At 42.9% G+C, this 144,179-nt stretch overlaps 1 protein-coding gene across 2 annotated transcripts; it reads left to right on the top strand.

The window, feature by feature from the left end:
- The first annotated feature begins 57,862 nt into the window (after nucleotides 1-57,862).
- Nucleotides 57,863-124,187, top strand: LOC134949269 (cytochrome P450 2C16-like). Of its 2 annotated transcripts, XM_063937761.1 has the most exons (9): nucleotides 57,863-58,174; nucleotides 61,428-61,590; nucleotides 70,661-70,810; nucleotides 78,426-78,586; nucleotides 81,915-82,091; nucleotides 89,333-89,474; nucleotides 100,462-100,649; nucleotides 108,434-108,575; nucleotides 123,967-124,187. In XM_063937761.1, exons 1-9 carry the CDS (start codon nucleotides 57,878-57,880, stop codon nucleotides 124,149-124,151), a joined length of 1,605 nt encoding a protein of 534 aa, XP_063793831.1. In that variant the 5' UTR covers nucleotides 57,863-57,877; the 3' UTR covers nucleotides 124,152-124,187. The 2 variants fall into 2 exon arrangements, with proteins under 2 accessions (XP_063793831.1, XP_063793832.1); XM_063937762.1 differs by lacking the exon at nucleotides 81,915-82,091.
- Nucleotides 124,188-144,179: the final 19,992 nt, after the last annotated feature.

Genomic DNA, 144,179 nt, shown 5'->3' with positions numbered 1-144,179 from the left:
CTCACTAAGAAAGGGGCGGATGTTGCTCACTGGTCTTGTGAGGCTAAAGCGGCTTTTGCCCGTCTCAAAAGGGCATTTGTTTCGGCCAAGGTGCTGCGACACCCAGATCCAGAGCGTCCTTTTGTGGTGGAGGTGGATGCCTCTGAGATGGGTATTGGGGCAGTGCTTTCTCAGATGGGAGTGTCTGATAATCGCCTTCATCCCTGTGCTTACTTTTGCCGTAAATTTTCGCCTGCCGAGATGAATTATGACGTGGGTAACCGGGAATTGTTGGCTATTAAGGATGCACTGGAGGAGTGGAGACACTGGCTTGAGGGGGCTAATTTGTGGTCTCAATTTTCACTGACCATAAGAATCTGGCATATTTAGAGTCAGCGAAGCGTCTCAATGCCAGGCAGGCACGATGGGCTTTGTTTTTTGCTCGCTTTAATTTTTTGATAACATATCGCCCTGGGTCAAAAAACATCAAGGCTGATGCGCTCTCGCGGAGTTTTGCTCCAATCCAGGAGACCACCGAGGAGCCGTTGCCCATTGTTTCCCCATCATGTATTAAAGTGGGCATTACCCAGGACCTCTTATCATTAGTCCTTAGAGCACAGGAGCAGGCTCCTCCAGACCTTCCGGTAGGTCTTTTGTTTGTGCCTCCTAGGTTAAGACAGGGAGTGTTCCTGGAATTCCATGCCAAGAAGTCGGCAGGTCACCCGGGTATTGCCAGAACTCGGGAGTTGCTATCTAGGGCGGTGTGGTGGCCCTCGGTGGCTAAGGATGTGGATCAGTGGGTTCGGGCATGTGACATCTGTGCCCGAAATAAGACTCCTAGAGGGGTTCCTGTTGGCCCATTACATCCACTCTCTATCCCATCTAAGCCATGGACCCACATTTCAATGGATTTTGTGGTGGACTTGCCCAAATCCTCGGTGATGACAGCCATCTGGGTTGTCGTTGACAGGTTTTCGAAGATGGCGCACTTCGTTCCACTGGTTGGGCTGCCATCAGCCAGACGCCTGTCTGAATTATTTATGCTGCATGTTGTGCGTCTCCACGGGTTGCCACTTGATGTGGTCTCTGACCGCGGATCCCAGTTTGTGGCCAAATTCTGGAGGGCATTTTGTTCCGATCTCCAGATTTCTGTCAGCTTGTCGTCAGGCTACCATCCGCAGTCTAATGGGCAGACTGAAAGGGTGAACCAGTCCTTGGAGCAGTTCCTCAGGTGTTATGTCTCCAAGTGTCAGACTGACTGGGTTGCTCATCTGTCCATGGCGGAGTTTGCCTATAACAACGCGGCTCACTCTGCTACAGGGATCTCTCCCTTCCTTTGTGTGTATGGGCATCATCCTAAGGCCAATTCTTTTGACCCCTTGGACTCCACACCTGGTGGTTCCTCTGTGGTTTCGGTCCTTAGAGGTATTTGGCGGAAAGTGAAGAAAGCCCTTGTGTCTGTGTCATTAGTGACCAAAAGGGTTTTTGATAAGCGGAAAAGACCCTGCAGCTTCAAATTAGGAGACTTCGTCTGGTTGTCTACCAAGAATTTGAAGTTGAGACAGCCATCTCATAAGTTAGGGCCCCGGTTCATCGGCCCTTATAAGATCACCAGGGTTATCAATCCGGTGGCATTTCAGTTAGATCTGCCCCGTTCTTTGGGTATCAATAAAACATTTCATTGTTCCCTTTTAAAACGGGCGATTAGTAATCCTTCTTCCAGTGGAAGACCTTCCCCTCTTCTGATACGTGGCCAGAGGGAGTTTGTTGTTGAAAGGATTCTTGACTCCAAGATGGTTCGGGGTCGGCTGTCATTTTTGGTGCACTGGAAGGGGTATGGCCCGGAGGAGCGGTCGTGGGTGCGCAGTTGTGATCTTCATGCCCCCAGACTGATACGCTCTTTCTTCTCGCAGTTCCCCGATAAACCCGGTGGTAGGGGTTCTTTGACCCCTCGTCAGAGGGTAGGTACTGTTAGGGTCTCCTGCCCTGTGCTGCCACGTCGTCATGGCAACAGGGAGACAAGTGCTAGTGGAGTAACCTGAGCGCAGCTGATACTCCGGTTCGGGTCTTTTGCTGTGCAGTGGTTATAGGTTCTGTGCACGGCAGGGGATCCGGTGCTGGTTTTTGTGCTCACAGTCTGTGAGGTCTGAGTGGGGCGTGGACAGCACCTGCTTTATAAGGCCTCTTTTCAGGGTAAGCAGATGCTGCTGAATCTTTGTTGGTTAGTCAGTTCATGAAAGTTAGCCAGTACTCTGTAGCTTTGTATTTGTTTGTTGCTTACTGCAAATAGGCCTGGGGATTTGGTATTACACTCTGCCAATCCAGACCTAGCAGTAAGACTGGAGTCAGTCGTTTAGCTTGCTGGGGTTCTGTTACTACTCTGTGAACCTAGCAAGTTTGCGGGTGTATTCTAAGACTTGCCTGTCTAATCCTGTCTCACTGTGCTAGGTGTCAGGGGTCAGTTTAGTGGCAGTAAGCTAAAACCTGTGCACTGCAAGTGAGAAATAGGATTGTGGAGACTCTCCTTGTGTCTATCATTCCATCTCTAATCAAGGAGTTTACTGCCACACCCGTTGGTAACCCTTTAGGGTTTTGCTGTTGCCCTTAGCAACAGCATTTCAGGTTCTCTACGTATTAAAACACAACATCTTGCTTTTTACATCTGAGCAGTTCTAATACAAGGGAGATACCCAGTTCCTTAGCCTCTGGGCTTCTCTGTTCACTTTGTGTGTATTTTGTTACCCTATCACCTTCTGTGTACGTTATGTCATATTCCCCAGTTTGTCTGTGAGTCCATTTGTTTTGCATAACAGTTCAAACACCAGTACATTCCTGCAGACACTGGAGTGCATAACAGTTCTGACACCAGTACTTTCCTGCAGGCACTGGTGTGCATAACACTTGTATTACATGGTCATTGGCGTTGTTACCTTTATCCAGAAGTTTATAGACTCTAGCAGCCAAACACAGGTTATTACCAATGATTTTGAAATCGTACAAAGTTTACATTTTTCAATAATAAGGCTGTATGGTAGCGTCGTAAATCTCTACCTGTCAAACCTCTGCCCACCCTGTTCCTAAAAACACTAATCACAAAGCTTAAACCTGTGGATAATAAGAATTCAGCATTACTTTGAAATGCGTTTGTGATCTGGTTAAAAAATCTGTCCGTGTCTAATGTTTCTTGCGGGTTAGGAGCGTATAGATGGTGTTGTGTAAACTGCCTCCATCCAATCTAAGCTGAATGTGGTCATAAGGATCCACCCCAACTAGCAAGCCATCGAGCATGGCCTGTATAGCCGTATGAACGGCTCGAACGCCCTCTACAAATTATGTAACCCTGTCCAAATTAACAAACCGATAATGGTTGTGGTACTCCAATTGCTTAACTTTCATTCTTGAGAGGCATGATGCTCTCTTAACCTTTACAGACCTTGCATTAACAGTGACATCCCGGTTTGCAGTGTCAAATGACGTGTGTTTTGCTGTTATATCGCCCTCGTTACTTACGCTTGATACAGTTTGTAATGCGATCCTTCTCCATTGCGGCGTATCATTATCGGAATACGACAATTTTCTTTTAAAATCAGTAACTGCTGAAATATGACCTTTCTCGTATGCTCTCGGTTGAGCCGGCCTGCGTTTGTTCGGGTTGATAATGCCGTGATGCATCCCCATTACCGACGGCCTAGCATTCTCCTTTATGATCGATCGATGGCGTTGTGAATTGTTGGTTCTTCGTTTCAGCGATGGTTGTGCAAATTTTTTACCCACTTGTGCTAGGCCTGTGCATTTGCGCATCTGCATCATTGCCCCCTGGTATCATTGGATCATATCATCACGCTACAACGTCATCTGTAATACATATATTATAAAATAATTATAAACGCACGTAAAACAGCATTTAATTGACTGTTGTTAGGATCTCCTGCTCTGTGCTGCCCCATCGCCATGGCAACCGGGAGGCAAGTGTTAGCGAAGTAACCTGAGCGCAGCTGATACTCCGGTCTGGGTTTTTACTGTGTAGTGGTTACAGGGACTGCACGGCAGGGAATCCGGTGCTGGTTTTGTGCTCACAGTCTGTGAGGTCTGAGTGGGGCGTGGATAGCACCTGCTATATAAACCATCCTCTCGGGCTAGGCAAATGCTGCTGAATCTTTGTTTGTTAGTCAGTTCCAGAGAGTTAGCTAGTACTGTGTGACTTTGTATTTACTTGTTGCTTACTGCAAATAGGCCTTGGGATTCGGTACTTCATTCTGCCAATCCGGACCTAGCAGTAAGACTGGAGTCAGTTGTTTAACCTGCTGGGGTTCTTTTGCTATTCTGTGAACCCAGCAGGTTTGCGGCTGTACTCTCAGACCTGCTTGCTTAATCCTCCCTCACTGTGCAGGGCGTCCAGGTGTCAGTTTAGTGGCAGTAAGCTGAACCTGTGCCCTGCAATTAGGGGTTAGGATTGTGGATACTCTCCTTGTGTCTATATTTCTGTCTCTGACCAAGGAGTTTATTCCCACATCCGTTGGTAACCCTTTGGGGTTTTTTCTGTTGCTCTTAGCAACATCATTTCGGGTACTCCACATGTTAAATCACTACATCTCGTTTCATTGTCCGCTCTATTCCATCTGAGCATTCCTAAAACTAAGGAGACACCCAGTTCCTGAGCCTTTGGGCTTCTCCGTTCACTTTGTGTTTATTAGTTATTCCATCACCTCCTGTGTATGTTATGTTATACTGTCTGTGAGTTCGTTTGCTTTGCATCCCTCTCTGTTCATACACCGGTATACTCCTGTTAGCACTGGTGTGCGTAACAACTGTATAACAATATACCATATAACAATGTAATAAGATGCATGTAAAACAGCATTTAAGTTACTGTATAACAATATACCATATAACAACGTTTGATTACACACCTTCTTTATATTCGAATGTTTGAGCTCGTTTAACTGGTGCGCGTTTCCAAACTGGTCGCTCATCAGCCGCGTTGCCGGTCTGTATAGCCGCGTCGTGACAACATGGTGCTGACTCAAAGATTTTTTTGTGCAGGTATGTTCAATATGTCCCGAAGAATACTGTCAGCCATCATGTTATCCATTATTGTGGAATCTTTAGCCGGTGAAAAAAATGTAAAAAAATTATTACATACAGTAAAAAATTAGAATAACATGAAAAAGAGATGCCTTATTGAGAACAAAGTGTGTAGAGGTGACACCAACACTGCACAATGTTACAAGCATTTAACCTCATTATTTTTTTATTTTTTTTTAAATATAAAACATTTTTTGCTGTTACTTTATTACATACGGTATGAAATTAGAATAACATGAAAAGAACTGCATTATTGAGAACATAAAATGTGTATAGGTGACACCAATGCCGCACAACATTACAAGCGTTTAACCTCATTATTTTGAATTTATTTTCAAATATAAAACATTTTTGGCTTTTACTTTATTACATACGGTATAAAATTAGAATAACATGAAAAGATATGCATTATTAAGAACATAAAGTGTGTACAGTTCTCACCAAATCCGCACAACATTACATGCGTTTAGTGTCGTTATTTTTAATTTCTTTTAAAATATAAAATTTTTTTGGATATTACATGTTACTCACAGACAGCTGGCATTTCCAACATCATAGTGAAGTCTCGAACGACAATGTAAGGATTTCCTCCAACATCATCAAAATTCTCTGTGTTCGCGGTATCTGTCATTTAATTGTAAGAAATAACATTTTTAATTAGCTAATTAACAATTTTGTATCCACCTTGTACGATCATACTATTTAAACTTTTAAAAATAAGTAAAAATGAACAAATTGTAGTCCGTGGCTATAAGTTCGTACTATTTAAACTTTTAAAAATAAATAAAAACGTGCAAAAAGGAAGAATAGTATAGCGCCACTTGTGAGATGGAGTCTCAATAAAACTATATAAATAGTACTAAAAAATATTGTAAGATTACCATAATAAAGCACACATGACCTTACTAATAGGTGTCAACAGACCCTAAAAATGCAATGCTGGCATAGTACTGCTAAAATTAATAAGAAATGGAGGGATGTGGGTGTCGGCGACAATTGTAGCTAAAAAATGGTTATTAAGCTTGTAATCTAAAATTTAAAAGCCAAAAGTATATGTAAATGTAAAAATAGTTTAATACATATAAGAGTAAAAAAATTCAAGTAAAAATGTAACAATAAAAGTAAAAAGATTTCCATATAAAAGACTGATAATGCTGATTGATTACCTTATAACCTTCACTATATATGGGTAAGAGACTCAGTACGCAATTGGCGTATGGGGTACCGTAAGGGTACGCACTTAGCGTAGCATACGCTCGGCCGTGATCGAGATGCACATGCGCCCCACTCGCTCACAGCTTAATGCGTGGTGTCGAGCACGCTATAGGCGGTCGACTACCGTATTGCTACGCTACCAGCGTAGCGGACGCTCGAGACCACGAGAAGATCACTAGCGGCGCAGACGCTCACAGGATGACAATCAGTAAACCTTGAATGTAACACACAGAAAGGATACTCTTATGCTGTAAACCTTGTACTGATATACTGTAGCGATATAACGCTGCTTAACCTTGTTAATACTAAAGCTGTTTGAGCGATCGAGGCGCTCCTGTTACCCTCTGCAATGTAATGAACACACGATACCGTGCTAAGGTTCCAACACCTTTACTAACAAGCATTTAGTTATATCAAAAAGGGGAAATATTTACAAGTCATACACTACAAGCTAGCATACAATTCTAACAGAATATCTAGACAGAAATATACAAAAGCGTCACAATCTTATACTATAACAGAGTGAGAGAGAGTATGGCCAATACAAACAGAGAACAAGTTGATTACAGAGAATTACTTACACACACACTGGGAACGATCACAGCGCAGCTTTCTGGTACCAGCTCCCAGTTAGTCAAGATGAAAACCGTTTGTGGAGAGTCAGAGAGAGCTGCCCAGGCTGGCTGATCTTATATACACTGCCTACAGTACACTACAAAGGGACCTATAATCTCATTGTTCATTGGACACAGGAATGTCTCCTCGCATCATAACAAAAGGTCATAGGTTAGCTTGAACAGGTGGGCTGTGACTATTACAAACTGCTCAGGTGGGAGGGAATCACCGGAGTCCTGCCGCATGGATAATGAACTGCAAATATAGAAAATGTCTAGAAACTACTAATGGCCATAACTATATGCTGGAGCAATTAATCTTTACCTAACCAACACCGGATTATTGCTATTAAAATACTCTTCGGTTAGGTACCAAGCACAACTGCTCAAACCCTGTCTGGCCCTTCGTACCATGAAAAGAGGAATTCCTTTGTCCAGGGACCAACTACATTAAACAAACTCACAGTTAATATTAAGGGGAACATTATCTATAAAACGCACTATTTGGATTTATTAAGTAGCGATTGAGTCGCTCGCTAGACGCACACAAACTCTACCGTAAATGCACATACCGTGCGCTCGAGCGCACGCCCGTAGAGGCGCCGTCACGCAACTGTGAATATGTGCACGCACGCCAGAGAAAGTGCATGTGCAGCGGGAAAGCGCATGAGGTGAATATATGGCAACGTGTAGCATGATATTATTCTGACTTTGACAGTCCATCCTTTGGCAGTCATCAATAACTGCCACTTCCTAAAACAGTTCAAAAAGAGAAAAATATATGTCATATATAAATACATTTCTATAATTGGGTAAGGGAGAAGAGAAGAAGGTGGGAAAAAGGTATGACCTAGTGAGATAGTAGAAGCATGTGTGTATGAATCCATGTTTGAGGGGTCATGTATCATCGTGCCGTACATGTTTTAAATCAATCTTCGAGGTATTGCGAAGTATACATTTGAATCCTTCTTATCCCGTATTAAGGGTCTGTGGATGGGCTGTCAAACTTTACCGAGCTCTTTTCGACTTTTGGTTGCAACAAAATGGGGGAGCACATTTTAGTTGATGATACATGAATGGGGGAATATGTGAGTGCTGATATCTGTGCCTATATTCCCTATTGACTATGTGTGTGTCATTACCTGAAGGTTGTAGAAATGAAGATAAGAAGCAATTATGGTAAATGCAGTCATAAACTATGTGAGTTTAATATACATTTGCCGATTGAGGTCTTGTCTTGTGTCTTGTCTCGATGTACATGTTGACTTTAGTCTCCCGATGCTTTTGCTATAAGTGTTGAGCAAAAAGCTTTCTCAATGTCCATAGACTTACAATCTTTAAAGTATTGGGCTATCGTAAAAGTTAAAGTCACTAGGGATATTGGGGGTCTATGGCATTGTCCATCAATGGTCTGTATAAAAGAGGTTGTCAAATTCTTCTTCCAAGCGGATGTCTTTGTACCTTGGAGGAAAACAATGGAGAAACGGGTGAAAGAAACGGACCGTGGATTCACATTTTCATCACAACATTGTCTCTATCGTTGGGTCATAAATCAAATTAGTCATTGTCATTACATTGTCTTCGTTCCTTAAACTCATCACTCGGGTATTACGTTTACACTTCGTTAAAATCCGAACGCATCTAAATATCAGGCCAACAAATATGACGACTCCAAATATACACAAGAGAAACTTCCCTACATCCATGATAATACCTTGGGCCCATTCTCCTAAGCCCGAAAACCAATTTCGTGGGTTCAACCATGACACCCAACCGGTCAGCTCATTGCCCACAGCAGCGAGAGTGAGATTATGTCTCCTTCGGAACTCCCATTTTAATTGCAAAATGTCATCCATCTTTTGGTCTATGACCTCGACTGGGTCCTCCGTGCTGTTTGTGATGTACATGCAGCACTTTATTCCATACTGGGTTGCTAGGGTAACTCAATACCCGCCTGTTACTGCCATGAGGTAATTGAGAACCATCCTATGCTGAACCAGTTCTGTTTTGTAGGCTTGTTACTATCTTCCAGTATACCTGAATGTGTCGTCATACATTTCGGTGATATTGTCTAATAAATTTGCAAGCGCAGATATATATCTATAATTCAACACTCCTCTGGCAGTACGAGTGACATCTAACGTGAGTAGGACTTGAATCCCGGTGGATTCATGGATCAGGTCAGAGGCCGGATGCTCTGTTCTTTCTGTCAGTTGTCTTTTAACGGCATGCTCGTAATGAGTGTGAGTATAAGGAGTTTGGGCACTACGGTGAATATCTTTCATTTTGTTATGGGATACAGTCATTACTTCAGGCAATACTTTTCCAATATAACACAATCCCTCTGAGTTTGGGGCAAGCCACTTATACGCCTTCCTCCCGCATATGAAATATGCATCATCGGGGAGAACATATGGGACGGAGTATGACATTACCATGTAACAAATTTTCCATGTGAAATCTCCTAACCCTAATTCTTCCATCTGTTTAGTACACGTATCAGTTTGTATGATCTGTGCACAGTATCCTGGTGATACCTCTCCAACTCGCATGATCCTACTTCCTAAGGTGTACCTATACCGAAAGAATTTCCTATGGTCGGCTATCTGGCGTATAAGTTCTGTGTTTATGGGCAATCTGTCGGCTCTATGTGAGAATGTCATGGTTTGATTACTCCATGACACTTCCCAATTTCCCGGCTTTCAGGGATTGGAAATGTTAAAGCACACTAAGGACCTATCCACATGATATTGGTGGAGCTTCAAACTAGGAGGACTAGAGATATTAAACCTCCTGTCCACCGGCCTCCCACCACTTAGCTCAAGTACCTCTCCTACAGTTAAATGGAATGGTACTAGTCCTGATTTGCTATGACCTTGAGGTACTTGAGAGCATACCCAACAATCTGTCTGGTTTAACACTTTACCCACTAAGGAGTGATAGTCACTCAATGGATGCCGGTCCATATGGATATTAAAACTGGACTGACATTTCTTGATGCACCTATCCTCAACTATACTGTCACAGTGTCTACAGATGCAGTTCTCTTCAGCTAACAATCCTTCACAATTCCTTCTATTGTCAATGCTATCAGATCATTTTCTGATACTCGCCTTTACTCAGTGATTATGTTGTTCTTGGAAAACCACGCCTCCATCCTGGTCATCAGAACCCATTCCAGACCCTTCCTCGACTTCCATGGTACTCTCACCGAAACAGACTGCTCTGGTCAACATCATGGTTAACAGGAAAATCCGTATCACAGTCTCTTGGGGCAAGTCCATCTTAGAGGGGTAAAAGGAGAAAATAAGAAGGGGGAAGGGAAATAGGAGGGAGGTGGGAAATGGAGAAATAACAAATGGGAAAAAGAAATCTGTCTCGACAAGCTTCTGGTCTTATTATTCTCAACGCTCAGGTGTCGTCTCAATCTTCCCTGAACAGGCACTCTAGTGATACAACCTTAATAGTGCTGTTTACTCTTTCCACCTTCGCGCTCGCCTGGGGGCGGTACGGAGTATGCATCTTACTATTAATTCCCATCAACTTACACATTGTTTGAAAGACTTCACTGGTGAAATGGGTACCCCTATCACTTTCAATTATTCTAGGGATACCGTACCTACACACAAATTCCTGCACAATTTTCTTTGCAGTAAATACAGCGGTATTTGTGGCCGCGGGAAATGCTTCAACCCAATTTGAGAACACATCAATACAGACCAATACATACTTTAAATTTCTACAAGGTGGCAATTGTATGAAATCAATTTGTATTACCTGGAAAGGGCCATCTGTCGGAGGGATATGGGATGGCTCTGTTGGTATTGCCTTTCCGATATTCTTCCTCAAGCAGGTGAGATATGTCATTGCTCTTTTAACCGCATGGGAAGAAAATCCTGGGGCGCACCAATAAGCTCTTACTAGCTTACACATTCCTTCTTTGCCTAGATGAGTCAGCCCATGTGCCGCTTCCGCTAGACTTGGAAGGTATGCTCTGGGTGCCACTGGTTTACCCTGTCCATCTGTCCAGAGTCCTGAGGACTCCTAGCCATATCCTTTTGACCTCCAAACTGCCTTTTCCTGTGGAGAACACAAATTTTGCATTTCACACAATTTCTGTGTGTTTACAGTATTAAATACCATCAGCTGTGTGGTGTCTGTATGTATGGGGGTACCAGCTGCTGATTTAGCAGCTTCGTCTGCTCAGCTGTTACCAAGTGATACCGGGTCTTGGCTATATGTGTGAGCTTTATACTTGATAACAGCCACTCTGTTGGGTTCCTGTATTGCTGTTAGAAGTCTTTGGATGTGGGCTGCATGCGCTACGGGTGTGCCAGCTGCCGTCATGAAATTTCTGAGGCGCCATAGTGCTCCGAAATCATGGACTACTCCGAAGGCGTACCTAGAATCTGTGTAGATATTGGCTGACTTGCCCTTAGCCAATTCACATGCTCTGGTTAGGGCAACCAGTTCAGCAACTTGTGCTGAGTGAGGTGGGCCTAGCGGTTCTGCTTCTATGGTACCTTGGTCATCTACGACTGCGTATCCAGTACACAAGTCTCCCGAGTCCGTCTGTCTGTGACAACTACCGTCAGTGTAGAAAGTAAAATCTACATCTTCCAGTGGGTTGTCACTGATGTCAGGCCTTGCAGTGAAATTTTGGGTCAAATATTCCATACAATCATGTGTGTCGCTGTCCCCACTAAATCCTCCTTTACCATCACTCTCATCCTCCACCCTTTGTGACTGTCCAGGCACACCTGGGAGATATGTTGCAGGATTTAGTGCACTGCATCTCTTTATAGTGATGTTTACCGGGGCCATTAATGCCAATTCCCATCTAGTAAACCATGCTGATGAGACGTGTCTGGTTTGGGCAGAATTTAGTAAAGCTGACACTGCATGGGGCATATGGATTGTGAGGTTGTGTCCTAGCACTACATCTTCGCATTTCGAAACTAGCAATGCTATTGCTGCAACACTTCGCAAGCATGTGGGGAGGGATCGCGCTACCGTATCTAGCTGAGCACTGTAATAAGCTACCGGCCTGCTGGCATCACCATGCTTCTGGGTTAAAACACCTGCTGCGCACCCAGCACTCTGTTCCGTACAGCTCAAAGGGTTTCCCATAATCTGGCATACCTAAAGCCGGTGCCTGCGTTAGGCACTGTTTAAGTCTCTCAAATGCCATCTCAGATTCGTCTGTGTGCGAAATCCGATCAGGTTTGCTTGATCAGACCATCTCCTGCAAAGGTAGGGCCAGTATGGAAAAACCTAGGATCCAGGTATGGCAATACCCACACATTCCTAAAAACGTTCTAATCTGTTGCTGGGTTTGTGGCAGGGTCATGTCACGAATTGCTTGAATTCTATCAGCGGTAAGGTGTCTCAGTCCTTGTGTCAGACAGTGTCCCAAATACTTCACCCGGGCCTGGCATAATTGTAACTTGTCCTTGGACACCTTGTGTCCTGTGTCTGAAAGATGAAACAGGAGCTGTTTCGTATCTCTCAGGGACGCTTCCAGTGAATCTGAACACAGTAGTAAATCGTCCACATACTGGATCAATACTGATCCATTCTCTGGTTGGAAAGACTGTAAACAATCATGCAGGGCCTGTGAGAAAATACTTGGACTGTCTATGAAACCTTGTGGTAAGCGAGTCCAGGTATATTGAACTCCTCTGTATGTGAATGCAAATAAGTATTGACTGTCAGGGTGCAGAGGTACCGAGAAGAAAGCGGAGCAGAGGTCAATTACAGTGAAAAATTTGGCAGTGGGAGGGATTTGCATAAGGATGACAGCTGGATTTGGTACTACGGGGAATTGACTCTCAACTATTTTGTTGATCCCTCTTAGATCCTGCACTAATCTGTAACCCCTCCCCCCACTCTTTTTAACAGGGAAGATGGGACTATTTGCAGTGCTGGACATCCTTACCAGAATGCCCTGTTGTAGCAAGCGCTCTATTACAGGGTAAACTCCTAACTCCACCTCTGGCTTCAGAGGGTATTGTGGGATTTTTGGAGCTATCCTACCATCTTTTACTTGCACAACTACTGGGGCTACGTTTGCCATCAATCCAGTGTCTTGTCCATCCTTGGTCCAAAGTGACTCCGGTATCTGGGAAATCATTTCTTCTACCTTGGACGGACACCTATTTACAACAACAGTGTGTGACATTAATCTTGTTGGGGAGTCTAGCATATCTTGCGCTTCCTGAGTGTGGTTTTTGGGTATGTCCAAGAACACACCTTCAGGAATACAGTATATGACGCATCCCATTTTGCACAGTAAATCTCTCCCTAAGAGATTAGTCGGAGCCGATGCAGCCAGCAGAAAAGAATGTTTGGTATACAAAGGCCCTATCGTAATCTCTGCTGGTTTGCTTAAAGGATCTTGTCGTACAACTCCTGTTACTCCCATGGCTGGAATTGTTTTACCAGTGGTTCTCATGCCCACGGTCGAATTTATCACTGACTTGGCCGCCCCCGTATCTACAAGGAAATTTAGAGATCTACCAGCTACATCAATTGTGACCTTGGGTTCTCTTCCAAGACTCGCAATCAATTTCACTGGATGCAGATTACAGGTGTGGCCACACCACTATGGTGTGTGGTGTCCTCCCTGTATCGCACTGGCAGCTATTACCTGTGAAGGGGGTAAATGGGAACTGTCGGAGACTTGCCAGTCTCTCCTTGGGGGATACCTTCTTGTTTCCCCTGCATGTGGCTCATAACTCCGTCTCTGCGGTCCTTGATCCCAATTTTGTGTGTCATGTCGTTGTCTAGGGGTTCGGTATGAGTGGTGTATGTTTTTACTTTTACAGTCTCGTGCAAAATGTCCCTCCTTATGACAGCAATAACAAGTTACCACTTTTGACTTACCCGCAGGGGTCTGAAACTTATGCTGAGGTGGCCTTGTGGTCAGGGCCTGTATACTTACGGCCATTAGCTTATCACTCTGTGACTCCCTGTGTCTGGTGATTCCGATCATGATCAATAGCGGCCTCTCTCAAAGTAGCCACCGACAAACCTCGCCAACATGGTTGGATGGTCTGTACCCTCGTCCTCAATACTTCCTTTAAACCATCCATTAACACAGATACTGCTACTTCTCTATGATTTAAATTTGTTTTAATGTCTTCTATCCCTGTATACTTAGCCATTTCCTGCAGTGCCCTATGAAAATAATCATCCGCTGTTTCTCCCTCCTTTTGCTTGATGGAGAAAATGTTGTTCCATTTAGCAACTGCTGGGAAATATACTGCCAGCTGCAAGTTAATTCTTTTCACATTATCTTGATTGTACTCCTCAGTAAGGGGTACTTCTTCATGTAGTCTACAGTCAGTTATAAAACTTGCTGAGTCGACATTGGAGGGTAAACATGCCCACAGCAATGTCCGCCAATCTTTGTTATTGGGTTCTACAGTATGTCCTAGCTCTCTAATGTACTTCTGGCTTGCAACTAGATCTTTCCTAGGATCAGGGAATTCAGACACCATTGATCTTAATTCCGTTCGGGAAAAGGGGCAGTGCATGGCGATGTTTCTGATAGGGGTGGCTCCTGAAGTATCAGTTTTCCCATTTGGCACTGCAATTATCCTAACAGGATTAAGTTCAATAACATCATTCTGAGTAGATTCTACAACATGTGGTGTAATGGTTTCAGCATAGTGTATAGTGCCGTACTTACCGATTGATACGACCTCACCTGTACCTCCGCTAGGGGCCTTTGATACTGCTCTTACTGGTTGGGACGTGCCCACTGTTGTTTCTGCTATGGTGGCTGCTAGAGAGAGTGTCGATATTGTTGTTGGCTCATCCTCTTGGTCACAATCCTGGGGAAAGTTTAAAACAGGGTACAGCTTGCACGGGTTAGTATTTGCATCAACAATCTTGGTTACATTATTCTTAACATTTATACAGTTACTAAGTGCATGTTTATTATACACCAGTGTGCCATTCTCTGTAACCACCTTCTCTCCCGTTATGTATGGTGGCAGTGGCGCGGTAGCTATCAGTTTCCTGAGAGGGTTAGATCCACCCGCTTGAGCCAATCCTCTCCGTATTTCACCCTCCTGTTGCCATAACTGTAAATAGTCATAATGCTTGATCCGTCTCTTTGCAGATTTAATGAGACATATCCTTCTCCTTAGATTTTGTAACACATATGGGCTAAAACTGCCTACCCGTGGGAACTTTTCCCCGTCATGCACAGTCATTCTTTCCCATTGATTGCACAAAACCTCTGTGTGTGAACCGTATTTTTCACACATGATATACCTTGCCGACCCTATTGGCCGGTTTACGACATCAACCGGAACCATGGTTGATCACCCCCTAACTGAACAACTGGCCCCCATCCTTGCAGGTGTTGCTTTCACTACCTCTGACCTCCAAATCAGGGTCTTCAGCGAACCCTTACAAAAACCAAGATGTCCGGTAGGCCGACGGTGAAACTTTACCGAGTACCTTCACAAACTCTTGCCCACGTTGGCCAATACTGCAATCACTGACTCAGAGCTGCTGTACCCAACCTAGGGCCCCTATAAACCTTTATTTCTGGGGTGTGTGGGAGTAGGTTACCAGTCCCCAGCAAGTATCGGTTGTTAGAGAATTCCCGAGTGACCAGCGAACCTCCCTTAAAATAAAACATTTTTCACAAATCACGTTAGAATGTACAAATAGCGTTTATAACCCCTCTGGCGTATGCAAACGATACTGGGTCAAGTTACTAACTAATGCACACAATTACGTGCGGTACATTCGTGCTGCACATAAGCAACTAATCTTATGTGCGGAACGACCAGTGGAATCGAAAATTGCGGCTGCGAATTCCTTCAGCCGGAGCTTAATGGCCTATATGGGTACTGCACCAACCCCTTGGGTTGTGCCTCTTTTCTCTATCTATAGCGGACTTCCTGGTCTGTCTCTCTGGACCTCCTGGTCCGTGACCTCCTGGTCTGTGTCTACAGTAGACTATTACTCTGCTATACTCTAATGGTCCTGTATATGTTTAACAAGGGATGCCTCTCAAGCCACCACGCCGTCACTTACGTGAATGTCCTCACGAGAACTCGACTTCAACGCTCCAATCAAAAAATTAGAGAATACTTATATATGTATACACACACTTTCACCTTATATACACTTCACTTTCGTTTCTGCGCAGAAATCCCTTTCATTCAGTAACACAGTCTAGTCCAGATGAGTTGCAAATTAGAGAAGGATCTATTAGCTTAAGATTTTGGACACTGAAATTGACTTGCGCTATTATCGCGTTGCCTCCTTTTCGCCTATTTAAAATAATACTATCATGTGATTTGTATTATGTGGGCGTACCCAGACGCTCCGTGCGTCGTCCCTTGCGTCGCGTACACTAGTCTCACCCTTTTGTTAGAGACACGTGTACACCAGCCAGATATGTCCACAGAAATACAATTAACACGTTTATATCAATGTAGATGATCTTTAACTGTAACCATCTACCGAGCACCACACCGGTCTTTCCTTGTATATTTAGGCAAAGCTGTGTGCGTGTTTTACAAATTACCTCTTAATGTATTATTTTTTCTCTTTAACTACCAATAGCAACAAATCTTTCTCAGCACGTTATCAATTATGAAATGGCAACCAGGAGAGTGATGTGAAAATACACAAATGAAAAAAATGCAGATGTATGCATGCGTGCGTACGCAAGATAGAAATAAAACAGTTTTAAAAAGACAATAGCGTATTGTTCTTACCTCCGGTTCCGGATTCCACCAGCACTCCTACAACGTAGCGAAACAGACGCTTATCTAGCCAGCACTACTGCCTTCCCGCCCTTGCTGGCAGATAGCGTTTGCTTTCGTCAGTGTGGATATGTGGAGGACGGACGAGACGCCAATTGATAATGCTGATTGATTACCTTATAACCTACACTATATATGGGTAAGAGACTCAGTATGCAATTGGCGTATGGGGTACCGTAAGGGTACGCACTTAGCGTAGCATACGCTCAGCCGTGATCGAGACGCACATGCGACACGCTCGCTCACAGCTTAATGCGTGGTGTCGAGCACGCTATAGGCGGTCGACTACCGTAATGCTACGCTACCAGCGTAGCGGACGCTCGAGACCACGAGGAGATCACGAGCAGCGCAGACGCTCACAGGATGACAATCAGTAAACCTTGAATGTAACACACAGAAAGGATACTCTTATGCTGTAAACCTTGTACTGAAATACTGTAGCGATATAACGCTGCTTAACCTTGTTAATACTAAAGCTGTTTGAGCGATCGAGACGCTCCTGTTACCCTCTGCAATGTAATGAACACACAATACCGTGCTAAGGTTCCAACACCTTTACTAACAAGCATTTAGTTATATCGAAAAGGGGAAACAGTTACAAGTCATACACTACAAGCTAACATACAATTCTAACAGAATATCTAGACAGAAATATACAATAGCGTCACAATCTTATACTATAACAGAGTGAGAGAGAGAGAGAGAGAGTATGGCCAATACAAACAGAGAATAAGTTGATTACAGAGAATTACTTACACACACACTGGGAACGATCGCAGCGCAGATTTCTGGTACCAGCTCCCAGTTAGTCAAGATGAAAACCGTGGAGAGTCAGAGAGAGCTGCCCAGGCTGGCTGATCTTATATACACTGCCTACAGTACACTACAAAGGGACCTATAATCTCATTGTTCATTGTACACAGGAATGTCTCCTCACATCACAACAAAAGGTCATAGGTTAGCTTGAACAGGTGGGCTGTGACTATTACAAACTGCTCAGGTGGGAGGGAATCGCCGGATTCCCGCCGCATGGATAATGAACTGCAAATATAGATATATATATAGATATATATATATATATATAAGAAACTACTTATATATATATATATTAGAAACTACTAATGGCCATAACTATATGCAGGAGCGATTAATCTTTACCTAACCAACACCGGATTATTGCTATTAAAATACTCTTCGGTTAGATACCAAGCACAACTGCTCAAACCCTGTCTGGCCCTTCGTACCATGAAAAGAGGAATTCCTTTGTCCAGGGACCAACTACATTAAACAAACTCACAGTTATTATTAAGGGGAACATTATCTATAAAACGCACTATTTGGATTTATTAAGTAGCAATTGAGTTGCTCGCTAGACGCACACAAACTCTACCGTAAATGCAAATACCGTGCGCTCGAGCGCACGCCTGTAGAGGCGCCGTCACGCAACTGCGAATATGTGCACGCACGCCAGAGAAAGTGCATGTGCAGCGGGCAAGTGCATGAGGTGAATATATGGCAACGTGTAGCATGATATTTTTCTGACTTTGACAAGACCATATGAAAATAGGATTTTAAAAAGGATAGGAGATCAGACTTAGCTTTAAATCAGTAGGGGGTCAATACAGGAAATCCAATGCGTTTCGTCTCAAAAGACTTCTTCAAGACTTCTTCACCCCTATCCCTCCATTTCTTATTCATTTTTGCAGTACTATACCAGCATTGCATTTTTAGGGTCTGGCTGACACCTATTAGTAAGGCCGTGTGTGCTTTTTTATGGTAATCTTACAATATTTTTTTGTACTATTTATATATTATCTTTTATTGTTACATTTTTACTTGAATTTTTTTTACTCTCATATGTATTAAACTTTTTTTAACATTTATATATCCTTTTGGCTTTTAAATTTGAGATTATAAGCTTAATAACCATTTTTAGCTACACTTGTCGCCGACACCCCTATCCCTCCATTTCTTATAAATAAAAACGTGTCAATGATTTTTATAGTCTTAGCTTACCATAGTTGATTTGATAACTTGGTAAAACATCATCTTCAGAATTGGATATGCACATGACGTTATCTTTGTTGATAATGTTCTGCATTGTCTGTCGCTAAACCAATAATGAAAAGGAGATATGATTAATGTCTGTGTTCTTTTAAACTAGATTAAAATGTAGATACACTAAAATATCTTTAAAATATAGTGTTTGTAAAATATGAGACAGCGTATAGCATCTGCTCTTCAAACAATATACTTGAAATAATACAACACCATTAAATTATCTATATATATATATATATATATATATGTATATATATACATATTTAAATGCATTTCCAAAATGCGCCACTAGATTGCATCAGAGTACAGCATTTTTAAACAGCCATCCAATGCATGCAGTAAAACAAGCATATTTTATTTATCTAATAACACGGATAATAAGTCAATCTTTTAGTCATGATGCCCCAAATCTATGTAACACACTTTTCCACACACAGCGATCTGTACCAACTATAGAATCCTTCAAAAGTAGCATCAACACTATGTATTTCCAAAACACGCAGTTTTAAATACAGCGTACATTGTACGTGGTACTTACAAATACACATAGCTCCCTCACAGCACAATCATTAGAGCCATTATAATAATAATAATAATAATAATAATAATTACAAGGCCTTGAACACGTAAGTCAAGTTAGAGTAGTAATAATAATAATAATAATAATAGTAATAATAATTTAATTTTCTCTATTTTGCTATCATTCCAGACAAAACAGCATCCGTATGACTAAGCCTAGTAAAAATCTATGTGTTTCCAAAAGACGTTGTTTTACATACAACATACGTTGATCATGGTACTTACAAATACACATATGTCCCCTCACACCGCAATCATTAGAACAATAATAACAATAATAAAATCTATGCATTTCCAAAACATGCTGTTTTAAATACAACATACGTTGGTCATGGTACTTACAAATACACATATGCCCCCCCTCACATTGCAATCATTAGAGCAATAATAATAATAATAATAATAATAATGATATTTATAATAATTACACTTACCGCAACATTGTGTGTGTGTATAGTAATGTAGCTTCAGTTGAAATTCCTTCTCAGAGCTGTGTCCCATTCTTATAGCACTGGCTATGAGCCAACTAGCCCAAATCAACCTGTGATATGTCGTCCCACATTTCCAGGATGCAGGGCGGGGATTTTAAACATATACACTTTGGGCATATAAATTATTAAGTATGATATTTATTTTCAGTTACAATGAAAATATAATCTCTTAGCGGATCCATAACCGCTTTGCTTCCCACTTCTAAACAATACCAAATACTTATAATTGACCATTTATGAGATAATTTCATTCTATACTCGTACGTCTATTTAAACTATTATAGTCTGTTGTAACACAGTTCTTGTAAGCTGATTTTGTTAGACCAGACATAGCTAATAAAAAAAAAAAAAAAAGAAAGGTTTGCATCTTATGGTCATTGATATATATATATATATATATATATATATATATATATGAAAGATATCTTTAATCGCTCCATAATTCATTACAGATCTGTTTGAAAGTTACCAGTAGGTGGGGCTAATGTTCTTTTGCAGGGTTTAACACATTATGTACATTAATGATAACCAGACTGCCTGTCATTAACAGACTTGGCGTTGGCTGGTCTGTAGCTATAATCATGCTATAATTGTGCCAGGCTGTGCACTGCCAACATTGATTATTGTAATTTTTTATGATGGACTGCTACTCCGTACATCTAAAACTTGTAATTTGCTCTGTCATCATTAATCATGCATGGACCTGGTAATTAAAATCAATACCCTTTTTAAATCATTCCATGTGTGAGATGGTCTGAAATTTTAGCTGATGAAATGTGAGATGCCAACATTGATTATTGTATTTTTTTATGATGGGCTGCTACTCTGTACATCTAAGACTTTTGTAATTTGCACTGTCTTCATTAATCATGCATGGACCTGGTAATTAAAATCAGTACCCTTTTTAAATTGTTCCATGTGTGAGATGGCCTGAAATTTTAGATGATGGAACGTGAGAATCCTTTTGTGCTACTTTAAAAACTGTGTAACATGCATCTTTCATACGCTTGATTTGACGCGTGACATTCTGCAACTGGTGTTGCGTGACATTCTTTTCAAAGCAATTATCTTTTAATACAGTTTGATATCGAGCTATAACATTTAATATAAAATTTATATGAAATCGATATCAATCACTTTAATTTGATATCAAAGGGGAGTGTCAGTGGGCGTCAACCTGTCAAAATCAATTAAGTTTGATAGAAAGGTGCTCTCTATCTACTCCTGCTCCCTAGGCCTCCAATGGTTAAAGGCGCTTTGCACTCTGCGCCGTAGCAAGGCTCAGCAAGGCTCACTCTTAGACAGCTGAGGTTTGTTTTGAAACAGCTGGTGGGGGGAGATACAGCATCAGCAGACTTTGTCGAACATTTTCTAAGCAGTGATTAGAGCGGAGAAGTGAGCCAGTGGAGAAGTTGCTCCATCAATCAATCAGCAGCTCTGTATGATTTTATAGTATGCAAATTATAGATGTTACTTCACTGCTGATTGGTAAATGATCACATAAGCTCTGCTTCCCAAATGTCAGCTGTGGTAGGGTGAAAGGCTGAAGTACCAGAGGGGGCCCAAAATACCTGAACGCCTAGGGGTCTGGCCATGGTTAATACAACCCTGATGTCATTTTACATTTTCCAACCTCCCCTCTGTGTTGTTTTTCTGCTGCTTCTATTGTATTCCTCCTTGACCTAGAAGGAGGACGATGAACACCCAGTGCTTCCATTAGTGAGCTGGGTACCTTTGTACAAACATCACAAACAGAGGCTTCATAAAAGTAGTTAATGCTATCCCTATGTACTGTAATAGTAAGATAATGAGACTGAAAAATGATCGGGAAAAGAGGAGAAGCAATCTTATGTCTATGGAATAGTAAAGCTCTGCAATTTAACTTACCAGCAGCCCGGAGCAGCACTATAGAAGCTACGTAATATTGTCTCACATCAATAATTTTGCGTATTTATCCCTTACTAGTTACATCAATATTATTGTCTTGGTTTTCATTAAACTAATGTGCCTCATTTTGCCATGTAGCTGTATGATATGTTTGAACTGTTGATGAGGTATATACCAGGACTGCATCACAGAGCAACTAAGTATTCTGTTGCAGCTGGATAAGTTTATTAAGGAAAGGATGGATATTGAAAAGGAGACATAGGATTCAAAAAGACCGCAGCACGTGATAGACAGTTTCCTTATCAAAATGGAAGAGGTATGTGTATATTATGTCAGTATATATGTGTGTCTTATGCATCAGTTTCAAAAACAATCATTAGTAAGTGAGATGAGGCAAATTATTATAGCATTCTAGAAAAATAATATTTTATGTTAAGTTCGAACAGATACTATATGTAATGCTCCTGAGTCTGATGTAACGATACTTGCTTCACTGCTGTCTCATCAGGCTTCTCCTGATGTCAGTAGATAAAGACAACCTTTCTGTCAAACTTGACAGGTACCACACCCCCTTGCTCCTAGGCTCCACCCCCTTTTAATATTAAATGATAGTGTTTTATATCACTTTAATATTAAATTTTATATAAATTTATAGTGTTCGATATTAAACCGTATTAAAAATTGTTGCGTAACACCAGTCACAGAGTGTCACGCAACACCAGTCGCAGAATGTCACGCAACGCAGCGCGTCAAATCAGGCGGATGAAAGATGCATATTACACAGTGTTAAAACCAGGTAGTTACAGACCGTCTTATTTCACTATTTGGATTAGGCTGTACACATTCAAGCATCACACATTCCAGCAGTTGAAACATCAAGCTTGGCACACATGGCACTAATTTAAAAGGTCATTTTAGATGTCACAGAAACCCCTCAGAAGTACGATGTACAATTTGACCATGTCCATTTCTTAGACGCACGGGGTCATCACAAATGGCACTAATTTAAAAGGTCATTTTAAATGTCACAGAAACCCCTCAGAAGTACGATGTACAATTTGACCATGTCCATTTCTTAGACGCACGGGGTCATCACAAATGGCACTAATTTAAAAGGTCATTTTAAATGTCACAGAAACCCCTCAGAAGTACGATGTACAATTTGACCATGTCCATTTCTTAGAAGCAAGGGATCATCACACATGGCACTAATTTAAAAGGTCATTTTAAATGTCACAGAAACCCTCAGAAGTACGATGTACAATTTGACCATGTCCATTTCTTAGACGCACGGGGTCATCACAAATGGCACTAATTTAAAAGGTCATTTTAAAATGTCACAGATGCTTTCAGAAGTACGATGTGCAATTTGACCATGACCATTTTCGATTGTTATCTCTGTAGAGGAGCATTAGCACCACCTACAGGGTTATGTGTTGACTCAAATCGGATTTTTCCATCTTTTGGATTAATTACATACCATAATGAGATATCATGGTGATGGGTCCTAAATCTATGCACAGAATGCATTTATATTGCATGTGCGACACAACCTGAAAGTAATTTTAGACAATATTTTTTATAACTTTGTGCATTAAACAAATTGTGTCTACATTCACACAATTCATTTATGTTACATGTACACACAGCCTGAAAGTAATTTTAGCTACAACACAGAATGCATTTATATTGCATGTGCGCCTTATACACACAACCTGAAAGTAATTTTAGACAATATTTTTTATAACTTTGTGCATTAAACAAATTGTGTCTACATTCACACAATTCATTTATGTTACATGTACACACAGCCTGAAAGTAATTTTAGCTACAAATCAGTAAGCCAGTGTATATTTATGGAATCATAAAATAATTTTGTATTCATGTACATTAGTTCATAAGAACTTCTGTATAATGCTTTTTATGAATTAATTTTATTATTAAATAATTTATGAGCTTTTTATGAACCTCATATTCTACAGTATAAGATATACCCATTTGGAATGACTTCCGTTCAATCTATACAAGTAGTTTAGACCACTCAGGATTTTTTTTTTTCCTTTTTCTTCTGTATATATAATATAAATGTATTTGGTATGCGTTTGATGCGCTGTGTATGACATTTAAGAACCAGCTAAAAGATTATATCTTTATTGTAACTGAAAAGAATTATCACAATTACTAAATTATAGACTAGAGTTTATATGTTTAAAAGTCCCGCCCCAGCAGATTGGAAATGTGGGACGGCATAGCACAGAGTGGTGGGGGCCATTTGGCTCACAGCCATGACTATAAGAACAGGACACATCACTGAAGTGCACTGAGAAGAAATTTCAACTGAAGCTGCACCGCTATACACACTTGAAGTCATAATGGTAAATATGATATTCTTTTTTATTATTATTATTATTATTATTAATATTATATTTATACATATTGCATTTTTTTTTATTTTATTTTTTTATTTTACAAATATGGCTCTGAAGGCTGTTTAAATATGTGGCCTCTATGCCGCGATATACACACTGTTACACGATTCTGCCCTGCCATTGCATCCTTTGTTTTTAGGCATACATGCATAATATGTTAATATTTCAAACCTATTGGACAGTTGCAAAGCGCAGTATGAACTCATATGTGAAATGCTACGTTTTTACTCCTTCTTTTTGTGGGGGTATACCCACATTGATGTTGCTGTTTAGCGATGCATTGTAACACATAGAACATATAGCTATGAATTAATGTGATTAAAGTGCAAACAAGTTGTATAAAATGTTAGGAAGCACCATTGGGATCCGCTTAGTATTGATTAAATTAATTAATTAAAAGCCAAAAGAAAACCCTGTTGATCATACGAGCACCCGGGTTTTCTTTTGGCTTTTAATTAATGTGACTGTCTGAAGGTTATTTAAATATGTGGTAATAGCGACATCTAGTGGTTCATTTTGGGAATGCGCCGCTGGCTTTTAATTAATGTGACTGTCTGAAGGTTATTTAAATATGTGGTAATAGCGACATCTAGTGGTTCATTTTGGGAATGCGCCGCTGGCTTTTAATTAATGTGACTGTCTGAAGGTTATTTAAATATGTGGTAATAGCGACATCTAGTGGTTCATTTTGGGAATGCGCCGCTGGCTTTTAATTAATGTGACTGTCTGAAGGTTATTTAAATATGTGGTAATAGCGACATCTAGTGGTTCATTTTGGGAATGCGCCGACACATTATTTCATCTAATTCGTTTGATAGATATTAATCGTCTCTCATTTTCATTATTGGTTCAGAGACAGACAATGCAGAACATCAACAGCAAAGATGATTTCATGGTTAGAACCAGATCTTCTTCTGATGATGATGATGCTGCTTTGCCAAGTTATCAAACGTCTCATGGTAAGCTATGTCTATAAATGACATTGACACGTTTTTATTTATATGTCAAGTTTAAATAGTATGAAATTATAGTCAAGGTCTACAATTTGTTCATTTTTAAAAGTTTAAATAGTATGAACGTACAACAGTCTGGATACATTGATAAGTAATTATTAAATAGTAATTATTAAATAATTATTATTTTCTCATTTTTATTTTCCCGATTTGACAGTAATCACAAATACAGAGAATTTCGATTCGGTTGAAGATAGCCCATTTGGTTTAGATTTCAGCATTATACCCGATTTTACTAATATTTTGGAATTGGCGCCAGACTGTGAGTAACATGATATCTTTATTTATTTTTTATTTATTTATTTTTTTATTTATTTTTTTATTTTTCCACGGCTAAAGAATTAAAAATAAACCTTGTACAGTTGTGCTGATTTGTTGTCAACTGTACACACTTTATATTCTCAGTAATGAATCGCTTTTTCATGTTATTCTAATTTTATACCGTATGTAATATTTATTTTTTCATTTTTTCAACGGCTAAAGATGCCACAAAAATGGATGATGCGACGGCTGACGGTATTCTACGGGATATATTGAACAAACCTGATTATTGTCACAACGCCTCTATACAGAACAGCAATGTTGTTGATGAGCAACCGTTTTTCCCACACGCGACAGGGGGTCGGGCTAAAACATTCGAATATAAAGCAGGTGTGTAATCAAGCACTGTTATATGGTATATTGTTATGCGGTGATTTAAATGCTGATTTACAGGCAGCGTCGTTTATATTTATTTTATAATATATGTATTACAGATGACGCTGTAGCAAGGCGATATGCTCCTACGATACCAACACCCCGTGATACAGTCGCGCAAATTCACAGGCTTAGTACAAGCGGGAAAATATCAAAACGCACAACAGCAGCTGAAACGGAGATCCATCAATTCGCAGCAGCAGGTGTGTAATCAAACACTGTTATATGGCATATTGTTATGCGGTGTTTTAAATGCTGATTTATAGGGTGCGGCGTTTATATTTATTTTATAATATATGTATTACAGATGACGCTGTAGCAAGGCGATATGATCCTACGATACCAATAGGCAGTGATACAGTCGCGCAAATACACCGGCTTAGTACAAGCGGGAAAATATCAAAACGCACAACCGCCGCTGAAACGGAAAGCCATCAATTCGCAGCAGCAGGTGTGTAAACAAACACTGTTATATGGTATATTGTTATGCGGTGATTTAAATACTGATTTACAGGCTGAGGCGTTTATATTTATTTTATAATATATGTATTACAGATGACGCTGTAGCAAGACGATATGCTCCTTTGATACCAACAGGCCGTGATACAGTAGCGCAAATACACAGGCCTAGTACAAGCGGGAAAATATCAAAACGCACAACCGCCGCTGAAGCGGAGAACCATCAATTCGTAACGCCGGCAATTGTACATAAGGACTTTGCTAGGTCATCAGTTATGGCGGTGCATAACGGTTGTATCATCCCGAACAAACGAAAGCCTGCTCGACCAAGAACGAATGAGAGAAGTCATAATTCAGCATTTACAGATCTGAAAAGAAAATTGTCATATTCCGAAAATGATAAGCCGCAACGGAGGAGGATCGCGTTACAAACTGTATCATGCGTAAGTAATGATGTTGCTGTAACATCAAAACACACAGCGTTTAACACTGCAGACCGGGATGTCGCTGGTAATACAAAGACTGTAAAGGTTAAGAGGGCATCGCGTCTCTCAAGAAGTAATGTTAAGCAATTGTCGCAATCCGCTGTAATCACAATTCCAGATACACAGGTTTGTTCTGAAACAGAAACAAGGCACATAGCAGGCATTGGTTTGTTATCAAATATTGACTCAAGAAGTAATGTTAAGCAATTGTCGCAATCCGATGTCATTACTATTACCGATACACAGGATTGCTCTGAAACAGAAACAAGACACATAGCTGGTAATCCTGTGATATCAGATATTGATGACATAAATGGGCAAGAGCTTATTACAAACTGTGTAGAGTCAACGACACAAGATCCGCAGAATAGTTCTGATGAAGTATTATCAGCCGTTGCAGGAATACCTGGTAATACTACAACGGTTGATTGTGTAACATCAATGCCCAATATTTTTACAACGACAGCCCTGGTACACGCATCGGCTGATGCTTGTGTACCGGCGCGAGGGCTAACGCCCGACATAGTTGATGAATGACAAAATTCAGAACAATTAGGCCAAGACGCTGAAATACAATTTTACGCGTTGTTGGGTAAGATACGGGAAGATGTTGAGAACATGGGCGTAAAAGCCGGATATTTGTTAAAACACATTAAAGGTGTGTGCCACGGTAGTAAATGTAAACAAGACATTGTTAAAGAAGTTGTTGAGACGTATATGAATGTCATGTCAAAATACATAGATCGGTCGGTTAAGACAACTGAATTTATTAAAGCCAACATACATCATTTTGCAGAAATAAATGAAACTGAGCCGTGACTAGGCATGCTAGGCAATGGTTTGAAACGTGTTTTAAATTTAAATGCCTGTAAAAAAAACACACGAATTAAACCTTGTTTAACATACAAGATCTCACAGTTATTCCGACGTGCAAAGGTGAAACAGGCTGTAACAACATTAACCAGATCGAGAAAGCGCAAGCGGCACAGGGAACATGCGGTAGGTGGCCAATTGAGAAAGCGCAAGCGGCACAGGGAACATGTGGTAGGCGGTCAGCACAGTGCGAGGCATGTAGATTTAGATCAATCCCCACCCCATGCATTACCGAATGACGAATCACAGGCTGACAATATTGAGCGCAATGCAAGCCCCATATATGATGATGCAGGCAGTGTTGAGTCACCCGGTAATGACGAAGGTCGGCAACATGTATACTTAGAAGCAATTAACAGCTATGAACGACAACGACCGAATTTCAGAGCCGTTGAGTACCACAATCACTATCGGTTTGTTAATTTGGACAGGGTTACATCATTTGTAGAGGGGGTGCGAGCCATTCATACTGTGATACAGTCCATGCTCGATGGCGTCCTCGCAGGTGCGGATCCTGCCGACCGTGTTCAGCTTAGATTGGAGGGTGGTGGGTTACACAATGCCATATATTCGCATCGTAAGCCGCAAGAAACATTAGACGCTGCCAGTTTTTTGAATCAGATTACAAACACGCTTCAAAGTAACGCTGAATTCTTATTATCCACAGGCTTAAGATTTGTGATCAGTATTTTTAGGAACAGGTCAGGGTCTGGCTTGACTGGGAGGAGTTTACAACGACTGCCCCAAAGTTTAATAATAAATAAGAGAAAGAGATACCTCTATGACTACAGAAGCATAGGTAATAACCTGTGTTTGGCCGCTAGCGTCTGTAAACTTCTGGATAAAGGTAACAATGCCGATGACCATGTAATACAGGAGAGAGCGATCCAACTACATAAAGCTTTGAATCTTCCGCTTGATAAAGCGGTCAGCTTTAGCGCTGTTGCAATTTTTGAAAATTATTTAAAAGCCTCTATCAATATCCTCTATTATAATCAAGGGGATTGGAAATATTATAGTACGGACAAACGTTACAAAGACACACTGTTTGTGTTATATCATGATTGTCACTTTTATGGGATACTCGATATCAAAGCGTTTCTTGGAGCCCGATATTATTGCGTCCGTTGTCATAGCGCTTACCATCATAGAAATAATCACGATTGTCTTTTCTTTTGTAAGGCTTGTCACAGGCCGGCTTGTATTGACGACGGTGTGACGGCGTTAAGGTGTTCGGTGTGTAGGGTATTTTGTCGATCAAACGAGTGTTTAGAGCAACACAAAGCTTTAGCTCTTGATCACAAAATATCCTGTCTTGAACATGTATATTGTGACAAGTGTTGTCTCTACAGGCGAACAGATCATAACTGCCGAGGCCTAAAGTGTCCCATTTGTAAGGTATTCGTTGATGGGTTTTCGAACCATTTGTGCTATATACAAACCATCAAGTCGGAAGAGCCCACAAAGAAATACATCTTTTATGATTTTGAGTGTATGCAGGAGACGGGTGTGCACATACCAAACTACTGTTACGCTTTAACATTAACGGGGGAGAAAGACTGGGAGTTTAAGGGTGTTGCGTGTATCGAAGACTTTGTAAAGACGTTCATGAAACCAAAATTTGCGCATTACACATTCATAGCCCATAATGCGGGTCGCTATGATGCGTATTTTGTGCTGCGCCAGCTGATTAAGGAGAAATTAAAGATTGAATTATTATCTAGAGGCGGCAACATAATGTGCGTCACGGTAAAAGATTTGAAGATAAGATTTATCGACTCTTTAAATTTTTTACCCATGCGGCTTAGCAAGTTACCAAAGGCGATGGGATTTGACGGTACCAAAGGTTATTTCCCACATTTTTTTAACACAGCTGATAACCAAAATTACATAGGAGCTATGCCGTCAATAGAGTATTTTGGTCCACAATACATGATGCCTGATGAATTATCTGAGTTTACAGCTTGGTATAAACAGTGTGTACACAAACCGTTTAACTTTCAAAAAGAGCTCGTACGATATTGTAAAGACGATGTGAAAATATTACAAAAAGCTTGTGATGCTTTCAGATCTGCTGTTATAGCCATGACAGAACAGGAGTTTCTAATTACAAAGAAAAAAAAAAAGGTTGTGGTTAAACGTCACATCGAGGCTTTTCAATTAGTTACGTTGGCGAGCGTATGCATGGCCATGTACCGGTGTAAATTTTTACAGGAAAAGACACTGGCGCTTGTACCGGGTGATAACTATCACAAGACGCAGAAGCGTTACTCAACCCCCGCCATACAGTGGTTAATGTACATAGAACACAAAGAAGGGGTGAGTATAAGACACGCTTTACAAGGGGGTGAGAAGAAAGTTGGTAAATACAGCCTGGATGGTTATGCCGTGATTAACGGAACACCCACTGCATTTGAATTCCAAGGTTGTTTTTATCACGGCTGTGGTGCTTGTTACAACGCCGATGATATAAACAAACTGACTAAAACGACCTACGGTCAATTACACCACAAGACGCAGGTAAAGCTGCACTACCTTAAACGTTGTGGATTTCAGATACGTGAAATCTGGGGTTGTGAATGGAAGTCTATGCTAGATTCTGATGCGGATCTACAGGCTTTTCTGAAGGGTAAAGAATTACCCGAACCCTTGGAGCCGCGTGATGCTCTTTATGGCGGGCGCACAAACGCCATAAAGCTGTATCACAAAACAGGCTGTGATGAAAAAATACACTATTTTGATTTCACCAGCCTCTATCCGTATGTTAATAAAACCAAAACGTATCCTATACAGCACCCACGCATTATTTATAAGGACTTTGGTGATGTCACAAAGTATTTCGGTTTTGCCAGGGTTAAAGTTTACCCACCTCGTGGCCTATTCTTTCCGGTTCTGCCGGTTAAAATGGGCGGCAAGTTAATGTTTCCATTATGTCGCACATGCGCTGAGTCTGGACAGACTGAGCCGTGCGTTCATGATTCAGAAAAACGTGCGCTCATCGGTACATGGTGTACCGTGGAACTAAACTTGGCTGTAGAAATGGGGTACAAGGTATGTAAAATCTATGAGGTGTGGCATTTTGATGAGAGATCTGACAAATTGTTTTCAGGCTACATTAAAACGCACCTCAGGGATAAACAAGAGGCCTCTGGTTATCCCGAATGGTGTACAGACGCAGAGAAACGCCAAGAGTATATAGACGCCTATCAAAAAAATGAAGGCGTGTCTTTACGACCCGAACACATAGAAATCAACCCCGCTAAAAGACAAATTTCAAAATTGTTTTTAAATTCCTTATGGGGTAAATTTGGTCAACGTAGCAACATGCCCAATACGTGTCTAGTGACCGACCCCGACAAACTTTTTGAATACGCGTTCTTACCGTACTATGACGTGTCCGCTTTGGATTTTATTGACGATGATACAGTTATGGTAAATTGGAAGTATGCCAAAGATCATTACACCAGGGGTGCAATTTCAAATGTAACTATAGCCATCTTTACAACGGCTTATGCACGTGTTGAACTGTACAAACTACTGTATAGATTACAAGATAGATGTCTTTATCACGACACCGATTCTGTAATTTTTGTCCGTAGACCCGGTGACTGGAGCCCGCCATTGGGTGATTATTTAGGTGAGTTGACCAGCGAACTGCCCACAGGCACACATATAACAGAATTTGTCTCAGCCGGTCCCAAGTCATACGGCTATCGACTAAACAACGGAAAGACCTGTTTAAAAGTTAAAGGTATAACGCTCAATGTTGATAATGCGCAGCACGTTAACTTTGGCAGCCTGAAAGAACTGGTCTTAGATTATCCTTTAAACCCCGAAGGCGATGACCAGAAAAAGGTTGTGATCCGTCAACCCGGTATAGTACGTGTGAAAAAGTGCTGGCAGATAGAGACGCGTACTTTGCAGAAGACGCAAAGGTGTGTTTATACTAAACGGTCTCTTACGGACAACTTCACAACACTGCCGTTCGGCTATTAAGATGGACACCAGATTTCAACACCCTTTCTCATGTATTTTAGCGGGGCCGTCCAATTCGGGTAAAAGTTATTTTGTCAAAACGCTGTTGCAACACGCTGCAACACATATGACTCATGTACCTGATAATGTTGTTTGGTTTTACACCTGTTGGCAACCTATATACGACCAACTTCTGCGTGATTACCCCGGTACGCGCTTTATAGAGGGGTTACCAGAGTCTTTTAGCGATGATCAACTTTTTCCTCCTGATAAGGTTAATTTAACAGTGATTGATGATTTGATGGACGCGGCAAGTAATAATTCTGAGGTTGAGAAGGCTTTCACAAAGTATGTACATCATCGTAATCTCAGTATCCTGTACCTTGTCCAAAACATATTTTGTCAAGGTAAAAAGAGCAGAACTATACATTTAAACACAAAATATATGGTCCTGTTCAAAAACCCCAGGGATAAAATGCAGGTGGGCATTCTGGCTAGACAAATGTACCCATCGAAACATCGTTTTTTTCTCGAATCCTATGAATCCGCGACGGCGGCCCCTTATGGGTATTTGCTGGTTAATTTAAGAAACAATGCTCTTGACGATTATCGTTTACGAAGCGGCTTATTCCCACCAGACACGCCTGTCGCTTTTGTCATTAAGAAGCGTGGTTCTATAAAGCTATAACAGTACAACCTTTAGTCATTTGTTGTCATTCTAACAACGGTGAACATGTCGGGGCGGATAAGACGTAATTGGGTGCTTTTAAAAACGTTAATTAAAGCAACACCAATCCAAAGAAATGCTATTTTATCCAACGCTTCAAACGGTTTAGTCACGGCTATTTGTGAGATAGCGCTCAACACGCTTAAAGGCAAAATACCGCTGTCTCAACGGCAGCTGAACTACCTTAAAAAGAAGCGTGCGCTTATAAAATCACTTTGTAATAAGAAATGTGCCATTGGAAAAAAGAAGCGGTTGGTTAAACAGTCGGGTGGTTTTATCGGTTCGCTGCTTGGTTTTGCTATACCGCTAATTACAGGACTATTGTCTAATCGCTGATGGAGTACGCTGAGAAAATGTATCTGGTGCCTCAGAATCAGATAGAACGTTTACATAATAAACCGAACAGTGACGACATACGTAAAACAGCAACGCACGGTCTAGATGTAGAGATCGTGAAAATACTACAGAATAATGATTTATCAGAATATGAAAAAGCAAAGCGATATACAATGTTGTTGCAGAGATACCTGGTGTTGAGTAAGCAGGCTGATAGTGAAATGTCAACTTTAGCTCTTTTATCACCCGTTGCAAAATCTGTTGATGAATCAAATAATACGACACAGCCTATTGCACCCGATGCTGTTTATCATGAGCTTTTGAGCGGTGTTAATGACCGGTATAAGAAAAACTGTGAAATACTATTGAGTAAAATGACACGCTCTAAACACATCACAGACTGGAACAGTAAAGGGGAGTTTCTGTACAAAGGCGTCACTGTGCCTGGTTCCAACATGTTAGATTTAATAAGAAGCATCACGCAAAGTAACGGTGTGTCGATCCGTAATATACCGAATGGTTGGCCTGAATTTATGCGGGCAATGTCTGAATTGAATATTCCCTCAACCGTCATAGCCAATGCGGGGAATAGAATGTGTTTAGAACGATTAAAAGCTGAGATGCAGGATGACTCTGATGGCGCTGTGACATCGCCCATGTCGTTACAAACCCTTAACAAAGGTCGAATAAATGTTTTAAGTCCCCCAGGTTTAACAACACCGCACGGTTACTTACTGCCTAGGAAAAGATCCGTAAATCTATTTCAGGATTCACAGTGGCTGAAACTATAACATATAACTAATTTATATTATTTTTATACACTGTATTTTGTGTTGGTATTTTGCGCCACAATGTTTAACTTATGTCAATAATATTTTATGTAATGTTTTAAATGCTTCTTTACCGTGTTATATGTATATATATATATATATATATATATATATATATATATATATACATATATCAATAAAATATGCTTATGCTTTATAAAACAACGTTTTGTTCTTTGTTTCTATTGCTGTAAACGGAAGAAATTTCAAGCACACAATATAAAGTTTAATAAACAACGTTGTTTATTAGAAAAACATCATAGATATGATACGTTGTACATAAAACGTATCAAACAGAATGTTGATTACAAGTTACACAAACAACACAACGTTGTGCGTAACACGCTTCACACACAGCGTTGTGCGTGAAACGTTTTATGTACAACGTGTCAAGTTATGACACGTTGTACATAAAACGCTTCACGCACAGCGTTGGTTACAAGTTACACAATTCTGTATATATCTATATGCATAATGACTCAGACAATGGCTTCTTGGGAGTCGTCTTACAAAATTTGAAACAAAACAATCATTACGTTTTGTGTCATCACTAAAACGGGCCAGTACATCCACATATTTGTATTTTTTACACATGTAAAATATAAAGTATATGCAATATTGACCGCAAACGGTACTGTTAAAATTTTGCAACTGCATATTTTGGTGATAAACACTTTTTGAATTCAAGTTTAAAAAATGTATTATTGCCTTTGGGAATAGGGGGCTGTCAGGGGCTAACCCGTAAGAATCAAAAAAGTAACATTCACGTTGTTCGTTAAAATAAGCGGCCAACCAGTGCTCACCCGGCTGCCCGCTGCTATGCGTATTGATTACAAACGCGCAGGGATATTGCGACAGTTTACTGACCGGTAACATATCGCACGGATACGTTCCTTTAAAAACATGCCTTGTGCTTTGCACGGCGTACAGAATACAGTTTATCTGTAATGTGTTCATTTTTTCAGCAGCGTAGTGTTAGTTTATTTCATTTATAGATAATCGTACAGCACATCGCGCCTTTGATTAATCTCGATGATGTTATCAAATAGAGCGTATATTATCACATTGACTGTCCGGTCCAACGCTTCTGCAAAGCGGAATTCGGCACGTAGATTGCCTGTTCTTATCAGGGAAAGGTGTTCTCCACACTCCTGTTCTGGTGAAAGGTCAAAAGCAAATAGCGTGTAGCCCCTGAGGTACTCTTCGCGGTCAATCAGTATACCATTGTCAGATTTCTGCTTATTTGTGATCTGTATGAGTGACATATACTCTCTTACAGCATTACCGCTTTCAAAGTCGGGTTGAAATGGCTTGGCGGGGTGCGGCGTTCCATCCAGATAAAGGGACGCAAAACTTACATTTTTATGTTCAAAGCACAGGGGGTTCCGGTTATGGATTCCTGAAAATGATTCGTTATCCACGAAACCGGCTATAACTGTTTTCGGCACTTGTCCTAAAAATAAATTTTCTAGATTAAATACTCTACTGCCTGTTGGTACGCTGTAGATTTTCATCCCAACGCGGTCAATCGCGTATTTCGCGTTACCGTTTAACAGAGCCTGCGCGTGCCCAATCCGCACGGCCGGTGAGACCTGAACTCTTTTCACGAACAGGGATGCAGCTGTGATCTGTATTTTAAAGGCATCCGCCTCAGACGACATTAAGCAGAATGCGTCTTTGTTTCTGGTTAGTTTAATCTTCAGATCAACGGCGTTTAAAATTAGTTTATGTTGATGGAAAAGGTCGCAGTGAAGCGGGCCTAGCAGTTCAACAGTGCGACTCTGCGCTGTTGCGCCTGCTCGTTTTTTGAATCCCGTATTCGGTCCGTCCAGCGCCGTGTTGTTAAATTCACCATCCACATCTTTGTAAAATAGTCCTGTTGTGTGTTTTGTTGACAATGCGTCCGAGCTGTAATTTAATATAGTCTCAATGTACGCGCGGTATGCGTAAAGATTGTTGGATTGTGATATGAGCCTGTCGCCCAAAGTTACATCCACTTGGTTGAATAAAGTCGCTATTGGGTAATTAATAAGCGCGACCCGCGCACCTTGCGGTATCGGCGTGTTATCGGTTCGTACGATCTTACATGTCACGTACAACAGCGTATTGTTCAGATCGTAGTAGTGTTCACCGCTGGCTGCTATATAAAACTCAAGCGGTGCTGTGTCGGATAACGCCGCTAAAGGTTGAACTTCGACGTATAGACTTTTCTCTATGCTAGTTTGTGTCGGGGGCACGTCAAAAAGATCCAGCTCTGTTTTTGCACATTCAACGGATTCGTGGTGTATGAAAGACATGTTTAAAAAATATCACCAACGGCACTCTTCGGCTTTCTCTTCTTCTTTGAGTTGCGTCGTCTCTGTTTTTTATTTAAAAAGGGTATGTCCCAAGGCGGAAGCGTTATCATACGCTTCCGTTTTCTTTTAGACACGCCTTTTCTTGTATATATTAGTCCTGAACCGTCTTGCTTTGCTTGGTTCGCCTCGTGTATCTTATTCACAACGGCCGTTGTGGCTTGCCCGATAACATCTTTCGCTATATTACGAACCGCTGTCTTCATATGCGGTTTAGCCAACTCTAAACCTCTCCGGAAAAGAGGAACAGCTTTTCTGAAAAGACTTCGAAAAATACCGCCTAAACCGCAGCCGTACATGTATGCGCTGCCGTGAAAACCTGGTAATCCATTACCGGCTTGAGATTTATAATATTGCGCATAGAGTCCCGGATCGCCATAATTTTTAACAGCGACCATTCTGCTTAGTTAATAAAATTCAGTTTTGCGACGTCTGAAGTGTAGCTTCACGATCGCTTTCCCAAACTTAAATGCCATGTTCTCGTTTTGGTCGTTCTTTATCTCTATGTCTATCGTGTCAAAATGTGTTTTGCACAATGGTACGTAATCGGGTTTCTCGTATCGTATTGTGACAACCTCATTGTTATAACCCTTCATTTCAACAGTGCGAAGTAGCGGTACATAACTATCCCCGACCCGTTGGTGTTCGATAATGTCTGTGTACACGTACATCGTATATTGGCCGCCTTTGATGTCGGCGCATGGTTTAGAAATATTAGTTTTAGGTTGTAAACCCAGTATCCATGTCAGCTTAGAACCGGCGTGGATTTGATACAACAGTTTACTGTCACATGTTACAACGCGTGCAAATGGATCATACGTTAGTCTTAATCCAACGTCCAGTTTCAGTTGTACAATTTCAGCGTTGATTACGTTTAGTAACGCTTCGATTGTTTCATAAAAACCGGGTTTAATGCACAAACTCACGACTCTCGCCACCGGCTGTTCCGCCGTTCCATCCCATGATAATTGCAGTCTACAATCTTGTAAATCCAATGTATTCCACGTATGCGGGTATTGTATCTCAGTAAGTGCCACTTCCCATTCGCCATTTAAGTCTATCGGTTTAGCCAACTTTGTCGTATAGTTAGAAATCTTATTTTGCGGGAAGGTAACAGCCGATGCGTTGCTGGGTAAGGTTATGTAGAACGACTTGTCATCCATCGCACGTCTTGTTAGATCCTGATGATCTTTATATGTCTTTTATCACCGATGCTGCGACCCAACTGTTAAATTTTGCGGGGTACCCGCGCCACTTGACTAACGCGTATTTACGGCCTCTGACCGTCTTATTTTTTAAAATCTTTTCCACTTTGTAAACTCTGTTATAGTTTTTTGGTATGCTTTGAAGCTCTTCGGGGTAAAAACTACCTGTTATAACTTCACCATACAGATCTGCCAACTTATAAAGCGGTTTAATCCCTTTAGTGTTCACACTATGTACAACAAAAATCTCCCCAGAAAAGCTCTGTTCGTAACCTTTCTGAAATATGTCCTTATATTTAGAAATACGGACGTGGTCACCGATTCCTAAACAAACTGGAGCTTTCTTACTTCTAAAGTAATCACCGTAGGTCGTTTTGAAGACACTCAATGCGTTAGAGTCATTCACATCGTTTGGAGCGCACTTAATCGTTCTATGGTATGTGTTATTATAGCTGCGTATGAAGTCTTGTAAAACGTCTATATATCTGTAGGTATTCTTTGCCGTGAAATAGCGCCACATGCGTGTTTTTAAAGTCCTATTGAAGCGCTCTATAACAGCCGCTTTCACATCGTTATTGGTCGTGAAATGATTTATACCGTATTTTTCTAACACCTTTTTTAGGTTTCTGTTTAGAAACTCTTTACCATTATCGGTTTGTAGCTTCAACGGCACATCGCCGCGCTGGAATATTTTTTCAAAAGCATTAGCGACCGTTGCTGCATTCTTAGCGGTCAGACTTTCACCCCACACCCTCTTACTGAATATATCGATGATTGTTAATATGTATTTAACGCCATCGTTGTATTTTGACAAATCTATCAGCGAGACCAAATCGCATTGCCACTGTTGGTTTATACCCGATACACAAATCATGTTCCTTTTATAGTTTTTTCTTGCTGGCTTGTGCAGTGTGTATGCGTCTTGTTCTTGTAACCACTTTCTTACGTCGGATCTTTTAAATTTATTTTTAACCGACCCATAATATTTATCAATGCCGCTAAAACTACCTGGTTTTAACACTGTGTAATATGCATCTTTCATCCGCCTGATTTGACGCGCTGCGTTGCGTGACATTCTGCGACTGGTGTTGCGTGACACTCTGTGACTGGTGTTACGCAACAATTTTTAATACGGTTTAATATCGAACACTATAAATTTATATAAAATTTAATATTAAAGTGATATAAAACACTATCATTTAATATTAAAAGGGGGTGGAGCCTAGGAGCAAGGGGGTGTGGTACCTGTCAAGTTTGACAGAAAGGTTGTCTTTATCTACTGATGTCCTCTGGTCTCAACTGGTCCCCGCTGCTCTTGATGCACGCACAGTTCTTCACTGGAGTCCCGCTGGCTCAAGTGCATGGATGACGCCATTTGGGATTTGGTCAGCTGACTGCATCTCATCCACTGAAAATACTTCCTAGCTTCAAATGACTCTATTAGCCAATCAGGGAACAAAAAAAATTATTTACCCCTCCTAGTATGCTAGCCAGTTTACACTACAACGTCATTATTTCAGATACCTTCCTAGTCCAGCAGTTTACTGTGGATTGGTGCAGAGTTCCTGCTTTTCCTGCATTACCAGTTTCAGCCTGGTTATTTCACGCAATACCAGTTCCAGCCTGGATACCTCAAACATTACCAGTCCCAGCCCAGTTACCTCACACATTAACAGCCCCAGCCCAGTTTCCTCAAAGTTACCTTACTGGCAAAACTCGCAAGCAAAGATGACATTTTTCTTATATGAAAATGTGTCCGGGGCTTACCCGTCCGGCTGCTAGAGGTACTGTGCTGCCATGGCCTGGCATGACAGGGCTGGCGGCGGTGATGGTGCAACTATCGGAGAGGAGGAGATGGGGAACCTGGTGGATAAAGAGGTGTACTCTTGTGTGTCTGCAGCACTGGGAACCACCAGGTTGGAGACCAAGAGTCTTTGTGTCAAATCGCTGAATTTAGTGATATGACGCCTCCCATTGACACAGTCCCATGGCTTCCTCCAACAAAAGGGGTCAGCCCACTCTTGCATGCTGCCAATACTTTATGTTATGGCCTAGAGCAGAAAATCCAGCTCTGAGCTTCCTCAGTTTCCCACCGTGGTTTTTCTGTGATCCAAAGGGTCTCTAACTGCGAAGATCAAGTCTGCCTGTCACCTCCCAATGTACCTCTGCCGGTATTTTCTCTGTTCCGCAGACCGCAGCTGTCCACCGTCCAGGCAGCAGCCCTTGCGCCCCACGACCATGGAGGGGCTTCCCGGTCATCCGCTGTGCTCTCCAGTAGGCCCGGCGATTTCCGCTCAGCAAAGGGATGAAAAGCAGGTAAGCGTCGAACCGGAGAGGCACTCTCTCTGCTTTGCATCCCCGTGCTGTACCCGTCACACTGACAGGCAGTGGCGCCGGCAGCTTGTAGCCTTCTCCTTCTCCCTTCTCTGTGACAGCGGCTGTGTTCGACTGAAAAGGGGGTGGGGCTTCATGTCGTGTAGGTGGTGGAGCTACATGGGACATAAGGGGATGGAGCTACACTGGACAAGGCTACAGATCCTGATGCCTGCAAGCCAGCCAGCCATCAATAAGAGTCAGAAAGTGTATGTGTATGTATTTATATATGATTGTATTTATGTATGTATGTATGTATGTATGTATGTATGTATGTATGTGTAGTGTGTGTGTAGTGTGTGTGTGTGTGGTTACGGCAGCTTGAAGAGCGAGTCGGGTCCCTCTCTTTGCCTATGTACTGATGTACCACCCACCCTCCCCCCCACTCATCACTGTGCACAATACGTTTGCTGCTGGCTGCCGCATCCTGCACCTGCCAAATGTTTGACATGCAGCTTAAAAAGCGGCGCCACTGTTACAGGTGTGTGATGGCCCAGGAGCCCTCTCTCTCTCTCTCTATCCATATATTCCTAATTCTCTCTCTTTCTCTCAATGTTTATCTTTCTCTCTCAAACCATTCCTCTCTCTCTTTCTCACCACGTCTCTATCCCTGTGCCTCTGTCTCCCTCTCTCTCTCGCTCTCTCTATTACTCCTTTCACACCGCCAATGCCTGATCCCACCCGGGAATTGGAAACGGGTCCTTCCCGGGTGGGATCCGGCATTGGACGCTATTGCTGGCTTCCCCGACCCGGCAATATCCCAGATGGATTGCCATAGCTGTCGGGGGGGTGGAGACGGCAGCGGAGGTGGAGCCAGCGCTGGTAGATGAGATCATCTCTGCGCCACCTCTTCCTGTTGTAGTGAATGGATCCTGGGTCACATTGACCTGGGAGCCCATTTACGCTGCCACTGACCCGGTATTCAACCCGGGATTTCGACTATGGTGCTTTCAGACTTCACACCGACCCATGTGGACCTGCCAATTTCGGGTTATTTGTGCGGTGTGAAAGGGGTATTAGTTTCCCTCTCCCCATGCCTCTTTCACATTCTCCTCTCAACTCAGTTTTTGATATAAGATATATATAATATATATGTATTATATGAAATTATATATATATATATATATATATATATATATATATATACACACACATATATATATAAACAGTAAATAATTTGCACTTTAGGTGTGTCCAGCAATTGCGGTGCCTTTCTCCAATATCATATGCAAACCAGGGTTCCATGGAGGTGGTAGCTTGCACATCCCCCAAACAGCTGAAATAGGAGCCAAGTGGCACTCGTTTTTTTTTTCATTAGAAAATATGCGCCTACACGTTAACTGATTGAATACACGTTATTTCTATTGAAAAACAATGAGCCTGGCCCCTATGCCTGCTGTTCGAGGGAATATGCAAGCTACTTCCATGGAACCCTGTTTTATATATATATATATATACCGTATATACTCGAGTATAAGTCGACCCGTATATAAGCCGAGGCACCTATTTTTACCCCAAAAACCTGGGAAAACGTATGCACTCGAGTATAAGCCTAGGGTGGGAAATGCAGCTCTAGCTGTACACAGCCCTCAGTGCCAGATATGCCCTCATACTACCAGATATGCCCCCACAGTGCCAGATATGCCCCACAGTGCCTGATATGCCCCACAGTGCCAGATGTGCCTGATATGCCCCACAGTGCCAGATGTGCCCCACAGTGCCAGATATGCCCCACAGTGCCAGATGTGCCTGATATGCCCCACAGTGCCAGATATGCCCCACAGTGCCAGATATGCCACACAGTGCCAGATGTGCCTGATATGCCCCACAGTGCCTGATATGCCCCACAGTGCCTGATATGCCCCACAGTGCTAGATGTGCCTGATATGCCCCACAGTGCCTGATATGCCCCACAGTGCCTGATATGCCCCACAGTGCCAGATGTGCCTGATATGCCCCACAGTGCCTGATATGCCCCACAGTGCCTGATATGCCCCACAGTGCCAGATGTGCCTGATATGCCCCACAGTGCCTGATATGCCCCACAGTGCCAGATATGCCCCACAGTGTCAGATGTGCCTGATATGCCCCACAGTGCCAGATGTGCCTGATATGCCCCACAGTGCCTGATATGCCCCACAGTGCCAGATGTGCCTGATATGCCCCACAGTGCCTGATATGCCCCACAGTGCCTGATATGCCCCACAGTGCCAGATGTGCCTGATATGCCCCACAGTGCCTGATATGCCCCACAGTGCCTGATATGCCCCACAGTGCCAGATGTGCCTGATATGCCCCACAGTGCCTGATATGCCCCACAGTGCCAGATATGCCCCACAGTGTCAGATGTGCCTGATATGCCCCACAGTGCCTGATATGCCCCACAGTGCCAGATGTGCCTGATATGCCCCACAGTGCCTGATATGCCCCACAGTGCCTGATATGCCCCACAGTGCCAGATGTGCCTGATATGCCCCACAGTGCCTGATATGCCCCACAGTGCCTGATATGCCCCACAGTGCCAGATGTGCCTGATATGCCCCACAGTGCCTGATATGCCCCACAGTGCCTGATATGCCCCACAGTGCTAGATACTTACCCTCCGTCGCTCCCACGCTGTCTTCTGAATGAGGGACACGGAGAGTGCAGCGCGCGGCTCTCCTGTGTCCCTCCTGCTTCTCGGGCGGCAGCGGCGTGTGTTAAAGGAAGTGCCGGTTCGTGCACTTCCTTTAACACTCAGACGCCGCTGCTGCTGGAGATGCAGGAGGGACACAGGAGAGCCGCGCGCTGCGCTCTCCGTGTTCCTCAACGCTGACTCGATTATAAGCCGAGGTGGCCTTTTCAGCACAAAAAAACGTGCTGAAAAAGTTGGCTTATAATCGAGTATATACGGTATATATATATATATATATATATATATATATATGCATATCATGAAACCCCCTCCATTCCAATTCTGCATTTTTCCAGTGCCTCAAACCATATTTACCCCCCACCCTCCCCACCACCCCTCAGACATCACAGCTGATGCCAATAGGGAAGGGGCCCCTGTGCATTGCTTTGCTCAGGAGCCTATCCTACATTATGTATAAGGGATACTACTGTGTAATGTAACTTGTATAAGGGGCACTACTGTGTGGCAAAATGTTTGTAAGTTACACTATTTGAACTGGAAGTACTATTGTGTGGCAAGGCTCCTTCCTTGTGAGACAACACCCCTTTTTTGTGGCAGCGTTATCCCTTTTTCGGTTATGGGAGGGCGCAAAATGATTGTTTGCAGGGGGACACTGAACACACTAGCATCGGCCTTAGGTGCTCAGCTCCCATAAGTAAAGTTATAGGGAAGGCCCACCTCAGTCTTATTGGTATTCTTTGCTGTGTTTATACAAAGTTCTGCTCAGCAGTGTGATAGTTAAAAAGTATCTGTGTGCTTATTGCTATAACAAAGGCGGGTTATGATTGACTGTGTTATGCAAGCTCGCCCAGCAGTGCCTGTCAAAGCTAATATACCTGTTCCCACAATTTACCTGCTTAGCTATCAACGCTGGTTATACAAGACTGTGTTATATAAAGACACCAGCTTGCTTACCTGTTCCTGCAATTTACCTGCTTAGCTATCAACACTAGTTATACAAGACTGTGTTGTCACAATCCTGACTGTAGGTTTTATATTTGGTGACTTACCCTTGCCATCTGTCCCGGATCCTGTGTCTTTTTCTCACTGACTTAAACAGCTTGTCAGCACTATGAGTTTTCTTGAGTTCTCTGCCTGAGAGGTAATGGTTAATTAGCTCCACCTGTGGCGATCTCCTGTGTGAGGCTGAATTCAGTGGTCTGAGGTTTGGGCCTAAAAGCCAGCATCCTATGTTTTGCAGAAGTTCAGGCTTCAGTGTTCTCTCGGCCTGCTAGGCCTCATTCTACATCACAGCCTAGTCTAGAGTAGTCACATGACAGTGACTGTTCACCTGACCCAGAGTTGTACAATCCTCTGCCAGCCTGAGACTCTCTGCATCATCTAATCCTGCTCACCAATCACCAAGGACCAGGAAGTATAAGTTGGGAGACTGAGTTGGAAACTGGGCCAGTTTGTCATGTCACACACAGCTCTGTGTGAGTCTTAAAGCTGAGCTCACTAAAGGTAACCTTTGTACCTAAGTTCCTGTGGAAACTGTTCCCTTGTTACCCTGTTTGGTTTACTTTTGTTTTGCCACTGATTTCACTGTTTCCATGAGTCTCAATGTAAAGGCACAGCTGTAGTGGTTCATCTTAAAGGCACAGTACTGTATTCCATAGTCTCCATTGCAAACCACAGCTGCTGTGTTTCAGTTTTACTGCTGTTGTAGTTGTGATCTCCAGAGCTCCCGCATCCCTGTGGCTTCCGTGCCTCCAAGAACCTCCGTGCCTCAGCACCTCCGTGCTCCAGCATCTCCGTGCCTCCAAGAACCTCTGTGCCCCAGCACCTCCGTACCTCAGCATATCCGTGCTTCAGCATATCTGTGCCTCAGCACCTCCGTGCCTCCAAGAACTTCCGTGCCTCCAAGCACCTACATGCCTCCAAGCACCTCCGTGCCTCCAGGCACTTCTGCACCTCAGTGCCTCCAGGCACCTCAGTGCCTCCAGGCACTTCTGCACCTCAGTGCCTCCAGGCACTTCTGCACCTCAGTGCCTCCAAGCACTTCTGCACCTAAGTGCCTCCAAAAACCCAGTGCTCACAAGCGTAGTTGGTGTCTACAGCATCCGGTACTCCTTAATTCTTTCCTGAGCACCTTTTTCAAGTTCTGTCTTTCAGGAGACCTCCAGCATCCATACCGCCTTACCTAATTTAACGTCACATTCTAATAAATGCAGTGTTGTAGTGGGGCCAATCTTTTCCCAAGGTCAAATTTTTGTCTTCTTCATCATGGTATGGATGTTGGATTTACATTTGTGTGAGGATCATTAGATGTACAGTGTCTACGTCTGCAATGTTTAGGATGACCACTCTAGGTCGACACTTATTATGTCGACAGGGTTGCCTGGACAACAGGGTTTATATGTGCGACATTATCAGCAAAACAGTTAGACCTGAGTGGAGTTTAGTATGTTGTTTGACTTTTACACTTGTGCCTGGGTATTCCAATATTTGCACATTGAACTTGCATGCTTCACTTTGTTAGCCAGGCTAAGGACACAGTGATTAGTGTTGTGAAATGTACACTCCAAAAATTTTAAAATACACATTTAAAAACCTGTTTGACCTTATGTAGTAAGGCCTGCTTTCAGGGAGTGTGGGCCTGCTAGGATATGTGGTCCTTCTGAAGATGTTGATATGCAGTGTGATGATGCAGGGCCAACCACAAAAAAAAAACACTGCTTCACTCCAGATGTGAATGAATCCCTGCATGAGGTTACATTTACTAAGATGGTATTTCTATTTAAGTTGGGATGTTGCCCATAGCAACAAATCAGATTATACTTTTCATTTATTTCGCACTTTCTGCAAGATAATATGTGTAATTTGATTGGTTGCTATGGGTAACGTTCCATCTAAAATATAACTCCCATATTACTGTATGTACCCCATGGTGTCGTACACTTTGTTAAAAAAAACAAAAAACATTGCTGAGCAGGCTTGTGTGTTGTTCTGCTACTGTTTTCTCATTAAAACATCCATGATGTAGTCACTTTGCAATTAAAGCAGGCCTGTCCAAACTGCGGCCCTCCAGCTGTTGAGAAACTACACACCCCAGCATGGCCAGACACAGCTTTAGCCTTCTCTGACAGCAAAACTGGGTCAAGGCATGCTGGTATATGTAGTTTCACAACAGCTGGAGGGCCGCAGTTTGGACATGCCTGCATTAAAGTGTGCTTTGTACCTTGCTTGTATAATAGGTAATGTGAGGAAGTTAGTAATGTTTATTTTGCCCTTAATTTCAGATGATGCGGTTGGAGATCCCACAAGTTTTGTGGGCATTCCGGCCAGCATGCACCAGCAACTACAAGCCTTGTTAAAGAATGTTTCCCAGTTGGAATTATTTTCATAATGTTTTTTTAAAATTAAGATAAAATAACAGTTAATTGAAGAAAAGTTAAGCGGGAGTTGTGTTTATTTATGCAATAAAGGAACAGCAGATTGGCTAGCAGAAATTGGTTAGCTTAAACACTTCACACATCTAACTTAAGAATGTTATTTTAAAATTAAAATAAAAAAACCCAAAAAAAATAGGAGGTTATTGTTTACAAAAACATGTAAACACCTTTATTCACAAACTACAACTCTACACAAAAAAAATGCATTAATTGCGCATATGCTGTGCGAACGAAAAATATAGCGATCAACTCTGAATCACCCCCATAGATAAATAGACAGATAATAGGCAGACACATAAATAGATAGATAATAGACAGACACATAGATAGATAATAAATAGATCAGTGGCGTGCGGTGAGGTCAGTGGCTGATGAGGCACCATAGCCATAATGTCCGCCGAATCCTGCCGATTACCCCTACCACCGCCGAGCCAATGCCCGCTACTGCCTCTGAGCCGATGCCCGCTGCCACCGCCAATGGCTTACAAACTCGCTCACCATCAACTGGTCCAGCCCTCCGCCACTAATTTGCATCTCAGTCCGATGCCGACAACGCCCGCTGCCTGCTCATTATACTTGTGAAATATTGTAAATTTTTATTGAAAAAAAATTATTAATGTTTGGGACTGGGAAGGGAGTGGGAGGAGGACATGAATGCAATTTTGTTGTCCAGGGCTTCCATTAACTTAATGGAGAATGGTGTGAATGGGTTAAAAAAATGTGTGAGGTTCCGCCTCCTAAATATAACTAGCCATGGGCTCTTTGAGCCGGTCCTGGTTCCAAAAATACGGGGGACAAAAGATGTAGGGGTCCCCTTATTTTTAAAACCAGCACCGGGCTCCACTAGCCAGGGACATAATGCCACAGCCAGGGGACGCATTTATGTAGGTCCCTGCGGCTGTGGCATTACCCCCCGGGGTTCTCTGGAAGAGTGGGGACCCCTTAAATTGGATGGGAGGCTGATAGCCATGTGTTTAAAAATATAATAATATTGTTATTTGTTGTGGAACTACAAGAACCAGCAAGCCTCGCCCGCTTGCTGGTACTTGGAGAACCTCAAGTACCAGCATGCAGGGAAATAACTGGCCCACTGGTAACTGTAGTTCTACAACGACAAAAAATACCCAAATAAAAACACAATTCACACACCGTGAAAGTAAAAATGTATTGAAACACACCTACACATACTTACCTACATCCCACGCCGGTCACGTCCACTTGTCCAGTAGAATCCAGTAGGGGTACCTGTAAAAATGAAAGAGTGATTACTTGCCTACATCCCATGCTGATCACTTCCACTTGTCCAGTAGAATCCAATAGGGTAGGGGTAACTGTAAAAATTTAAATTATACTTACAACCTTCAATCCACAGGAGGAAAGAGAGGGACGGAGGGAGGGAGGGAGAGAGAGACCAACCTGCTGCTACTGGGGAGAGCCGCACACACTGCAGGGCCACACCACTGCTCCTGTCAGCGGGAAGACGGAGCTGGGGGAGAGCCGCACACCGCTGCTCCTGTTAGTGGGAGGATGGAGCCAGCGGAGGAGGGGGAGAGCCGCACACACTGCAGATGCCACTCACCGCCGGGCCCTGCCGCCTCCAGCGCCGCATGTGGGTGATTGGACAGCGGATCCAGCACTGGATGCGCTGTCCAATCACAGGTGCCTCGCTGACATGGGGGTGGTGTCCCAGTCAGCAAGGCACTTGTATAAGTGCCGCTTTCCCCATCTGTTTTAAATGGGCTTTTACAGCGCAGTGCTTGGACCCGCCTCCCGCTCTGTCCTGTTTCCATTATCTATGGGAGGCACTGCTATCAGTGCCTCCCATACACATTTAAGCCATAAAAATTATTAGAATTAAATAAAGAAGATATTTATGACACAGAATATGTGTCATAAGTATCTTCTTTATATTATTTTAATAATTAATCACAGGGGAGGCACTACCGCCCCTGACTGCACATCCCTGAGATAGATGATAATAGACAGACACATAGATAGATAGATAATCACACATAAAAAGAAAACTCACTTTAGTTCTTCTGTACTGGTACCGGGCAGTCTCTCTATTGTTCCTGAGTCCTGGCAGGTGATGAGATGGCTCCGTCCATAGAGATGGAGGCATCTAGTGGCTCCTGGCAGTACTGCAGTCAGCAGTGACTGCAGCTCTTTGCTCCCGAAGCCGTCATTTGCTGGTCCCACCCCCCACACCTCCTTCTGCTAGTGTCACATCACTGACACAGGATGGGAGGAGGTGACATCAGTGGCGGGGCTGGAGTGGGGGGACTAGAAGAGCTGCAATCCAGGCTGCCGGCTGACGCTGCTTGTACGGTGATAGGCGCAGCGGCAGCCAGCAACAACAGCGCACACTGAAGGGATGCAGAGCAGTTAGAGCGACTCTCGTGCCTGGCGCCTACCTGCACTGCATCCCTTCGCAGAGCGGGTTCGTCTAGCTCTGCTGAGAGGATAGTAAGAAAAGCGCTGCAGTGTCTCTGCTATTGATATCCAAAGTATGACATTGAGCAAAAGTTTTCAATCACCTTTAAAACACAAATGCCAATCTAGTTTCTGACTTAAACCTTGAGAAAATACTTAGATAATGTATGATGAATTTATCTCTCATGAATTTGTTTATAGAGGAATACCAAACACTGGGCCGGTGCTAGGGTGTGTTCGGGCCCCCCTGCAAATGATAAATTTGCGCCCTGTCATACATAATAAATGGATAGGCGTGCACTACAAAAAGGGGTGTGGTATCACAAGGAAGGGGCGTGGCCACACGATAGTACCCCCAATTCAAATTACGGCACACAGTAACTAGTGATGAGCGGGTTCGGTTTCCAAAAAACCGAACCCCCCCGAACTTCAGCCTTTTTACACGGGTCCGAACCATACTCGGATTCTCCCGTATGGCTCGGTTAAACAGAGCGCGCCCGAACGTCATCATCCCGCTGTCGGATTCTCGCGAGATTCGGATTCTATATAAGCAGCCGTGCGTCGCCGCCATTTTCACACGTGCATTGAGATTGATAGGGAGAGAACGTGGCTGGCGTCCTCTCCGTACACTACTAATACGAGACAGTTGATCTGAGACTGAGAGACTGATTGCTTGTTTAAATTTATTTTACTATAATTGTGGGGAGGATTGGGGAGCAGCTGTTAGGAGGAGTACAGTGCAGAGTTTTTCTGATAAGTAAAGTGACCACCATTTTTTTTTTTTATCCGTTCTCTGCCTGAAAAAAACGCTCCATACCATATCTGTGCTACTGCTCAGCGTGCTGCATGATATATCTGTGCTGAGTGCTCACACTGCTTAATTGTGGGGACTGGGGAGCAGCTATAGCAGGAGTACAGTGCACAGTTTTGCTGACAGTGACCACCAGTATACGTTTGTCTGCCTGAAAAACACTCCTGTGGTGGCTTTTTTTTATACTAGTTTAGCAGTTTGCTGACCGTGTCCACCAGTTCCATTATACTGTATATAGCAGTACGGTAGGCCACTGCTGTACCTACCTCTGTGTCATTACTCGTCATCCATTAATAAGTATACTATCCATCCATCTACATTGTATACCTGTGGTGGCTTTTTTTCTTTATACTAGTAGTACTAGTTTAGCAGTCTGCTGACAGTGTCCACCAGGTCCATTATACTGTATATAGCAGTACGGTAGGCCACTGCTGTACCTACCTCTGTGTCGTCACTCATCATCCATTAATAAGTATACTATCCATCCATCTACATTGTATACCTGTGGTGGCTTTTTTTCTTTATACTAGTTTAGCAGTTTGCTGACAGTGTCCACCAGGTCCATTTATTATACTGTATATAGCAGTACGGTAAGCCACTGCTGTACCTACCTCTGTGTCGCACTCGTCATCCATTAATAAGTATACTATCCATCCATCTACATTGTATACCTGTGGTGGCTTTTTTTCTTTATACTAGTAGTACTAGTTTAGCAGTCTGCTGACAGTGTCCACCAGGTTCATTATACTGTATGTAGCATTAAGGTAGGCCACTGCTGTACCTACCTCTGTGTCGTCACTCGTCATCCATTAAGTATACTATCCATCTGCATTGTATACCTGTGGTGCATTTTAGACTAGTTTAGCAGTTTGCTGACAGTGTCCACCGGTATACTATATATAGCACTACGGTAGGCCACTGCTGTACCTACCTCTGTGTCGTCACTCGTCATCCATTAAGTATACTATCCATCTACATTGTATACCTGTGGTTCATTTTAGTTTTGCGCAGTATATATAGTAGTAGGCCATTGCTATTGATACTGGCATATAATTCCACACATTAAAAAATGGAGAACAAAAATGTGGAGGGTAAAATAGGGAAAGATCAAGATCCACTTCCACCTTGTGCTGAAGCTGCTGCCACTAGTCATGGCCGAGACGATGAAATGTCATCAACGTCGTCTGCCAAGGCCGATGCCCAATGTCATAGTAGAGTGCATGTAAAATCCCAATGACAAAGTTCAGTAAAATGACCCAAAAATCAAAATTAAAAGCGTCTGAGGAGCAGCGTAAACTTGCCAATATGCCATTTACGACACGGAGTGGCAAGGAACGGCTGAGGCCCTGGCCTATGTTCATGGCTAGTGGTTCAGCTTCACATGAGGATGTTAGCACTCATCCTCTTGCTAGAAAACTGCAGTGCCACTCCTAGATGGGCCAGGTGTATGTGTCGGCCACTTGGGTCGCTTAGCTTAGTCACACAGCTACCTCATTGTGCCTCTTTTTTTCTTTGCATCATGTGCTGTTTGGGGACAATTTTTTTGAAGTGCCATCCTGTCTGACACTGCAGTGCCACCCCTAGATGGGCCAGGTGTTTGTGTCGGCCACTTGGGTCGCTTAGCTTAGTCACACAGCTACCTCATTGTGCCTCTTTTTTTCTTTGCATCATGTGCTGTTTGGGGACAATTTTTTTGACGTGCCATCCTGTCTGACACAGCAGTGTCACTCCTAGATGGGCCAGGTGTTTGTGTCGGCCACTTTTGTCGCTTAGCTTAGCCATCCAGCGACCTTGGTGCAAATTTTAGGACTAAAAATAATATTGTGAGGTGTGAGGTGTTCAGAATAGACTGAAAATGAGTGGAAATTATGGTTATTGAGGTGAAAAATACTTTGGGATCAAAATGACCCCCAAATTTTATGATTTAAGCTGTTTTTTAGGGTTTTTTGAAAAAAACACCCGAATCCAAAACACACCCGAATCAGACAAAAAAATTTAGGTGAGGTTTTGCCAAAACGCGTCCGAATCCAAAACACGGCCGCGAAACCGAACCCAAAACCAAAACACAAGAAATTTCCGGTGCACATCACTAACAGTAACACAATCTTATTACAATGCACGCAGTGCCCATGATTCATGTTGTGCCACATAGCAGTGTACCTTATTCATGTTACCAGATACAGTAGTGCCCCTTATACACGTAATTCCCACAGTAGTAGTGCCACACATAACACTGACAGTAGTAGTGCAACACATAATGGCCACAGTAATAGTGCCCCTTAAACTTATGTTCACAGGAGGGGAGGGGGGGGGTGCAGTACTTACACAAGAGATTTCAGAGAGACTGAAGAGCTGTGGCCGCCAGGGCCATATTTACAGCAGAGTAGGCCTCTAGGCAAAGGGGACCCTACCGGCGGTGGTTGTGTGGGAGGGGGAAGGGGTCTGCTACTGGTGCTGTGAAGTCTGTGGGAGGTGAGGGGGGGGAACTATCGGCGGCAGTGGCAGTGATGTTCGAGGGGGGTGGAAGTAGTTGAATGTGTGGAAAATGCATAGAACAAAACGTTTTATTAACCTTTTATTAAAGTTTTTAATGTGCAGTATCAGTTTGTGGAACCTTTAAATCAGTTTCCCTTAAATCTCCCCGGCGCTCATGTAAACAGGGGTAGCGGCAATCCATACTTAAACCAATTAATATATAACTCACAGGTGAATGGTGCTCAGTCTCTCCCACGTAGGTGTCTGGCAGCAGCACAGCGGCTGTTCACTCCTGTTCGGAGCACCTTGGAACCGATGGTTGTAGCAGCGGGATTTCTTTCCATCTGCTACTGTTCGGTGCACCTAGTTCCGGGATACGCGGCTGTGGATGGAGATATCCTCTGTGGGGGAAAAGCAGAGCCGGATTAAGGCTATAGGGGGCCCGGGGCACTTCAGACAGTGGGGCCACTAATATCAAGGCAGGTAGATAAATTGTGTGTGTGTGTGTATATATATATATATATATATATATATATATATATATTTATATATATATATATATATATATAGCGGTCGAAGTGGTAATTTTTAAGTGAGGCTGTGGAAAATTTAAAGAGGTATAGTGTCCACTCCGGGGAGTACTGAGCGCACATCACAGGCATGCGCGCTGAAAAAGGGGCATGTCCATTAGAGATGAGCGGGTTCGGTTTCTTTGAATCCGAACCCGCACGAACTTCACTTTTTTTTTCACGGGTCCGAGCGACTCGGATCTTCCCGCCTTGCTCGGTTAACCCGAGCGCGCCCGAACGTCATCATGACGCTGTCGGATTCTCGCGAGACTCGGATTCTATATAAGGAGCCGCGCGTCGCCGCCATTTTCACACGTGCATTGAGATTGATAGGGAGAGGACGTGGCTGGCGTCCTCTCCATTTAGATTAGATTTAGAAGAGAGAGATTGCTGTGATACTGTAGATTAGAAGAGAGTGCAGACAGAGTTTAGTGACTGACGACCACAGTGACCAGTGACCACCAGAGACAGTGCAGTTGTTTGTTTTATTTAATATATCCGTTCTCTGCCTGAAAAAAACGATACACAGTCACACAGTGACTCAGTCTGTGTGCACTGCTCAGCCCAGTGTGCTGCACATCAATGTATTGTATATAAAGCTTATAATTGTGGGGGAGACTGGGGAGCACTGCAGGTTGTTATAGCAGGAGCCAGGAGTACATGATAAATAATATTATATTAAAATTAAACAGTGCACACTTTTGCTGCAGGAGTGCCACTGCCAGTGTGACTAGTGGTGACCAGTGCCTGACCACCAGTATATTAGTAGTATTGTATACTATCTCTTTATCAACCAGTCTATATTAGCAGCAGACACAGTACAGTGCGGTAGTTCACGGCTGTGGCTACCTCTGTGTCGGCACTCGGCAGGCAGTCCGTCCATCCATAATTTTATTATAATATATACCACCTAACCGTGGTTTTTTTTTCATTCTTTATACCGTCGTCATACTAGTTGTTACGAGTATACTACTATCTCTTTATCAACCAGTGTACAGTGCGGTAGTTCACGGCTGTGGCTACCTCTGTGTCGGCACTCGGCAGGCAGTCCGTCCAACCATAATTGTATTATATACCACCTAACCGTGGTTTTTTTTTCATTCTTTATACCGTCGTCATACTAGTTGTTACGAGTATACTACTATCTCTTTATCAACCAGTGTACAGTGCGGTAGTTCACGGCTGTGGCTACCTCTGTGTCGGCACTCGGCAGGCAGTCCGTCCAACCATAATTGTATTATAATATATACCACCTAACCGTGGTTTTTTTCTTCATTCTTTATACCGTCGTCATACTAGTTGTTACGAGTATACTACTATCTCTTTATCAACCAGTGTACAGTGCGGTAGTTCACGGCTGTGGCTACCTCTGTGTCGGCACTCGGCAGGCAGTCCGTCCAACCATAATTGTATTATATACCACCTAACCGTGGTTTTTTTTTCATTCTTTATACCGTCGTCATACTAGTTGTTACGAGTATACTACTATCTCTTTATCAACCAGTGTACAGTGCGGTAGTTCACGGCTGTGGCTACCTCTGTGTCGGCACTCGGCAGGCAGTCCGTCCATCCATAATTGTATTATAATATATACCACCTAACCGTGGTTTTTTTTTCATTCTTTATACCGTCGTCATACTAGTTGTTACGAGTATACTACTATCTCTTTATCAACCAGTGTACAGTGCGGTAGTTCACGGCTGTGGCTACCTCTGTGTCGGCACTCGGCAGGCAGTCCGTCCAACCATAATTGTATTATATACCACCTAACCGTGTTTTTTTTTCCATTCTTTATACCGTCGTCATACTAGTTGTTACGAGTATACTACTATCTCTTTATCAACCAGTTTGTGCAAGGAGAGATTAATTGCTTCTTTTTTGGGGGGGGTCCAAACCAACCCGTCATATCAGTCACAGTCGTGTGGCAGACCCTGTCACTGAAATGATGGGTTGGTTAAAGTGTGCATGTCCTGTTTTGTTTATACAACATAAGGGTGGGTGGGAGGGCCCAAGGACAATTCCATCTTGCACCTCTTTTTTCTTTTCTTTTTCTTTGCATCATGTGCTGATTGGGGAGGGTTTTTTGGAAGGGCCATCCTGCGTGACACTGCAGTGCCACTCCTAGATGGGCCCGGTGTTTGTGTCGGCCACTAGGGTCGCTAATCTTACTCACACAGCTACCTCATTGCGCCTCTTTTTTTCTTTGCGTCATGTGCTGTTTGGGGAGGGTTTTTTGGAAGGGACATCCTGCGTGACACTGCAGTGCCACTCCTAGATGGGCCCGGTGTTTGTGTCGGCCACTAGGGTCGCTTATCTTACTCACACAGCGACCTCGGTGCAAATTTTAGGACTAAAAATAATATTGTGAGGTGTGAGGTATTCAGAATAGACTGAAAATGAGTGTAAATTATGGTTTTTGAGGTTAATAATACTTTGGGATCAAAATGACCCCCAAATTCTATGATTTAAGCTGTTTTTTAGTGTTTTTGGAAAAAAACACCCGAATCCAAAACACACCCGAATCCGACAAAAATAATTCGGTGAGGTTTTGCCAAAACGCGTTCGAACCCAAAACACGGCCGCGGAACCGAACCCAAAACCAAAACACAAAACCCGAAAAATTTCAGGCGCTCATCTCTAATGTCCATAAGGACTGGATGAGAGGGAGGACACATGGTGAAGGAAGGACTGAGGAGGACGGGGGCAGTGGGTGGGAGGTGGACATAATAAGGAGAAGGACAGAGGTAGGGGGGATGCAGGGTGGGAGAGGGACATATAGTGGGGGATTGGGACACTGGGTGGGAGAGGGACATATTGGGTATTGGGACTCTGGGTGGGAGAGGGTTACAGGGTGGGAGAGGGGCACCAGGTGAGAGGGGGGATGCAGGTTGGGAGAGGACACAGGATGAGACATATTGGGGAGAGGAAAAGAGGAAGACGGGGACACAGTATGGGAGAGGGACACCAGGTGAGACGGGGGGGTGCAGGGTGAGAGGACACAAGGTGAGAGGGGGGTGTGCAGGTTGGGAGAGGATGCAGGGTGAGAGGGGTTTGTGTAGGGTGGGAGAGGACGCAGGGTGAAAGGGGGTTGTGCAGGGTGGGAAAGGACGCAGGGGGAGAGGGGGTTGTGCTGTGCAGGGTGGGAGAGGACGCAGGGTGAGAGGGGGGGTGTGCAGGCTGGGAGAGGATGTAGGGTGATAGAGGGGTGTGCAGGATGAGAGGGGGTTGTGCTGTGCAGTGTGGGAGAGGTCGCAAGGTGAGAGGGGGTGTGTGAAGGGTGGGAGAGGACACAGGGTTATTTAGGGGTGTGCAGGGTGGGAGAGGATGCAGGATGAGAGGGGGGTGTGCAGGGTGAGAGGGGACGCAGGGTGAGAGAGGGGTGTGCAGGGTGATAGAGGACTCAGGGTGAGTGGGCGGGTGTGCAGGGTGGGTGAGGTTGCAGGGTGAGAGGGGGTTGTGCAGGGTGGGAGAGGAAACAAGGTGATAGAGGGGTGTGCATGGTGGGAGAGGACACAGGGTGATAGAGGGGTGTGCAGGGTGGGAGAGGACGCAGGATGAGAAGAGGGGACGCAGGGTGAGAGGAGGGTGTGCAGGGTGGGTGAGTGTGCAGGGTGAGAGCGTGGTATAGGGTGGGAGAGGAAAATATTTGATTATTTGGATTCAACAATAAAGCCTACCAGTGAACGCACTGTGTGGCTCCAGCGGCGGCAGGAACTGGGTGCAAGCCACGTGGGAGCCCGGCGGCAGGGACAGGAACCGGGTGCACCCCATGTGCAGGGGCGGATTGGGAACAAAAAGCGGCCCTGGAAAAATTTGTACTAGTGGCCCCACTTGGGCAGCACCAGAGGTGTAAGGTCTAGCCATGGGCCATGGCAGCAGCACGCTCCCCCCAATACTTTCCAGATAGTGGGCATGTCCAGCATCAAGGGGGAAGTTAAAAAGAAATAAAATAAAATATTATGAGCACATTATATGATACACCTTCAGAATTTAGGAAACTATATCATTCTTTAGAAAGATATATTTTCCTGCTTATTACACCAACCGTATCCCAATCACTATTCACTCAATCTTATCTGTCAGCCAAGCAGGCAGACAGAGTAAACACTAGATCATCTGCAATCACAGGCTAAGTGGCAAAGTCATATTTATATATGCAAATTGTTTGGCATCTTATTCATTATGTCTATAAAAAGGACCACATGTCCTCAAACAAAACAGGCCCCACGGGTGCGTCGGCCCACCGGGAATCTTCCCTGTAAACCCTATGGCCAATCCGCCTCTGCCCATGTGGGATCCTGGCGTCAGCAGGGACAAGTGCCAGGCAAATCTCACGTGGGCGCCCGGCGGAGCTCCGGCAGGGACGGGAGCAACATCTATAAGTGCAGCAAGCTGGCCACTTCCTCCTCCTCCTGCTGCAATCAGCTGCCCTGTCCTGTCTTCTATGCGACGCTGGCGGATACGAGTATGCCTGCCAGTGCCGCGAGGATCCGGGAGCGCTCCAGCTCAGGTCGGAAGATCCAACCTGTGGCGGCTGACAGGGGGCACTTTTAGACAGGGGTGCCCAGGGTATGTACCCCCAGGAACGCCCCCTTGATCCGGCTCATTAGCACACTTCAAGCTGACGACACTGCTGCTAAAGAGTAGGGAGAGTCTGCGGCGGTGGATGAGATGTTTCCTGTGTGGGCAGCGCACTTTAAGCTTCCAGCGCTGGTGCTGCTGAAGGTGCAGGGGAGGAGGGAGAGAGCCAGAGGGCCCTGAACAGAAGCCAGTAGCAACAGCAGAGTATTCAGCTGTGCGGGGAGAGCGCCTCTTCAGCATTGGCTCCTCCCTGCATTGCAGGATCTGCTGAGCGGGTTGCATTGGCTCTGACCAAACATCACTGTATAAAACAGGGAAGTGTCTAGAAAGTGTCTAGATACACAATTACTCACATCCCTATAATGTTTTTGGCCCCTAGCTTGTGGCAGTTGGACAACCATAGCATATTACTATGATTTTAGCATTTTGTAGCTACATAAGGAGTAGCATTTTTATTGAAAGACAAATTACATTCCCATATAGCTTATTACATAGATTTACACAGACACCTGTCTGTAGGTGCCATCCTGTGTCCTGAAGGCAAACATTCGGCGGGCAAAGTTGAGCCATGGTAAGCAGCACTGCTGGTGCTGGGTGCATATGTGTATCTGACACTGACGGCATATGTGTATCTGCCACTGGAGGCATATGTGTGCCTGGCACTGGGGGCATATGTGCATCTGGTGCTGGGTACACATGTACCTGGCACTGGTGGTATACGTGTATCTGGCACTGGGGGCATACGTGTATCTGGCCCTGGGGGAATATGTGTATCTGGCACTGCAGATTTTCTGACCACACCCATGTATATCTGGCACTGCAGATTGGGGAAAACTTTTCTGGCCCGTCTCTTTCTTGTGAGCCCACCCCCCTCCCAATTTTTGTGGCTTTAAGAAGTTAATCCTATGAAAGGGCACCACAAATTTTATTTGCTTACTAAAAAAAAATATGCTCGGGCCAGGCCTGCCTATACAGCACGGATAGCAAAGTTATAAGCAAAAATTATTATATGGTTGATGATGGTGGTAGTGGTGGGGGCTTCACTTTGCCAGGGGCCACCGGACCCTAAGTGCAATTTTGGTCACTTGGCCTTAGATGATATCCTTTCACTGCTATGAGAAATGTACACCTTCCACATACTACCGGTGCTACAGTACAGTATGTGAATATTATGAATCCAAACAGATTACACATGTCAGGTGGGTTCCGAATATATTTTAAATTAACACAATATGAGCAACAACAGTACACTGCTGAATAAATGATAAAGAAGTAATACCATCTGTTTTCTAAACAATCACTGTTAATGTTAATAGGGAATGTATTCATGTAAGTTCTAAACAAGCACAATAATTATTAGGTATTAGAAACATAATTGATTTTTAAGAACAAAGTCCTATTTTTCTTCATTATTCTGATTCCTTATTCCTTTTACTCAATCTCTGTCATATGATATACCAGATCAATGCCAACACATCCATGCCAACAACAGCTGTCCTGACAGATCCAGATAAAACCGCCCAACTCCCACTTTCCAGTGCAGCCAGAGAAGGGAGAAACAGTGCAGAGTCTCCTCAGATACAGAATTGCATAGACATGACTGACACTCAGAGCGTCACAGTTCTCTTGGTGGCTCTTGTAACTGTTATGTTAGTTGTCTCCTATGGGAAATATGCATGGAGAAGAAGGAAGATGCCACCTGGACCATTTCCTCTGCCCATTTTAGGGAACTATCTGCAGATTCAGTCCGAGGGACTAGTGTCTGGCTTAGTAAAGGTTAGTGCTGAGTTAATGAATGTTGAGTTGTGTGTGATTATGTTGTCCCTGAATGAGGTGAATACTTTGGTTATGCTCCAAGGCTGCTAGGCATAACTTTTTTGGCTGCTTTCCCCCCACCCTAATAATAAATAAATAAATTGATGCCTCTTACTCAGGGCTGCCATCAGAAATTGCAAAGGAAGGTGGAGAGGAAAAATGAATAGGAGCTGACTGGGGCACTTCAGGGGAGAAGGGGTGAATAACCTAGCAGAGGGGTGGCTGGCTGATTGACAGAAGCAGTGAGGGATCTTGGGGCACCAGCAGGGGGAGCATGAGCAGACAGAGGCATCTGCTCTGAACGGATCACCTTTCACCCGTTCTTGTCTCTGCCTAATGTGCACTTTCCTACTCCTGCCCGCTGAGCTGACAGGCTGGCCTCTGGCGGGTCTAGCTGGTGTGAAGTCGCACTGGAGCGCGCGCCGGACAGCATGTGTGTGTGCATGCGGGGCCAGACAGATGGGAGTCACAAGGAGCTGTTATGGGGGGTGTCACCAGCAGCCAGGCCCTGCTTCCACTGGGTGCTGGAGGTTGAGCACACGTTGTTTATGGCTGCAGCAGCAGCTCACTGGGCTCACCTCTCTGCCCACAGCTGCAGCTACGTTATCAACTTCCCTACATCCTGGAGCAACTTCTGCCAGGATCGGGCCTCCCTAGCTGTCTGGGCCTGGTACAGCAGTCCCTGTAGCACCCCCCTGATGGCGGTCCTGCTCTTACTGTTACCTCCCCATAGCCTCGTTATCCCTCTCATATCTCTCTAGTTACCCTCAAGTCTCACTGCTCCACTCACACTGCTTTCCTCACACCTCCATGCCTCATCTCAGTTTACACTTATCCCCTCACACCTTACTGATCCACCCCTCCCTCAGCTCACTGCCCCATTACACCTCACTGCCCACATAACTGTTCCCCAACCCATCACTACCCCCCACAGCCCACATTGTTCCCATCACAGCTCACTGTTCCATCATCCACACCCCTACACACCTACCCCCTACTGCTCACATACACATTGCACACATACATACATACATACACACACACACACACACACACACACACACATACACACACTGCCCACATACAGACACACACTGCACATAATACACACAATGCACACACACAAAGACTGCATACATAAACACACACGTTTTCCTCACAAGCAGCCAGGGAACTACAGCATCTCTATCTCTCTCTCTGACAGCAGCCCTATTTGGTTTCGTGTATGTCCACCCCACCTGCTCACCCTTCACTATCACTCTCAGCCTCTGCTCTCCTGCTCTCCTCAGTAAGTGGCGCCCCTAGGCATGTGCCTCATGTGACAAATGGGATATCTTCCGCTAAGTGGGAGGGGCCATTATCTGAAAAGAAAATGACACATTTGCAAGAAGATACAAATAGCTTGTCATTGGGGCTAATTCAGACTTGATCGCTGCTGTGCGTTTTCGCACAGCAGGGATCAGATCTGAACTGCACATGTGCTGGCGCCGCAGTATGCCGGCGCATGGCAAAAAGCCGACGGCTGTCTCAAACCTCTGTTTGCCTCTGCCTGATTGACAGGCAGAGGCAGTCGCTGGGCGGGAGGGGGCGGGCCGGCTGCATTTAGCCGCCGTTTAGGGAGCGCTGTCCAGGCAATGCAAGCGTGCTCGGACCATCGGGGGGGGGGGGAGGGGGAAGGGCCGCGGTGGCTCTGTGACTTCACACAAGGCTGCTGCGATCCTAGCGCCTGCAAGAAGCTACTCTTCCAGTACAAAAGCACTGCCGCTGTGCGATGCTTTTGTACTGGTGCGACGGGGCAGGGACTTACATGTGGGGCGGACTAGCCCTGTGCTGGGCGTCCCCCCGCATGTCAGGGAAGCTGCTCGTAGATATGCTAAATTTAGCACATCTACGATCAGGTCTGAATCAGGCCCATTGAGTGGATTTTTGCACTTTTAGTATGGTGGATTGTGTAAGTTCACACATGTTTACTAAATGGTGGCTTTTCAGAGCTGGCAGTTGTTGGCAGTTTTGCATGCTCAATTTAAAGCAGCAATAACTAATAATAAATGCATGATGGGAAACCTGCTGCTGAGTTAAATATCATATAGAGTCGATTTAAGGACCCATTTAGTATAAACAGTTTCATTATTTGTCCAAATAAAAATGTATTGGGCCTGATTAAGTCACTGGCAATGCCAATGTCCATGGATTGATGCAACCTTTTCCTACTGCATCTGTGTGAATATCATTATAGCCTATAGCTGTGCTTGCACTACATGGTGTGGATGCGCAGAGATGCAGTTGCAATTGAGACACACGGTATCAGAATGTCTTGGGCGTTCCAGGGCAGTGGCTGGGAGGTGACTGGACAGACGCATGGAGATGGCCCATTTCATGGCCTTGTTATGGTAGTGTCGCAGGCACGTTGTTAAAGTGTGTGTGTGCACAGATGTTTCATTGATCACTTTGGAGGACGTACTCAGGGCCTAATTCAGACCTGATCACAGCAGCAAAGTTTTTCTCTAATATGCAAAACCATGTGCACTGCAGGGGGGGCTGATGTAACATGTGCTGTCAATCAGGCCGAGGTGATCGCACAAGTGAGATGCTTTCGTATCTTACTGTGTGCGCACAACCAGTGCAGACACTGTGCATGTTCGCACACAGCACAGGGCTTCAACATGTGACCGCTGCCTCTGTAGCGTCCAGATCTGAATTAGGCCCTATGTACTAAGCCTTGGAGAGAGAAAAAGTGGGCGGAGATTAAGGGGCAGCTTTATTAAGTTCGGTGAAGTGATAAAGTGGAAGGTGATAAAGCACCAGCCAATCAGATCCTAGCTACCATGTCACAGGCTGGGTTTGAAAAATGACAGTTAGAGGCTGACTGGCTGGTCCTTTATCTCCTTCCAATTTATCACTTCACCGACCTTAATAAATCTGCCCCAAAGTACCAACGAACCAGCTCCTGTCATTTTTAAAACACACCTGTAATAGGGCAGTTAGAAGCTGCTTGGCTGATATTTTATCTCTGTCCACTTTATCTCTCTTCAAGGCTTAGTACATAGAATCCTTTAACATCAATGCTGTCTTTCCTGTGTTAGTTTAAATGCCTACCAGGCATATTAAATACAATATGTAGTGTCTCTTCATGGAACTTTTTAATTTTTAAGCTACTTTTAAATGTTTATATCTGTATATTCACAAATACAGTATTTATCTGATACATTCACAGATATCTGAAAAGTATGGCCCCATTTACACTGTTTACATGGGCAGCAGACCCTGTGTAGTTCTGTCTGGGTACCAAGCCATAAAGGAGGCAATAGTCGACATGGGAGATGCCTTTCTGGATCGAGGAAATATGCCTTTAGCTTTCCGTATCTTCAATAATTCAGGTGAACACTGAATATTGTATTATACCTAAAAATAACATATTAATGGTACAGAGAGCCAGAGAAACAGACTCATAGCAGTTATTAGGCTGTGGTACATGCTGAAGTTTATGTTGAGTTGCTAAAAATTTACATGTTAACTGGCAGCCATAAAGATAATGTAATATAAGTAATATGCAGAGCCCCAGCTATCTCAAGATGGGATCAGTATGATATACCGGTGGCTGGGATGCCGGCTATCAGTATACCGATAATGGCATCCTGGACGTCAGTATGCCGGCAGAGGGGCAAGCGGAAAGAGGCCTATTGCAGGCTCGGTGGATCACTGTGCTCCCCACAGGTTCTATACCCACTCTATGGGTGTACTGGAGACCCACGATTGGTTATAGCACCTGTTAGCCGGCTGCTGGAATTGTCAGCAGTCGGGATTCCGACGTTGGTAACCTGACCGCCGGCAATTTAACTGCATCCCCTTAAGACACATGTGAATGCGCAAATTACATAATGTGTATGTTTCATAATTTACATAGAGAAGCATAAGATACACTAACGGTGTAAAATATACTATTAGTGTATCTTACACCGGGTTGGGTTCTATATGCCAGCGGTCAGGATGCTAGCAGTCAAAAAAATGATCGTGGCATCCTGATATTGAGATTCCCGACAGAGGCAAGGTAAGAATGCTTACCTTTCCCCAATGCTCCCCTAACCCTCCTTTCTAGTAGCCTAACCATAACCCTCCCCGGTGGTGCCTAAATCTAACCACCCCTTCCAACAGACTAAACCTAACCTTACCCCGTGACCCCCTGCAGCCTATCCCTAACCCTCCCCAGGGTTTGTAAAACTAACCCTTCCTCACCGCGCCGTAAACCTAACCCCCCTTTCCCCACTTCACAGCCTAACCCTCCCACTGCAGCCTAAACCTGACTGCTCACAATCATTCGGGATCCCGGCGTTCTGGATTCCTGACCGAAACCCCTTAACACCAGCTGCATATCGCTTCACTGTATTGCAGTGGGGTTTTCCTATGGTCTGAACGGTTCCGGTATGAAAGATAGATAGTGTCTAGTTAGACAGTCAATAGATAGACACCATATGTTAGACAGACATTAGGTCGACAGGGTCAAAAGGTCGACAGGGTCAAATGGTCGACACGGAAAATGTCGACAGGTCAAAGGATCGACAGGTCAAAAGGTCAACATGTCAAAAGGTCGACATGGAAAAGGTCGACATGTCAAAAGGTCGACATGAAAATGATCGACATGAAAAAGGTAGATACCATGTTTTTTTCATTTTTGTGCTTTGTGTGGATAGTTTTGTCATCTGTCACCCCAATTGCAGAAAGGCATACCCTCGCGGGGCTCGCTTTGCTTGCCGCGCTTTGGGCACGGTGGCTCGCTGCGCTCGCACAAGGTTTATAACCAACTTTATGCCGACATAGATAGAGAAAGTTTGAAATAATCCAAAAACATGTTAAATAAAAAAAAATGTGTCTATCTTTTTTATGTCGACAATTATCACGTCGACATTTTGACCTGTCGACCTTTCTCATGTTGACCTTATAACATGTCGACATTTTCCATGTTGACCTTTTGACCCTGTCGACCTTTTGACCCTGTCGACCTAATGTCTGTCTAATATATGGTGTCTATCTATTGACTGTCTAACTAGACACTGTCTATCTACTAAACGGATAGGGGTCTGAACTCAGACAATAGAAAACCACTGTATACACAGAAGTGATCTACCACTTCTTTGTCATTTTCAATAGAACCTTTAAAGAGCTAGTCATCATTGTTATAGTTTATTCTATTGGCAAGCCATGGATTCTAAAGGCCCATACACACTTGACGATAAAATGAACGATGTCGTTCATTTCAGCCCTCATGAACGACGTCGTTCATTATATCGTCAAGTGTAACAAAACACAAACAAAAACAGGTGCGCTGACTTGGGTGGAGTTCAGGTTTAATTAGTTTTTCATAAATTTGTCAGTGTGTGCTGCTGCTTCCCCCTAATGAGGCAATTGCCAACCTCAATATAGTAAACTGAAGAAGAATTTTTTGTTTTAGGGATGCGCTACACCACTAGCAAAGAAATAAAAATTCTCATAAACATGTATATATAATACTCTGTATTCGTGTATAAAGAAAGGGTTTAATACTCCTCACACAATTCCATAAAATAAAAATTTATAATTTATTTTTAAAGAATTTCATATATAAACAAAAGCATTTTTCTTTAAATAAAACTTATAAAAACATATATTGCTGGGCATAAGTTTAAAGTAAACTTTTTCTTTTAGAAGATACACGTGTGGAGATTAGTTGTATAGCTGATATAGCTTTGTTTTTGAAAAGGACAGTCCTCAGGATTTGAAACAGTGTTAATCTGTGTAAATGTCCTATTGTAGCGATCTTTGCTACAACTTAGCTTTGTTTAATGGACCAAGTTCACTGAGTCACTGCTGTGCACAGCTTTTGATGTTTATTGTTAAGCATGCATTATAGATTAATATACCACTCGACCTTGTATCCACGTTATTTTCCCCTGGTTCCAAATGTAACAGCTTGATCCCTCCAGACTTAAAGTACCTCAATTAGGTTGCCGTGTTTAAATTCTGCCGGGATTCAGGTATTGCTGCTGGTTCCGATTTCTTTGGGGTCCGTGGCTGTCACTGTGGTGATAAGTGGGCTCCTTTGAACATGTAACGCGTTTCTCCGCCTTGTTCCGTCAATCTCAGCGGCTTCCTCAGACATAGTCCATAATGAGCCCCGTTGTCCTCTTTATATATCATCATATATCAATATATCAATATCACCTGGTCTCGTCTGTGCGCCTTCTTGCGCTTGTATATTCCGTCTTGCGTTCCAAGACCCTTTTTATTGCGCATGCGTATTTCTTAGTGCGTCTCAAAACCTCCGTCTTGTCTAGCATATTTGTTGTTTCTATAATGCTTATGTCCTTAGAGGTTCTTCTCATTCCGCTATACCAGCTTATATATATTTATGCATCTTTAAACTATCCTTGGATTGAATATACATCGCTGTCTCTTATTAAAAACAGAGTTTTATAAAAAATGTATACAATCATCTCTAATTTCTCTATAGTTACATTAAACAATAGTGTATTAAACCTCTTTCAACAAGTAAAATTCCTTCACTCCACCCTTTGTTTACCTATATTATTTTAATTACCATAATATTTTCTTTTTTACAGCATTTTTTTTCTTCTATACCCCCCATATAACTATATCTTGTTTTGTTTCTTGCATGAATAAACTGGGAGTTAATTTTAGCCTCAAGTTCTCAGCTTTTCTAAATATTTATCCGACAACTCTGTAGTCTTATTCAATACCTCATCGAGTATCAGTGTTCGATTAAATTATGAGGGTATAATTACATTAATGATGCATTTTAGATATTAAGCAATAATGTTTTTTGGACATCTAAAGATAAGAATCACTAGACAAAAATTGATCTCTAACGAATCAAATATTATATGGGGTACTAAATGTATATAAATAGAAATATTAGAAAAATATGAAAAATACGTCAAATATGTTTATATGTATCAAAGTTTCTCTCTGAATAGTTATATGGGGGGTATAGAAGAAAAAAATGCTGTAAAAAAGAAAATATTATGGTAATTAAAGTAATATAGGTAAACAAAGGGTGGAGTGAAGGAATTTTACTTGTTGAAAGAGGTTTAATACACTATTGTTTAATGTAACTATAGAGAAATTAGAGATGATTGTATACATTTTTTATAAAACTCTGTTTTTAATAAGAGACAGCGATGTATATTCAATCCAAGGATAGTTTAAAGATGCATAAATATATATAAGCTGGTATAGCGGAATGAGAAGAACCTCTAAGGACATAAGCATTATAGAAACAACAAATATGCTAGACAAGACGGAGGTTTTGAGACGCACTAAGAAATACGCATGCGCAATAAAAAGGGTCTTGGAACGCAAGACGGAATATACAAGCGCAAGAAGGCGCACAGACGAGACCAGGTGATATTGATATATTGATATATGATGATATATAAAGAGGACAACGGGGCTCATTATGGACTATGTCTGAGGAAGCCGCTGAGATTGACGGAACAAGGCGGAGAAACGCGTTACATGTTCAAAGGAGCCCACTTATCATCACCACGGTGACAGCCACGGACCCCAAAGAAATCGGAACCAGCAGCAATACCTGAATCCCGGCAGAATTTAAACACGGCAACCTAATTGAGGTACTTTAAGTCTGGAGGGATCAAGCTGTTACATTTGGAACCAGGGGAAAATAACGTGGATACAAGGTCGAGTGGTATATTAATCTATAATGCATGCTTAACAATAAACATCAAAAGCTGTGCACAGCAGTGACTCAGTGAACTTGGTCCATTAAACAAAGCTAAGTTGTAGCAAAGATCGCTACAATAGGACATTTACACAGATTAACACTGTTTCAAATCCTGAGGACTGTCCTTTTCAAAAACAAAGCTTTATCAGCTATACAACTAATCTCCACACGTGTATCTTCTAAAAGAAAAAGTTTACTTTAAACTTATGCCCAGCAATATATGTTTTTATAAGTTTTATTTAAAGAAAAATGCTTTTGTTTATATATGAAATTCTTTAAAAATAAATTATAAATTTTTATTTTATGGAATTGTGTGAGGAGTATTAAACCCTTTCTTTATACACGAATACAGAGTATTATATATACATGTTTATGAGAATTTTTATTTCTTTGCTAGTGGTGTAGCGCATCCCTAAAACAAAAAATCCTTCTATCGTCAAGTGTGTATGCATCCAACGACCAACGATGCGCGGCCCCGCGGGACGTTAACGTCCATCGTTCATCTGTGGAGCATGTATGCTCAATTTCCACTATGGTCGTTACCGACCAGAGACGTCGTTGAATGTGTATGGTGTGAAAGACCAACGACCAACGACCAAGCCACTGTTCACCAGCTCATTATTTTAATAAACTGTTCAGCTTGGATGCTTTAACGATGAATGGTCTTTGGTCTTTGGTCTTTCGTCTTTGGTCTTTCATCTTTCGTCTTTGGTCTTTCATCTTTCGTCTTTGGTCTTTCATCTTTCGTCTTTGGTCGTTGGTAGTGTGTATGCTCATGTCGTTTGCTCAGCTGTTCAAGGGAAGTTCAAGGGAAGTCGTTAACGACGGTCGTTAATGATGTGTGCATCGTCAAGTGTGTATGGGCCTTTAGATAGAATAAAAAGCATACAATCAAATAAAAGAAATTAGTTGAGCAAAAACTTAGGGAGCAAGAGTTTGTGTGGGGATGTTTTTTATATTCAAATATTTTAAAGATTTGTATGTGTGCTTTTTTAGCATAAGTTCTTTTTGGTGCAATACAGGTACCCATGTGTCTGTCAGGCCTGTGGTTTCTTGTGGACTTGGGAGGGATACTGGCACAGGCTCAGTAGATGGCGTTTGTTGCAGGAAGCTAGCCTGGCATAGATAACTCTTGCGTGTAATGTGGACAAGGCACAGGGAGACAGCAGTCAGGATTCTGGTATGGGATAATGGAATTAACTTTTGAGAAGGTCTAAATATAATGTGCACTGGTATGATCTAAAGAGATCAGGCTGAAATTGAGTCCAAGTGGATGGAACTGAGGAGTGACAAATGATAACTGCAATAGACTTTGTACAGGCAGGACTGGAACCGGTGAAAAATGGAACGAGTCAAACATAGACTGGTTTGTAAATAGCTTTGTATTGGCTGGAGTGGAACCGGTGGGAACTGGAGCAGGAGTCAGACTAGCACAAATGATGTCTTAGCTTGCACTAGCTGGACTACAGTGCTTAAAGTGGTCCTGGAGAGGTGGTGAAACTAATTTCCCTCGTTACCCACCCTCCCACCTTCCCAATAGGTGGATCCAAGTCTGGTTCTAGGGTGTTCAGAGCCCCACTGCAAACTATACATTTGTGCCCAACTTCTCATACTTTCTAAAACAGAGCTGGCAAAACCAGTCCTCGAGATCTACCAACAGTACACATTTTCCAGACCACCTAGCTGGTGCACAGGTGTAGTCATTACTAATTAAGATGTGCAGCATTCATTCCTAACTGACAATTCTACAGATCTCCAGGAGGCCTGGAAAACATGAACTGTTGGTAGATCTCGAGGACCGGTTTGGCAGCCCTGTTCTAAAAGAACAATCCACGCTGAAGGCGCACGGCGCAACAAAGAGATGTGGTCTCACAAGGAAAATAGCACCCCCAATTCAAATTACGCCACACAGTAGTACAAACTTATTTTCATGACACCACATCTACTACCTCTAATTTATATTAAGCAACATAGTAGTGACCATTACTCACATTAGGACACACAATAGGGCCCCATATTCACATTACATCACACAATAGTGCCCCTTATATACATTACAATACACAGTACTTGTGCCCCCACTCCCATACAGCATGTCTTCCCTCATGTGCCTCCCTCCCATAGAGTGTATCTTCCCTTATGTGCCACCCCCCCATACAGAGTGTCTTCCATCAAGTGCCACCCACCATACAGCATGTCTATCATTATGTGCCACCTCAATGCAGCTCTTTCTTTCTTTGGCTCCTCGTGACAGTAAAAAATAGCAATAAACATAATAGCTACATCGAAGTTCATTGAGATTCCACATGGAGTCTAGCCTATGCTTACCAAAATTGGAGGTCTAAGGAAAGAAAGGTCCAGGTGACTGAGGTGGGATCATAGTGCCATAAGCTTCATCATAACAGGCCTGCCCCTTGCACAGTTTGCAATAGTGCTAGGCAGTGTCGGACTGGGGCATGTAGGGCCCACCGGGGAAATGCAGTGGTAGGAACTCATGTTTAGGGGTGTGGTCAGTCTGCAGAGGGGGGGTGGCCTGCCACCTCATTAGTTTGACTAACCATTAGAGAGTACAACGTCTTGGCCCCTTTATAAATATATACAGTAAATTCAGCTGCTGCATGCGTGATAGTATACCAGATAAATAACATTGATGCACTGTTGAAAATACACCATAGTCCAGTATAAGATAACATATGTATAATGTATCCTTAGAGCAGGAGGTGGGCCCCCAGGCAGTGGGGCCCACCGGTGGTTTCCCCTGTACCCCTGTGGGCCAGTACAAGCCGGGTGCTAGGTGATAACCATAATCATCATCAACATCATCACTATCATTGGCATGTATCAGATATACACCTGTATAGATCTGCATATCTCTAATTGTACAAGCAAATTATACAAAAAATTTCCTATTTTATTAGCCTACACTTGCCCACTCCTTCTGTCCCCCCCGTTTCACCTCTCTAAGTGTAAGGTGCAACTGAATTTACATGTGGACAAATTTCATGTGTATTGGTGCACATGCACTGTATAAAAATGCAAATTTATGCAAATATAAGGGCATGCTTCCATTTCTTTTTGGTGATGTCAAGCAGAATTTTATGAATTGTGTGCCTGTAGTTAGCTGAAGACACAATATAAGGGCACCCCTTTCACATCGCCAAAATAACCTGGTATATTGCTGCATTAACCCTAGTAAAGTTGAGGTGTGAAAGGGCAAGGTTGAATTATCTCAAGTCGAGCAACCCGGTATTTATGCCCGGTATTAAAGGAGAGTTTTACATGAGTAATTCCCATGGCAGGGGCGGTGTGACTGGGTTACCTGGCTCAATGCGATCCAGGGTCAATGAGATCTAGGTCCCATTCACACTACAGAGGAGGTGGCACTTTGAAAAGGGCCTCCATCAGGGGGTGCTAGGGGCACAGCTGTCCCGGGTATGGCCTCTCTAACAGAGAAAGGAGGGCCCGGGATGCTCATGCAGCCACATGCCAGCCCGCTGCCATCCCCACCGTTCCTCTGTTGTCCCCGCTGTTCTGCCGCTGTCCTCTGACACTCCAACAGTTCTGTATTGAAAACGTCCCTCCCAAAATGTCCGCTGCCACAGAGGCGCCCATTTTGGGAGGGACTTTTTCCATACAGAGCTGCAGGGGGACGGAGGACAGCAGCAGAACAGTGGGGACAGAGGCAGGTAGGCAGCGGTATGAGCCTCCAGGGCTCTCCCGACAGTGGCAGCAATGGGGGAGGGAAAGAAGGAATTCCCGGACAATGGGGGTAATTCCAAGTTGATCGCAGCAGAAATTTTGTTAGCAATTGGGCAAAACCATGTGCACTGCAGGGGAGGCAGATATAACATGTGCAGAAAGGGGTGGTATTCATGTGACCGCCGGTCAGCTGACCAACAGTCACATGACCTCCTCCATGAGCCCGACGGCTCACTGTCCCGATGGTCGGCATGCCGACCAACAGGGACTATTTCCACTCGTGGGTGTCCACGACACCCATAGAGTGGGAATAGAACCCGTGGCGACCGCAGGTCGCCACCGAGCCCACAGCGTGGTGAGCGCAGCGAGCCCGCAAGGGGCTTGCTGCACTCGCCCCTGCCCGCCAGGATCCCGGCGTCGGTATGCTTCCGGGATCCCGGCGTCGGTAAGGTGACTGGCGGTCAGGAGACCGCCGGTCACCAGTACTACACCCGCAGAAAGAGTTAGATTTGGGTGGGTTATTTTGTTTCTGTGCAGAGTAAATACTGGCTGCTTTATTTTTACACTGCAAATTAGATTGCAGATTGAACACACCACACCCAAATCTAACTCTTTCTGCACATGTTATATCTGCCTCCCCTGCAGTGCACATGGTTTTGCCCAACTGCTAAAAAATTTCCTGCTGCGATAAACTTGGAATTACCCCCAATGAGCAGAAGCCCTGATACTTGTAACAGGTACTTACATAATTATTATGTGGCCATAATATGGTGTCAGGGGCATTACTGTTTGTAGCATAATATGGCAACGGGCATATACAAGTTCAAAAATAGGTTCACTTACATTAAAAACAGGAAATGTTGATTTTTGCACTGTGCGCACTTTGTATAACAATTGCCTTGCATTTACATGGAAAATATTGAAAAACGATGTACCGTGAAAATTAAGCAAATGAACATTATTAATAAGCTTTCTTCTGCACTTTTTACTTTCACACATTTGTGCTGTTGTAGGGTTAGCTGTCACCAATGGAGAGACCTGGAAGCAGTTAAGGCAGTTTTCTCTTATGACTCTAAAGGATTTTGGAATGGGTAAGAAGAGTTTAGAAGAACCCATACAGGAGGAGGCACAGCATCTTGTGGAGCACTTCAAAGGCTTAAATGGTGGGTATATGGCCAAAATGGCAATATGTCAAATTGAAGTTTACCCACACCTACCAACTATTTAGATTTAATGTGGAATAATCCTTATTTTGATGGGAATATATCACTGTTGTCGAAGTCGAAAATATTATACCCACATGCATCAAGTACAAACACCACACAGAGGGGTCTCTGTGGGTGTGCTTGTTCTACCATGCGTTCACATACCCGCATGCTGCGTACATTGGCTCACTAACTCCTGCGTATTAGAGCGTGGTATGAGTAAATACGGTAGCATACGCATTCGCATGGAAAAGCCACAAAGACATAACTGACATTTCATCCACATAGTGCATAATTTACACATAGCCCACACACACCACACCAGCAAGTTACATTTACTGTAGAAAGGGAACAATAGAGATATTTAACTTTACAGGATATAAGGGGACAGAATTAGGTTAGGAGGTGGTGTTTGGTATCCAGCTGTACAGTATTTCAAGGGCAATATTCCAATGTCAGTTTGCCGAAAGTAGCACGCTCCTGCGCATAGATATGCGCAGGAGTACAATATAAATATTACACTGTATTTACTGTACTCTTGATATTCGGAGGGAACCCAGTGGAGGACATCTGCAAGTGCACCTGGACCAGGCATCGCCCACCTATTCAAACCGACCTATGACCCCTCATGTACTGTAAATGACCTGCCCTTTAACCTATGGATGAAGAGATTACAGTTTCCTTTGTTTCATGCTTTGGACCATTGTATCAAAATCAAGCCTCCTGGCCGGGCTCAGTCTATTCTCTGAAGGTCATCTATCCAGATTGACTGAGGACCGGAACCGGGTGCGCAGGCGAACAAATGTATGTATCCATTGATTGTAGCCTTTTTCTCTTATGTGATTGTATTTCTGTTGTACCCCCTTTGGAGTAAATACTTGTTGCTGGGTTGGACCTCAACATAACATATACAATTGGTGTTGCATTCCTTTCCTGTTATGGGTTAAAGTGTATAGGCCACACGTGTAGCTATTTTGTGCTTAAAGTGTGACGGTGTGCTTATGCAACATGTACGCATTTCATAGGGGTTTAACTGTCACACGATTAGAGGTTGCAGCAGCCTGAACATTTGTGTATTTAAGGTATTGCTTTTCTTCCTGAAAGTTAATCAGACTTAACACTGTCCTACTCATCAAAACTGTTGTCTCTATTAATTCAGAGTTGTTTTGTATCAAAATCAAGCCTCCTGGCCGGGCTCAGTCTATTCTCTGAAGGTCATCTATCCAGATTGACTGAGGACCGGAACCGGGTGCGCAGGCGAACAAATGTATGTATCCATTGATTGTAGCCTTTTTCTCTTATGTGATTGTATTTCTGTTGTACCCCCTTTGGAGTAAATACTTGTTGCTGGGTTGGACCTCAACATAACATATACAATTGGTGTTGCATTCCTTTCCTGTTATGGGTTAAAGTGTATAGGCCACACGTGTAGCTATTTTGTGCTTAAAGTGTGACGGTGTGCTTATGCAACATGTACGCATTTCATAGGGGTTTAACTGTCACACGATTAGAGGTTGCAGCAGCCTGAACATTTGTGTATTTAAGGTATTGCTTTTCTTCCTGAAAGTTAATCAGACTTAACACTGTCCTACTCATCAAAACTGTTGTCTCTATTAATTCAGAGTTGTTTGATATGTCTCACAAATTGATGTTGTCACTGGTGCATGTGCAATTAATGTCATAGGCCCTCATTCCGAGTTGATCGGTCGCAAGGCAATTTTAGCAGAGTTACACAAGCTAAGCCTCCGCCTACTGGGAGTGAATCTTAGCTTCTTAAAATTGCGAACGACGTATTCGCAATATTGCGAAAACAAACTACTTAGCAGTTTCAGAGTAGCTTCAGACTTACTCGGCATCTGCGATCAGTTCAGTGCTTGTCGTTCCTGGTTTGACGTCATAAACACACCCAGCGTTCGCCCAGACACTCCCCCGTTTCTCCGGCCACTCCTGCGTTTTTTCCGGAAACGGTAGCGTTTTCATCCACACGCCCCTAAAACGCCGTGTTTGCGCCCAGTAACAACCATTTCCTGTCAATCACTACGATCGCTGGAGCGATGAAAAAGCCGTGAGTAAAAATACTATCTTCATTGTAAAATTACTTGGCGCAGTCGCAGTGCGAATATTGCGCATGCGTACTAAGCGGATTTTCACTGCGATGCGATGAAAAATACAGAGTGAACGACTCGGAATGAGGGCCATAGTTTTTAGTGGAGAGGAACGGGCTGGAGATGACCAGGAAACTTATGTGGACATTATCAATTTTGAGTACTGATGTTAATTGTCTCAATACCAGTAGTGTTGGGAGCTGTGTTCTACAAAGGAAGGGAGTTGGAGGTGACCTACTATTTTTGAAGCTGTGAGAATGCTGCCAGGGAGATATCCATTTTCCAAAGTGATATGACCATTTATCCTGAATCAAAGGGTGAAAAAGTGAAAAATATGGATTAAACCATTTCAATTTCATTTTGACAAAATTTTGTTAAAAACCTTTACAGGGTGATGACAAGATGTCGTTTGTATGGTTGGAGTCTAACAGCTGAAAGAAATGTAACATAGGCAATACATTAATAAAAAACAGTTTACACACAAAAAAAAAAAAAAAAAGCTAAATGAAAAAAGGAATAGAAAAACTGGACTCGGTACCCTAAATTAGCGGATCAATAATTATTAGTGGAAGGCTCAGTTTGATACACTTAATATGCAGCTGCAAATGATCAGCAGAAATAATTGGGACAGAATAAAGGAATAAAGACACTTTTCAAACTAATAATTTAACAGGAAATGGCTTTCTGTTAGAGATGTGCGGCAGACACCTTTCGGATTTTGTGTTTTGGTTTTGGATCTGAATCCCTGCTCAAGTTTTGGATCTGGATTGGTTTTGCCAAAACCATCCTTCCGGGTTTTGGTTTTGGTTCTAGATGATGTTTGAAAAAACATAAAAACAGCTAAAATCACAGAATTTGCAGGTAATTTTGATCCTACGATATTATTAATCTCAGTAACATTCCTTTCCACTCATTTCCAGTCTATTCTGTACACCTCACACCTCACAATATTGTTTTTAGTGCAAACGGTTGCACTGAGGTTGTTGGATGACTAAGCTAAGCGACACAAGTGTGTGTCACAAACACCTGGCCCATCTAGAAGTGGCACTACAGTGTCAGACAGGATGGCAGTTTTATAAACTAAGCCCCAAAGAGCACGTAATGCAAAGAAGAAAATAAGAGGTGCAAGATGGAATTGTCCTTGGGCCCTCCCACCCACCCTTATGTTGTATAAACAGGACATGCACGCTTTAACAAACTAATCATTTCAGCGACAGGGTCTGCTACACGACTGTTGCTGAAATGATTGGTTTGTTTGGGCCCCACTAAAAAATAAGCAATTAATCTCCCACCAAAAAAAAAGCAATTCACCTCTCCTTGCACAAACTGGCTCTACAGAGGCAAGATGCCGTCCTCATCCTCCAATTCCTCACCCCTTTCAGTGTGTACATCCTCATCCTCACAGAGTATTAATTTGTCTCCACTGGAATCCACCACCACAGGTCCCTGTGTACTTTCTGGATGCAATTGCTGGTAAAGGTCTACCTGAAGGAATTTATAATTAATTTTGATGAACATCATCTTCTCCACATTTTGTGGAGTAACCTTCTGCCGATTGCTGACAAGGTTACCGGATGCACTAAACACTCTTTCGGAGTACACACTGCTGGAGGGGGGGGGGGGCAACTTAGTTAAAACAAAGCTAGTTTGTGCAAGGGCCTCCAAATTGCCTCTTTTTCCTGCCAGTATGCTTACGGATTGTCTGACATGCCTACTTGGATGCTGTCACCCATATAATCCACCACATTCTTTCAATGGTGACAGCATCATATGAAGTGACAGTAGACACATCAGTAATCGTTGGTAGATCCTTCAAACTGGACCAGATGTCAACATTTCCTCCTGACTGCCCTGCATTACTGCCAGTGGCTGGGCTCAGAAATGTAATCCTTTTCCTTGCAGCCCCAGTTGCGGGAGAAAATGGAGGAGCTGTTGACGGGTCACGTTCCACTTGAGTTGACAATTGTCTCACATGCAGGTCTTTGCACCTCGGCAGACTTGTGTCTGCCGGAAAGTGAGAAACAATGTAGGCTTTAAACCTAGGATCAAGCACGGTGGCCAAAATGTAGTACTCTGATTTCAACTGATTGACTACCCTTGAATTCTGGCAAAGCGAATGAAGGGCTCCATCCACAAGTCCCATTTACTTAATGAAATCACTCCATCTTAGCTCCTCCTTCAATTTCTCCAGCTGCTTTTGCAATAGCCTGATGAGGGGAATGACCTGACTCAAGCTGGTAGTGTCTGAACTGACTTCACGTGTGGCAAGTTCGATGGGTTGGAGAACCTTGCACAAGACAGAAATCATTCTCCACTGCGCTTGAGTCAGGTGCATTCCCCATCCTTTGCCTATATCGTAGGTGGATGTATAGGTTTGAATGGCCTTTTGCTGCTCCTCCATCCTCCGAAGCATATAGAGTGTTGAATTCCACCTCGTTACCACCTCTTGCTTCAGGTGATGGCAAGGTAGGTTCAGTAGTGTTTGTTGGTGCTCCAGTCTTCATGGTTAAGTGGACACTGGGTACAACCGCATTTTTCAGGACACTGCGGACACTTTTGTTAATGTCCCTGTACATTCCTGGAATCGCTTTCCTAGTGAAGTGGAATCTAGATGGGATGTGGTACCAGGGACATAGTACGTCCATCAACTGTCTAAATCCCACTGCACTAATGACGGATACTGGACACGCGTCTAACACCAGCATAATTGTTTTTGCCTCAGTAATCCGCTTTGCAACAGGGTGACTGCTGTCATATTTCATTTCCCTAGCAAAGGACTGTTGGACAGTCAATTGCTTAGTTGAAATAGTACAATTGGTCTTCTCTGGGATGATCGACTCCCAGCAGCAACAGCAGCAGCGGCAGCAGTAGGCATACCACTCAAGGATCCTGTGGAGGAATCCTGGTTAGGAGAGGATTCGTCAGTCACGCCAGGACTACTTCCGTTCCTGACTGAGGAGGAAATTGATGTTGAGGGAGTTGGTAGTGTGGCTTGCAGAAGCTTGGGTAAAACAGGTAGAAAGGATTTAGGTGTCAGTGGACTGCTTATGCTCTTACCCAAAGTTTCTGAACTTGGCAATGACTTCTGATAAATGCGCTGCAGGTAACGTATTAGGGAGGATGTTCCTAGGTGGTTAATGTCCTTACCTCTACTTATTATGGATTGACAAAGGCAACACACCGCTTGACACCTGTTGTCTGGATTTGTGGAGAAATAATTCCACACCAAAGAGGTGGCTTTTTTAATATTTTGCCCAGGCATGACAATGGGATTTCTCATCCCACGGACCACAACTGTTTCCACTGGTGCCTTATCCAAACAAACCACATCACCATCAGAATCCTCATTGTCAACTTCCTCCTCAGCACCAGCTACACCAAGATCCTCCTCATCCTGGTATATGTCTACAGTGACATCCTCAATCTCAATATCAGCAACTGGACTGGCAGTTCTCTTCCCAGCACTTGCAGGGGGCATGCAAAAGGTGGTAGGAGCCTCCTCTTTCCATACAGTGTTGTGAAGGTCCGGCCTAGATATTGAAACCACGGACACACTTGGACTCTCCTTGGAGATTTGTGATATCTCTGAACGCACAATTGTTTTTTTCCTGTGCTTTAACAATCTTAATTTTTTATTTTATTTTTCGAGAAGGAGGAGGGCTTCCATCATCATGAGAAGCTGAACCACCAGTCAGCAACATAGGCCTTAGCCTTTCCTTGCCACTTTGTGTCGTGAACGGCATATTGCCAATTGTATGTTTCTAGTCAGATAATTAATTTTTTTCTGATTATTAATTTTTGCTTCTTAGTTTTTACATGTCCTCTATGACATTGGGTATCGGCCTTAGCAGACGATGTTGATGGAATTGCATCGTCAATGTCATGACTGGTGGCAGCAGCAGCTTCAGCATTAGTACTAGGAACTGAAAGTGGTCCCTGATAATCCGCAATTTTTTCCTGCAAATTTTTGTTCTCCATATCACAGGACAGCACTCCTTTATTATTACAGCACACAGAACAGTGACCCTTAATTTTCACAGCACCCCAGTATTCTTACAGCATACAGGACCAGTCTACTTTTATTTTAACAACTGCACCCTTAAATTTTTACAGCATACAGGGCCAGTGTAATGATATTTTAACAGCAGCACCCCTATATTTTTACAACATACAGGACCAGTGTGTTTTTAATTTTTAACAACTGCACCCTTGAATTTGTACAGTATACAGGTCCAGTGTAATGCTATTTTAACAGCAGCACCCCTATATTTTTACAGCATACAGGACCAGTGTGCTTTTAATTTTAAACAACTGCACCCTTACATTTTTACAGCATACAGGGCCAGTGTAATGTTATTTTAATAGCAGCACCCCTATATTTTCACAACATACAGGACCAGTGTGCTTTTAATTTTTAACAAATGCATCCCTGAATTTTTACAGCATATATGGCAAGTGTAATGCTATTTTAACAGCAGCACCCCTATATTTTACAGCATACAGGAGGACAGTGCCCCTGCCCCCTGTACAACATAGTGACAGCCAGCACAGCAACACCCATTTACAGCTGCAGCACCCGTAACAGCACATGAAACACCAGTGACAGCCAGGACAGCACCCCTTACACAGCACAGGTACACCATAGTGACTGCAGCAGCACCCCTACAGAGCACACACTAACCTCATTCGACGCCACCACCCACAGAGAGACAGAGGTCTGTCACCCTCACTCTTCATGTCCAGAGTGAAAATTATGGCAATGCATGGCTGTTTATATGGAATCCAAATCCTGCGACAATCTGACAGCAGGATGATGGAGTTTTGCCTTGTTCTGTTTTCCAAGTCTGGCGTGAAGTCCCTTGCTGGGCTCGGATACCAGCCCGGAGCATGAAGTTCGGAGGGGTTCGGTTCTCAGGGAACCGATCCCACTCATCACTACTTTCTTTAAGCACAAACAGAAAACAAGATTTATTCTTGAGCGTTAATGATGGCCATATTAGTTAAGGGCAAATTTTATGCATGGTGATCCAAGATTAATTAATTATATTTATATATTCAACTCGTAACAATTGGCAATATTTAATTCCTAACAAGAATGCATTTATACCCTGTATTCCTTGCTTTAACACATTTTGTAGATTTATAGCCACATTTTAGTGGATTATGGGCCTAATTCAAGGTTGATTGCCCATTAGAGGAAGATTTTGCTTCTGCAATCAACCTTGAATTAGGCCCTATATGTTTACATAGTGAGTTGTATAATTTAAATATCATCACTTGTGCAATTAAGTTACATTTTGTCACCTTTTTCATATTTTATCAATTTATTGATTAACCAAGCATCCCATACCTCAGCTTCACTGGTTCTTAGTAAATTGCTAGGAAAGATTCTAATAAATAGTGAGTATACCTTATTGGTGAAAACTAACCTCACATTCTAGTAAATTACACTTTTTGTACTTCTTTAGAGCAACCGTATGACCCAAGCTGCACTCTGACCTGTGCTACCTCTAATATTTTGTTAAATATACTGATTGGAACACGCCATGACTACAATGACAAGAAATGGATGCAAATTCTTGAAGAATCAAGTGAGGCTTTTCATATTGTCTCATCAAAGTGGGGTCAGGTGAGTAGGGCCTATTGCAGCTTACACTTTAATATATGTTATTGACTATAAAGAAGATATTCAAGAAAACACAAAATTAAGGTAACATATTTATTTAGATATACAGTCATGTCCACGTTTCAAATATAAACAGTCATAATGTTGACATCACCACATTGTTGAATGTTGACCTGGAATATGGAGGGGAGGATAGGGTTAGGCTTCAGGAGTGAAGGGTTAGGGTTAAATTGCAGGAAGGGAGGCTAAGATTAGGCTGTGGGAGGGGTGGAGAGGCTAGGGTTAGGATTTAGGAGTGGAGGATTAGAGTAAAGCTGCGGGAGGGGAGGCAAAGGTTAGGCTGTGGAAGGGGAGGCTAAGGTTTAGGCTGTGGGAGGGGAGGTTAGGTTTCAGGAGTGGAGGGTTGGGGATAGGTTGTGGAAGAGAAGGCTAAAGTTAGGCTGTGAGGAAAGGTTAGTATAGAGTTAGGGAGTTGCAATACCGCCAGAACCGCTGCATGATCGACCAGAAGTCACCTGGAAAACACAGCTGTAGCAACTGGACCTCCCAACCCAGGTAAGTCACCATTGGACCTCCAGGAACATTTTGTCAAGTTTAATCAGTGTAGACATGATGAATGTGAATGTGGTCAATGTCAACATGCAAAGCATGTCGACATTATGACCATTAATATAGGGAAAAACAGTAAAGTAGACTCTTTTGCTGGGGCATGCTTATTGAGCATACTGATAGATTTAAAACATAACTTTGAATAATCTTACCTTAAAATATATTCCCAAATAAATATTTTTAGTAACCTTAAAAATATAGAACCAAATAAAATGATGGTGTTGGTGAGACCTTTTTATGGCCAAAATTGGTGCATAAACTGGATAGGGACCTATTCAAAAAATAGTAAACTTCCCACCCAATTGGATATTTTCCACACACTCTTCTCTAGGGTATAAGCTTAATGGTGAACATTGTTGTGAGGACAAAACAGGCTTCCTTATTTACAAAAACAAAATTTCACAAATTAATAAATGCATGGATCATAAGGAATATTTTCGATAATTGAATCCTGGTATCAACAAGCAGTCGACCATAGCTAGTGGTTTATCATGCAATTTGTTTTATCATAGCACATAGCATGTGAGAATCATATTAAATAGGTCACATTCATTAGCATATAAAATTAATTACCTCGGGTCCGGTGCAAGGTCTCTGTGCACCCTAGGCAAAGCTTCAGCCTAGCACCCCCCTAACCTGCAAACCCCACCACCACAATCAACACCTTCTGGAGTGTAGACAAAGATGGGTTGGGGTGAATTTCATCATTATATATATACAGAGAAAAGGGACAACATTCAAGGACTTTTAAAGTGACAAGGTATACTGTAAATAAACTAAAAAAAATTGACTTTGTTTACAATATATTTTCTCTTTAAAAGTGCTTGAGTGCTATCTATACTTTATATACTGTATATGGGGTCTGGTGGGGATATTTAATTGGGGTTGGGTACGGGATGCCGCCAGTCAAAATACAGACAGCGGCATCCCAACCACTAGAATACCAACATCTTAAATAAAATGAATTAACTTTACCTCTTACATTAACTCTCCCTCTCCGCAGCCTAACACTAACCCTCCCTGGCATGCTAACATTAAGGATGCCGGCTGTTGGGATTCCGGCGTCATATATTTGTATGCTCCTTATTTTGTTCCATTTCCCCATCTGTAAGTTCATTACTGACCCACATACAGAAACATCCTTCAGTTTTTTGCTAGATGAACTCAGTGGTGCCCTCCAGTGGCCGGAGTCCCAAGGCAGCCGCATAAAGCTACCTAATGGTAGAGCCGGCCCTGTATGACCTGCTTCAAGAAATGGTAGGGAGTATTTGGTACCCCAAAAAATAATACCATGGTCTTCCAAGTTTACCATATTTTCACAAAGTTGCAACACAAATGTCGTTGTTCAGGATATTATATATTGTGTTACCTCAGCATTATTATTTTGTCAAGTATGTGGTTTACAAGCAGAAGAGGACAGATCTTCACCAGATTTTGGTGAGTATAATTTTATTTACAGGTAACTTGTGGATTCTACTGGTGAAGAGGACCAAGCCTCGTGTCAACATAGGTAAGTATGTGTATGTCGGTGTGCCTGTATGTAATAAAGTTATACTATCACAGTGTTTGTGTACTGTTTTTATTTGGGTATTTTTTTTGCAGTAGAACTACAGGTACCAGCGTGCCTGTTTTCCCATGCATGCTGGTACTTGTGTTTCTCAAAGTACCAGCTTGCGGGGGATTCTTGCTGGGACTTGTAGTTCTGCTACAAAAAACAATATCCTTTTTTTTTGACACAAGGCTATCAGCCCCCCATCCGCTGCCCTTGGATGGGGGGACAGCCTCGGGCTTCACCCCTGGCCCTTGGGTGGCTGGAGGGGGGGACCCCTTGATTTAAGGGGTCCCCACTCCTCGAGGGTACCCCGGCCAGGGGTGACTAGTTGGGGATTTAATGCCACGGCCGCAGGGACCGGTATAAAAGTGTCCCCCGGCTGTGGAACTATCTCTCCAGCTAGTGGAGCCCGGTGCTGGTGTGAAAAATACGGGGGACCCCTACGTCTTTTGTCCACAGTATGTTTTGCACCAGGACCGGACGCAGAGCCCGGTGCTGGTAGTTAAAATACGGGGGAACCCCTGTCAATTTTTTCCCCGTATTTTTACAACCAGGACCGGCTCAAAGAGCCGAAGGCTGGTTATGCTTAGGAGGGGGTACCCCACACATTTTTTTTCAGGGTTTTTAACCCATTCCCACCCCTTCCCACTTAAAAGCATGCTCTGGTCTCTCCATATTATTTTAGTCAGTAAAAAAAAACATATTCTTTAAAAAAATATATTAAATAATACTTGTGGCTCCTAATAGACAAACCAAATAGATAATCCCTTCTAATATAAATTAATATGCTATTAGCAACAAAAAAAAAACACCCAAAAAAAACATGTTTTTAAAATTTTTTATTAGATCTTGCCAGCAAAATGTGGCGGACTGAAATTGACGAAATGACTGTCGAAAATCACTGTTGTCGAATCGACATTCTTCAATTGAATATACTTTTGTCGAAAAGCCGCATTTTTACCATTGCAGACATGTCGAATTTGACACCTGTCGATTTGCAAAAAGTCGAATCTGAAACTGCCTTTTTTTTGTCGAAAAGTACTGTATTGCATTGTCGAATCATATTTTTGTGTTGAAAATGCCCCGTTTTTTTTTACATTTGCTGCAATTTCGACCGCAATTGCATATGCCCCTTTGACTCATGTTAATTATAATTCCTTTCTTCCGTAGATATATGATATATTTCCTAGGATCATGCAGTATTTACCTGGACCCCACAAGAAACTGTTTACTCTTCTCATACCAATTAAAAATTATATGAAGGAGAACATCAGGTCTCACCAGGAGACACTGGATCCTGCCTGTCCACGAGATTACACAGATTGCTTCCTCATCAGAATGAAGCAGGTCAGACAATACATAGAACAAAACAAAATGCCATCATTCATACTTCAGTCTCTTGTTGCAGATTCTTTAAAAACTAACTTAATAGACAGCTATTGTTTACTCAGGTAACCTCATAGAAGAAATTAAATGCTATTTGCACAAACAATGTTGTGCAGACTACAGTATTGAACCAGGTCTAATTTAATTTCAACAAATTAATGGCCTGAATATGTTAATATTTAAATCACAAATTAATTTTAATTTGTAGTTCAAAATGTGATTCTCATGTTTATGTTCACCGTTAGTTTTAAAATTAGTGTTGTTAAATATTCGAAGATGTATTTAACAGAGGTGTCACTGGGTGTGGTGCCAACCGGTGCGCACTCTGCACAATACTTTCAAATGGAGAAACAACATCTTATGTAAAAGTGGGTAAAACCTGGAATTCAGTGGTCATCAAGCAGTATGGTACAGCATAAAGACAGAGACTGACTCATCCCATACAAAAAAAAAGGTGTTAGATTTTAGGAAGGCTGATTTTGTAGGGATGGAAAAATTTGTAAGCGATTCTTTGGCCGAGTGGAGGAACTTGGAAGGAGTGCAACAGAGGTGGGAAACATTAAAAAGTGCAATATTAAAGGCAACAGACCTTTGTATCAAAAGTGTTAGGAAAAACAGAAGGAAAATAAAAACCAGTGTGGTTTGCGAAAGAAGTAGCAAGTATTGTAAAAGCAAAACAGATGGCTTTTACAAAATATCAGCAGACACGTAATAATGAAGACAAAGAGATATATCTTGTTAGACAGAAGGAGACTAAGAAGGTATACAGATGTGAAAAGGGGGTGGTATTCATGTGACCGCCGGTCTGCTGACCAACAGTCACATGACCTCCTCCACCATCCCATCGGCTCACTATCCCGATGGTCGGCATGCCGACCAACAGTCCCTGTATAGTGGGAATAGAACCCGTGGCGACCGCAGGTCGCCACCGAACCCGCAATGGGCTTGCTGCACTCGCCCCTCCTCGCCGGGATCCCGGTGTCGGTATGCTGCCGGGATCCCGGCTTCAGTATGGTGACCGCCGGTCAGCCGTACTACACCCGTGAAAAGGCACAAGCTGCTGACAAAATGGCCCAGACAATGGGTAAAGGAGAAAAACAAAAGGCAGAATAATAAGACTAAAGACAAAGACTGGGAGTCTTGTTGATGGATACAATTTAATAGCAGATCATCTTATTAAATATTTTTGCTCAGTATTCACTATTGAAAGAGAAGGGAAGGAACCACAGTTAAGTTGCAGGATACTCATGAAAATGAAACAAGTATATTTACAGAGGAGAAGGTCCTAACAGAACTCTCAAAGCTGAATGTAGATAAATCAATGGGGCCAGATGGGATACATCTAAGGATATTAAAAGAGATTAAAGGGGTGCTGGTAGCACCATTAACAGAATCTTTCAACCAGTCACTAGCTACAGGAGTAATTCCAGAGGACTGGAAAAGAGCAAATGTAGTCCCACTGCACAAAGGTGGAAGCAAGGAACAGGGAAGCAACTACCGACCAGTGAGCCTTACATCAATGGTAGGGAAATTGATAGAAACACTCTTAAAAGAAAGAGTTGTAGATTATCTAAAATCTGGAAATTTATAGGATCTCAAACAGCATGGATTCACTGGGGAGATAATGTCAAACAAACCTTATTGACTTGTTTGACTTTGTGACTAATGTAATAGATAAAGGTGGAGGCGTAGCTATAGCTTATCTAGACTTTAGTAAGGCTTTTGATACTGTCCCACATTGCAGACTTCTAAATAAACTCAAAAGTTTGGGATTGGATACTAAAATGGTTGAATGGATAAGATTTTGGTTGCAGGATAGAAAACAGAGAGTTGTAGTAAACGGAGTGCATTTACAAGAGGGAAATGTTACCAGTGAAGGACCCCAGGGATCTGTAGTTGGACTAGTGCTTTTAAATATCTTTATTGGTGACATTGCAAATGGCACTAAAGAGAAAGTACAGTATGGGGTATATTTACTGAGATACTCATTTCTGCCGATTTCAGCCAAGGTCAATCTCGGCTGACATCGGCAGTGTGAGAATGCAACTTTTTGAGAAAAAACACAGTAATTTACTAAAGTATCATGTTTTTTCAATTCAAATTCACAGATGTCGGTGTAATTCATATTGCTGCAGTGTTTTACGGGAGAAATTAGTAAAACACTGCCGGACCTAACACAATGAAGTCTGAACGGATCCGTGAGATCTGTGCAGGGTTTCAGTGTGTACAGTATAGAAAGACTTTTTTTTTAAAAACTGTGTGGGGTCCCCCTCTTAAGCATGTCAAACCTCAAGCTTTTTGAGCCAGTCCTGATTGTTGAAATACTGGGAAATAATTGCGTATGGTCCCCCAGTATTTAGATAACCAGCACCGGTCTCTTAGGCTGGTACTGGTTCCAAAAATATGGGGACAAAAGACATATAGGTCCCCCGTATTTTTTAAACCAGAACCTGGCTCCACTAACCAGGGAGTTGATGCCGCAGCCGTGGGATACTTTTACATAGGTCCCTAAGGCCAAAGCATCATTCCATCAACTAGTCACCCCTGGCCAGGGTTCCCTGGGGGAATGGTGACCCCTTAAATCAAGGGGTTCCCCCCTCCAGGCACCCAAGGGCCAGGGGTGAAGTCTGAGGCTATCCCCCCATCCCTGGGAGTGGATGAGGGACTGATAGTCTTTACAAGTGTGTTTTAAAAAAGAATATTGTCCTTTGTTGTGGAACTATAAGTCCCAGCTGTTCTGGCCCTGAGGACGGGGCACAAGCCCCGAAACATGTCGGCTTAAGGATCACAATAAAGGATTGAAAGAAAGTCTGAGGAGTGCCGCCAAGTTTTTCTGCTATTTTATATATATATATATATATATATATATATATACTTAGAAAAAATCCAGTGAAGATTGGTTTTCTTTCTTTAATGTAGGCATTCCAGCGCTTGTGTTTTTTTTTAAATAAACTGATATCAAAAAAATGGAAGATGAAAAATGTAAAAGTAAAAGGTAAAAAAACAAAACAAAATAAAACATAAAATTAAATGTACATGGCACCTGTGGAGAAAATGTTTTGGTTAAAACTCAATGTTTACAGCTCCTTTTGGAGTGGGTTTGAAATTGGACAGTCAGGGAATGGCTCAGATGTGACTTGCCCTATCTTACCCTATTCGTACGGAGATGGTGTTGTTCTGTCCCTCCTGTGGCTCCATATGTGTGTTTCCGTCACGCTTACGCTGCGAGGACAGGGGAACACTGGCTGGTGTGGAGTCTCTGATGTTTTGGCGCCGTTGTGCCGCTGCGTCCAGCGGAAGATGTTAATGGCGCAATCGAGCCGGAAGTGCGGGTCTCCTGGATGGAGGATGTTTCTCCTGTCCTCACTAAGTCATGTCCCTATCGCGTTTCGTACACACTCGGTGTACTTTTTCAAGGATGAAGTGACTATCCACTGTGGTCCCAAGGAGACTTCCCACTGCACATCACCGCAGTCCCAGCTATTTCCAAATTTTGAGCTGCTAAAACAATACAGCGCGGACCATCAATTATTTTCCATAAAGGGGTTCCATGTTTACACATGGATCCTCTTTCCCTGAATGCTGGGACCCCCCCTGTGTCTCCTGTCACTAGCGGACCCAGCAGCCAATAAGGGAGTGCTATAGTCATAAGTCATAGCGCTCTCCTGATTGGCTAACCGCAAGATTAATTGAGGACACCCACGATGAAGAAGGCTAGTCAGATGCTTGGCTGCATTGGGAGAGGACTCAGCAGCAGAAAGAAAGTAGTCATAATGCCACTGTATAATGTATATGCAGGTCATTGCTCCGGCCTCATCTAGAATACTGTGTTCGATTCTGGAGGCCATATCTTCAGAAGGATATTAATACATTAGAGCCTGTTCAAAGAATGGCAACTAAAATGGTGCATGACCTGCATCACAAAACGGGATCCGGTCTGAAGATCGACACTGTCTAGGTCAACAATGTTTAGGTCAACCACAATAGGTCGACAGTCACTAGGTCGACAGGGTTGGAAGGTCAAAAGGGTTTCTAGGTTGACATGTGCTAGGTCGACAGGTCAAAAGGTCGACATGAGTTTTTCCCTTTTTTTTCTTTTTTTTCCCTTTTTCATACTTAACGATCCACATAAACTATGATTGGATTGGTAATCTGGCCGAGGGGACACAGTGCACAAATTGGGGTTCCCGGTCAGTGTACGAAGAAAATGACACCCAAAAAAAACATTCCTCATGTCAACCTTTTGACCTGTCGACCAAGCACATGTCGACCTAGAAACCCTGTCAGCCTATAGTGGTCGGCCTAAACACTGTCGACCTAGACACTGTCGATCTAATCATCCACACCCCACAAAACATACCCAGAACGACTAAAAAAATCTCAATATATATAGTTTGGAGCCGAGAAGGGAAAGGGGGAACATGATAGAAACTTTCAAATATATTAAGGATTTTAACAAAGCCCAGGAAACATTCTTCAAATGAAGAGAAGTAATAGAACATGAGGACATGCACTGAAACTGGAGGGAGGTAGGTTCAGGGGAAATTTGAGGAAAAATTACTTTGCAGAAAGGGTAGTGGGCAAGTGGAACAGCTTTCCATCAGAGGTGGTAGAGGCTAAGACAGTAGAGAAATTTAAGCATACATGGGATAGGCATAAGGATATCCTTACAAAGATATAAGGATCAAATAAGGTTTCAGGTAACAATGTGGTAAAATAGGGGCAGATTGGCCAATTGGTTCTTATCTGCCTTCAAATTCTATGTTTCTATGGATGGTTGTGCGCCCAAAGACACAGACATGGCCACATCTTTGTCCACCTCTGAATAAGGCCCTACAGTGTGCAAAGTGGCTTAAACATAAACATACTGTAACTGTTGGAAATTCTGCTAATTATGTTTTGCATTTTTTGCACTCAATTTTTTTCCTTTAAATAATGGAGAATGTTTGCATTTTTGTAATAATATACCGGTTAACTCAATCATATGCATTGCTGAGAATTTAATTACACTATGGGGGGAATGTAATGTGAGAATCACGAAGTGGGAAATTATTATTATTATTACTTTTATTAATATTATTATTATTATTATTATTATCCTTTATTTATATGGCGCCACAAGGGTTCTGCAGCGCCCAATTACAGAGTATATATGCACATAATCATAACAGGAAAACAGTGACTTACAGTTGAAGACAATATAGGACAAGTACAGGGTAACTAAACATAACTACATCAGCAGATGACACTGTGATAAGTATCAGGGTGGCCGAAAACTACAGAATTTGGGTAGTTGAGGATTATTAAAGTAAGAAAAGGATAATCACATGAGGGAAGAGGGCACTACTCATGAGAGCTTACATTCTAAAGGGGAGGGGCAGACAGGCAGGGGTGACACAGATAGGGTACACCGAGTGTGGGACAGAGGATTAGGATGATATTTGGCTAGGTTTGGTAAAGAAGTGGGTTTTAAGATCCTGTTTGAAGTTCTGTAGAGAGTTGGAGAGTCTGAGTGGGAGAGGTAGAGAATTCCACAGTAAGGGAGCAGCATGTGAAAAAGCTTGGAGATAAGAGTGGGAAGAAGTAATCAGAAGATAAGGGATCTGGTATGCATTAGCAGAGCAAAGAGGACAGGCGGGAGAGTGAAGGGAGATAAGATCAGAGATGTACATGGGAGAGGAGTGGGTGAGTGCTTTGTAAGTTAGTGTAGGAAGTTTGAATTGGATTCTGAAAGGGAAGGGAAGCCAGTGAAGTGCTTGTAGGAGAGGGGAGGTGGATGTAGTGTATTTGGTGAGGAAGATGAGCCATGCTGCAGCATTCAGGATATATTGGAGTGGAGAGAGGTAATTTTCAGGGTGGCCAGTTAGGAGGAGATTACAGTAATCCAGTCTGTAAGTGATCAGTGAGTGGATAATGGTCTTTGTGGCATCCTGGGTGAGAAAGGGTCTGATGCTGGAAATATTTATGAGATGAAAGTGACTGGTTTGTGAGAGGTGCTGAATGTGTGGTTTGAAGGAGAGGGAAGAGTCAGGGATTATGCCAAGACAGCGTACTTGGTGGCTAGAGGATATAGTTGTGCCTTCAATGGATAATGAGATTGTGGGAGTTGAGGTTGTGTGGGAGGGTGAGAAGATGATCAACTCAATCTTAGACATGTTGAGTTTAAGAAAGCACTGGGATATCCAAGAAGAAATAGCAGAAAGACAGTTGGAGGTACGAGTGAGGAGAGCCGGGGAGAGATCATGGGAGGAAAGGTATATTTGAGTGTCATCAGCATAGAGGTGATATTGGAAGTTAAAAGAACTAATGAGTTCACCTAAAGAGGACGTATAGAGAGAGAAAAGGAGGGACCAAGAACAGAACCTTGGGAGACACCAACAGTTAGTGGAAGTGGGGGGGAGGTAGCATCATGAGAGGAGACAGAGAAAGAATGATCAGAGAAAAATGTGTAAAAAAGTATGACAACAGTCAGGAGAGGACAGTATCACGCATTCCAAGAGAGTGAAGGATTTGCAGAAGAAGAAGGTCAAGAAGAATAAGCAGAGAGTAGTGGCCCTTAGATTTGGCTGCATGGAGGTCATTGCAGACTTTTATGAGGACAGTTTCAGTGGAGTATGGAAACTGGAATAGGTCAACATTATGTGAAAGTTCTCTTGTTTTTTAAAGTAGCAATCATTTACATGGCAAAATCAATCTGGTTTTGCCACGAAAATGACTACCACTTTAAAAAAACAGGAGAACTCTCACAAAATCTTTCACTTCCTGATTCCCACACCCTATTAAATTCCCCAATTAATGGGAGGAATTTAATAGGGTTTAAAATAACATAAAAATATTCATAAATGTGAATTTTTTAGAATGCAACTTGGCATTATTTTCTGTGGTTCACGCTATGCTGCAACAGTATATTTTGCTGTCCTTCACTATTGGGAAATACAATGCAAAAGCACAAAATATTGTACAGTAGCTTCTTTATGAAATGAGCCCAAATGGAACAGTTTTTATGCAATATATATATATATATATATATATATATATATATATATATATATATATATATATATATATATATTTTATATTATTATTATTATTATTGTTATTATTATTATTATTATTATTATTATTATTTTATGTGTTAAAAGAACATGCTAGCCAAACAGTACTCAAGGAAAATTAATGTTGGTCTTTGTTTATCTTCGCAGGAAGAGAAGACTCTCAATACTCCTTTTAATATGACAAACCTCTCAGAAACTGTATTTGACATGTTTTTAGGGGGATCTGAGAGCACTACAAGTACAGTGAACTTTGGTCTTTTGATACTGATAAAGTACCCTGAGCTACAAGGTAAATCATTAACCCATACGTCCTAACATGACCCTCTCCAGGAGTGACAGAATGCTCTGCTCCTGGGTTTCCCCATTAATGTATGGTTGCCATCACCTGTGGTGAAACACCTTTCTTATCTATTAACTTGTTCAAAACAGGCGCTGGAAATCATAAATTCAGAGGAAAGTCCAGAAACAGAGCATTGTGTCCCTCCTGGAGAGGGTCATGTTGGGAGGTATGATTAACCTGTAATATCACACAGTTATAGTAAAAGAGAAGAACATGTGTCCACACTGTCCAAACTGTTCTCTTCACCTTCATGTTGCTGTTATTAATCACCCCTGAAGTCTTGTTTCCCAATTCTTTGAATCACTTTATGTACCACTCTGCAGCAGTGCAATTCCGTGTAATTAATATTCAAATATGACAGGAAAAGTGTGTAGGAGATAGACATCTCCTGTTTGCATTTGTGAGATCCGAGTGCTGAGCCGGATCACCATTGCGGATTGGTCGCGATTTGCAATGTTTTCAGGCAGCAGTCAGCCTGCACATACTGAAGCTTACTCAAGCTGGCCATCGTATCTGGTTCCCACGACCTAGGGCCTGGACCCATTACACCTATAAAAGGAAGCCACATGCCCCCGTTTTAAAGAACAGTGCTGGTTGCCATCCCCAAATGCCGCAGCTTGTCAGTCATGCTGCAGCTGACAGGGGGCTGTGAGTGATATCACAAGGTAGAAAAAAGGGAAAGGGGGGGGGGGGGTCGCACAGACCTATATAAATACTAGACAATGATTGTTCAGTAAGTCACATACAGTCCTTTCCCATATATTAAATCTTGTTGTTTATCTATCACTTACATTCTATGGGAGGTGCTCCTGGGAATAAGTTAAACATATATAGAAACTAGAAGAAAGAAGTATTCCCTATTGTGGGCACACTCGGACTATGTGACACTATACTTAAAGTAAAATATCAGAATGATATTCGACCACTAATGTTAAAATATAACTTTTATTTATTATCTTAAAACATCTGCGAAAATATTGTGCAAGTGAAAAAAAGGTGCAAAAATGATAAACACAATGTGAAATGAAGCTAAAAATTCAGTCACTAATGCCTTTAATTTTTCACTCTCTCAAGTGTTTAGAATGTATCCATTTTTGTTACAAAAATCTTTCCTTTACCATCCTATTGGAAACAAAAGTATCCTTTGTGAGTAGCACTGTGAGAGCTATAAAGGACTAGATTGTCATTCTTAGCTGACAATCTCTTATTTTTGGTAGTGTGCGCACACTCTTTTCCAAGTATTATAATGAGGCACTCATGCCCTGTGTGATACTTGTAATAAGTCCTTTCTTATGGCTATATGTCTTGTAGAATAGTCCTTTGTTGCCCCCTAATTACTCAATTTATGACTCTTGATATAATTATCTTCTATTATATTAGACTTTACCTAAGGTTCGTCCAATTATAAGTTTATATTACAGATTGAATATTAGTATGGTGAGACTGAAAATAGTCGTAACATGTGACACTACTACTTTAATGATCTAAACCTGCTGTTTTTACATGCCTGTATTAATGATCTTAGTTCATGTTAAATGCATTCAAAGGACAATTGTGTTCCCTGTCAATTATTCAGGAATATTATCAGTTTATCATCTATAATGAGCACTATACTAATAGACAATTTGTGCCCCCCAATTATGGTTTATGCTCCCACATCCATACCACATGCCCCAGCTTATACCTGCTGGTCGTGGCGATGATATATTATTAGTGTGTTGTATCATATGCTGTTTTAGACAACGCTAAAAAATGATCCTTCTATTTTGTACCCCAGCTTATACCCGCTTGTCATAGCTTGTGTCTGCAATTCCACACATATGGTCAGGGGTCCACATAACATTCCCTTTCAGGGTAAAGACACTATGTTCCACACAGTTATTAGTATTTAATACTCAGGTTAAATTCCTAATGCAAACAGTTGTGTTAGATAATACAGAGGTGTAGCGGCTACCTGTTTATAACACATTTCACACTATCCATTATAAATACTGTTAGATAATACTAATGTGATAAAGTGGATAGGTTTATCTTTATATGGAGATGCAGTGTATTAAAACATGCACCCGGTTTCCAGCTTATACGTAATGCAATAGAGAGCCGTTTAGAACACAGCTTGCTAGAACCGCAAGCTATAGTAGCGTACAGCCGCTGGCCCCCGCTTCCCGTTACCCAGGGTACGGTCACCAATAATGGTATCCGTCAATGCGGGGCTGCTGGGTGAGTGTCCTGCTACGGCCGCTAACCGCCGCTTCCCGTCTCACAGATCACACGCACTGCTAACGTTCTCCGTCAGTGCGAGGCCGCCAGGTATGTGTCCTGCTACGGCGCAACTGCGGCTATGCAGTACACTGCAGGGTTGTGTCACAATCTGCAATATATATGGTGGTACATTTGTTTAGACAATGGATATTTCTATGTGCAGTGACTAACATTTAAAAGGCTAATTGACAGACTCACTGCCGTGTGAACTGTCTCCTAACGACCGTTTCGCATGAGCTTAATCATAGGAAACCCGATTGTTGGGTCTGAAGGAGCTAAGTACCCAGTCAATCTCTCTCATAGGCCACACAGTTTGATTGACAAATCTCATGCCCAATCATAGGTTATTTTTATACCAGGACTATTTACTAGTACATAAGCTGCCAGGAAGAGTATATTATTGATAGTTTACAACAACTACAACCTACTTATATTTTTTGGCTTGACATTTTCACCTTCTAAATAAATGAACTTTTACCCTTCTGTGAGTTTTATTTATTTATTGTAATTTTTACTAGTTTAGTTGATATTTGTTATTATTATATTTTTGAATGTTTTCTATTATTATTATTATTATTTGATTATCATGTTCCCTGGAAAGCATGATTTTGCCCCAGTGTATAAGGGATACCATTTATCCAATAGGATAGTAAAGGAAAGATTTTTGTAACAAAAATTGAAACATTCTAAACACTTGAGAGAGTGAAAAATTAAAGGCATCAGTGACTGAATTTTTAGCTTCATTTCACATTGTGTTTATTATTTTTGCACCTTTTTTCACTTGCACAATATTTTCGCAGATGTTTTAAGATAATAAATAAAAGTTATATTTTAACATTAGTGGTCGAATATCATTCTGATATTTGACTTTAAGTATAGTGTCACATAGTCCGAGTGTGCCCACAATAGTGAATACTTCTTTCTTCTAGTGATATCACAAGACCTGTTCAGTTCATGTGCAGAATGGTTCTTGTGCCTGTGTGATAATCCTCTGGTAGTCGGTGTCAGCAGGTGATAAGTGTGTCATACCTGTTTCTTCCCTGCTGTTTTCTGTCTCAGAACCCTGAAGAACTCTGGATCTGTGTCTTTTTTTGGTGTAGTCAGAAGACAAAGACCCTCCAACCCCCCCAAAAGTAATCCCACACACACACAATCACTACAAGTTAGGACAGTGACTCGATTTTTTTTTAACAGGAGTAGTGGTTACTGTTAAAGGGATTTAAATGGTTAATGTTTCAATCCAATATGCACAATCTCATCCATTGACAGTTAATATAAGATTTAGGTTATGCACACACTAAAATGTACAGTTCAGTATGTTAAAGACCATTTAATAATAACTAGTTCTTTCTCAATACTAGCACAATAAGTCAAATGTCCACCAGGTGGCGGTGTAAGGGTCTCTATTTCTCAGTCTCTATTTTGTGAAGTCTTTTATTTTTAAGTCAAGTGTCCTATTACCTAACTGTCCTGGTTAAATTCCTGAAGTCCACCAGGTGACAGGGTGGGCCTGCAACACCCTTAAACAAATGAATGTCCCTTACTAGTAAAGTGTACTGCATCCTAGAGAGAATAAGTGTAGTGGTAAATGTCAGCAAGTGAGTTATCCCTCAGGTAAGACAGTAAAAGCAGATGAAAGCAGCTCTTACAGCAGTGAGTAGCAATAAGCAATACAGTTTAGTACTTATTCAAGCAGGTGAAGGCAGTCTAAGTGAAAGTGAATGGCAATAAGCAATACAGTTTAGTTCCTCAATAGGTAAGCAAGCAAGTGAAAGCAGTTCAAGCAATAAATGATATAACCAATAGTTACTGTTACCAACAAGTTAGCTGTCCTGTTGCACTGTGAGGAAATGCTACAATGAGCTGGAATAAGTCTCTCACTGGTACTGACTTGAAAAGAGTCTCACTGCAGCCCCTTGCTTACACGTGTAACTCAGTTGCTCACAGACTGCAGCTGAGCTGGGTGACTGCTGCACTTACAGTAGTAAAACTCATTATTCTCTTTTATTTGGGGCCACATAGCTGCCCTGGCAGTAGTGGATCTTGCCACGGGCAAGCAGTACTTTTGCCCGGGGCGCCGCCTTCCGGAGGGTGCCGCACCATGGCAAGATCCGCCACTGCTGTGCCCTCCGCTGCCCGCTGTGTCCCCCCGGCTCCTGCGGCTCTGGTCCCGTGAAGGGAACTAGACGCGTAGCGTCTAGTTTCCCTTCACAAAGAGGACCATTACTGAGCGGTGCGCGATGACGTCATAACGCACCGCACAGCAAATGTCCTCTCCGCGAAGGGAACTAGACACTACGCGTCTAGTTTCCCTTCGCGGAGAGGAACTTTTGCTGTGCGGTGCACGATGACGTCATCGCGCACCGCTCAGCATTTAAGCGGCGCTTCTGCTGTACAGGGGGCGTGACTGACCACGCCCCCTGTAGTAAGCCACGCCCCCATTCCCAGCCCGGGGCGCCGAGGGCATTCGAACCGGCCCTGTGCCCTGGCTTATAACACACTAACTGCGCTTAGCCTTTACAAGGTTGTGGGCTACTGTGTGGAAACAAGAAGCTGGATGGCTGATACGTAGGCTGACAGTCAGGTATGTGCTGACCGGTTACTGGTTGACACGGGCTCTGGATAACCCTAGTAGGCACTGTAGTTGACACTCAGTGTCTAGCTGACTGGCTGATGCAAGTATCAGGCTGGGTTTCTGCTCCCTGCACACTCCTTGTAGTCTTACCCAGACGCCACTTAGACTTAGACGTCTTAGTCAGACGCCACTGTACTGCTCTCTGGGGGTCATTCCAACCTGATCGCACACTGTCGTTTTTCCGCAGTGCAGCAATCAGGTCACTACTGTGCATGCGTATGCACCACAATGCGCAGGCGCGTCATACGGGTAAATTAGTTTACAAAAAGAGAAAGAAATTTGACTTGGAGTGGCGCACTAATTAGAATTGATTAGACATATAACATTTTACTTTTATTGGTATATTATAAATGGCCTATAACTGTGAAATATTAAAGCCACATTCAAGTAGATGAACAAAGTGCAACATGTATCTTTAAAACCACACACTGCTCTAAGTGTTGTGCAATAATGTGAGCTCTAGGTACAGTGTCCTCAATTGGGTTGGATGTTTTAATCAATACTGGTTTATCTCAACTAAAAGTGGAGTATTGCATATATCAGGTCTAATGAAGTTATGGTTGGTCAGTGAATGATATTGAATTGTGTTATATAGTTCAGTGTATTTATATTAATAACGACTGATGTTCCATCATTGTGGCATCTACTATGCCTAGTCTATGAGAGCACACATTCTCAGTCACTGCTATCACTGTTGCTCAGTAGAAATCATACATTTATAAAGTCCTTAATGTGGTCACTGATGCTGGCAGAGTCTGCCTTTAATTGCTCCAGTGAATACTATTCAACATTAAAGGTAATACGCAAATGTTCTCAGTCACTGCTGTCAACGCTGCCGCGGTCACATGTGATTTTCTACATGTAATTATCAAGGTAGATTGCTAATAGTACTAACCATTTGTTTAAACAGCGTTGTATAGAACTTTAGTACATAATTATATGATTCCTCATATCTAAATCACTGTTATACAGTAGGTATAGTACTGTTATACTTTAATCCTTGTGGCTTAATCTGAAAGGAACATCTCATATATAACGGATGTCTAATTTTCCAAAGTTGGAATTTACTAAATATTCATCTCACAGATTAACTGGTGGGCATATTAGCCTCAAGTTAATTTTTCTAATTTCAGTCAGTTGATCATATCACTTGTAACTTTATTAACCATACAGTTTTCGAACTAGAACCAGACTGATAAATGACATCTATATAAACCATGGATTTAATATATTTATCTCTGTGTGTGATCGACACCTCAAATAGTATCATCTGCTACTTGGTTGACTGTAAATGTGTAGCTATTCTGATATTATGTTGCATGTACTCAGCCTCTAGTCTCTGATTAGTGAAATGGTTACTTTCCGTCTAACACTGTTAACTTGTTGCTGTGATACGGCTGACACTGCTACATGTACAGCTATATGAAGGTCTATCAGTTCTTATAAAGCAGCAGTCAATGTATCAATCCTACTATGCTGTTGCTAAACTGATTACCCAGGAAGTAGCCATGCTTATTAACTACGTGATTAGTATTTTGTCATAGTTCCAACACACCTCAATGGTATTGCACTGTTTCACGTGCTATATACAACACATCTATTATTCTTATCCAAACAACCTAAATGTGGATATATTATAACTCTTACAGCTGCACTAGATTCTATTTATCCATATGAGGTCACAGTCTGTGTACTAATAAACCTGTATTATTGAGCTAATTCATTTGAAGGGGATGCCAGGGCTTGTTATATGTGTGGCTGAGTTTATGTCACAGCTCCATAGCACCTGAATTGTTTTGCATCCCGTATCACTACTTGTACACCATAAGCATTATATACATGCACTTATTATAAACACATTAGCACAGTGTGAACCGCCGACGTGCGTTTCACACATACGTTTTTTCAGGGCCTTGAAAAAACGTATAAATTCCAACATTGGAAAATTAGACATCCATTATATGAGATGTTCCTTTCAGATTAAGCCACCAGGATTAAAGTATAACAGCAGAGTGTGTGGTTTTAAAGATACATGTTGCACTTTGTTCGTCTACTTGTATGTGGTTTTAATATTTCACAGTTATAGGCCTTTTATAATATACCAATAAAAGTTAAATTTATATGTCTAATCAATTCTAATTAGTGCGCCACTCCAAGTCCAATTTCTTTCTCTTTTTGTAAACTAGTTCTAATATATTGGCAACAATATATACTGTGGCTGCACCCCCATCATGAGTCACATTTATGACAGTGAAACAGTAAGGGGTTAAAATGAAACATATATAAGATAGTACTAGTGCAGTAGCTATCCCACTTCCCTTTCCCCATTCAAAGCGTTGTACGGGTACAAAGCGGATCGTTGCTGGAAGATGGATTTAATGAAGAATCCATTCGCACACCTGATCGCAAGGAGATTGACAGGAAGAAGGTGTTTATGGGTGTCAACTGACCATTTTCTAGGAGTGTTTGGAAAAACACAGGCATGTACAAGCATTTGCAGGGTGGGTGTCTGACATCAATTTCGGGACCAGGCAGGCTAAAGTGATTGCAAGGGCTGAGTAAGTTCAGACCTACTCAGAAACTGCACAAAATGTTTTTGCAGAGCTCGGCTGCACAGGCGTTAGCACACATGAAAAAGCGAAAATACACTCCCGCGTGGGCGGCAACTATGCATTTGCAGAGCTGCTAAAAACAGCTAGTGAGCAATCAACTTGGAGTGACCGCCTCTGTCTCCCTCTTTCACCGGCAGTGGTGCACACGAGGGATGACTCTGCCTCTCAGTGATAGTACTTGCAATTTCCTTGCAGGCAACCTGTCACACATCCGCTCCTGGGGTCTCTCCAGCTGCTCTGTGTGGCACCCTCCTGCAGATCGCTGGATCATTCTCTAGCCGCTTACTCCCGCTCACCACCTCCGACTGCTTTGTTGATCCCAGTGGCTCTAGTCACAGCTCTCTGGCAATGCAACACTTATGAGTTCCGTCTCCCTCAACTCACTCACACCCACGGTATTTGGTCTATAGATATATATACTAAAAAGTCTACAGTCAATATGTCAATCACTAATGGTAGACATTTTTCCCCATTTCTTTCAACTTTTTCATACTATACCATCCACGTGGACTATGATTGGGAATAATAATGTGTGCCGAGCACACCAGTAGCGGAGCAAGGCACCTTCCCCAAAGATTGTTCATCATGTGAGGGGACGTGGTACACTAAGAGGCTTGTTTGTGGCAGAAAAGTGACAAAACATCCCCAAAAAATGATTTACCTTTTTTATGTTGACCATTTACATGTCAACCTTTTGAACATGTCGACCTTTTGACACTGTCTACTTTTTCTACTGTCTACCTATTCTATGCCAACCTTTTGACCGTTGACCTAATGCATGTCTATTAAATGTAGACCTTTCCAGTGTAGATCTAATAATCCCCCCCCTCACATCCCCCCCACATACCCACTCCGAAACTGTGTGCGTGCCAAAGGAACACTGAAAAATGGGCATGATCACTGAAAATGGGGCAAACTTGTGCCCCTTGTGTCACTTCCGGACCCCTGCATCTTTCAGCACAGCATCATCTCAACCTTGTTTCTCTCAGCCACACCATCTCCCCCCTGCATCATCTCTCAGCACACCATAATTTCCCCATGCGTCATCCCTCATCACACCATCATCTCCTTTGCATCATTTCTCAGCACACCATCATCTCTCAGCACACCATGCATTGTGTCTCAGCACACCATCATCTCTTGCTTGTGTCTCTCAGCACACCATTATTTCCTGCCTTCATTGTCTCTCAGCACACCATTTCACCCCTGCATCTTCACCCCTGCACACCATCATCTCCTGCCTGTATCTCCCATCACACTATCATCTCCTGCCTGTATCTCCCATCACACCATCATCTCCTGCCTGCATCTCCCAGCACACCATCATCCCCCTCTTGCATCATCTCTCAGCACACCATCACCTCCCCCTGCATCTCTGAGCACACCATCACCTCCCATTTGCATTGTCTCTCAGCACACCATCATCTCCCATTTGCATCGTCTTTCAGCACACCATCATCTCCCATTTTCATCGTCTCTCAGCACACCATCATCCCCTGCCTACATCTCCTAGCACACCATCATTTCCCTCTTGCATCATCTCTCAGCACACCATCACCTCCCCCTGCATCTCTCAGCACACCATCACCTCCCATTTGCATCATCTTTCAGCACACCATCATCTCCCATTTGCTTCGTCCCTCAGCACACCATCGTCTCCCGCTTGTATCGTCTCTCGGCACACCATCATCTCCCGCTTGCATCGTCTCTCAGCACACCATCATCTTCCGCTTGCATCGTCTCTCAGCACACCATCATCTCCAGCCTACATCTCCCAGCAGACCATCATTTCACTCTCGCATCATCTCTCAGCACACCATCATCTCCCACTTGCGTCATCTCTCAGCACACCATCATCTTCCACTTGCGTCATCTCTCAGCACACTATCATCTCCCACCTTCATCTCCCAGCACACCATCGTCTCCCCCTACTTCGTCTCTCAGCACACCATCCTCTCCCCTCTGTGTCATTTCTCATCTTCCCCTACATTGTCTCTCGGCACACTATCATCTCCTGCCTGTATCATCTCTTAGCACACCATCATGTTCCCATGCTTCGTCTCTTGGCACACCATATTCCCCTGCATCTCTCTCAATCACATCATCTCCCTTCACTCCCAGAGCCTGTTACCACATATAGCAGAAGCACACTGGCACGCACGCGCACACACACACACACACACACACACACACACACACACACACACACCTTTTAACAGATATAGCAGCAGCACACTGGCTCACACACACCTATTACCACATATAGCACTAGCACACTTGTGTGCACACACACACACACACACACACACACACACACACATATGCACCTCTTACCACTTATAGCAGCAGCACATTGGCACATACACACACACACACACACACACCTCTTACCACATATAGCAGCAGAACACTGGCACACACACAAACACACACCTCTTACCACATACAGCAGCAGCACACTGGCGTATCACACACACCTCTTACCACATATAGCAAGACACACAGAAATGAGAAATTCCGGGATCACGTGTCCTGACACATTACAGGAACATGACAAATGTGGCGGAGTCATATGAGCATGTTAAAACTGCAGCCAGGAATGTAAACAAACTTCTTGAAACTGCAGGCTGCATTCTTTTAATCCTCTATTCACTGACTCCACAATGCATAATCCATTTATACCATTCATAATCACACACCATCAAATCATTCATAATCACACGCACACACACGCCTCCAACTCACATGCTGTTCTGCTCCTGCGAAGGACATTTTTGGAGTGTGCAATGCATCATGGGATTTGCAGTTATTTTTACTGCTCAGAGTCTGAGCAGTAGAAATTAAACTACAAATCCCATACCACCCTTCTTCCTTCTGTGGCCGACCGGGTGGGTGGAGGTGTGTGACGGTGGGGCAATCAATGGTTAAAAGGGGGAGATTTTGGCTGACGTAGGTGTGGGTGGTGCAGGTATGATGCTCCGGATCATGTCGCCCCCTTCTGCTGGGCCTGCCACGGAGTCCAGGGCACACACTTTGCTCTCACTGCCATAGATGTGCTATGCCCCTTTTTGCAGGTGGCCGTGCCTTTGATGCTCAATGAACAAGGCCCCCGCACCATGTCTTACCTCAGGTAGGGAAGCCACTAGACCCACTGTATATTAGTGCCCCACAAGTCTTATTTTTGCTCTTAATGTTTCTCACCACTTCTTTTGATGAACCAGATTTTTCATTCATCCTTCAGTACTACTGCTATACAGTACAGACCATACCCCTTTTTTAACCATTTGCCTAACTCCTCATTTAGCCTAATCCCTCTCTGTAACTCTGTTTCTAACTGAAATTATAAGGCCTCCCTGTAACATTTTATTTAAAGTAGATCATATGTAGATCATAGGTTATACATTTGCTGTCATTTTAATATATACAGATAAATTGCATGAGGAAATTGATCGGGTGATTGGCCAAGTACGACAACCTAGAGTGGAAGATAGGAACCAGATGCCATACATGAATGCTGTTTTACATGAGATTCAGAGGATTTCAAATGTCTTTCCAATGGGCATTTTTCGATGTACCACCAGGGACGTGAACTTCCGTGGGTTCTGTATTCCTAAGGTAAACTCCAGCAGCTATTAAAACTGTGTAACACATTTTGTGCTATTCCTACATATGCACTGCTTCTAAAAGAAATATACATATTACATTAGATAGAAAATTGCATATTTCATAAAAGCACACTTTACTGTAGTTACAGTACACCCAAAACATAACCTATGCGTACATTAGAACATTGGCCCTCATTCCGAGTTGTTCGCTCGCAAGGCGAATGTAGCAGAGTTACACACGCTAAGCCGCCGCCTACTGGGAGTGAATCTTAGCTTCTTAAAATTGCGACCGACGTACGCGCAATATTGCGATTACAAACGAGTTAGCAGTTTCAGAGTAGCTCCAGACTTACTCTGCCTGTGCGATCATTTCAGTGCTTGTCGTTCCTGGTTGACGTCACAAACACACCCAGCGTTCGCCCAGGCACTCCCACCGTTTCCCCGGCCACTCCTGCGTTTTTTCCGGAAACGGTAGCGTTTTCAGCCACACGCCCCTGAAACGCCGTGTATCCGCCCAGTAACACCCATTTCCTGTCAATCACATTACGATCGCCGGAGCGAAGAAAAAGCCGTGAGTAAAAATACTTTCTTCATAGTAAAGTTACTTGGCGCAGTCGCAGTGCGAACATTGCGCATGCGTACTAAGCGGATTTTCACTGCGATGCGATGAAAAATACCGAGCGAACAACTCGGAATGAGGGCCATAATACATGATGTACAGCATATAATCAGGGCCGGCTCCGGGGCTTCTGGCGCCCCGGGCGGCATTAGGGGGCGTGGCTTTGTACAGGGGGCGTGGTCATTTACGCCCCCTGTACAGACTGAATTGTGCGGTGCGCAATGACGTCATCGCGCACCGCACAGCAAAGGTCCTCTCCACGAAGGGAAACTAGATGCGTAGCGTCTAGTTCCCTTCGTGGAGAGGACTTTTGCTGTGCGGTACGCGATGACGTCATTGCGCACCACACAGTAAAGGACCTCTCCACGCGTCTAGTTTCCCTTCCCAGCGACAGCGGCCGGGGGCAGCGGGCAGCGGCAGGGGGCAGCAGGCAGCGGGGGGCACACACCAGCAGCGGATCTTGCCCTGGTGCGGAGCCCTCCGGAGGGCGCCCTGCACCCTCCGGAAGGCGGCGCCCCGGGCAAAAGTACTGCTTGCCCGTGGCAAAATCCGCTACTGCATATAATGTAGCACCCTGGAGGGTGGGATGTAACAAACCTGATGTGGTACATCCCGCCACACATCACGCCAACACTAATCGCATATGTACTAACATGTGATTAGTACTGCGAAAGACAGCTCTTGCGATCAGAGCTGTCCTTTATCATGCACTGCAGCTGCTCGACTTCCGCAGGGGATGCTGGGAAGGTTCAGTAATGTAACCCTCTCCACATAGGCTTTTACAGGGTAATGCCAGCAAAAATTGGCGTTACCCTGCGCGGCGTAGACCCGGCGGATGGAGGTAAGTACATTCGAAAATGTGGTAAAAAACAAACAAAAAAGGGGTTATTGACGCATTTTAATACATCTTGCCCCCTTTACCATTCATCACACACTATATTAATTAAACATAACTAAGGATAACAACATACTTGCCTACCTGACCCTCTCCATGAGGGAGAAAATGCTCTGTTCCTGGTCTTTCCTGGTAATGTATGATTGCCATCACCTGTGGTGAGCTAGTTAAGTGATAAGAAAGGTGTTTCACCACAGGTGATGGCAATCATACATTACCAGGAAAGTCCAGGAACAGAGCATTTTCTCCCTCATGGAGAGGGTCAGGTAGGCAAGTATGTAACAATAGTGCACTAAATTTCACTGTGTGTGATTGAAAAATGAAAATTGAAGGCAGGGGGAACTGGGCATGAAGATAGACACCTAAACAATGAAAAGAGGAAAGATATGAAAAAGTTTCTCAGTCAGCTTCGGGTCACCCTGCAGCAGTCTTGATCTGATATCATGGTTTTGACTTGTAAGTGATTGCCCGTTTAAAAAAAAATCAGAGTTTGGCCGGCATCCCACACAGCCACCAAACTCAGGCGTTACAACATCCGGCCCTATGACTTTTGTGGTCCTGTGCACAAATGACATAACATTTAAATGTGATTTACTGTAGCTTAAATTTGCATCAATAGCAATGTAGATTATTTTTTAAATATATACTTCTGTATAACATAGTAACATAGTATCTAAGGTTGAAAAAAGACAATTGTCCATCGAGTTCAACCTATTTGTGGTCTCCTATGCATGATTATTTTGTATAAAATTATGACTGAAGTTGATGACTGCCGTTATATTTTACCCCTCTTTTTTATAATAACCATAGTGCGTGACTATGCCCTGTAACCCTGGATATCCTTATCCACTAGGAATTTATCTAACTCATTCTTAAAGGTGTTGACTGAGTCGGCCATTACAACTCCCTCAGGCAGGGAATTCCACGTCCTTACCGTAAAAAAGCCTTTACGCCGTATTGTGCGGAATCTCCTCTCCTCTAACCTGAGTGAGTGTCCACGAGTTCTCTGTGTTGATCTGACCAAAAACAGGTCCTGTGCAAGATCTGTATATTGACCCCTTATATATTTGTAAATGTTGATCATGTCCCCTCATAATCTCCTCTTTTCCAGTGTAAACATGCCTAGTCTTGCAAGCCTTTCCTCGTATTCCAGCGTCTCCATACCCTTAATTAGTTTGGTCGCCCGCCTTTGAACCTTTTCTAGCTCCAGGATATCCTTTTTGTAGTAAGGTGCCCAGAATTGTACACAGTACAATAAGTCTATAACATACTTATAGATTTTATTTTAAAGTTATACTTTTGCTTAGAAATTGCAGTTGTTGTGAGAGTTATTGCTTTGTCACATTGACACTATATTAGTACAGGTCTGTGTGTGTGTGTGTGTGTGTGTGTGTGTGTGTGTGTGTGTGTGTGTGTGTGTGTGTGTGTGTGTGTGTGTGTGTGTGTGTGTGTGTGTTACACATGGGGGTGGTGTGAGTGTTTATCAGCAATTTTACTACTGGGGGCTCCCACAACTTTGTTGCCACTGGGCCCCCACTATCCTTAATCCAGCCCTGGGCGGGATTAAGGGTGGGATTTAAAATAAATACAGGGTGATTCAAATTTCGCATTACACCCTTTTGTTTCAAAATTACTTCAATTCTCTAATCTTTTGTCTCAGCCATCTTCAGTTACCTGCGACAAACAAAGTGTTGTAATTTTTAAACCATAACTGCTATTTCAAATCTGTTTGCAGCAATAAACTTTTCAGCAAATTCTGATGTTGCTTGACATGTTACATGACCCCCTTTCCATTTGAATAAACTGACTTAGATTCAAGATGGCCAATTTCAAGATGGCGCCCATGTGCAGTACATACCCTAAAAGATAGCCTACTTCACCCATACCTTACTGGAGTATTCAGTTTTCCCATTTTCTGCACAGTTTTTGAAACAAAAGGGTGTACTGCGACTTTTGAATTGCCCTGTGTCTGTTAGATAGTGAGATTTGTAATTTAAACCCTATAAACTATTACTTTTATTTTTGCTCATAAAAGCACTAGATTATGTAGACATAAGGATCATAGTTTTTAAAAACAATTGTATCTGGAAGCAACTTTACATTGATTACAGCACTGTAATATAATTTTTGTATACAGCCTGTATAATACAGAATTCATATGGTCTGACATCCCATATGGGTAACATAAGCTGAGATTTGCAACTTGTGACAGTATAGGTTGCTTCACACTCATTTATACCAATAGACTCACAGTTTTTCGGGTAGAATCAGTGCATCCCCTCAGAGCTGGACTAAGGGCCACATGGGCCTGGGGCTAAAAATGTTCAAGGGCCTATACTGAGAAGGGGAGGAGCTGTTACCAGTACTGTGTGGGTGTGGCCAGAGCCATGTGGGTGTGTACTACCCAACACCATCATCCCCACTGTCTGCCTTAATACATGAAATTAGTTAAATTGCATAATTTTGTAAAAAAACAAACTAGAAATACAATTTTAATACATATGATTTATGTTGACTGTGTGACCAGCTAGGCAGCTGGTCCTCGGCCTGCTGCCATGATGTTGGGCCTATTTTTATGAAGAGGCCCAGAGCTGCAGCTCCAACTGCCCCATTGTTAATCTGGCCCTGCATCCCCTGGAAGATGGGGTGTTTCTCCCGCATACCACTCACTTCCTAGTGAAGTGGGTAGGATGGGGAGAATAATGTCGATAATCGTGGGTTTGTATGGAGGGGACAGGGCCACTATTACTTGTTTCTGTGATAGTTACATCATTTGACCCCGCCCCTCTTCTCATTAGCATAGTCTCAGACATTTTACACATGAGAGGGAGGGGTCTAATGCCGTGACTCATCCAGCCACTCCCCCATCACCTACCACTTACATATATTATCCGGGGTTCTCCCTGAGAGGGGTAGTACAAGCAGGCAAGTATTGTATTCTTTTACTTGTATAATTAATTTCACATTTCCTGTCCCAAATCTTGTGTTACCAAACCTGCCAGTTTGTATGTTCTAGTAATACCCCTTTCAGATTGCCAGTAATTACCCGGGTTTTTGCATGTGAACGTGCAGCAACGCGGCTTGCTGCACAGTCTGGAGGCCAGTTGCAATAACCCCCCGGGCTGAGCAACCCGATATTTCAACTTAGGCAGCAAGCAGAGTTGAATACGGGTTCATCGTGGCTCGGGATCAGTGTGAATGGATAATCCGGGTCGATGCAACCAGGGACATATTTGCATCATAGGAAGAGGCGGATCATCTGATCTCCAAGCAGTGTCTAGGAACACATCGGTGGGGAAGTCAGCAACCTGGTAATAAACCAGGTCTGGCCATCTGCCTGAAAGGGGTATCACCCATATACAAAATCGCAGGCGTGACCTGGCATAGTGGACTGAAATGGTTTCACTGCTGTTATGTTGATGTTCATAATGTTACCAGTCAGAATGATGACACCAGAATATTGACATACTCTAAGTGTTGACCTGGGTGTTATGTTAACATGTGAGATGTCAAAAGCATACACAATGTCGACTTTGTCATAATGTCTGTATTGTCATGTTGATAGTATACAACGTTAACCAAGCATTGTATCACAATTTAATCTCTTACCCTAAACTAATCCAAACCTAAATTTAGCACTAAAATGTGCAGTCAACATTGTTACTGTCAACATGCCTAATATTGACTTAAGGGGGTAAATTTACTAAGATGGGAGTTCTATTTAAAATGGGATGTTGCCCATAGCAACCAATCAGCTTCTACTTCTCATTTATCTAGCACCTTCTAGAAGATGAAACCTCAAATCTGATTGTGCAATATGGGCAACATCCCATCTTAAATAGAACTCCCATCTTAGTAAATTTACCCCAATGACTATGTCAACATTATAACCAAGTCAACATTGTGTATGTTGGCATGATACCCATATTGACATTTCACTGTTGACATGGCAATTGGCCACATTAGTACTGGATACCGCTGTTTGAGAGCTACAGTAGAGAAAAAAAAATCATTGTTGCAATCATTGGTTCTTTCCAGGAATTCAAAGTCAGCCACACAATAACAGCCAGTGAGGGGAAATGTAATAGGGTCTGAGTCTACTGAGGTCCGGTTTCTCTGCTGAAATTGCCTGTATTTTTAAAGCGGCAATCATTTACAAGGCAGAACCATGTTTTCACCCCACTCCCTACCTCAGAGAGCAACATATGATCTAATTATTATCATTGTGTCAGTGACATTTAACATTTAGCTACCATAGGTGAGCAAATGATATGGATACAGCTCATGCTTACTTACTCTCCCAGATCCTGCAGAAGACATACGATTTTGGGGTAATCCCCAGCAGCCCCGGAAGAGTGGGCACCGTTCTGCCCACTTCCTAATGAAGTAGGAAGAATGGAAAGATTAATGTAGAGAATCCTAGCATCCACGGGGGCAGGGCTAATGACACAATTCTATGTAAATGCACCATTTTGGCACCACACTTATGCACATTTGCATGGATTACGGCAAATTTCCAGTGAGAGGGCGAGGCCTAGTGCCGCAACTAGCTCGGCACCGTTTCTGTCGCCACCCACCCATATCTCCTCTCTGGGCTTCTCCAGGAGAGGACAAAACTACAGTAAATAAGTATGATAAAGCAGTAATATGAATGAGAAACCACCAAAGGCTGGTCCTCACTTGCTTCTTCCATTTGATGGCGTATTTCCACTGGATGTAATCATAGGTCGCTCCTCCGTCCATTAATATGTGTCTAACAAATTATGAACACGAACTCAAGGCTCATTTTGAAGGTGCCTTTACATTGGGAATGATGTTAAATTGCAACCTAATAATTATTTGATATGTTCTTTGCTGGTGCTAATTAGGAGATCCTTTTGGTGTGTCAGTATAGCTCTATCTGTGAAACACAAGCAGGAGATTTTACTTGCAGACCCTATCACTCGTACTTTACATCACATTAGTAGGAGAGCGGGAATGGGAGCAGGAATTTCCCAGGGCCTGATTCGGTTTTTCGGTTTTGTAAGTGCAGCAACAAAAAAAGCAAGTAACTGTGCACCCAGGCAAAACCTTGTTGCACTGCAGGTGGGGCAGATGTAACATGTGCAGAGTGATTCAGATTTGGTAGGGTTGTGTCCACACTGAAATGTAAATTGCAGTGTAAAAATAAATGTGTCTAACCCTTGTGGGCTTCATGCAAAAGGAGCCAGTATTTACCCTGCACATAAAAACAAATATTAAACTACTTGTTTCCCTAGCAATGCAGCATGGTTTGTTCCAGATACAAAGTTTCTTGCTTTTTCTGCTTTACTTCCAAATCAGAATTAGGCTCTCAGTACAAACAGAGGTGGATTGGCCATAGGGGCTACAGGGAAGATTCCCAGTGGGCCGACGCACCCACGGGCCTTTTTTGTTTGAGGACATGTGGTCCTATTTATAGACATAATGAATAAGATGTCAAACAATTTCCATATATGAAAATGACTTTGCCACTTAGCCTGTGATTGCAGATGATCTAGTGTATGCTCTGTCTGCCTGCTTGGCTGGCATATAAGATTGAGTGAATAGTAATTGGGATATGGTTGGTGTAATAAGCAAGAAAATATATATTTCTAAAGAATTATAGTTTCCTAAATTCTAAAGGTGTATTATATAATGTGCTCATAATATTTAAGTTTATTTCCTTTTAACTTCCCCTTAATGCTGGACATGCTCATTATCTGGAAAGTCTTGGTGGGAGGGTGCTGCTGCCATGGCCCATGGCTAGACCTTACACGTCTGGTGCTGCCCAAGTGGGGCCACTAGTACAAATTTTTCCAGGGCCGCTTTTTGTTCCCGATCCACTCCTGAGTACAAAGACTAGCATCCATAGTGCTTTCAGGCTGCTAAGTATGTTTTCGGTACACTGTAGGAGGGGTTTCCAGGTACCTGCAAACTGCATTGCTTGACTCTCTTTTCCACCAGTGCCACCAGTGTCATTCATCATACTTAATCCTAATCAGGTTAAAGTATAGGTAACATCCTTGTTGTACAGTATATTGGGCTTGAACATTTGACATATAATTAGACAATTAATAATTTGTTACAGTCAGTTGTTTTTAAGTGATTTTTTACACATATCTAAGAACAAACCAGAAGAATAATCCTGTTTATGTCTGAGTTATTGTACATTATTTGGAGTGGCATGAGGATTTCTAGGAGTTATGCCTGAGAACCATTACAAAATGTATTCCACATAGGTTCTGTATAATAGTAATTCATGTTGTGTTATTTCTTTCAGGGCACAGATGTCATTACCATGTTGACAACAGTCTTACAGGACCCAGCAGAGTTTGAGACTCCTGGAGAATTCAACATTAACCATTTCTTGGATGAGAGTGGCAAATTTAAGAAAATAAATGGATTTCTACCATTTTCTGCAGGTCTGAAAAATGTTAATAGATAGCAATAGATAGATAGTGTCATTGTCACAAATTGTCACAAATTAGCACTCACTTGGACATGCTTGACATGAATGTGACAAAGGGTTAATTAAAAGCAACTACTTAGGGGGGTACTCACGGAGCGATATTCTAAGCAATCTGACTAGATTGCTTAAAATATCAGCATGATCGCTCCGTGTGTAGCCCCCTCAGCAATAGCGATGCGCGGCACCGCACATCGCTATCGCTGCTGCTAGATTGGCCTGCATGCAGGCCAATCTAGCGGGTCGCTCACTTCACCCGCTGGGTGAAGTGAGTGGCACCCTGTCTCCCCCCGCACACTCAGTACAGATCGCGCTGTGCTGAGCGGTGAGAGAGATGTGTGCTGAGTGGTTCGCTCAGCACACATCTCTCCTGCATCAGTCCGTCTATATGGGCCTTTACTTGGTGTGTCTTAAAATCAATAAAATCCCCATTATGTAATGCACTAATTATCCTATATAATAAAAGGCGTACACTGCTCCTCACTTCTATGGGGGAATTCAAGTGTTTTGTGTACTGGTGGCCATTAGATGGCGCCAGATGGACCAATTCAAGTGGTGCTCCATTCAGTCGTGCACAGCCGTTGTGCTGATATTACTGTTATGTTGTTCCATCATTTTGATGGGCTGGTAACTAGTTTTCCATATTTCTGCTGCCACGGCTTTTATTTCAATAGAAGAAATCTTCAAGGAGCCTAAGTTGCTGCCTGCCTTCTATCACTACCAGTAAACATTAGGTCAGTCAAACAGACATTAAGTCAATAATGTAGATCTGTGTAAAAGCAATGGAGTATCTTTTTCTGATTTCTTTCTGAGCCAGAGATTCCTAATGAGGCATTTTATAGAATATTATTTTACAAGTCACTTACAAATCACATACTTACAAGTGACCTACATCTTCATTTACAAATGACTTACAAGTCATTGCAAATCATGGCTGTTGTGCCTGGCGATTTGAAGGATAAGAAATCAAGATACCTGCAATGGGAGGAGTTTAAAAACTCATACATTTTTGGTGGCTTGGGCAGCGTGACAATTAAAATACATAAATAAAATGGGTGCCACCAACCTCCCTTTGTCTGATAGGCCCATGCAGTTAGGCATTGGGTCTGGTCCCCTAGGTGTGGAGCTCCCCTTTTAGAGATAACTGGCCCAATGCTGAATAGCATTAGGTGCTTCCTTTGTCCTGAGATTTTTTTCCCAATGGTTGAATGATGACTGTAGCTGTCTTGCTGACCAGAAGAACCTCTATGGTTTATGACGGACAATTAACAGTAACTAGAATTTCCCTGAATTCATCTGGGGGGGCAAGCTTTCAGCTTTGTGGCTCCGACTATATGGAACTCACTTTCCCGCACAATTCTAGAAGCCTCCACTCTAGAATCTTTTAAAAATAGACTCAAGAGTTACCTGTTCACCCAAGCATTAATGTCCCTTGTTAAGCTTGTTTAGTATTTTGTGATATAAAGGCAAATGTAAAGCACTTTGATCCTATTCAACATAAAGTGCTATATAAATAACATTATTATTATTATTATTATTATTATTATTTATTAATATAATTTATAACATATAAACATAGAGTCACAAAACAGTCTCTCACTAACTTGCCTGGCCGCGTTCTGTCCCATTTGTCCCGCATCATCAGGGCCATGTAAAACAGGGGCAGTGTGCTCCTTAGGCGCACGTATAAAATATAGGGGCGTGGCTTAGTGGGGAAGGAGTGTGGCCACAAAATAATACCAATTCATATAATGGTGCATAGTAGTCTCCATTATTCAAATTACACCGCACAGTAGCACCACTACACCAGGTAGAGCCCCTTTTACACCTTACAGCAGACAGCATCCCCTTTTTACACATTAAGGCAGACAATGTCCCCATTTTACACATAACGGAAGACAGCGTCCCCTTTTTACACATAACGGCAGACAGCGTCCCCCTTTTACACATAACGGCAGACAGCGTCCCCCTTTTACACATAACGGCAGACAGCGTCCCCTTTTACACATTACGGCAGACAGCGTCCCCTTTTTACACATTAAGGAAAGAAAGAAAGAAAGAGAGAAAGAAAGAAAGAGAGAAAGAAAGAGAAAGAAAGAAAGAAAGAAAGAAAGAAAGAAAGAAAGAAAGAGAGAAAGAAAGAAAGAGAAAGAAAGAAAGAAAAAGAAAGTAAGAAAGAGAAAGAAAGAAAGAGAAAGAAAGAAAGAAAGAAAGAAAGAGAGAAAGAAAGAAAGAAAGAAAGAAAGAAAGAGAGAGAAAGAAAGAAAGAAAGAAAGAAAGAAAGAAAGAAAGAAAGAAAGAAAGAAAGAAAGAAAGAAAGAAAGAGAAAGAAAGAAAATTATACTTACTGTCTCAGCTGGCAGTCAGACTCCTCGGTGCAGCTTCTTCTGGCAGAGATCCTGGGCAGGGGAAAAGGAGGAGGAGGAATGAGGAGGAGGAGGGAGTCGCAGCAGCGCTGTGTAATTGGTGGAGGCACTGCTGCAGCTGTCCCTGTCCTTCACCATAGGTTGTCCTCCGTCTTCAGTTTGACTCATTACATGCCGCGCTGCTTTGGGCCCCTGGACAGTGGCAGGCCCCAGTGCAAGGCACTGCTTGCACTGGCTGTAGTTCCACCACTGGTCTGGGTTATCAAGCTGGTGACTTGGAGATGCACCAGCATTAGTGCTTTGTTGGCCTCTGCCTGTTCAAGTCTCCTGTGGTGACTACCTGTTCCAGCATGCTATACAAAGACATTAGTTATTCCAGCTGCTCTCACCGACTCTGGCTGTAGCTGAGTTTCGGCTATTCAGCCTTCCTGCCCTGCTAAGTCACCAGTGCTCAAGTATAAGCCATGTCCCGGCTCTTCAGCTACTCAAGTAGCTAGAACACCAGTGCTCAAGCATAAGCCATGTCCTGGTATTTAAGCTACGCAAGCTAATCAAGTCTCTAGCACACCAGTGCTCAAGTATAAGACATGTTTCAGCTATTCAGCTACTTCAGTTTCTCAAGTCTCTAGTAAACCAGTCTCAAGTATAAGCCATGTCCCAGCTTTTCAGTTACCTTAGCAATTCAAGGGCCTAATTCACAGCAGCAAATTTGTTATGTAATGGGCAAAACCATGTGCACTACAGGGGGGTGGCATATATAACATGTGCAGAGAAAGCAAGATTTGGGTGGGGTGTGTTCACAGTGAAATCTAAATTGCAGTGTCAAAATAAAACAGCCAGTGTTTACTCTGCGGAGAAACGAAATAACCCACCCAAATCTAACTCTCCTCTGCACATTATATCTGCCTCACATGCAGTGCACATCGTTTTGCCCATTAGCTAACAAATTTGCTGATGTGATCAGATCTGAATTACCCCCCAAGTCTTCAGTACATCAGTGCTCAAGAATAAGCTGTGTCCCAGCTTCCCAGCTACCCAAGTCTTCAACTATCTGGAATTCTTCAACCTTACACCAAAATTCAAGCAACAAGTAGATCTCGCCATTCAGCATCAGACATCCACTTCCTCAACTCATCTGTGGACAAGTATCCAGCCGACCTCCTTGCCTTCTTCTTAGAATGCTTGCATATCTGTGTGTTATTATTCATTCTTTGCCTTAACCCTGTATGTGGTGAAATTATGTTAAACAACCTTGCTTCATTCCTTGGCTCCTGATTGTAATCCCTGATACAAGCTCTTGTTCAGGTCTAGCAGTTCGGGTCCAGTTCGGGTCCTGACAGTAAGCACTGACCTAATGGATTTGGCAGGGAACCCAGAGATGCTAACTGATGTATTTCAGATTATGTCAGCTCAGATTGGACGCCTGGAGGAACCCCAGCGGTAGCTGATGCAAGGTTTACAGGAACTCTCCCAACAACAGGATACATTACAGTCCAAGATTAATCCGGCTACTGTAGCCACCACACCTGGTGGTTTTACCGCTAATTCAGTGGTAGTTTCTTCATCGTCTTCTCCAGCTCCAATCAGATTGCCAACACCCAACAAATTCAACGGAACACCTAAGTTATGTCATGGGTTCCTCAATCAATGTGAAGTGCATTTTACTCTCCAGGCTACAAGCTTTTCCACAGCAAGAACTAAAGTGGCATACATCCTCGCCCTTCTTTCCAGACAAGCTCTGGATTGGATCTCCCCTCTCCCGTTCTCCCCTCTCCCGTTCAGATCCAATATTGGATGACTAACCGTGGTTAATTGAAAAGTTCTAGAAAATTATTCCCCTTCTGCTTCTATAGATATTATGAGAATTTGCCAAGGGAGTAGGACTATGGGCCAATATATTGTTCTTTTCCAGGTGCTTGCAGCTGAATTGCAATGGAACGAGGAGGATTGCATCCTTCTGGCACAGGCTGTCTGAAAGAATGAAGGATGAGCTTGTCTCCTGGGACATTCCAACCAAGCTGGCTGATTTAATGTCTCTCTAACAATATTAATACGTATTAGAGAGTGGGTTCTCAAACAGTCCAAGGGCAAATGCCATGTGCTCCCAATCCTCACACTGATGGTGAGCACATGCAGATCAATAGTTCCAATGCTATCTTCTAAGGAACGTCAACGAAGACAACAGATGAATCTTTGTATGTATTGTGGTGATTCCAGTCACCTGGTCAATTCTTGTTCTAAGCACCCGGGAAACAGGTTCTCCTAATCTCCAAAGGAGGGAAGGGGTTAGGAGCATTTTCATTTGCTCCACATAGGAAGAATCCAGTTATTCCTTTTCTTCTCAAAAATCGCACCAATCAGCTTTCTGTGACTGTTCTTCTTGATACAGTAGCAGCCGACAAATTAATCTCTGCCTCGTTCATTGAATGACATGGCATACCTACTGAAGAGCTACCTCAAGTTATTTCCTGTTATTGAGTCTGATCCACAGCTCCATGGTTACTGCCAAGACCAAAGCAATACAGCTGTGTTGGAGCCCTGCATTCAGAACATCTCACCTTCTTGGTCATGCCCAAGATGCCCCACACTGAGGTCCTCATTCTACAATGGTTCCAGCTAACTATCCCACAAGTGGACTGGTCAAATATACAGATTTTATCCTGGGGTGAGATATGCAGAGATTCCTGTCTTAAAAAAGTCCTTCCATGTTGCTCTTCAGAAACTGATAAAATTCCTTTGCAGTATCATCAGTTTCAAGATGTCTTCTGTAAAGGTGGTGCTGACTTACTTCCTCCTCATTGTGAATGGTATAGTCTAATCAATTTGATTCCAGGTAAAACTCTGCCCATAGATCGGACCCATCCTCTGTCTCTTCCAGAAAATGCCGCCATTTCTTAGTATATACAAGGAAATCTGGCCAAAGGCTTCATCGGTCCCTCCTCATCCCCAGCAGGGGCTGGCTGCTTCTTTGTTAAGAAAAAGGATGGAAGTCTCAGACCATGCATTGAATACAGAGGATTGAATGAAAGCATGCTGAAGAAACAAAATCCAATTCCGTTAATTACTGAACTGTTTGATCGGGTCAAAAGAGCGAAGAGCTTCACCAAACCGGATTTTAGAGGGCCTTATAATCTCATCTTGATCCGAGCCGTGGATGAGTGGAAGATGGCATTTAATACAAGGGACGGTCATTATGAACACCTTATCATGCCCTTCGGTTTAAGAATTGCACCTGCTTTGTTCCAGCACCTAGTAAATGAAATATTCAGAGACCTTCTTTATGAGTCTGTATTAGTCTATTTGGATGATATCCTCATCTTTTCTTCAGATCTACATTCTCATCGTCAGCTAGTTTCTGAAGTTCTTCTTCTTAGAAAAATATCACCTCTGCTGCAAACTTGAGAAGTGCACCTTTGATGTGTCTACAGTTCCCTTCCTGGGATATATTATTTCCGGTACTGAAGTCCAATATGGATCCTGAAAAAGAAAAAGCAATTACTTCTTGGTCTGAGCCTTTTTCTTTGAAAGTTACTCAATGATTCTTGGGATTTTCAAATTATTACGGGAAGTTTATTTGTGGATTTTCTACCCTGGTAGCCCCAATTACAGCTCTTACCCATAAAGGCGCATATCCAACTCATAGGTCGCCTGAAGCAAGCAAGGCCTTCAAGGACCTCAAAGGCGCCTTTGTTAAAGCTGCAGTCTTGCAACAACCCAATGTCAATTGTCCATTCATTGTAGAGGTTGGATGCATCCTCTGAAGAGGTAGGAGCCATCCTGTCACAATGATCCGGTGACAACAAAGTTCATCCATGCACCTTATTTTCACAAAAGTTTCTACCTGTGGAAAATAATTATCCCATTGGTATAAAAAGGAGCTATTAGCAATCAGACTGGCACTTGAGGAATAGCACTATTTGTTGGACGGGGCTCCATTCCCAGTCACAGTGTTCACAGATCATAAAAATCTGTTTTTTTAAATCCGTCCAATGCCAATCTCCAAGAGAAACACAGTGGTCTCAGTTCTTCTCTCAATTCGTATTGCCCTGGTCATCAGAACAAGAAGGCTGATGCCTTATCTTAATCTCTCATCCAGAATGAGGATGAGGAACCTACTGAAATGTATCCAATTCTCAATCCCACAGTCCTTGCCTTCAATCAAACTTCCCCTGTTCCACCACCAGGGAAGATTTACGTTAAGCCACATCATCAGAAGCAATTACTACAGTGGACCCATGCCTCTCACTTCTCTGGTCACACCGGAGTTCAAAAGACTTTGGAGTTTATTCTGAAAACTTAATGGTGGCTTTACACGGAGCCTACACAAAGTCTTTTGTGTCTTCATGTATTAAATGTGCTAAACAAAAAGTACCTTCCAGAGCACCAATCCACTTTCCATACCAGTGCGACCATGGACCCATATCTCTATGGATTTCATCACCGATTTGCCTGTATCCAATGACTTCAATACCATCTGGGTCATCGTTGACAGATTTTCAAAAATGGCTAATTTCATACCTTTAAAGTGTCTACCATCAGCTCCTCAGCTGACTCAGCACTTCATTTCACCTATCTTCTGGGTACATGGTCTGCCAACAGAAATTGTATCCGACAGAGGAGTTCTATTTGTTAGCTACTCAAGTCTTCAGCACATCAGTGCTCAAGAATAAGCTGTGTCCTGGCTTCCCAGCTACCCAAGTCTTCAACTCTCCGGAATTCTTCAACATTACACCAAAATTCAAGCAACAAGTAGATCTTGGCATTCAGCATCGGACGTCCACTTCTTCAACTCATATGTGGTCAAGTATCCAGCTGACCATCTTGCCTTCTTCTTAGAACTCTTACATATCTCTGTATCATTATTCATTCTTTGCCATAATTATTTCAGAAAAGGCAGCCCCAACACCGACACTCCTGGCGCTGTGTTAAATAGTTTTACAAATATAGATGTAAATAGATATTCACACGCTAAGGGTGCATTAATCCACCTCAGCTGCATGTAATAAGGGTTTGGTTAGGACCCCTGTTAGGCTGACAGAAAAGACAATAAATAGATAATTACTGCGCTTGTGGATGCTTGTAACTTATATCACATCAAATAAATAAATAAATATATATATATATATATATATATATATATATATATATCCGTATGCACGCATCGGCACTCAGCCTTCCACAGAACGTGCCTGAGTGCCCTCCTTCAGACCCCAGCAAGGTCTAAACAGTCAATACACAGTGGCAGACGGCACTCACAGGACAGGTTTAATCAATATAGAAGAACAGATATGGAAACTAGTCCCTTAGATCAACGTTTCGATTTGTATTTAAACCGTCAACAGGATCTTATGAAAAACAGTACATACAGTGCATACCTACATAACCTCGCTTCCCTCTTCCTGGAAGCCGCCGCCGTGCCGTCTCCCGGGTCTCATGACGTCACCCGTGTGCGACGCATGCCTCTCGGCACGCCCGAATGACAGCCCGGCGTCATGGCAACCCGGCAGTAAACAAAACACCTAAGTGAATACAAAAACAACAGCACGATAGCAGGGTAACAGGAAATCCAAACAGTCATCATCAAATTCTCATATTAATACAAACATTGTATACAGTAGAGCAGCATGAGCACATCAGCGTTAAAGCATGCAGGACTAGTTATAAAACAGACAATGCTGTAAAATGGGGAGTATAAACAGATACCTATAGTTGCTGAAATACACTATCCCTATTATAAGAAACAACTTAAAGACAGCATCTAATTGAGGCCCTGTGAGGAAACCGTATTTAAACGGTGGATCCACCGCACTTCTTTCTGTAGTAAGACCTTATTACGATCTCCCCCACGTAGCCTTCTGGGTGCCTGATCAATTGTTTTGTACCGGAGGGTACTCAAACCATGATTAAAGGCCTTGAAATGCCGGGCCACAGACTGGCTGTGTGCACCACTGCCCTCATTGGCCTGCCTAATCGCGGACCTGTGCAGAGCCATCCGCTCTTTAAATTGCCTAGTGGTCTTCCTCTTATAGAGGAGACCCCAGAGGCAACGCACAATATAAACTACATAAGTGCTAGAGCACGTAAGAATTTGTCGGATGGCTATCCTTTCTCCTGTGTGTGGATGAGGAAAGGAATTGCTGACTTCCATGAAGCTGTATGTGGTGCACCCAGTGTACCTATAACAACCATTTTTTTGGGTGGGAAAGTTGGTCGGAACAGACTCCTGAAAGGAGGAAATATCGTTTTTCACCAGCCAATCCTTGAGATTGAGATCTCTGGCGTAACTGGTCATTAATGCAGCATCATGAAGGCACGGCAGTTCACTATCAGAGATCACAACAGGCCATAAACATGATGTCGGTTTGTTTCTCAGTTTCCACAGGGCACTGGGTCAGATTCACACAGGGCTGTACAAGAGAAGCACTGATAGAAATACCATGCTACATTTCACCAGTCAGCATCCTATTGCCACGAAGAAAGGGTTACCGTGTTCCCAGTTTCTCAAATCAACATCATGTTGAAACAATTCTTTGCGAGGGGTTTCAGGTATGATGACCTGGTTAAAGCTAAGAATAAAGTACCGAATACCCATAGGGCAAATACTTTAAGGAAGAATAAATAAATAGGCAGGTGCGCAACCAACAGCAGCAGGTAGAAGGAAGGTCAATTCCTCAGAAAACAAGCAGTAAAAAAGGAGTGAATACCCGCGCTGGCTACACAAATTAATAATAATAATAATAATAATAATAATAATAATAATAGGGATGGTATGTTCTGTGTAAAAAATAACAATTTATTTACAAATCACATATAAACAAATCTAAAAGAAAAAGGAATTCCTGTTACCACAAGGTGGCGATAAAACTTGAAAATGTCTTTATCTGAACAAGACTTAGTGGATTTCACATTCTCCTACATTAAAGATTTTCATTCCTGAAGGCTAGGGCAACCTCCCCTTGTGCATTCACTGTGTTATATAATTACCAGATCCCCACGTTGTTAGGCATCAGCATAGGAATGAGTCCATTTGTAGCTGTAAGGGTGGATCCGACCTGTTTGTTGAATAGGTCCAGTGATGGGAGAGAAGTCCAGAATTTGCCGGAGGATGAATGAGGCTTTGCGGGCCAGTTAGGAGAGTGAAGTCCAATCGTATGAAGTAAGCTCAACGCGTTTCACTGGTGTAATCCAGCTTCCTCAGGAGCATAAATCCCATAAGTGTAGGGTACTCTATTTATACCCTTCCTAATAGTTAGATAAGCACCACCTGCTTAGATCATTGTTAATACAAAGAAACAAACCATCCCAAATAACAATATAAAAAACTGACAGTCAGGGGTATATTTACTAAGATTCCGATTTTGACCGAGATGCCGTTTTTTTCTTCAAAGTGTCATCTCGGTAATTTACTAAACTCAAATCAAGGCAGTGATGAGGCCATTCGTATTTTTTTGGAAGTCATAGTAAAAAAATACGAATGAATACACCATCGGTCAAAACACGGCTGTTTAAGTATGAATCTTGGTCATTTACTAAGAAGTGCAAAGCAAAAAAAAAAAAACCACTGCCGTGAAAAAATACAACTCGTAAAAAAGTGCTAAAAAAAACAGACCTGCTTTTTTGAGCCGTGATTGGATAGGCATGCACGGATCCATGAGATCCGTGCATGTATATCAGTGGGAAGGGGTGGGAAAGTGTTAATTTTAAGAAAAAAAATTGCGTGGGGTCCCCCCTCCTAAGCATAACCTTTGAGCCGATCCTGGTTGCAGAAATATGGGGAATAAAATGACAGGGGTTCCCCCATATTTAAGCAACCAGCATCGGGCTCTGCGCCTGGTCCTGGTTCCAAAAATCCGGGGACAAAAAGCGTACGGGTCCCCCGTATTTTTAAAACCAGCACCGGGCTCCACTAGCTGGACAGATAATGCCACAGCCGGGGGTCACTTTTATATAGTGCCCTGCGGCCGTGGCATCAAATATCCAACTTCAATCAAGGGGTCCCCCCCAGCCACCCAAGGGCCAGGGATGAAGCCCGAGGCTGTCCCCGCATCCAATGGGCTGCGGATGGGGGGCTGATAGCCTTTTTGTAAAAGTGTAAGATATTGCTTTAGTAGCAGTACTACAAGGCCCAGCAAGCCTCCCCCGCATGCTGGTACTTGGAGAACCACAAGTACCAGCATGCGGCGGAAAAACGGGCCCGCTGGTACCTGTAGTACTACTACTAAAAAAATACCCAAAAAAAGACAATACACATACACCTTGAAAGTAAAGTTTTATTACATCCATCCACACAAACATACATACATACTTACCTATGTCCCCACGCAGGTCGGTCCTCTTGTCCAGTAGAATCCATGGTGTACCTGTTGAATAAATTATACTCACCAAATCCAGGGTACCAGGCTCCTCGGATAATCCATTTGTAATCCAGGTACTTGATAAAAATAAAAAAACGGAGACCCGAGCAACGCACTGAAAGGGGACCCATGTTTTCACATGGGTCCCCTTCTCCGAATGCCAGAAACCCACTTTGACTTCTGTCTAAGTGGGTTTCTTCAGCCAATCAGGGAGCGCCACGTTGTAGCACCCTCCTGATCGGCTGTGTGCTCCTGTACTGACTGACAGGCAGCACGCGGCAGTGTTACAATGTAGCGCCTATGCGCTACATTGTAACCAATGGTGGGAACTTTTAGCTCAGCGGTTGACCGAAAGTGACCTCACCGCTGAGCCGAAAGTTCCCACCATTGGTTACAATGTAGCGCATAGGCGCTACATTGTAACACTACCACGTGCTGCCTGTCAGTCAGTACAGGAGCACACAGCCGATCAGGAGGGTGCTACAACGTCATTTTTTTCCCATATTTCTGCAACCAGGATCGGCTCAAAGAGCCCAAGGCTGGTTATGCTTAGGAGGGGGGACCCCACACAATTTTTTTCAAAGTTTCACAGTGTTTATTTAATAAAAAAAATGAACCCCAGCACGGATCACACAGATCCGGCCGAGATTCATTTTGAAAAAGTTGGCAGTGTTTTGCTAATCACTGCCGTAAAAAACAAAAAAAAAAACACGAATGACATCGACATCGGAACAAAAGAAAATGCAGAATATGACAGCTTAGTAAATTAGTTGTAATCAATTCAAAAAGTTGCAATTTTACACTTTCGATGTCATTCGTGATTGAACTTTGACCTCAAACAGAAAATTACGAATGTTAGTAAATATACCCCTCAGAGTCACAAATTTAATATCTATTTATAAAATGTATTACATTTAAAAAACAAGTGTTATTCCCTTTGTTTAGACCAAAAGAAATATAAGATAGTGCCGATCATGTGACGTTACTCGTCACATGATCGGTATAGCGGCAGTCCCATGTCTGCATGATAAAAACCAACCCTGTTAAAAACGGATTTCCATGGCAACCATAGAGTATGAAAATCGTCATGGAAAAACCTACGGTATACCTAACTGTCTATCAGCGGACTCTATACACTTTCCGGGTCTTTGTTTTGAAGGGAAACTTGTGTTTACGGAGAGTGCGCTCACGTGACTAGCTGAGTGATCACGTACGTCGTGTTAGCGCGTGCTCCGTCAGGTGATGTGAACTAACCTATGGGACAGAGGATTTCCGAGGTCCTCCCAGGAATAAGAATTTACCTCGGATTGAAGGGGTTTAGAGCGAGATCATGTGACATAGATCACTTGTCCACAGAGACGTCCTCTGACCAATGGGACTGCCGCTATACCGATCATGTGACGAGTAACGTCACTTGATCGGCACTATCTTATATTTCTTTTGGTCTAAACAAAGGGAATAACACTCGTTTTTTAAATGTAATAAATTGTATAAATAGATATTAAATTTGTGACTCTGACTGTCAGTTTTTTATATTGTTATTTGGGATGGTTTGTTTCTTTGTATTAACAATGATCTAAGCAGGTGGTGCTTATCTAACTATTAGGAAGGGTATAAATAGAGTACCCTACACTTATGGGATTTATGCTCCTGAGGAAGCTGGATTACACCAGTGAAACGCGTTGAGCTTACTTCATACGATTGGACTTCACTCTCCTAACTGGCCCGCAAAGCCTCATTCATCCTCCGGCAAATTCTGGACTTCTCTCCCATCACTGGACCTATTCAACAAACAGGTCGGATCCACCCTTACAGCTACAAATGGACTCATTCCTATGCTGATGCCTAACAACGTGGGGATCTGGTAATTATTTACCAAACACAGTGAATGCACAAGGGGAGGTTGCCCTAGCCTTCAGGAATGAAAATCTTTAATGTAGGAGAATGTGAAATCCACTAAGACTTATTCAGATAAAGACATTTTTAAGTTTTATCGCCACCTTGTGGTAACAGGAATTCCTTTTTCTTTTAGATTTGTTTATATGTGATTTGTAAATAAATTGTTATTTTTTACACAGAACAAACCATCCCTATTATTATTATTTTTATTATTAATTTGTGTAGCCAGCGCGGGTATTCACTCCTTTTTTACTACTTTAAGGAAGAAGCCTGCGGGAAAGGAGGGCAGAGAGGTTGTTCCCTTTGTGCAAAGATTTCACTCTTCCAGCATGGAAATTGTTAAATGTGCCTAAAAATTATGTTCTATTGTGACCTCTGATAGTGAACTGCCGTGCCTTCATGATGCTGCATTAATGCCCAGTTTCACCAGAGATCGCAATCTTAAGGATTGGCTGGTGAAAAACAATATTTCCTCCTTTCAGGAGTCTGTTCCGACCAACTTTCTGGTTGTTATAGGTGCACTGGGTGCACCGCATGCAGCTTCATGAAGTCGGCAATTCCTTTCCTCATCCACACACAGGAGAAAGGATAGCCATCCGACAAATTCTTACGTGCTCTAGTACTTATGTAGTTTACATTGTGCATTGCCTCTGTGGTCTCCTCTATGTGAGGAAGACCACTAGGCAATTCAAAGAGCGGATGGCTCTGCACAGGTCCGCGATTAGGCAGGCCATTGAGGGCAGTGGTGCACACAGCCAGCCTGTGGCCCGGCATTTCAAGGCCTTTAATCATGGTTTGAGTACCTTCCGGTACAAAACCATTGATCAGGCACCCAGAAGGCTACGTGGGGGAGACCGTAATAAGGTCTTACTACAGAAAGAAGCGCGGTGGGTCCACCGTTTAGAGACGGTTTCCCCACAGGGCCTCAATGAGATGCTGTCTTTAAGTTGATTCTTATAATAGGGATAGTGTATTTCAGCAACTATAGGTATCTGTTTATACTCCCCATATTACAGCGTTGTCTGTTTTATAACTAGTCCTGCATGCTTTAACGCTGATGTGCTCATGCTACTCTACTGTATACAATGTTTGTATTAATATGAGAATTTGATGATGACTGTTTGGATTTCCTGTTACCCTGCTTTCATGCTGTTGTTTTTGCATTCACTTATGTGTTTTGTTTACTGCCGGGTTGCCATGATGCCGGGCTGCCATTCGGGTGTACCGAGAGGCGCCTGTCGCACACAGGTGACGTCACGAGACCCGGGAGACGGCGCGGCGGCGGCTTCCAGGCAGAGGGAAGCGAGGTTATGTAGGTATGCACTGTATGTACTCTTTCTCATAAGATCCTGATGACGGCTTAAATACAAATCAAAACGTTGATCTAAGGGACTAGTTTCCATGTCTCTTCTTCTATACTGATTGAACCTGACCTGTGAGTGCCGCCTGCCACTGTGTATTATATAAGATTTTTTTGTATAACCATTGGTCCTCAGAAATGAATAAGTATTAGGAATTAATATTAGGAAGGCCTGTCTTTATATAATATCACATTTATTGTGCAATCACAATCAGAAATATGCATCAATAATATACATCAATATCAATAGCGCCAGGTGATCTGACCGGCTTCCGCGGTCAGATCACCTGGTGCTATTAGGAAACACAATACAGAGGCACCCGTGACCAGCCAGAAGTCCCGCCAGCGGTGAGTGCATCACCATCGGGAGAACGGGGCGTGCAGTGGAGATACATGTGGCTGATTGACTAAATGCACCAGGAAGGGTAATTATACCAGTGTATAGTGCTTGGATAAATGAACTTATTAGCCGAGACACCAGCAATTGCTTCACTGCTATATACGTCCAGATCAGAGGTGCATATCAGCTACTAATGATACTTTTTGGACCGAAACAGCCGCTGTGAACAACATTGTTACAAATCCACTAAAATACAATATTTTCATTCTTTGGAGGAGGATAAAGTCTGGGAATTTGCCCATAGTTACTATTTCCAAAGTGTTTTATTCTATTATAGGAGGAGGAGAGAACAAATAGTTGATCTTATCACTCTTCCCTTGGAATTTTAATATTTTATTGTAGCTTATTGATGTATATTTTTGATGCATATTTCTGACTGTAATTGCACAATAAATGTGATATTATATAAATACAGGCCTTCCTAATATTAATTCTTAATACTTATTCATTTCTGAGGACCAATGGTTATATAAAAAAATCTTATATATATATATACATATAATATATATTTGATGTGATATAAGTAACAAGCATCCACAAGCGCAGTAATTATCTGTTTATTGTCTTTCCCATAATTATATTAAACAACCTTGCTTCATTCCTCGGCTCCTGAGTGTTATCCCTTATACAAGCTCTAGCTCGTGTCCAGCAGTCGCTCAGAATAAGACACATAGAATTTGACAGCAGATAATAACCACTTGGCCCATCTAGACTGACATTTTTTGATCAGAATATTTCAGATACTTGATTTTCGGACATGGGAGACTCAACTGGTATTACTGCTATAATTATTTACATACATGCAGAGAGGAGATGGAGAAATTGATAGTTTGGTTGTTGGTGGATGGGCCAATTCAGATTACATTGCAGTGTATGGCTCATGTGCCAGATATCACCTTTGCTATTTTGTACTTTGCTTCATGAGCTTCTTTTTATTTTATTGACATTTTATTCAATATTTTTTACAGGAAAAAGATCATGTGTAGGTGAAAGTTTGGTGCGTCTGCAGCTTTTCATTTTTTTCACCGTCATCCTGCAGAAATTCACCCTGAAATCTACAGAGGACCCCAAAGACCTTAATATCTCCCCTGTGGAAAGTGGCCTTGAAAGTATTCCTCCTTCCCACAAAATAATTTTTATTTCTCGTGTTTAGGCTGCAGGGAGGGAGGGTTAGGGTTTGCACCACCAGGGGGGGGCAGGGGTAGGCTGCGGGGGAGGGAGGGTTAGGTTTAGGGTGTGGGGGAGGGGGGATTATGGTTAGGCACCACTTTAGAAGGTTAGAGTAAGGCTGCAGATAGGAAGGGTTAGGGAGGTTAGGGATTAGGGGTAGCATACTTACCTAGTAGGTTTCCGGATCCTGAGCATCTGAATCCCACTGACAGAATTCTGACTGCCAGAATGCCAAGCACTGTGATCCCGATACCATTCCCCACCATATATGAAATATATTTGAGGTTGCCCCCCATATTCACAGATTATCTTTGTTAGATTGGCACATCACAGGTATCTTGAATAGTAGAACCGGATCAACTTCCAAGCTTTAAGAACTCAGTCCGAAGTTTGTCAATCCAAACAAAAAAGGTTATAAAATAAAAAAATCCTATTATTTACAAATTACAGCAGGCAAGTAAATGTTCCTACATGTGGGAGTGAAGTAAGTTTGCAGAGGACCAATAGATGTTTGGGATCCCACATAGAATCCTTGCATAGAATGTTCTTCTCTCTCCAGCATGTAAATCTCCTAAAGAATTGCCAGTTATCCCACTAACGTGTTTCGATCCTAGCAGGGGATCTCTTTCAAGATGTAATGGATAGCTGGCTGCGTAGTCCTTTTAAAACCTCCGCTTGCTGCACCCGGGTGGATGCTGCCATAAGTGGCGGCTGTGCCGCATCCTCCCGCTGTAGCCACTGCTCTCCCCCGTCTCCCCGCGGCTCCCCCCTGTCCTCCCCCCCGTCTCCTCCTCTCCTCCTTGCAGTTCCCTCATGTCCCTCATCTCAATCCGAATTTTTTAACATAGGTTTAAGATGGTCAGAAAGGTGGTCAAAATGTGTCGGATTTGGCCTCGTTTACGAAAGAAGCATTGGCAGCTATTCCGCCGATCCACGTGCTTTACTACAAGTCGAATTACCCAACTTGTCAGATAATTTTGGGGTATATTGAATAGGTCGGAACCCCATGAGTAATGAGTGGTTCATTGGGGTGTATCCAATTGCATACGATCCGTTTTCAGTTGGTGAAAACGGACGGATATCGCGATTAATGACTAATGGTTATTATTGCGGTATCCTGTTACAAGCCATTTTCATCAGCCAAAACTGGAGAAGCGATCGCGTAAAAACACATGGGATTGCGGATATATGCCCATTCCCATGTGTTTTGGTGGCTTCAGCAGCTGTTTATAGTGGGTTATGCCTGAGGCACCCGAAGCATAATCAGAGATAAGTGGCGGCATTGGGGAGATGTGGGGGGGGGGCATCCACATTGGGGCTAGTAGGATAGCCCCCGGCGATACAATTAACTGTGGTCATCGACTGCAGGTAATTAGATACCCCTCATTGTCTCAGAGTGCAAAGCATCTCTCCATAACAAATGAAATACTGTAGCTACATAACTTTCAGTGTGGAACACTGTATATTATAATAGATTGGAGACATATATTGAAGATCTTTGAGTTATGCGAGTTTGAGAAGCCTTTAACGCAATTTTTTAAGTTTCTATATGATTTTCCGACTATTCTTTTGGTCATTAATGGCGCTTGTAGCTCTCCAATTAACATGACATGAGGTATGAGGCAGGGATGTCCCTTGTTGCCTCTACTATTTAATATTGCTCTGGATCCATTGCTACGGATCTTACAATACTGGTACGAATTCAGGGGGTTCTCGTGGGATCCCAGAAACTTAAACTTCAAGCTTTTACGGACGATTTACTTCTCTTTGTCTAGAATCCTGAGAGTACCTTGCCCACGGATTCTGGAGAAATTGACGGACTATGCGTAGGTTTCGGGATTTAGGATGAATCCAGATAAATCAGAAGTTTTATACCTGGGACATATGGTGAAAACTCCCTGGGGGGATCAGTACCCCAGTATTTGGGTTGTCAAATATCTTAAATACTTGGGGATACATTAACCACGTCATATTGAAGACATATATGACCTTAACTTGCGTAGTTTGATTGAAGGGGTGGTCAGAGAGTTGTCCTGGTGGCGGAACTTACTGTTATCATATCTAGGTATGATTCATCTGTTGAAGATGATTTCATTTCCAAAATTGCTATATCCAGTAAAAATGCTACCTATTTTATTGACCACAGCTGACAAAAAGTTCCTTTATAAATCTTTTAGGGATTTCATTTGGAAGTCTGGCCGCCCTAGGATAGGTTTACTAAAACTTCAACAAACCCGAGAGAATGGAGGGGTCAATCTGCCTAATTTAAAACTATATAGCCATGCAAGGGTTTTGCCGTATATTAGAGATTGGCTGCATAGGACAGACCTTTATACTGATTTCCTCTTAGACCAATCATTTTTACCTGAACATCTTTTGACTTTTTTACACTCACACAAAGAAGAATTGACAGACGAGGTTGTTCGAAACCCCTTACTTATGGTGGCATGGTGGGTTTGGCACCATACGCGGATACAATGCAAATTAAATTGCCATCACTCTCTTTTCCTTCTGTTTGTCTTTAATCCGGAATTTCAAGATGGCATTGCCTCTGTTCCCTTTACAAGATGGATAAATAGTGGGATTCCATATGTTCATGCATTGGTTAGCATCAAAGATCCTGCACCTCTACAAATTGCCAAAATTTTTGCTACATATAAATTATCCCAATCTCACCTTATGGCGATTCACCAAGCACAGCACTATGTGAGTTTGCTGATCCGGGTTCTGTCTCCGAATGACTGGTCTAACTCTTTGGATTAACTGCTTGCTAGGCAGATGGGGGGGAGACTGTCTCCTTACATTATAAGATTCTTAATACCCCATTAGATGGGGTCATTACTACGGGACTTTCCTCTTGGAAAGCGACATTTCCTCATATTACTATTAACAAGCTGCTAAAATCACTGTGTTATTCCCAATTCGTACTTTCTTCCAGTATGTATAGGGAATTGTTCTATGATATTTATCACAATGGCAATCTCTCCCCCCGCCGCAGGTTCATGATGGGTTTGTCTGACACTGATAGTTGCCCAAGTGTGGGATGTCCAATGCCACTTTTATCCATTGCATGTGGGAATGCCCACTAATACGGCAATTTTGGACTTCAGTTAATCGATTCGCTTCTACTTATCTAGTGAATTACCTTCCACTTTCGGCAGAATGGTCTATACTAGGGATTATGCCTATGGCAATACCAGCACAAGGTGAAAGTAGAAAATTGTTATTGGTAATTTCAACAGTTGCATGCAAATGTATATTACAGATGCGGGCCAACACACAACCCCCATCTCTTTATTTATAAATAAGCTATACTATACCTTTCATATGGATTGGCTTGAAACTACTATGCACAAGGAGTTTAAAACATCTTCCTTTTTTAGATTATGGGAGGGTTTTATAGATTCTTTCACCCCAGAACTTAAACACCAGATATATATTTGTTTCTGACATATCTCTTGGTATGAAATGCGTATATTTTTGGGAGACTCTCCATTAGCCACCCTCACACTAAAATATGCTCTTACAGTGGGTGGACCCAGAGTTGGGGGGGGGGGGGGAGGGGGACTGCCGACCATGCCCGGATGAGGGGATCTGTATACTTTTAGCTGAACTATAATGTTTCCATATTACTGTTTTCCAATAATTACTACAGCTTCTTTATGACTGATTGTTTCACACAATGTATCCCTATATTTACTACATTTGATAAATGTAGTACCTTGTAATATGCCACACTATGCTCTGATGAATAAAGAAATTAAAAAATTAAAAAAAGAATGTACTGCACACTTGTCAATAGACTGATTTATTCAGGATGCTGGCTTCGTTAACTATCAGAGATGACAGATACAGGAAAACTTTTGTTAGCCATAGAAGGTGTCATTAGCATGGTAATTTGCCTAGGAAGTGCTGAGGTCAGCATGTCTGTTCTTCAGAATGCAGAGTTGTGTACTGTCTCCTGTGAGTAGATGTTACCTATCTCTGTATGTTCATGAAAAGCCTGTCTTCACACTTAGGAGACATATTTCAAGTTTAAGAATGGTAATGGACTCTGGAACTCTAGAGCAGTTCATCAACCTGAATGTACATTTCATTATTCTAAGTTGGTCAGCAGGAAGAGCCACATTGTCTGACAGGACCTGTAGAGTATTAAAACATAACTTTTATTTAGTCACTTAATATATGTTTTTTTCATGTACCCAAATTAAAAAAATAACAGGGATAATAATGATAATGCAAAAAAACAACAGAAATTAAAAAGAAGAAATTATAAATACTACACATACTGTATTAAAAACAGTGGTCAGTGGCCTGATGACCATTGATCTTATACATGTGTTAGAGATTCAACTGGTATAACCTTGACAGGTCTAATGTATTAAGATACTGATCACCTAGACCGACCAAGATAAATATTTAATTGATGTAATAAGACCATCACTGGGTCGATAAGTGTTTGATTCATGCAAGGTATCATAGAAAATTGCTCTGCAAATCTCTAGGTACTAGATTTGATCTCATTTAACCAGAACAATAAGAAAATGGGGTGCCCTAGGGTTAGGAAGAAGGTAGAGGGTGCCAAAGTGGCCCAGCTGATAATGTTACCTATCAAATCCAATGGTGCAGAACTGAGGTGGACATGCTGGGGGTCTAAGCTTTGGCTAAGTACTGTATGAACCAGCATGTGCACCCATGAAGGTCGCAGAACACAATCAGATGAAGGTGGTTAAAGGTATAGCATGGGGGAGTCAGCCTACCCCCACTTAGCCCCTCCATGATGGCTCCACTTTCTCTGATTGGATTGCCTGCTGCTCTTTCCATCAGTGGGAAAAAGCATCAATGCTTTCCCATCAAGAGTTTCATGCCATTGATGCTAAGCACTGAAGGCACCATTGATGCTAAGCACTGAAGGCACCATTGATGGAGGCCATTGATAGGTAATACTCCAATGGCCATCACTAACTGGGAGAAGAGACGCAAAAGGAACATGAAAAATAATGCAGAGGAGGCATCGGTATCTGACTGGGGTATGACATGGTGGAAGGTGGTAGAGTTATTACATTTAGAAAGGGTACAGGTAGGAAAAAGGAAGAAAACCAACAGAGAATAAAACACAAGGAAACAAGGAAGGTCAGGAGAGGTTATACAGTCAGGTAAAGATGTGAATAAGAACAGCAAAAAGCGACCAAGGACAAAAGTAAATGCAAACAGTTGTACTGCTTATCCAGCCTAGTGTCTGGAAAGTCCTTCCGTAAAGGAGGAAGAGCTTCTCTCTTTCCAGACTATGAGCACAAAACCAAATCCCAACCCTATTTATACGAGTTAGGCCAACATAAAGCCTCAAAGCCAGTCAGTCATAGCAATATCATAATATCACTCATGTAGCCTTAAAGCTGTACTTTTACACACAGACCTATGTGCATCTGCGTCCTCTATCTTAATCCAGTTTATTATAAGAAGTGACCCAATCTCTCTCCTTAAAATAAATCCTTTATTTCAGGAAGAAAAAATCTGTGATGTATCCTGGAGAACATAAACATCCTTTTTTTCACTGTCTCCAAGTTTTACCTGTGGGTGCATAAGTAGACACATTCATGAGCAGAGACCGCACTCAGCAAGAAACTCCCCCAGATCAACTTTGCTACTTCCCTCAGAAGATCAATACTTTAACACATATTGGGGTACATTTGCTAAGATGGGAGTTCTATTTAAAATGAGATGTTGCCCATAGCATTCAATCAGATTCTACTTCTCATGTATCTAGCACTTTCTAGAAGATAATACCTGGAATCTGATTGGTTGCTTTGGGCAACATCCCATCTTAAATAGAACTCCCATCTTAGTAAATTTACCCCATTGTATATGATCCTATGATTTTGGCTTGCAAATCAATACAGTTGCATACAAGTAGCCAGCTACAAAGTTAAGGCATATACAGCAGTGTACTTGATCAACCATTAGTGATGTATTTTGTCTTTAGCAATTCAATCACTAGAAATATAATTGGAGGTGATTTTATTTGTTCTTAGGAATACATGCTGGTCGGGTGTGGGATGATAGATAGTGTCTAGTTAGACAGTCAATAGATAGACACCATATGTTAGACAGACATGAGGTCGACAGGGTCAAAAGGTCGACATGAAAATGGTCGACACAAAAAAAGGTAGACACCATTTTTTTTTGCATTTTTGTGGTTTTTGTGGATGGGTTTGTCATCTGGGACCCCCAATTGTAGAAAGGCATTCCCTCACCAGGCTTCGGGCTCGGTGGCTTGTTGCGATCGGCATAACGTTTATCACCAACTCTATGCTGAAATGGATAGAAAAGTTATATAATAGTCCAAAAACATGTAAAATAAAAAAACTGTGTCAGGAATCTGATTTGGTTGCTATGGGCACCATCATCTCCACTTCTGAAAACCCAAACATTAGTAAATATACCCCTCAGTGTATGATTTACCCACTAGTGTTTTCTTCTACTGTGGGCACAGTGTTTGTTATCACACACATCCCTCCAGAGCTATACTCTAGAGATTTTATATTATTCATGTTGTTTATTGGTTTGTGTTTTTTAAGCAATACTGTTGTATTATAATTCAGTGCCACACAATGTCTTTTCTCTTTATTTGCCACTTTGTCAGTTCCACCCAAGCATGCACCACCAACATTTTGTGGTACATGAGACATTATTTTCCTAACTACAGTACATAACATCTGACTGTGTGTACTACTATTATTTATTTAGCTTGTTACCAGTATTTAAGATCTACCCCCCCCCCCCCTGCAATCTACATAATCGAAGATATAATGGTTGTTATGGTAACATGATGCATTATTCCTGGGGTGTAGCACATCATTTTAGGAGAACATATACAGTAGGTACCTAAAAATCATGTGAAACAAATCTAAACTAATGTAAAGTGATATATCAGGGCAGATTTCTAGATATAGCACATTTGTAATTTAGGTATGTAGGCATTTGATATGATAAAGCAGAAAACATGGATTTAAAACGTAAAATCTATGGATTTAACTAAAAACAGTCTAGTGGATAACAGTTTGGCTAAAGGATATGACAAATAATGTAGAAATGTTTTAAGTACTGTACAATGAAGGGCTGCTATCTTGTGGAGTTCTCAGTATTATTTTGACTCACTGATTCATTAATGCTAATATTTGTGGTTTACAGAAGAAGTACCTTCTAGCAGGCAAGATGTGCATTTCCAAATAAAGGCCCAGATTTATCAAGCCTTGGAGAGTGATATATTGCACGGTGGTAAAGTACCAACCAACCAGCTCCTAACTGCCATGTTACAGGCTGTGTTTGAAAAATGACAGTTAGGAGCTGATTGGTTGGTACTTTATCACCGTGTAATTTATAACTCTCCAATGCTTGATAAATCCGGGCCAAAGATTATTAAAAGATATGCTAAAGGAGGAGATTAAACAGATGTACAGCAATGAAAGAAAATAAAGGAATGTACTAAAGTGTGGAATCCTAAATTTAATATATCAAAATGTAAAAATAATCCATGCTTGAACCATCAATCAATAAACAGAATACAGAATAATGGTAATGGTATACACTCAACAATAAAGAAAAAGATTTAGGAGTTAGCTTCAGAAATTATGATGTTAAGCAAAATGTGTAGTTAAAAGGAATGAAAAGCAGGATATACAGGAAGAGATCCTTATAGCTGGAAGTGGGAGGTTATATTTTTACTGTATAGGCTACTAGCAGGAAGCCCTATTTACACACTGACATATCTATAGGATCACACTGTAAAAGAGAGGACATTAAGAAAACAAGAAAAACAGATCAGGTAAGGTCTACTAATATGATGCATTGGCTGCATATCAAAACTCATCAGGACAGACTTCAAGAGCTCTACTTAAAGGACAGGAAGGATGGCGGTGACGTGATAAAAGCCTTCAACTTCAAACTAAAAATAATAACAAGGTTCAGGTAGACCAGATTTGGAAAAATTTCCTTAAGACAGCAGATATCGGGCGTAATTCAGACCTAATCGCTGTTGTGCGAAATCACACAGCGGCCGATTATCGAATGACTGCGCATGCGTACGGTTCGTAATGCGCAGCCACGATGCCAAACTGTGAAAAAATACTGTGATTTTCTTTTTATTGCAAGGCGAATGCAGGCTGATTAACAGGAAGCGGAATTTTGGGGGTGTTAACTGGCTGACATGTTATATATGCCCCACCTGCACTGCACATGGTTTAGCCTATTAGAGAAAAATGTTGCTGCTGTGATCAGGTCTGAATTAGGCCCTATGTACCAAAGTTAACTTGCAGGGACAGATGTAACAATAACTGCTGTCCCTGCTAATTACTTCCCCAGTATTTTGGAGGAGTTTGTGAAAGACTCCTCTGGGGAATCTGACATTGCATATGCATACAGTGTTAAATTCCACTGCCGGACAGATGCTGCGGGAGAAGGATCAGAAGAGTAAAGCCGTTATAGGCTTAAAGAGGTTTACACCCTCAGATCCAGTAATGGCAGTGGCGTCTCAACGGGGGTGCAGGCCACACCCAGGTGTCACCCGCCGAGGGATGACACCAAAGTGCTGACTGCTCTTCAGTGACAGGAGCAGGCTGCAGCACCCTGCTCCTGTCACTGTGCAGGAGCCGGCACTTCACTTACACTGGTCCCCGGGGGCAGCCCGCATCTCTGGGACCCCTGGAGTGACAAAACGGGAGTTCAGGCCACGAGATCATGACCATTATTTGTGTTACCACGCCCCTATCCACACCTCCTTTCAGTGCATACTTAATATGCCCTCCCACACCGGGTGTCACTGCTACCAGTGACGCCTATGAGTAATGGAGACTGTGATCTGCTGCACTAAATAGCATTTCTCCTGCATTAGGCTATTAGCACATAGTAACTATTCATTAATATAAGCAGAGTCTACAATCCCTACATCATTTTATGAAAAAATGATGCTAAATATGCTCATACTGTATATTGGGGGTAATTCCAAGTTGATCGCAGCAGGATATTTTTTAGCAGTTGGGCAAAACCATGTGCACTGCAGGGGAGGGCAGATATAACATGTGCAGAGAAAGATAGATTTTGGTGGGGTGAGTTCAATCTGCTCTCTAAATTGCAGTGTAAAAATAAAGCAGCCAGAATTTACCCTGCACAGAAACAAAATAACCCACCCAAATCTAACTCTCTCTGCAAATGTTATATCTGCCCCCCCCCTCCCCCTCGCAGTGCACATGGTTTTGGCCAACTGCTAAAAAATGTCCTGCTGCGATCAACTTGGAATTAACCCCATTGGGGTTTATTTACTAAGATTCGTAATTTCCGAAAATAGGTCAAAGTTCAATCACGAATGACATCGACAGTGTAAAACTGCAACTTTTTGAATTGATTACGACTAATTTACTAAGCTGTCGTATTCGTATTTTTCTTTGCTTCCGATGTCGATGTCATTCGTGTTTTTTTACCTAATTTGACGGCAGTGATTAGCAAAACACTGCCGTTTTTTTTTACAATCAATCTCGGCCGGATCTGTGTGATCCGTGCTGGGGTTCGTATTTTTTTTTTTTTTTAAATTAAACAAAGTAAAATCCTAAAAAAAATTGCGTGGGGTCCCCCCTCCTAAGCATAACCAGCCTCGGGCTCTTTGAGCCGATCCTGGTTGCAGAAATATGGGGAAAAAAATGACAGGGGTTCCCCCATATTTAAGCAACCAGCATCGGGCTCTGCGCCTGGTCCTGGTCCCAAAAATACGGGGGACAAAAAGAGTAGGGGTCCCCCGTATTTTTAAAACCAGCACCGGGCTCCACTAGCTGGACAGATAATGCCACAGCCGGGGGTCACTTTTATATAGCGCCCTGCGGCCGTGGCATCAAAAATCCAACTAGTCACCCCTGGCCGGGGTACCCTGGGGGAGTGGGGACCCCTTCAATCAAGGGGTCCCCCCCCCCCAGCCACCCAAGGGCCAGGGGTGAAGCCCGAGGCTGTCCCCCCCATCCAATGGGCTGCGGATGGGAGGGCTGATAGCCTTTCTTGTAAAATAAAAGATATTGTTTTTAGTAGCAGTACTACAAGTCCCAGCAAGCCTCCCCCGCATGCTGGTACTTGGAGAACCACAAGTACCAGCATGCGGCGGTAAAACGGGCCCGCTGGTACCTGTAGTACTACCACTAAAAAAATACCCAAAAAAACACAAGACACACACACCGTGAAAGTATAATTTTATTACATACATACACACATACATACATACTTACCTTATGTTCCCACGCAGGTCGGTCCTCTTCTCCAGTAGAATCCAAGGGGTACCTGTTGAAGAAATTCTACTCACCAGATCCAGTGGTCCAGGCTCCTCGGCAAATCCAGGGATAATCCACGTACTTGAATAAAACAAAAAAACGGTTGCCCGACCACGAACTGAAAGGTGACCCATGTTTGCACATGGGTCACCTTTCCACGAATGCCAGAAACCCACTTTGCCTTCTGGCTAAGTGGGTTTCTTCAGCCAATCAGGGAGTGCCACGTTGTAGCACTCTCCTGATCAGCTGTGTGCTCCTGTCCTCACTGACAGGCGGCACACGGCAGTGTTACAATGTAGCGCCTATGCGCTACATTGTAACCAATGATGGGAACTTTCTGCCCTGCGGTTGACCTAAAGTGACGTCACCGCAGGGCAGAAAGTTCCCATCATTGGTTACAATGTAGCGCATAGGCGCTACATTGTAACACTGCCGTGTGCCGCCTGTCAGTGAGGACAGGAGCACACAGCTGATCAGGAGAGTGCTACAACGTGGCACTCCCTGATTGGCTGAAGAAACCCACTTAGCCAGAAGGCAAAGTGGGTTTCTGGCATTCGTGGAAAGGTGACCCATGTGCAAACATGGGTCACCTTTCAGTTCGTGGTCGGGCAACCGTTTTTTTGTTTTATTCAAGTACGTGGATTATCCCTGGATTTGCAGAGGAGCCTGGACCACTGGATCTGGTGAGTAGAATTTCTTCAACAGGTACCCCTTGGATTCTACTGGAGAAGAGGACCGACCTGCGTGGGAACATAAGGTAAGTATGTATGTATGTGTGTATGTATGTAATAAAATTATACTTTCACGGTGTGTGTGTCTTGTGTTTTTTTGGGTATTTTTTTAGTGGTAGTACTACAGGTACCAGCGGGCCCGTTTTACCGCCGCATGCTGGTACTTGTGGTTCTCCAAGTACCAGCATGCGGGGGAGGCTTGCTGGGACTTGTAGTACTGCTACTAAAAACAATATCTTTTATTTTACAAGAAAGGCTATCAGCCATCCCATCCGCAGCCCATTGGATGGGGGGGACAGCCTCGGGCTTCACCCCTGGCCCTTGGGTGGCTGGGGGGGGGGACCCCTTGATTGAAGGGGTCCCCACTCCCCCAGGGTACCCCGGCCAGGGGTGACTAGTTGGATTTTTGATGCCACGGCCGCAGGGCGCTATATAAAAGTGACCCCCGGCTGTGGCATTATCTGTCCAGCTAGTGGAGCCCGGTGCTGGTTTTAAAAATACGGGGGACCCCTACTCTTTTTGTCCCCCGTATTTTTGGGACCAGGACCAGGTGCAGAGCCCGATGCTGGTTGCTTAAATATGGGGGAACCCCTGTCATTTTTTTCCCCATATTTCTGCAACCAGGATCGGCTCAAAGAGCCCGAGGCTGGTTATGCTTAGGAGGGGGGACCCCACGCAATTTTTTTTAACAACAAAAAACACTTTCCCACCCCTTCCCATTGATATACATGCACGGATCTCATGGATTCCTGCATGCATCTCAAATCACGAATAAAAAAAGCAGGTCTGTTTTTTTTTAGGACTTTTTTGCGAATTGTAATTTTTCACGGCAGTGTTTTGTGTTTTTTTGCTTAGTAAATGACCGAGATTCGTATCTAAACAGGCGTAATTTGACCGATGGTGTATTCATTCGTAATTTTTTACCTGAACTAGCAAAAAATTACGAATGCCCTCATCACTGCCGTGATTAGTGTTTAGTAAATGACCGAGATTGACCGAGATGACACTTTGAAGAAAAAACGCAATCTCGGTCAAAATCGGGAGCTTAGTAAATATACCCCATTGTGTTTGATTTTATTCAAGATCACTGATAACAAAGTGTATGTAATGGACAATCCACAGTGTCCCATTGCACTTCCTATGGGTGTAGTATGTGTTGCCGGCGGTCGGGCTCCCGGCAACCAGCATACCGGCACTGGAATCTCGACCGCCGGCATACCGACAGCTGGGCTAGTGCAAGTGAGCCCCTTGTAGGCTTGCAGCGCTCACCACGCTGCGCTCGCCACACTGCGGGCACGGTGGCACGCTAGGAGTGCCATGCTATCTATTCTCCCTCCAGGGGGTCGTGGACCCCCAAGAAGGAGAAAAGATGTCAGTATGCCGGCGGTCGGGATTCCAGCGCCGGTATGGTTGACGCCGGAAGCCCGGCCGCCGGCAACCTGAAGACCACCCCATCCTATGCCACGTTGTGTTTTGAATGCAAAAATAAATGATATGTCATCTATTAGATAAGGAATGTATTAAAACACCAAACAATTGCAGGAAGCTGATAAAATCAGCTTCATGTTTCTCACTATGCTCTTCCCATGCTGAGAATTGTATCAGAGGAGGCTCACAGTTTGAAACGTCTGAAGAATTCAATAGGAAACATTTCTTGGATGAAAATGAAAAATGTGATAAGTGATTGCTGGCCTGACTTATTAGCACCTAGTTATGGACAGTGAATATCATGACTTTGTTGTTAACATATAACTGTTAACGATGCTTCTCGGTGCACTTCACTCTATATACTGTAACGCATACCTCATACGTTTTCCCTAGAATGCATAAACCTGCAATGAGACAGACTCCATGCCTAATGGCTCCCGTCTGTACAGTATAGCATAGCAGCACAGTTTGCACATCAATTTTACATGGCAAAGTAATGCCCAAGATTGTGTAATATTTGAGTTTTTCTTTTGCTCTGACATTCTCCACGTTCAGCGCTTTGTAACGGCTATGAGTTCATGGCTGTTCAAGGCTGATCAGCATGGGGATGTTTCCTATTTGGATATTCCACAACAACAGAGTGCCCCTCCTTCCAGAGTCTACCTATCCTTAGCTGAGAACAGAGCCGGAACTAGACTTCTTGGTGCCCTGTGCCAGAAGGAGAAATGGTGCCCCTCATTATTTACAAAAATGCAGGGGATGTGGGGGAGGGGCATGCCTCGCGTGGAAGGGGCTTGACAAAATTGACCACAGAGAAAGGCCACCTTTCAGCCACAATACCCCTCGTTAAATACAGTAACACATTTCAATATACCGCCACACCCAGGACTCAAACCCGCAACCTGCAGCATCCTAGCCAAACACCCCTCCCACCGAGCCACTTAATCCCACATAAATAGTATGACATTTCTAACTATATGAAGCTACCTGTATCCTGTAAAAAAAATAACCAGCACCATAATCGAGCAGATCTCTGCAGTGTGCAGCCACACATAAATTAGGCTGACCATATTATCCCTTTAACCTGGGACACTCATGAATTACACAGGAACCTGTGTAATTCACGAGTGTCCCAGGTTAAAGGGATAATATTGTCAGCCTACATAAATCCCTTGCAGCCACACACTACATAGATCTGCCTAGCCTTAACGCTGAAGTACAAGGCAAGCTTCAAATAGTTAAAACTCTCCAGCTTGGAATTCTCTAGCTTTCTATGCAAGGGCAGATAGCTCAATAAATAGAGTGTCTGACTGCAATGTCATAGACAATGGGTTCGAATCCTGGGCACATCAGCATCATGAAATGTAATAAAGTACTGATAAAGCTAAATATTTATCTTATATAAAACCCTTTAAGAGGTCTAAGAACACTGTACGCTATTGACGTATGGAGTACCGTAAGGGTACGCACGTTGCGTAACAATCGCTTAGCCGTAGTCGAGACGCTCAAGTGTCACGTTCGCTCACGGCCAAGGGATCATAGGCAGGCACGCTATTGGCTGCCGACTAACGTAATGATTCGCTATAGCGTAGCGGACGCTCGGGACCACGAGGAGATCACCAGCGGCGCAGACGCTCACAACGTTAAACCTTTATATCTAAACCATAAACAATGTATTTTGCATCAAAACCTTAGTGTAGTGATAGGGTGTGAATGCAACACAGTATAACCTTATTAACTCAAAAGCTGTTCGAGCGTCACCGACGCTCTGGGAATACTTAACACTATAAGAAATACACAGATACCGTTCTTAGGGTCTAACGCCTTATATGAATGTTATTACTTGCAAAAAGATAAATACAGTACAAGTCACACACTACAATATAACATAGAATAACTAACCAGATAACTGCACAGGAAATTCAATATAATACAATCACGTTTACGGGAAATTAGAGAGAAAGAGGAGAAGAGAGAGAGAGAGAGAAATGGCTCACAATAACAATAAGAACAATATGATTGCGGAGAAAACTTACGCACAAGGGGAAACGATCGCATGCGCCTCTGGATATCCAGCTCCCGATTATCAGCAATGAGAACCGTTGAAGAGAGTGAGCTGGATACCATCGGCTTGTCTATTTATGCCCCACACACAATACAATTCAATGGTCCCTACAATCTCATTGTTCATTGGACACAGGAATTCGTCTTCGCATTATAACAAAAGGTCATAGGTTGATTCATACAGGTGGGCTGTGGCTACTTCCAACTGCTCAGGTGGGTGGGAAACTAGGTTTCCCGCCGCATGGCTAAGTAAGTGCAAATAATAGTAAATGGACATAAACTTCTTATGTCCATAACTATTCGCACGAGTGATTAATCCGCTCCAAACCAACACCGGAATATTGCTAATTAAATACTCTTCCGATGGATACTAAACACCACTGTATGACCCCTGTTGGACCCTTCGTACAATACAAAGAGGGATCTCTCTGTCCAGGAACATGCTACATTAACTAAACTTTCAGAATCTATCAAAGGGACCATGATCTACAAAATACATTATATAGTTAAAATGTGTAACGATTGAGTCGCACGCTACGAACACATAAACTCTACCGTAAATACACATACCGTGCACCTGCGGGTGCATGTAACAGCGGGTATGCGCACGCACGGGAGAGCGTACGCATGCGCAGCGCGGACATGTATGAGGTGCAGATATGGTAGTGTGCATAGAGATATTTTTCTGACTTTGACAGTCCACCCTTTGGCAGTCAACAATAACTGCCACCTTCTACAACATTTCAAAAAGAGAAAAATATATGTCAGGGGTTAATACATTTCCATGGTTGGGTAAGGGAGGAGAGAGGAGAAGGTGTGAAGAGGGTATGACCTAGTGAGATAGCAGAAGCATGTGTGTATGAATCCATGTTTGGGGGGGTCATGTATCATCGTGCCGTACGTGTTGTACATCAAGCTTTGAGGTATTGCGAAGTATACATTTGAATTCCTTCTTATCCCGTATTAAGGGTCTGTGGATGGGCTGTCAAACTCTACCGAGCTCTTTTCGGCTGTGGTTGTAACAAAATGGGGGAGCACATTTTAGTTGATGATACATGAATGGGTGAATATGTGATTGCTGATATCTGTGCCTGTATTCCCTATCGACTATGTGTGTCATTACCTGAGGGTCGTAGAAATGAAGATAAAGAACACTTATGGTAAATGCAGTGGTATTCTATGTCAGGTTAATGAACATTTGTTGGTTGAGGTCTTGTTCGGTGTCTGTTGATTGCAGTCTTCTTTGTGCTTTTGCCCATAAGGTGCGAGCGAAAAGCTTTGTCAATGTCCATAGACTTACAAAAGTGTTGGGCTAGCGTAATTTTAAAATTTCTAGGGAAACTGGGGGTCTATGGCATAGTTCATCAAAAAATCTGTGTATAAGGTTGTCAAAACTTTTTCTTTAATCCGTCGGTTGTCTGTATACGGGATCATCAAATTCCTCATCCAAGTGGGTCTTTTTACCTTGAAAAACGGAAAAACAGGTGAAAGAAACGGACCGTATAATCGCATTTTCATCACATCATTGTTTCTACCGTTGGGTCATAAATCAAATCCATTGGAATTACAATTTCCTCACTCCTCAAACTCATTACCCTGGTACGACGCTTGCACTTCATTAAAGCCTGACCGCATCTAAATATCAAACCAATCGATATGACAACACCTAAGATACATAGAAGAAACTTACCAACATCCATTATGACTCCTTGAGCCCATTCTCCTAAACCAGAGAACCAATTTTGCGGGTTCAACCATGACACCCAACCAGTCAGCTCATTACCCACAGCAGCAAGAGTGAGATTGTGTCTCCTGCGAAATTCCCACTTCAGTTGGAGAATATCGTCCATCTTTTGGTCTATGACCTCGACCGGATCCTCGGTGCTATTTGTGATATATGTGCAACATTTCACGCCGTACTGTGTTGCCAGTGTGACACAATATCCGCCTGTCACTGCTGTGAGGTAATTAAGAACCATTCTATGCTGTACCAGTTCTGTTTTATAAGCTTGAAGTTCTCTTCCAGTATACCTAAACGTGTCATCATACATTTCAGTGATATTATCTAACAAATTTGCAAGCGCAGAGATGTATCTATAGTTCATCACTCCTCTAGCGGTGCGAGTGAAATCTAACGCAAGCAGAACCTGAATCCCGGTGGATTCATGGATCAGATCAGAGGCCGGATGCTCTGACCTTTCTGTCAGTTGCCTTTTAACTACGTGCTCGTAATGGGTGTGAGTATAAGGAGCTTGGGCACCACGGTGTATGTCTTTCATTTTGCCATGTGATACAGTCATTACTTCAGGCAGTACTTTTCCAATATAACACAATCCTTCAGAGTTTGGGGCAAGCCACTTATACGCCTTCCTCCCGCATATGAAATATGCATCATCGGGGAGGACATATGGGATGGAGTAGGACATAACCATATTACACATCTTCCATGTGAAATCTCCTAACCCTAATGCTCCCATCTGTTTAGTACACGTATCAGTTTGTACGATATGTGCGCAGTATCCTGGTGATACCTCTCCAACTCTCGTAATCCTACTTCCTAGGGTATACCTATATCGGAAAGATTTTTCTCTACTGGCTATGTGGCGTATAAGCTCTGTATCTGTCGGCATTCTATCTGCTCTATATGAAAAGGTCATGGTTTGGTTACTCCATGACACCTCCCAATTTCCCGGCTTTCGGGGATTGGTAATGTTAAAACATATTAGGGATCTATCCACATGATATTGGTGGAGTTTCAAACTAGGAGGACTGGAGATATTAAACCTCCTGTCCACCGGTCTCCCACCCTTTAGCTCAAGTACCTCCCCTACCGTTAAAGGAAATGGTACTAGCCCTGATTTGCTATGACCTTGAGGTACTTGAGAGCATACCCAACAATCTGTTTGATTTAACACACTACCCACTAAGGAGTGATAGTCACTCAATGGATGCCGGTCCATATTGATGTTAAAACTGGATTGGCATTTCTTAATGCACCCATCCTCAACTACATTGTTACAGAGCCTACAGATACAGTTTTCTTCAGCTAACAATCCTTCACAATTCCTTCTATTGTCAATGCTATCGGATCGTTTTCTGATACTCGCCTTTACTTGTTGATTGAGTTGTTCTTGGAAAATCACGCCTCCATCTTTATCATCAGAACCCATTCCAGAACCTCTCTCGACCTCCATGGTACTCTCGCCGGACTGCTTTGGTCAACATCATGGTCAACAGGAAAATCCGGATCACAGTATCTTGGGGCAAGTCCATCTTATAGGAGGAAACGAAGAAGAATGAGAAGGGGAAAAAATAATTTGAGGGAGAGGGAATGGGAAGTGGAGAAAAACAATAAAGGGAACAGGGAATCGACAACTGCTTTCGATCTTGTGATTTTCAATGCTCAGGTGCCGCCTCAGTCCTCCTGGAACAGACACTCCAGTGATACAACTTCTACCGTCTGTTCCTTATCACGGGACCTCTCTGGATCAGTGACCTTCTTACAGTGGGACGAATGAACCCAAGTCTCTCTCTCGGCAACCTTCAATGCTGTGGTGCTAGTCAATAAGACTTGGTATGGTCCTTCCCATCTGTCAATAAGGCAACCTGAGCGTAGAAAATTCCGTATCATTACATAATCCCCAGGTTCAATGTCATGACAATTACTATCTGGTAAATCAGGAATCACTAACTTCAGATTATCATTTTGATTCCTTAACTGTTTACTCATGTTAATCAAGTATTTTACAGTCACTTCATTGTTACACTTCAAATCATCCTGAGGGTTAATCATAACATGCGGTTGTCGACCAAACAAGATTTCAAAGGGAGACAGATTAAGAGGGGACCTGGGAGTGGTTCTGATGCTGTACAGTACAATGGGTAAAGCTTCTGGCCATGTCAATCCTGTCTCTGCCATAACTTTGCTCAGTTTATTTTTAATAGTGCTGTTTACTCTTTCCACCTTCGCACTCGCCTGTGGACGGTATGGAGTGTGCAGCTTGCTATCAATTCCCATCAACTTACACATTCCTTGAAAGACATCACCTGTAAAATGGGTACCCCTATCACTTTCAAGTATTCTAGGGATACCATATCTACATACAAATTCCTGCACAATTTTCTTAGCAGTAAACATAGCGGTATTTGTGGCCGCAGGAAATGCTTCGACCCAATTTGAGAAAACATCTATACAAACAAGTACATATTTCAAATTTCGACAAGGGGGTAATTGAATGAAGTCAATCTGTATTACCTGGAAAGGACCGCCTGCGGGTGGGATATGAGATGGTTCTGTTGGTATTGCCTTTCCGATGTTCTTTCTCAAACAGGTAAGGCATGACATTGCTCTCTTACTCGCATGAGATGAAAATCCTGGGGCGCACCAATATGCTCTTACCAACTTGCACATCCCTTCCTTGCCCAGATGAGTCAGCCCGTGAGCTGCCTCAGCTAAACATGGAAGGTATGCTCTGGGGGCCACTGGTTTACCATGTCCATCCGTCCAGAGTCCTGAGGACTCCTTGCCATATCCCTTTGCCTTCCAGACTGCCTTTTCCTGTGTGGAACACAAATTTTGCATTTCACACAACTTCTGTGTGTTGATGGTATTAAATACCATCAGTTGCGTGGTGTCTGTCTGTCTGGGGGTACTGGCTGCTAACTTAGCTGCTTCGTCTGCTCGGCTGTTACCAAGTGATACTGGGTCCTGGCTATATGTGTGTGCTTTACACTTGATAACAGCCACTCTGTCGGGTTCCTGTATCGCTGTTAGAAGCCTTTTTATGTGAGCTGCATGCGCTACCGGTGTACCAGCTGCCGTCATGAAATTTCTGAGGCGCCATAGGGCTCCGAAATCATGAACTACCCCGAAGGCGTATCTAGAATCGGTGTAGATATTGGCTGACTTACCCTTTGCCAATTCACATGCTCTGGTTAGGGCGACCAGTTCAGCAACCTGGGCTGAGTGAGGTGGGCCTAGCGGTTCTGCTTCTATGGTGTCTTGGTCATCTACGACTGCGTATCCAGTACACAAGTCTCCCGAGTCTGACTGTCTATGACAACTACCATCCGTGTAGAACGTAAGTTCTACATCTTCCAGTGGGTTGTCACTGATGTCAGGCCTTGCGGTGAAATTTTGGGTCAAATATTCCATACAATCATGTGTGTCTTCCTTTGTATTAAATCCTCCTTCCCCACCACTCTCATCCTCCACCCTTTGTGCCTGTCCAGGCACACCTGGGAGATATGTTGCAGGATTTAATGCACTGCATCTCTTTATGGTGATGTTTACGGGGGCCATTAGTGCCAATTCCCATCTTGTAAACCGCGCTGATGAGACGTGCCTGGTTTGGGCAGAATTTAACAAGGCTGACACTGCATGTGGTGTATGAATTGTGAGGTTGTGACCTAGCACTACATCTTCGCTTTTCGTTACTAACAATGCTATCGCAGCAACGCTTCGCAAGCATGTGGGGAGGG

Source organism: Pseudophryne corroboree, chromosome 8 (genome assembly GCF_028390025.1).
Source record: "Pseudophryne corroboree isolate aPseCor3 chromosome 8, aPseCor3.hap2, whole genome shotgun sequence".
NCBI lineage: Eukaryota > Metazoa > Chordata > Amphibia > Anura > Myobatrachidae > Pseudophryne > Pseudophryne corroboree.
The sequence above is the reverse complement of the archived record's forward strand: the minus strand, read 5'-3'. Positions and strand labels throughout refer to the sequence as shown.

What these genes read in the sequence shown, in the direction of transcription:
- LOC134949269 (XM_063937761.1), top strand. Translation starts at nt 57,878, where the DNA reads ATGCCAACAACAGCTGTCCTGACAGATCCAGATAAAACCGCCCAACTC. An exon ending in CCGTATCTTCAATAATTCAG is followed by an intron (nt 61,591 to 70,660) that starts GTGAACACTGAA and finishes GTGCTGTTGTAG; the next exon opens with GGTTAGCTGTCACCAATGGA. An exon ending in AAAGTACCCTGAGCTACAAG is followed by an intron (nt 89,475 to 100,461) that starts GTAAATCATTAA and finishes TAATATATACAG; the next exon opens with ATAAATTGCATGAGGAAATT.